Here is a 124780-nt window from a genome sequence, read left to right as displayed (position 1 = left end):
ACAAAGATCAGGTTTCTCTTGGAGCAGGCCTCTCAGGCCTCAGAGACACCTGGACTGAGGATAAGAACAATATGTCTTCTTAAATATTTCATTGTTTTGTTTGGGTAATTTTTGCAGCTGATCTGGAGCAATGGAATGCTTTGGCAGATTTCCTAGTACAAGGTGTGCATTACAGAGGTTCAGACACAGAACTACAGACACAGTCTGTTGGTACAGCTGGGCTGTCACTGGTCATTTCTGTGGCTAAAGGGGAAGGATCAGCAAGGCTGAGGTGTGAGGGCAGTGAGGCAGACACAATCAGTCTGTTCACAGAGCAGCATCTGTGATCCAGTTTGTAGACATGGAAATTATGTGAGGATGCTGCTGAGGCAGAAGCAAGGAAAGTGAATGAATGCATGAGGCACAGACCCTGATCTGCTGGCAGGGAATAAAGAGGAGAATTCTCTGTCAGAAACAAGCCCAATCACATTGATAAGCCAAAAAGACTTTACCAGAGCCCCTTCCAGACATTTGTTTTAAAAGTAAAACAGAACAGCTGTCCTGGTTTTGGCTGGGATAGAGTCAATTTTCTTCCTAGCTGGTACGGTGCCGTGTTTTGAATTCAGTATGAGAATAATGTTGATTATACAATGATATTGTTGTTGTTGCTAAGTACTGCTTACCCTAAGTGAAGAATTTTTCAGCTTCCAATTCTCTGCTAGGGAGCAGGTGCACAAGAAACTGGGAGGGAGCATGGCCAGGACAGCTGTCCCAGGCGGGCCAACGGGGTACTCCATACCATAGAATGTCATGCTCAGTGTACAAACTGGAAGAAGATGGCCAGGAGTCACTGCTGGCTTCTAGGGGATAGGCTGGGCATCAGTCAGTGGGTGGTGACCAACTGTATTGTGCATGACTGTTGGCTTGTTGACTTTTCTTATATTGACTTTTATTTCTCTCTCTCTCTCTCCGCTATCTCTGTTTTCATTACAATTATTACTAGTTACATTAATGTTTACTTTATGTCAATTATGAAGTTGCTCTTATCCCAGCCCACAGATTTGATCTTTTTTCAGTTCTCCTCCCCATCCCTCTGTGGGGTGGGTGGGGCAGTGAGTCCGGGTGTTACTTAGTTGCCAGCTGGTGTTACACTGGTGTCAATATCCTTTTTGGCACCCAACATGAAACACTGAGGGTTGAGATAAGGACAGATCTGACCAGAGCACGTTAAAACAAATTTGTTATAAGCATTCACTGCATTGGTTTAGCGATCACTGGTCACAACATTGATTTACTTGCTCTCAGAGTCATTGCACTTGTTCTCAGGGCTGTATTATGCAGCACTTTGCTTGCAGCATGCGTTCCCTCTCTTGGCTTTATCGCCTTTGAGGTCTGGGCTGAGGTTATCATTTTATTGTACTTTGTAATGCTGGCTTGTGATATGATAGAATTACTGGTTGCAAGACTAATCTGGTGTGTGTACTCAGCATTGCTCACCTCTGTTCTTCGAGAGCCATCTGTTGGGAACTACCAATAATCACACCTTTTGTCTTTCCTCCTCCAGGAGACAACCTATGGAGGAGATATCTTTCCACACTTTCCCCTTTCCTGCCAGGCTAATTACAGTAGTGTTTGAGGGTTTTGAAAATTGTGAATGTCCTTGTGATGTTGAAACCAGCACGGTCCTATTTCCAGGAATGCTGAATGTGTTCCAGGTCTTGTTTACAGTTAAAGAACTATTTGAGTTTGGATAGTTGAAAGTAGCAGGATGTGTGGGATAGCATGTGGCAAGTACCTAGGACAGTGGGCGCCTCCAGTGTCTTGGAGCCTCCTCCCTGAACAAGTGCAGAATAAATATTTGGGAAAAGAATGCTGTTACCCTGTCAGTTCCAGACAGGCACAGGTCACTGAGATGTGCTGGGGCCTGGCCCACACCTACTGATCCCTGTTCAACACTCTTCAGTACCTCAAGGGGACGAGATGGTCTGGATCTGATGGCAAAGCATTAGGCACTGCAACTACTCCAACCCCAGTGACAGAGACTGCAGCTGAACCAGAGACCCAACCCATGCCAGTGTCAGTCACCCCTATAGACAAGAAGAAATGAACACAAAAGTCTGCCAATTTAGCAAAGGGGGACAAAGCAGGGCTACCCCAAGAAAAGGAGGAAGAAGCAGAACAAAAAGTAACCACCACTCAATCCCTATCACTGAGTGAATCATGCATTATGGGAAAAGATTTCATCTATTGTCCAGGTGAACACATTATCACTTGGCTGCTAAAATGCTGGGATAATGGAACTAGCAGCCTGGAATTAGAAAGTAGGGAAGCCAATCATTTGGGGTTACTCTCTAGGGAAAAGGGCACTGACAAGCTTATTAGGAAAGGGACACAAGTCCTCAGCCTTTGAAGCAGACTTCTGTCAAAGCATCCCTTCAAGGAAGATGTTATATGTCACCCAGACAAGATGGACATCATTAGATCCCAGTAGGCGTGATCAGCAAAACAACAGCCACATGTCCAGCATCTAGCAAGAAAGAAAGACAAGATTTCTTAGGTGTTATGGGTTTTTGGAGAATGCACATTCCAAATTACAGTCCTCTCTATCAAGTGACCCAGCAGAACAGTGGTACCGAATGGGACCTGGAGCAGCAAGAAGTCTTCGAACAAATTAAATAGGAGATGGTTCATGCAATAGCCCTTGGGACAGTCTGGGCAGGGCAAGATGTTAGAAATGCTCTGCTGCAGCCAGGGCAGGGCAAGATGTTAGAAATATGCTCTCTGCTGCAGCCAGGGAGATTGACCTGACATGGAACCTTTGGCAGAAAGCACCATGGACGACTTGGTGTCAACCCCATGGCTTTTGGAGACAGGGATACAGAGGATCTAAGGCTTGCTATATTCCAGCTGAAAAAGAGATAATTGCACCTTATGAAGGGGTTTGAGTTGCTTTGGAAGTGACTGGTACTGAAGCAGAGCTCCTCCTGGCACCCTGGCTGCCTCTGCTGGACCGGATGCTCAAAGGGAAGGTGTCCACTGCACTTCAGACAACTGAGGCTACATGGAATAAACAGGATAACACTGACCACACAACAAGCTCAAATAGGAAAACCCAGGCACCCAGGAATCTTGAAGGTGATCATGAGCTGGCCAGAAGGTAAAGATTTCAGAATATGGTCATAGGAGAATGTGACATGTGCCAAAGAGGCTGCACAGTATGACAAATTATCAGAAATTGAGAAGCAATATGCCCTGTTTATTGATGGGTCCCGCTGTGTTGTAGGAAAGCATTGGAAGTGGAAGGCAGCTGTATGGGGTGCCCCTATGACAAGTTGCAGAAACTGCTGAAGGAGAAGGTAAGTCCAGTCAGTTTGCAGAGGTGAAAGTCATGCAGCTGGCTGTAGACATTGTTGAATGGGGAAAATGGCCGATACTTTACCACTCTACTGACTCAGGGATGATGGCAAATGCCCTGTGGAGGGGGTTGCAGTGATGGAAGCAGAGGAACTGGCAGTGCTGCCTGGGTGGAGAACCTCTTTGGGAAGGAGCATCACATAAATGCTCATGTGCTCGAGTCAGGCCACTGCAGAACATCAAAACAACCAATAGGTGGCTCAGGCGGATCTGGATTGGCAACATAAAGGTGAATTATTTATAGCTCAGTGGGCCCATGACACCTCAGGCCATCAAGAAAGCGATGCAACTATAGACAGATTAGAGAGTGATTGAGGGGTAGATTTGACCATGGACACTGTCACCCAGGCTATCCATGAATGTGCAGCATGCTGCAATTAAGCAAGTCAAGTGGTTAAAGACTCTCCAGTATGAAGGACAGGGGCTGAAATATAAATACAAGGAGACCTGGCAGAGTGAATGAATCACACTCCCACAGATCATCCATGGGCTTAGTGGAGGGCTGGAAACATATTCTGGGCCCCATACCACCACCCAGAAAACTATCCTGGGCCTTGAAAAGCTAGTTTTGTGGGCACCTGGTAGGCCATAAACAACCGTCTTACACAATGAGACTCTTCCAAAACAACCTTATAGACAACTGGGCCAAAAACATAGTATTGAGTGGATATTACACACCCTATTGCACACCAGCCTCCAGGAAAAATTGAGCAGTGCAATGAACTATTAAAGACTGCACTGAGAGCAATGGGTGGTGGAATCTTCAAACATTTAGCAAAAGCCACCTGGTTAGTCAGCACTAGGGAATCTGTCGGTCAGGCTGGCACTGCTCAGTCAAAACTTTTACATACTGGACAACGGGGTAAATATCCAGTAGTGCACATGAAAATTATGCCAAGGGAAAACATCTGGGTTATTCCTGCCTCAGGCAAAGCCCAAGAAATCCATGGGATTGCTTTTGTTCAAGGACTTGGGTACTTGATGGGTAATTCAGGAGGATGGGGAAGTCTGGTGTGTGCCTCAGGAGTATTTGATTATGGGTGGGAATTACAATTTATTAAACGGTTTGATGTAATTGCTATGTAAGACTGTGTGCTATCACATATACACTCATCAGTGCATTGGGCACTTTACAGCACCTGACTCCACCAACTCTGGATTTGGGGATCTGAACCCAACTCCCCTTTGATTACCACATAATTAGAGAATGAACTTTGATAAATATGGATAAGTGCAATGGTGATGTAATCAGAACTAGCTTCACCATGCAACAGTCCAACAACACAAACCATCTTCTCTGCCCTGGAAGTCGGTAATGGCAAATGGAGCTCAAGGTCATGGACAAAATGAACTCAATTCACATTTTATAGAGACAGGGAATGGTATCTGTGTGCATACACCAAAGGACGGGAAGGGTGATGGGATATTTGAAAGCATGGGAGCTGGCATGATGTAAATGATGTAGAACAAGGGGTGGATACTGTGCTGGTTTCAAATGGGAACGTGAGCCTTCTCCACCTTGGCTGAGGTTGGCAATGGCAGAAGGGCTTTTCAGCTGCTGATGTTCAGCCATGGGATAAATGATGTGCTGGCTGTAATGAAGCAGTTAATTATGATGTTATGATTTTGTTTTAAATGGCATCTCATGATGCAAAACACAGCAAGACCTTGAGTCCTGTGTCCAGTTCTGGGCCCCCCACTACAAGAAAGGCATTGAAATGCTGGAGCGAGTCCAGAGAAGGGCAACGGAGCTGGTGAAGGGTCTGGAGCACAAGTCCTCTGAGGAGCAGCTGAGGGAGCTGGGGTTTAGCCTGGAGAAGAGAAAGCTTGGGGGGACCTTGCATCACTCTCTTGGTCTCCTCCCAGGTAACAAGCGACAGGATAAAAGGACACAGTCTTAAACTGTGCCAGAGGAGGTTTGTATTGGACTTTAGGAGGAATTTCTTCGACTAAAAGGATGATTAGACATTGGAATGGGCTGTCGAAGGAGGTGGTGGAGTCACGGATCCCGGAGGTGTTTAAGGAAAAGATTGGACGTGGCTCTCAGTGCCATGGTCTGGCTGTCAGGGTGGTGATTAGCCATAGGTTGGTCTCCACGATCTCAGAGGTCTTTTCCGACCTGACTGATTACGTGTTTCGGTGTGGATCTGAGGAGCCCCAGCAGCGAGGCCTGGCCGGCGGCAGCACCTGAGCCCTGCCTGCCACCCCCAAGATGGCGGCGCGGCGCGGCCGCGGCCCCGCCCTCCCCGCGGCTCCTGCCCTCCCTGGGCCGGCCGCTGCCGCCGCGGGCCGCCGCCGCTGTCGCCGCGTGATGAGAGCATCAGCCCTCACTGCCACGTCTCCCGGGTAGCCGGCGCTGTGCAGGGCCGCGCCGGGGCGCCGAGGCCGGACCCGCCCGCCTGCCTCCTCTTCTCCTCCTATCCCTTCCCCTGCTCCTGCCCCGCCGCGGGGCAGCGGCGAGGTGGGTCTGCCCGGCGGGAGGAGGGACGCTCCGCGGGGCTCCCGCCGCCGCAGCCTCGTTCCCCCCGGGCGGGCCGGGGGTTGCCGGGGCCGGGTCTCGCCGCCGGGCCGCTGCCGCCGGAGGGGACCCCGCTGCCGGCTGATGTCCGAGCCGCGCCGCCGCCCGCGCTTGGATGTGTGAGTACGGCCCCGCCGCTCCCGTGGGCAGCGCCGGGAGAGCCACGGCGACCCAGGCGGGCGGCGGGCTGCGACCGCCGAAGCCCCCTCGGAAACGTGGGTGTGTGTGTCTGGCTGTGTGGGAGTGAGTGGTGGGGAGGGTTCCGCCGGGTCTGCTCCGTCCTGCTGGTAAGTTACGGCATTTGGTCCCGGGCTTCTCCTTCGAGACGTTTCCTGCTGTGTTTGGGTTAAAGCAGGAGGTCCGCGCACGCTGCTGGGAGCCGGGTGCTCTGGGGGAGGAGGGTTGAGGATTAAACACGAGGAAGTCGGGCTGGGGTCACGGCAGAGTGCGCTTTGGGCTTCTAAAGCGCTGTCCCTAGGTAACCAGTCCTGCAAGGGCACTGTGCTGTGGAAGATGATGAACTGAGGCAATCTTCTGTAAGTCCAGGTAAATCCAACCCGCCATAAGGTACCGTTTCCAGAATGGATGTGGGTGCACATTTCTCTCGCTGTTCTTTTTTGTATCGCAGTGAAAACAGTGTATCAATCATTCTCTCTTATATAGGCTAGCAGTTGGGCGCATGATTTTCCCTATTACGTGAGGCAGCTCCTTCCCTACTCCAGCATCATTTTAACATGTGAACGTACAGCAGAAACACAGGCAGCTTTGTTTGCAATCTCTGATTGCTCTCATGCATGCTTTTCATTGTGAGTAAGGGGCCCCTCGTGTCCCTGTCATCTGTTAGGACTGTAAGTGGAGAAGTGAGATGTCTGTGTTACAAAGGGGTGAGTTACAAAATTCAGGGAGACAAGGCATCCCTTCTGTATCCATCGCTTCTATCTGTTAACTCACTGTGACCAGAAGAGATTTCTGGGAGAGGGATACACTAGTACGGGGTGGGATTGGAATGGCTCAGCTCCAATTTTACAGGATGCTGAAGGCAGAGAACATCAACCCTTTTTAACCCACAGTCTGCTCCATGGCTCACCTCCTGGCACTCCTGCTATTGACTGTTTCTGATGCTCATTCCTCCTTCCAGCTGCAGCTCTTGGAGTGCAGAGTCCTTCAGCCAAGGTGCTTGGGTGATACTCTGCTGGTAAAGTCTGGGCTCACTGGTGTGCAGCCAGGCAATGCTGACCCCTCTGGGGTTTGGGCTGAAACTTCATGTGCTCCTTGTTGTCCCTTATCTGACTGGAAGTTCTTCAGGTGTAGATGCAGCTACTCCCTGTTCCTTTTCTTGAGCTTCTTTGCCTGAGGTTTTGCTGGACAAACCAGCACAGCAGGTGGTAATGTTTTCCAGGTTTGATTTATTTGGAACAACATGAAGCTCAAGTGATATCAGTGACACAGTGACCCGTGCTCAGTGTGTACTCCTGATCTCAGGACCATAGAACACCTGCATGCCTCCTGTACAGCTCATTCCTGGCTGTCTCTTTGCAGCATTTGAGACCTGACTTTCAGAAGCTCTGGGTGTCCATGTTCCTACTAATAGAGGTGTCTATACTGCCTCAACCAGAGCATTCAAAATCGTTAATAATTTTGAAAATGCAGGGCTTTTATTTCTTATTCTTATATTTAGTCTTTCTGATTGTAAAATGGGGATGAAACATTTTGCTTCCTACTTTGCAGTGCATGTTTCTATTCTGCTTGTAAGATGATGAATTCTTATAAAAATTTTTGCATTATACAGATGAACACCTTGCTGAAATTACGTGTTTTTCAGAGCCACTAATGGCATTTACCACAGTAGGTTCAGTGGAAGCTAAGGAAATAGAGCAATTCTCATCTTACTGGCCTGCCTGTATTAGCAACATTTGTGCTGATGTAACATTGCCAATGTAGATGTACTGTTATTAGTACTCAAAAGCAGACAGGCATAATTACTTTTTTGTCTGTTCTTCAGACATTCCTCTTAGTTCTGATATTTTGGATTAAAAAAATTACTTCTGTATGCAGTGTTTTAAGGGGAAGTCCCAGACCTTTCTGCTGGTTTTGAAACTAAGTAGCACTGAACACAAATCTTTCTCTGAAAGAATATGTAATGCAGATTGACTCCAACCTGGTTTTCATAAAACTCAACACTTTCTTTCTTTCTATAGGCACACAATCTGGATGTTTGAGAATACAGCCAAGAGCAAATGTGCTAGAAATGTTTGTTAAGGTGGCTTCCAGTTTCCATGAGCATTCAGGTCAGAAACCAGTTGGGCCACTCAGTACTCCTCAGTAGAGGTACAGTTGCTGAAGATGGATGTGGTGGAAAGCAACAAGATAGTAGCAATTCAGAGACCATCCTGCTCCTTAGTCTCAGTGTTTTCCCTGTGCCACAGAGTCATGAAATCCTGCAAGAAGTTTTCTTCTGGCAGTTAAAATTGGAACTTTAGTCCATTTGTTTCTAACCCTATCACAGTTAGGTAAGTAGCAGTTAGGTAGGAATAGCTGTTAGCGGGTGGATTTTTAATATCAGAGGTAAATCTGTAGTAGCTGTGTGATTTGGGAAAGTAGCTCATAAGCTTTCACAAACTGTCTTGGAAGATTCCATCCTGTTCTTTGGGGGCTGTTGTCATTGGTGAGTTATTTCCAACCTTTTCTTAATTTTTTTTTGGTATTGCAAGCAAAAATGAGACTTCTGGTAGTGAGAAGTGGGTATAATGCAACCTGGTCAGGAGAGCTGTCCTGAGAGACAGGGTGCAGTGGCATACTTTGGAGGTTTGGAATTGTTGGTTTAAAGCAAAATTATCAGTAGACATCTGCAGCCCAGAAATACATATAAGGGAGCATGGATGCAGATTCAGACAGCTGGATTAGTATCAGTATAATTAATTATACAAGGGATTAATGTATCCTATTGCATTTTCTCAATCTGCTGGATTAGTTGCTCTGTAAACAGTCATAAAAAGTTCTGAGTCCTGCCTACCAAAGTCATGGAGGTTGAATTGAAGACTTACTGTTTTGTGGGGAATATTTATGTCACCTGAACCTGTTGCTTAAGAGGCAAATAGAGGAGAATTGGTGCATTCTCATATGTGGTTTATATTTTAATGCAAATTTATGATTTATACAAATTACAATGTATTTAAAATTCCCTGCAATATTGTTGCTTTTCTGCAGCATCAGGGATGTGCAAAGCATTGTCTCACTGATACTTTCTGCTGTGACTGCCAGTGTGATGACTTGGTGAAAGGCTCAAGGAAGTGGTTTTTAACTTGTGTGCTTCTTCATGCACTCAAGCTCATTGCTACAGATGGCAGATGCCTGCCTTATTTTTAGCTATTTGAGGGCAAAATAGAAAAATCCTAGTGACTCCCCATGATTTGTCATCATGGCTGATCTCCATTAAATTAAACATAGGGATTGGCAGAGGAACAAAACCAGCAGGAAAGCTGCTTCTGTTTGTTTTAAAAAAAGCTTGTCTAAAGCGCTAAAATAATACTGTAAAAAATATCCACTACTACCTACAGAGACCCTTGGGAGGAGAAGTACTTTTGAACAGTTTATCATGTTTTGGATAAGGAAACTGAGGCCTGTATTGGTAAAACAAGTTCCCTGGAAGTCAGTTGAAGAGGAAAGATTAAAAAGCAGAAGATATCCTGGCCTGTGCTCAGGCCATTAGACTGTGGGTTTGTGTTCAAGGTTGGGAGGAGAATGCCTATTTTGGTGGCTTGCTTGATGGAAAATTTTAAAAGATGGGCTCTTAAAGCATGAGCATCTTCTATTTTTTTTCCTTCTTTTTTCCCTGTCAGCAGTGATCTGTTTTGTTGTGCATTTGCCTTGATATCTTGGAAAAAAAAATTTAAGTGGCCATACCTAAAATTCCCTGACTTTGCCAGTTACTGCACATGGCATGGTATTATGGAGGGTGATCTGTAGCTGTGTTTTAGCAGAGCTGTGACTGTGCGTAATGTTTACTGAAGAGCTCTGGTGCAAGATGTACTTAGGAGTGAGTGCGTGTTGATAAATTGTATTAGCAGCCAGCTTTAATAGCTTTGCCTGTGTTGTGGCTGCTGAAACACTGCCCTTGTGTTTCACTTCCCAACCAGTGTCCCCTTCTAAATAGAACTTCAGTTTCTATCACTAATGTGGAGTTGGAGTTAAAACTTCTGTGTTGTTACACACTCAGAGAACTGTCTGGCTCAGTAATTCCTTGCAGCTCTTTAGTTTGGGTCTCTCACTCTGGATGAGGCTGGGCTGGATGTCCCTTTCCCCAGACAATTCAGAAGCATGGGAACTCGAGGACCAAAATAGACTGTGAGCCAACTGGTCAGGCCTGCATTTCCCTCTGCTGCTGGAAAAGCTCAGCTTTGCAGTTCTGTCTTGTTCTCACACAAGAATAAGCCAATGCTTTCTTTATTCCTGGATCCACTATTTGGCTGGGAGTGTTGCTGTATACATCAGAAGAAGCCAAAGAAAATGTTAATGTCTTGCTGCTAGCTGTGTAATACTGGTTGGCTTGGTGAGGAGTGTTATTGGCCACTTGGAGCTGCTGAGCCTTGAGGGTCTTGCATTGTGGCTTTGGTTTGTTTTTTTTTTTTTTTTTTTTTTTTTTTTTTTTTTTTTTTACTTCCTTTTGGAATAAAAATTCTCTTGTCTTCATTCATAAAATTACTACAGTCATTCATTGAAGTTTTCCTAAGCTGTTTGTTTTGACCTGCTGCAGCAGTTAGTTGCACAAGGTAATTGTATGGCAATATAAGGTAATACTGTTTTATTACACCAGGAATTGTGGCTTTGTTCTTGTACTCTCCAGAGGTTTGTTTAGAGTGCTTAGTATGTGTCTCAACTTTCTTCCGATTCACAAAACCTGAACTCGCCTGTCTTCTGAAGGGGACACTATTGCCTGCATACCTGTGGAGACTTCTTCTTGCACCCCCTAAAGTAAGGTCTTTGAGGGGATTTTTAGGGAATTTATAGGATTTCTCTGTGTTTAAAAATGGCTTTTTTAGTATCTTAGATAATTTTGTTTATCTGGAGTATTAAGAACTTAAATCTACATCTTACACTTTAACATGTCTGCAGAATGAGCTGACTGAGCTTACTGCACTTCAACTTTGAAAGGCTTTTCCTGAAAAACTTTTCTTTCCCATTCCCATTTTTGTATGTGGGCATTTGAAATACTGTGGCAGCTGCAGATGGCAGGCGCTGCCTTCCCCTTGTCTTAAGCTAAAACTTCTATTTTTCCCACTTACCTTTCTGCTTAGCTCTACACTTCCTTGCTGAAAACACTAGAAATAAGTCATACAGTACATATCCTGTTTGTTAATGCTTGCCACAATCTTGCTACTTTGACCCTTTGGTTTTGGCACCTGTGTAGAGGACTGGTAGATGGAACCTCTTCAGCCAGAGTTGTGCTGTATCAGAAAAGCCTACACTGATGTGGTCTTGATGGGTTGGTTTTGTTTTTACAGAGGAGGTTATTAGTCACTGAGCAAAAATTAGTCTTGCTGGTGCATCACCTGACAGTGGTGATTCCCCACCCAGCTCTCCTGCTTGGGCTGCACTTCAGGGGGTTTCTGTCTCTCTCTGTGCCAAATCCCCATATTAATCCATCTCTCTGTATGGCATGAGGGCTTGGAAAATGTGCTGACTTGGAGACCTCCCTCCTAACCGGTTTTGCCTCCCAGCTCTGGGCCAGGTGGCGGGTGTGTGCCTTTGGATCCAGCCGGAGTTGAAAGGTTGTGTTGACTTAGCACCGGGGCAGCTCTGTGCAAGCCAAATATTTAGCTTTCCATCTGATAACCTGTCGGTTGTTTCCTCCCTTGCAACAACTAAATGCTTATTTTATTCCCAGACCAGTTGGGGCTTTCACAGAAATTTTGTGTCTTTGTGGCTTCCGTTGTGGCAGATGTGAGGGTGCTGACAAGGTGGCCTTGTGACCAAGGCTTGGGTGCAGCCATCTCTGTTCCTTGGCTCTCTGGTGATTTTTTTTTTCTTTTTGGTGTTATATTGGGTGAGTCAATTATTAGCTTTGTGTCTGTTTTTCCAGCTGTCAGAATAGGGGTTTGGATTTGTTTTGGTTGTTTTTTATTTTAATTTAAATAAATAAATAAGAAGTTCACACTAAAAGGAAGTTAAAATATAGTATAGTAACTAGGACTCTCAAAAGTTCAAAGTTCAAAGGAAAACTTGTGTGATAATTTGCAAAGATACGAGGATTGCTGGACAACTGCAAGTTTAGGATTAGGCTGACCAGCTGCAGTGAGTTGAGTTGAGGACATTAGCAACCAAGAGAGCATTTTCAGTTTCAGAAGCTAATTGTGCTTTGTGTCAGTGGTCTGCAGCCATGTCGTGGGGGTGGCTGGCTGCGCCTCCCTGCCAGGGAGCTCTGCACACGTGGCAGGTGTGTTTCCATAGAGCACGGGCACCCTGAATGGAAAGTCTTGCCAGGAGTGTCTGTGTTGCTGTGGAGGCAGAGAGAGTCCCTCACCACAGAGGCCGTGTGTTGCTTCACCCCCAGCTGTCACATGCTTCCTCAGCAGGAAGAAGGTTGCTCTAATTGAGATGGTGAGTTGCAGTGAGAGACCTGTGGTCTTCTTGAGCCGCATTGCACCAAGTGAGGATGGCCATGTTTCACTTTCTGCTCTTGTGAGTAACTGGTGCTAGGACTTGTGGAGCCAAGGAAAGCCACCTGAATGTCTTCCACACTCTGGGAGTTCTCGTGTCTCGGTGCAGCAAGCTTCCCAACAAGACTGGAGAGGCTTGGAGTTTTCTCCAATTAAAAAATGTTAACACCATCAAAGTAACTGACTGAGCTTTGTAGCGTTTCCAGCAAAGAGATGGGAAACAGGCACACTTGCCATTCTGATGAGTCACTGACTCTCTCCTGATTGCCTCTTGAAAGAGCTGTTTGGGCAGCTGCTGATGCAGAAACATGATTCTGAGTGATGGGCCTTGGTGAGCAGGACAGGGCTGCGCACTGTTTCAGCTCTGAATTGGTGAGTAATTCATCTGCCTAGCTTTTTGTCAGTAAAGTCGTGCACAGAGCTGTGGTTCTTGCCTGCCTTGATCCTGCCACGATCCTGCCTCGTCCGGATAGCTGGGGAGCTGATGGGCAGGAAGGGTATTGTGGCACAGAAATAAAAAATTACCAAGTGCTTTCTGTGGTCCTAAAAGCAGGAACTGGAAATCAGAGCATTTGATACCTTCTGTTTCTGGATTTTCTTGTAACTGTGTCACAAATGAAAGTTTTGTCTCTGTCCTGAAGCATGGTCTGCCCTTGAACCCAAGAGCTGTCCCTACCTACATCCCTTCCCTGTGCAGGGACCACTGTCTGCTCTTCTGTAGCTGCTCTCCAGATTCTGCCTGTGTGTTTTTATGATGCCCACATCTGCCTCAGAGAGGATATCTTGGAGGCTAGGTAATACTGGTTCTGAGGATTTGAGGATGAGGGGACCACAAGCATGTTGCTTATTTTTTGAGAGAAATTGTAAGTGAACTGGAAAGAACAGCATGGAATCACATTAATGGACTGAAGAGTCTTGTCAGGAAAAGCTTTTATCTTTCATTACTCACTTTTTCTGCATGACTCTATAAAATATGATCACTGATGGGGTGGGGAATGCAAACAGAGAAGGGAGCAGGGTGGACTCTTCATTAATACTTAATATGACTTGGAATATTATCTGTTGGTGTAAGGGTTTATGGACACCTTTTTTTTTCGTTTTCAAAGTAGAATCATGCCCTTGTTTATTAATTGAAAGCTATAAAATTGCTTTTCCCCATGTCTTTCTCCTCAAAAAGGAGGGGTGTTGATTGGTTCAAGGCCAAAACAAAGCAGACTTAGAGACAATCTGATGTGTAATCTCACTGCTTTGTTTAGCTTTATCTCTGGAGCTTCAGTTTTGTGTGGCTAGTTTTACAAAATAAAAGCAAACAAAAAAAGGGATGGTTCTTAGGCAGATTTTGCTCCAACAAATGCCTACCTAATTTGATCTGACTCCAGTATTTAAAGTTATTTAAAGCTTGGCTTGAGGAGCTGCCCAGTCTATATGTTCATGAATCACTGTGAAAGGGCTCATTCAAGTGCATTTAAAATACGTGCACTGACGTTAAGGATGGCTTCTTTCCACAGGCAGTTGTTTTTACTGGTAGAAACCTGCATTTTACTGGTTTGTAAAGCCAGGGGCTGCAATTGCGATTGCTCTGTGTCCAAGTGTCTGTATTGGCAAGCGTGTGAGGCATACTAATGGGGTGATACTAATGAGACCTGTTAAATTATTTACATGAATTATTGAATGTGCTATAAAATACCTTCCACTGTTAATAGCACTAATTAGACCACCAACATATTGCATCCATTATCATAAATATCCTGTAGGTCGAATCAGACCAGTTGTTTCAGCTATCACAGGCCCTGTGGTAGCTAAATTTGGCTTAAAGTGGCTTTCAAGTTTGTTCTTTTTGGGGTTTTTCCTCATTTTTTTTCCTTCACTTTAGCTGTTTATCAAAAGTGTCTGAATGCCCTAAGTGAATTCTGCATTGTTTGTTGCTGCCCCTGCTGATCTTACACATTCAGGAGAATTTTCTTGTTTATATTTAATTCCTGAAATAGAAATATTTCCAAATAAAACTCCAGAACATCCTAGGGAAAATCTCTGAAAATTCTTGTTTGACAAGAAAGGTAAGGAAGGCTTCAATCTCTGTTGTGTTGCTATTGGAGATATAAGAGTATTAAAGTCTGCCAAAACACACTATTTACCTCAAAACCAAAATTCTCCAATGTTTGCTTGCCTTTCATGCATTTTCGTATCTCCTATTTTTTTTTTCTCTCTCCCTCCTGGATCTCCGGTTTTTTGTGTGGTTTTTTTGGGTTTGGTTTGGTTTGATTTTTCCAACTGACTTTTGTGTGAGTATGCAGAAAGCATTCATCATTTGAAACATCTTGATTTTTGTTGAAAGTTTGAGAATTGCTATCCTGGTTTCATTAATGACAATTGTTTATCGGAGTAGAGATGAAGGATGGGAAATTTTAATACAAAGGGCAATTCTTTGAGGGAATTTTTTAGAGAAGTACTCCTGCGCACTGTGTTCATGGTGACAGTCCTGTGACTCACTGACAAAACTTCTGGCATTTCTGCCAGCTGTGATTTCTCTGGATTTTAAAGGAGGTGATGACTGAATTATAAATAGTCCATAGGTTCCATCTGTACATTTCAGAGCTACATGTAGAGTTTCCCAGAAGGTGGATGTGCTTTTTTGGTCCCTGGGTTGGTTCTGGCTATGATATTTTTCCAAAAGGGCGGCTGATTTAGACTCCAGGCACACAGACACACCAAGTCCTTGTAGTGAGATGCTCACTTGGTGTCTTGTTCCTGTACAGCACAGGAGCACTCCAGTTCAATCCTTCACTCCCTTATGTCTGCTGTGTTTGCATTGGAAACTTTCCTGACTGCCAAAATCCTTGCAGTGTCTTGTCGGAGACCAGTGAAATAGAAGAAAAATTGTATGGGAAGTGATAAACTCTATGCCAGAAATGACACTATTGTTTCTGATATTCTGAGATGCCCAGCGTCTCTCATAGTAGTTTATTTTAAGGAACTGATAGATTTAAGTGTGTCTTTAAAAATAAATAGGTAAATAAATATGTACAAGTTTACTTCTGAATTATTTTTCTTTTCAGGGCTGGGTTATGGCATTGCCCATATGTGCCTTTGAAGTACATGCATACATGTGTGTTTTGCTGCACTTTTCTGCTAGCTAAACCCACTTTTAAATGGATGTATTACCTTGGTGTAATTTGGGCATTAGCACAGGAGGGAGCTGGACCATGCAGTTTCGTTCAAGGACACCAGTGTGTCTGTTTAGAGGGTGTCTGAGTTACCTACCAGCATCAGAGCCTGGCCAGTAACATGCTGAGTGCCTGTAAAGAGCTGTGAAGCTCTAGTAGCTCAACCACATAATGGAGAAGGCTCTTACCAGGTTTGCTTTTGAAATAAAGCACACATTTGTGTCATCTCCAGCTCTGGAGATGCTCAGTGGTGCTTTCCAGCCAGCAGTAAGTGCTGTCAGTCATTGATGGCTAATGTAAGTAGCCCCTTTTTAGAGACACAGTGGTGTTCCTTCTGGGTGTGCAAGCAGACAGTGACCTGCTGCCATTGAAGTGGCACAGTGCTGATGGCTGTCCCACAGGGCTCTGAGTGTGTGAGAGTGACTTCCTTCTGCATGAATTTGCCTGGCTGGAACTGGGTGAGTGTGACCAGAGTTAAAGCTTAAGTGATATTTCTGCCTCCTTTGCAGATTTGGGAAGGCTTTTGGATCGTGGTGTGGGTGTGAGGGCACAGCCTGCTGGAGGCACTGGAAGTGGACTGGTTCCTGGTCATGCCCGGTGGAAGGAGGGGACCCAGCCGGCAGCAGCTAAGCCGTTCCGCTTTGCCTTCTCTCCAGACTCTGGTTGGCGGCAGCTGTGGGAACGGGACTGGTCTGAGAAACAGGTGAGGACAGAGGCAGGGCTGTTGGGACAGCACTGAAAGCAAGGAGCCTTGATCCTCCCTGAGCCCTGTGTGCGAGCATGGCTTTGTGGTGAAAGTGAGGGGTTGGGAGAGGGGAACCTTGAGCCCTCCACTGTGGTATTATGAGACAGCTCATCCAAGAGGGAACAAGTCCTGCGTGACAAACCTCTTCCAGCTTCTCTTCTCAGCTCTGCTGTGGTACATGCTTCCCTCTGCAGCCCCTCTTTTGACTTCATGCATTAAAACCAGCCCTGTGGAGGCTGGTTGTGGCAGTGGTCTCAGCTCCCCTTCACCACTCTCTTGTGGTCACAACAGCCACAGTAGAAATCACACAGGGGTGGAAATCACACAATGCTTCATTTGTCTTTCCTGCAGCAGTTTCCAGAGCAGTGAGTCCTAGCAAATGATGAGTCCTTGTCTTGCTCACCTACCTTCACTGTCCTGGGGAATTAATGTGGCACGTCAGAATACAGCTGTGACTCCTCCTCCTACATAATAGAAACACAAGGCAGGAGGATGCCCGTATTCTGTTTTAGACCTGCAGGTTGATGAAACTAATTCTCATAGTTGGTAAAGATGACCTGCATTTTCTGGGGAAGTTGGGGGCTGAAACAGGAACAGACATGCAGTGACATTGAGATTACCACATTTGGTATAAAAACTGAAAGGGCCCAGCATTACCTCTTTCCATAAAAAGTTGGCAGACCAGAGAAACTATTTGCTGCATGCTGGGGCCCTGGTATAGGTTCATTCTTACAGAGTAGAGCAATCCTAGCCATTTAGCTTTGGCCTTTACAGACTTCTCTGTCAGGGACAGAGGGACAGATAGCACAGTTTGAGGTTCTTTGGAAGCAAGTGACGTCGAGACTGTGGAGTCAGGGCCCCAGGGTCCTGGGAGGGCGTTGCTTATCTGGTTTCAGTCAGACATAGCATAGTTCCTCTACCAGTTCAGTATGCCAGAGCTTTTAGTTGTCCTGTCCTCCTCTAAAAGCTAGAAAAGAAGGAAGTGTGAGAACACTTGAGAGGTTAGCCTTTAGGAAGTGGCTGAACTACTCCATTCCATTTTTAGTTACTCATCTTTTTAAAAGAGGAACTATGAACAGAAAGACAATGGGCACTTTGCTGTGCTGGAGAAGGAGGCTGGGTGCTACTGTAGTGCCCTGGTGATGAGTTGAAAGCCAGTATTAACTGTTAGGTGTAGCACAGAATCCTTAATGATTTTAGCTCTGTATGTCTGCTCCTCTGAGCATGCTGGGCATGTCACAGCACTTCTGACAGATCAAGCTGTCGTCCAGGGAAAATTCTGGATAAGGGTTTTGTCTGAGCTAAGATGATGGAGGTCACCACCAGCCTCATATCTCATGTCAGAAATAGGAATGCAAAAACTGCTGTCGTCTCTCCCCTGGTAATACCCAGTCTCATATTTACAACCTCAAGCACTCTATCCTGGAAAATGTCAGAGATGATGGAGAATGTTTACCAAGTAAGTGATGTCCATCTGCTTCAGGAATGGTAGTGCCATCAGCCTGTCGGCGCCTCCGATCACAGCACTGATTACTCCAGAGCCTGTGCGTCACTGCCGGATCCCTGACCTGCCATTGGATGGGAGCCTCCTCTTTGAATTCCTGTTCTTCATCTACCTTCTGGTAGCCCTCTTCATTCAGTACATCAACATCTACAAGACTGTCTGGTGGTACCCATACAATCACCCTGCTTCCTGCACCTCACTGGTGAGTTCCCCAGCAAGTGCCATCACTCGGGCTTTTTCATTACACAGCTCCTTTCATGCTTCTTCAATCCAGGAATCACCAAGCATTTGACATTAAGAGAGTGAATGAGAGTTCACATGCACCCCATCAGTCAGGGCCATGTCATCCCCCATTTTACAGGGGAGAAAATCATGGCAGGAGAGAGAGAGAAGTCAGCAGGACTCCTTCAGGAGATACTTCTTGCACATGTTTGCATGGTCTAGCTAGTCCCTAGGGTTTGACACAGAGTTGAGACTCCAGGAGCTGTCTCCTGCTGTGAGTGCCCCATGCCGGTTGAAACAACAGAGCCTGAGAGAAGGAAGATGTGCAGATTTTTGTTAGGATCTCAGAGCAGGTGAGCAGCACAGTTGGGGAGGGGGTCGGACCCTCAGCTTATGTAAATCTCACGACCTCCTCGGTTTCAGTGTTCTTGCTTTCCCAATAAGATGCCTGTGAGCCACCAGGCCTCAAGGGAGCAAAGTCGGCCTGTGCAGCTGGAACCCTGTCCTAAAGGCTGCTTGGGAGCACGAGGTGGTCCCTCAGTTACCTGTACCGACAGGTGGTGCTGGTGTTCCAGTCACCAGCCTCCTGCTCAGCTCTGCCGTGCTGGACACAGCGGGCTTAGAAGTGAAAGCATTCTCTCTGGGGCTCCCTACCCACCAGGATTTAACGGTCGTTTGTTTATCCCCATCACAACTCAAGCATTCTTTTTTACCCAAAATGTCCCTGAAGTACCAAAAGCAGCAGTATTCAGAGTCTACTGACTCTTCTGGCCAGAATATATTGAATGGCTTCACTGAAAAGCTGTAAGAGCTGTGTCTAACTTGATGCAGCTAGAGAACTTCTTCATGGCCAATGAAGATGAGGTTTCTCAGGTCAGCTTGGTTTCATCAGGAAGCACTGGTTGCTACAGACCATTTTGAGACCAAGAGGGAAAGTGAGCTGGTGTGCTCACTCTGGACTCGTTTGGCTGCCCTTTGTCTGATTATTCAGGGCCTTTTCTGTGGAGAACCTGCAACCTGTTCTCCATGGTAGGATTCTGGTTCTAGATGTCCCTTTGACCCCAAGAATACCTGCCTGAAGGGTGGGTTTGTTTTGTTTTCTGTGGAAACCTCTCCATGGGAAGGAATCTCCCTGTGGAGGAGATCTTGCTTCTGGAGACGTTCCTGTGTCACTAATGTTTATGGATTTCCCTTCATCCCTAATAGAGAGATTTGGGGAATGCCTATGTGAGGTGCTAATGTACTCTCTAGCAGCCAGCTTTCTAGTCCCACCCCATCTGGGTGGTTTCAGAGTCCCTTTTCCTGGTGAAGATCTTTTTTCTTTCCTCCTTCAGAATTTTCACCTCATTGACTACCACCTGGCGGCGTTCATCACAGTGATGCTGGCACGGAGGCTGGTGTGGGCCATTATCTCTGAGGTAACATTCCCACTGTTCCCTCTACTGCCTGTAGGACTTGCTGCAGAACATGGTCATCCATGGCCTAGGAAAATCCTGCAGGTTGGAAGGTTTCTTCCCTCAGAAAAGTCTGGGTGTGAAGGACTAAGATTTTGAGGATGCTTTTCTGCCTTGGAGTTTTCTCCTTAAGACCAGTCATGCCCTGTAGTATTGGGTAGCTCTGTTGGCTCTGCATCTAGGAGGAGATTAAATGGTCCCACTGGCTTATTTATCTCTGCAGGTACAGTACTGTACCCCACTATGTCATGCTAGAGAAGTGCCTGAGAGAATTGCAAGTCAAGTAGCAATAAGGCAAATAAGGAGGCTGGCCAAGACAAGAAGAATGAACAGGAGCTCAGAGGGGGAAGAGTCAGGTGGAGAATGTCTGACTACACTGAAGTGACATAGGAATACTGGTAGAACTGCTTTTCCAGTCCTGGTTACTCATGTCACCACACACTTCTCTGTGTTTGTGGGAGCAGAACCAGGCCAAATTGAGTCTCTGTAAAAGGTCATTTTCAGAAGTTTTGTCCACTGAAATAGCTAATACAGCTCTAGGCTAAGCAACTAAGCAGTGTTTAAAAATAAGTAAATTAAATAAAAGAATAGTTATGTCCTGTTGAATAGATAAGTGGAGAAGGTGGGAACTCTGAAGGGCTCTTTTCAACTGATTCCTTCCATTTTCATTTAAGTTCACATCCTCCGTAAGAATTGCCATAGATTGAAATTTCTGCATTGAAATCTTCCATGCAGATTCTTGTGCATCCCATGTATTGGCTCTAACCCTTAAGAATCTTTTCATAGCTCAGTTTCCTTCTCTCCTCTGGAGATTGGATCAGGCTTTCTTGCTGTGATGCCTCCTCACTACACTGCAGCCTACACATCCAATAGAGCTAAATTATGGAAATCTGGGTTTGGAATCGAGAAGGTGCACATCTTCTTTTCCCTTAGCTGCAAATTTTCACAATGCTGAGACCTGATCCTTCTAAAGAACAGAGAGAGAGGAAATGGGTTTCAGGCTATCCTGGGCTATCATTGGAGAAATAAGGGATTTGAGCAAAATATTTTTCTGCTTTGCAGCTCTGAATTTTTCTTCAAAGGCCCTACTTTAGTCATGCCCCACAACTCGTGATTATTTGAATCTTTTGGATCCTGTCAATCATTAATAAAATTAAAGGCATTTATGTTAGTAAGAGAATCAGTTTCCTGATTCTGAGAGGAAGAGGGCACCTATCCCTCTTCTAGTACCTGCTGGCACCCTCTCCCTGCTCCTCCTCCGCAGGCACCCCTTGTGCTCATCTTCTAGCCCTGGTTGTTATAGGACTGCTGAGTGTTTCCTCTCCATTTGCAGGCCTCTCAGGTGGGTGCAACATCACTGATGTGCTACATGGTGCGCCTGGTGCTGCTCACCCTCTGTGGATGGGTGCTCTGCTGGACTCTGGTCAACCTCTTCCGCAGCCATTCTGTTCTCAACCTTCTCTTCCTGGGCTACCCGTGAGTGACACCACTTTGAACCTTCTGGGCAGGGGGGCACAGTTGCTGGGGGTGCCTTGAGCCAGAGTGGGAAGCAGAGTGTTGGCTGTAATGTCTCCTCGATTTAGGATTAAAAAGGAAGCAGGAGTGGCTGGGGGAAGGTGTGAGGAGGTGGCACAGAGTTGATGAAGTGAATTGCCTCAGCTGCTGTTTGTGTGAGGGGCATTTACTGCCACTTGAAAACTGAGCCTTTGGGACTGTTGGTTCTGCAAATGGGATTTAGAAAAACTTCTCTGCACTGGTGTTGAAGCTGCAGCCTCTGGCCTTTTAGTGGGGAGAAGAGTTGGCTGCTAGCTTCTGGAGTGGGGGGGGGTCCCTATGTGCTGTCACTCTTGTCAGGGCCAGTACCTGTTGGGGAGGTGCCCCCTATTGGGATGGCTGTTATTTCAGCCATTTTTTTCTTTCCTTCATGGCAGGTTTGGTGTCTACGTCCCTCTGTGCTGCTTCCACCAGGACAGCAGAGCACAGCCTCTACCTGCAGACTGTGGTTACTTGGTACAGGACCAGGTGGCGGATGATGGGGCTTCAGCTGTCAGCAGCCTGGTCAAAGACTTCTTCTCGCTCCTGTGGGAATCCCTGAGAGAACAGTTCAATAATCCTACATCTATCCCCACCCACAGCTGCCCCCTTTCCCCAGATCTCATCCGCAATGAGGTGGAGTGTCTAAAAGCAGACTTCAACCGCAGGATCAAGGAAGTTCTCTTCAACTCTCTCTTCAGTGCCTACTACGTGGCATTCCTGCCACTGTGCTTTGTGAAGGTAGCTGTTGTCTGGCTCTCTCTGTGCCCCTGCCCACTGTCTCCTTCTGAATGTTGTGTGAACTGCTGCCAGGCCAGATTCCTGGTTAATTCCCCTTTTCTCTGTCTCCCCTTTGGCAGCCCGGATAGCGGAGCATGGCTGCATCCGGAGTGCACTAGTACTGCTCCTGGTTGGCAGATAGGTATTGCCATAAATGTGATGCACCTCTAGTCCCATCACCCCACTTACTAACTCCCCTTCTCCCACCCCCTGTCCTAGGCAGATGGATAGCAGTGTTCTTCCTAGAAAAGAGAACCTGTTGTTACCCGTCTCAGATCCAACATCGTGGCTTTTGAGCGCTTGGATCAGAGGCTTTGGTGGCCAGCCTGTTAGAGCCAACTAGGATGCTTGGCAAACTAAATCCAAGAACCTCTTGTCAGTGTGGGGGTTATATTTTTTCATCTGTCATTTCTCTAACTTGAGTAAGCTCCAGTTTGTGCAGAGAAATGGGCAGGGCTCCACAATCCATATAGGAGTCTTGGTGGAATTGGTGCTCCTGGGGCAGTTCTGTGGCAAGCAAGCTGCCTTGTTACCTGCTGCTGGAGGAGGAGATGCACCAGCTGCAGCATCATCCCCTGCCCTTTCTCCTGCAGCTCAAGGAGAAGGGAGCCTTGAGCACCTCCTAAGCCGTAACCCTCCGAAATCACCGGTCCAAAAGCGCATGCCTGTAACGTGTGGTGTGGGTCTGCTGGATGCACATGCAGTATGTCCCTTGTCATCCTCCTTCTGCTTTGTGACAGTGGTGCCAAGTTCTTGTCTGGTCTCTTTGCAGAGCACCCAGTACTATGACATGCGCTGGTCCTGCGAGCACCTCATCATGGTGTGGATCAATGCCTTTGTCATGCTCACCACGCAGCTGCTGCCCCCCAAGTACTGTGACCTGCTCCACAGGTCTGCCGCCCACCTTGGCAAGTGGCAGAAACTAGAACACGGCTCCTACAGCAATGCTCCACAGCACATGTGAGTGTGGGGATGGCAGGGCTTGGCATGCCTAGCAAGGGGCTGAGATGTTCTGGTGGATGAGCAAATACCAGCAGTGTACCACATCTACTGAGGATGTGTCTGCACTCCCCATGCAACTCTACTGGCCTTGTTTACTGAAAACAAATATGGCTGCTCTAGAGAGCTGTCTGAGCTCCTCTAGTCACCGCTGGTTCCCTCACAGAAAGGAATGCTGAGATTCTTCTTGGCCACTTGAGAGCATCTTGAGCAGAGGCAGGGCGTGGCTCCCTGCACTGCAGTGGACAAGGTTCTAGCACTGGGAGCCATTTGTTCATACTACATAAGAGTCCATTGAATGGGCTTGTGATCAACCCTCTGTGCTTTTCCAGTGGGAGCTAAGACATGTCCTTGTGGCAGAGGCTTTGGTATTTTTCAAGATGCAGTCCATTCCTGTGAACCCTCGTTCAGGGGGTTGGGAACACAGATGTTCACACTCTGGCATTGTTTCCCCACAGCTGGTCAGAAAACACAATATGGCCACAGGGAGTTCTGGTGCGACGGAGCCGGTGCCTGTATAAAGCAGTTGGGCCTTACAACGTAGCAGTGCCTTCAGACGTGTCCCATGCCCGCTTTTATGCAAGTATCTCTTCTCTTGCTTGGTGCCTTACCACAGTGGGAGGGAGGAGAGGCTCAAACCCAGCTGCAGCACAAGAGAGTTCAGTGTTCCGTGACAGCCGGGGGCTGTTGATCAGGATACATGTTGGCAGCAGTGGGGCTTACCCATTCTGTCTAACAGTGACCTCTGGGCAAGATGGGAGCCATGGCTGCCTTGTCAGTGCTTTCTCATTGAGGCGACACAGCTCTCCACAGCTCTCTTTCTCATTGAGGTGACACAGCTCTGTCAGGCAGTGGCATTCCCCTGAGAGGGTTCTAGTTAACACCCTTCAGGGAAATGGGAAAGTGTGTCAGCAGGCCAATACGTTTATTTCACCCACTTCCCCTTCTCCAGCAAAATGCCACTTCTACATGCCTCGTTCCTTACTGTTTTCCCTAAGTGGCAGCTAGTGGTGGCTGGAGCACAAGCACCGCTTCTGCTCTGCAGTGGTCCCTGACAGCATTATGTCCATAGTCATCCTCACTTCAACCCAGCAGCAAATGACAGAAATCTCTCCTTCTTTACTCTTCCCCTGCAGTTCCTCTTTCACCGTCCCTTACGGCTGCTCAACCTGCTGATTCTCATCGAAGGCAGCGTGGTCTGCTACCAGCTCTACTCCCTGCTGCGCTCAGAGAAGTGGAACCACACGCTCTCCATGGCCCTCATCCTTTTCTGCAATTATTATGTCTTATTTAAGCTCCTCCGGGACCGGATAGTATTAGGCAGGGCATACTCGTACCCACTTAACAACTATGGACTCAAGGCACACTAGGCCGGCCAGACGTGTCCCCCTTCTCTTCCTCATCCCACAGGGCAGGAGGGAACCTCAGAAAAAAAAATATTTTCGTACAGTTCTATTTTTTTCTTGCAACGTTTATAAATATTTAAAATATTTTATATTTTGTATACTATTGTTTTTGTGGGGCGGGAAGGGAACCAGTGGCAATTAAATGTCGCTTTATAAACAAGGTGTTATTTTATATATATATATATATATTAAAAAAAAATCCATGTGTATATACAGTATATCTATACCCATACATATATCTATGTGAAGCAACAGGATTGTGTGTGGTCACTGTGTCTGCTTTGCTCACACAACTGCTGGTAACTAGGAACTGGTCTGCTGTAGAATTTGGATAAACGGGCAGGGGAAAAAAAGAAACACAGGGGCTTTTCACCAGGATGAGTAAAGTTTATTTTAGTGACCTCAGACCTAGGAAATTCTTGCACTGGAAATGTGCATTGATGAAACATGTTTAGGCAAAGGGAGGAAACAGTGTTACTGTCAGCCAGTAAAAACTCAGTTCTTTCTTCTTCCCACTGTTAGGAGGATGCAGGTATTTTTAAAAACTAACTGTTTACTTTAGCCTCTCTCCTCCTAGCAACCTGAGCTCCCTCACCATGCCCACAGAATGAACTAAATATTGAAATTAGAATTTTATGGTAGTGTGGCATTTAGGAAGGGATTTGAAATAAATAGGTTTATCTAGCAGGATCATAACTGAATATTTTAGACACTCATCTCTTAATTCCTTGAGTAATATCATTTTATTAGGAAATATTCAGTTATTTCCTTCAAGCAGAAATGTTCTAGCTGAAATTTATTCTTGTGAAACTTACCAACTCCCTTATTGCTAAGCAGTACATTTCATCAGTTTCAATTTAATTTATGTTGGTAGTGTTAATAACTTATCGTTAATAATATAGGAAATACCTTGCTTTGAGACTGTTCTTCCTAAAGCTGAACTATACTAGACTCCAGTGAAAAAAACAGTTGTGGCAGTATCCCATTCAAGATAAAAAGCATTATCAGCCATACAATTAACTGTGCATGCTGGTGATAGCTGATGGTGGGAGTTGATGTTTTAACTCAGGTAATTAAGCAGGGGACAGCAATGCAATGTTCTTGGATTCAGATGCCATCTGACAACTTCAGCCATTAGTAAAGTGCTAGCTATTTATGTAGGTATGGGGAAAAGAAATCCCAAAACAGTACTGAGTTTGGGAGAAACTGCAACTACTTTGTTTCTTCTTTCCTTCCAAGCTACATAACAATACAGTGATCTCTGCTGTTTGTAGGACAGCTGCTCCAGCAGCCTGATCACAATCCCAGGATGCCTGATAATGTAGACAACAGGAGATGCTTCTGAGCATTCACCCCAAAATGAACACAAATGCTTAGGTTTAGTTACTCCTAGGCCTCTTCTTTCACATGGCCCTAATGTTGCTGGCAGGACAAAGGTACTAGGGAATTTACAGTTTGGAGCCTTTCTATAAAACAACATGGTGGCTTACAGCTATGTCATACTGTAAGTAGTTATCCATGTCTACCTTGATTACTTTAGGAAGTAATTTAAAGATAAGAGAAGGTTGGCTTCTTAGTTAGAGCAGGCTCTTTGCTGCATATGCTCTTTTGCTCTTTGTGCAACACCGTTCTTGCATCCAGCTTCAATTCTGCAGTAGGTCAGTAGTATTTCCTAGAAATTCCACCTGTTCCTAATAGCTGGCTCAGCACTCCTTGAACAGTATTTCATTGCATTATCCAGGGGTTTCTTCCATTTGATAGTAGGCTTATATACAAGCAACCAGCAGGAGAAAAGAGGCTCTTCAAGGCTTAGCTTGGGAAATGGAGATGTGAAAAGAAAGCCAAAACACTGCACCAGGGCTTTGGGGTGGAGCCAGGGAGGGTTCATGGTGTGGCTTTTCCTTCCCTTGCATGCCAGGCTTTAAGAGAGGCAGGACTCTGGGGCAGTGAGCACACCCAGACACTGTGCAGCCGTTGGGCTGACCTTGCACTGTTGGCAGCACCTCCTTAGCTACAGGCTTTATGGTTTGCTGGGTTTTTGTACCCAGTGCCTGAGTACAGAGCCAAAACAAACACTGCCTAAGTGCAGGTGAGTTAAGATCCTTCTCATTCCAAGGTGCTAGGCAGTGTTTGCTGCCTTTCCCCTTCAGAAACAGTACCTTTGCTCTGTCCTGGAAGAGGAGGAGTACCATGAGAAGGTTAAAGTACTGCCTTGCCATGTACAGTAGTATGAGCTGCCTGCATGCAGTCCTGCAGATACAACTGCCTTCTACTCATACACAGGACTCCTACATGGGAAGAAATTGTAGAAGACAGTTGCAGCTTCCCTGCTGGCAAAACCCCAACTAGCTAGCACAGTTAGTCTCCCTAGTATAATCTGGACCATCCACCAAGCAGGGAGCAGAAATTATGTCTGCTCAGCCTCAGTGTCTGATTAGATCAGTGGTTTGTCCCCATTCCTCAGATGGGCCTGCTACTATGCCTTATTCTGATGATCACTGAAAACAAGTTCACTCTAATACTTGGTCAGGTCAGACTAGGAAAAAACCAGACTTGCTCCCCATCTTGGTTGCTCCATCACGCCAGGATGTCATAATAAATGGATGGTTTTTTGGTCTGGTCACGGAACTGCTCTAGTTTTAGGCCAATCCTCAGAAGAACAGCTTCATCCCACCATTTTGCCATGACCTAGGAGAAGAAGAGAGGCAGAAGAAGAAGGATGAATGAAAAAAAGTAGCATCATACAGATGCTCTTGAAAGCCAGGGAAACAATTTCCCCCCACCTCAACATCCTCAAAAGATGTTTTCTCCTTTTACCCCAGTAAGTATGGCATCACTGTATTTGGGATAAAGGCAGCTGTGTGACTTTCAATTGCAAGACATAGATCTTTCCTTTACATGAGACTTGTTTCAAGGGGAAAGGATTTAAAAGAAGTTACAGAAATGAGACGTAAGAGAGGAAAGAGTAGCGATGAATACTGGGTATTGATGCAAGTCGACAGGGAGACAGAGAAATCTTTCTCAAAGATATCCAGAGACGTCTGCCATTTAGGAGTGAGGCAAATCACCCTCAAATTAAAGCTTCCAGTAACTGCTAGCTCCTCAAGTGAGCTGTATGGAACAGCAGAGACCTGGCTGTGATGCTTCAGGACAAAGCCAGCTTTTGTGCCCCAGCATTCACAAAGAGCAAATACTCACCTGGAGGCTAATCGGGAGCCCAGCAGTAGAATATCCAATGGGGACCACAAGGCCTGGAATCCCAGTGAAGTTACCAAGCTGCATGAACCTAGAGGGAAAAAGCTGTCATCAATATTCCTGGGGACAGCAGCAAATTCATCCTTTTTTAGTAGAGGCAGCTATGATTAATCTCTCCCACCTTCCAGTCTGAGTTTCTTTGCCAGCTGTTCCCAAACGTTTGTTTCTGTAGTGCAAGTAGCATTTTCCTTACCTCATGCACCGGACTGTGCAGGTCATATCACTGCTCCCAGTCAAGAGGTCAGATTCATAAATTCTTGGAGCAGTGCAAGGAACACCTGTGGAGGAATCACAAAATGACTCAACTTGAAAGGGACTTCAGGAAGTCATCTTGTCTAACCTTCTGGCTCAGGAATGGTCAGCAAGCGCAGGGTGCCCATGACCATGTCCAAATAGCTTTTGAATATTCCCAGGGATGAAAATCCTGCATGCTCTCTGGGCAACCTGATGCAGTGCCATGGATATAACCACTAAGTCTAGAAATACACAGTGGTCTCTCTAATCAGGCTGCATTATCCTCTAAGGATGCAAGTCACAGCAAAGTGCACAAAAGTCATACTCTCAAAATTGAGGAGGGGAAGTTAATGAAGTGACTGCTCTTAAAAGGCACCACACAGCTGTTGAGGACTGTCTCTGTAGCCAAGAGTGCCAATACCTGGTGTAAGGATACAGTTCACAGTGCTGAAGATCTCTTGCAAAAATCTCATGCTCCGAGTTCTCTGTCGATTTGCCTGCAAGCAGAGAGAGTACTGTCTGATGCACCCTCTTGGCTCACAAAATTCATGTTTGATGCTAGCATCTCTGCCTTTGCAAAAGAAGACACCATTCCCACAATTTGGAATCAGGGCACAGGACAGGTGGCATGGCCTCTGTGGTGCCCTACCATCCATCATGCTGTCACAGCAGAGGACAGATAAAGCTGGGTGACATCTTCCCATGCGTGTGGGGAGGCTAAGAGAAGCCCCTACCCCACCTTTACAGTTTCACTAAGTGCCTCCCTTCAACCTTCACCTCAGTATGTTCCTTACCTTAATATAATCCAGAGCTGTGAACTGGCAAGCCAAGGCCAGGCTAGCCCGAGTTTCCAAATTCTGAAATAGAAAAAAATTGATCAAGGCTCTGCTTGCAGGAAACTGAACTGTGACAGCCCAGGAGTTCTCTTCCAGGTCTGCTCCTCTACACCAGTAGCTCTCCAACAGATAGCTTGTCATAGAAGAAGCAGGAGCACCTCAGGTTTCTTACTGACATGATATTTGATCTGTATCAGTCAGAACAACTACTGACACTGCTCCAAGCTGCTGCTACTTACCATTTCATGGAAATGTTTATTGAAGTCAGGTTGCAGGAAGTCCCTCATCTCACTGAGAATGCAGATCACATGTGCCACTCGGGCTTCCTCCATCTCTGGAAGAGAGACTTCAACCACACTGGCTCCCAAACTCTGCAGGTGCTTCACCGCTGTGTACAGGACAGGTAAAGCACAGACAGCATCCCTGAGTTCTCCAGACTTCACAGAAAGGCTGCAAATCCCCAACCCCTGCAGAGTGAGAGACCCCATATGCCATTGCAGGGCAAGCATTTTCAGTGCACTGTGTGGCATGCACAGCTGCAGCTGCTTCCCCTAGGGAAATGCTTTCAACCTAACTACATCTCAGTACTCCAACAGGGCAGGGGCTGCAGACAGGTTCCTAACTTACCTACTCTATTTCAGGCAAATTCTCCTCACCCCTCCAGCCTCCCAGTCAAGCCAAAGAGTAGAAGGACTGACAATGTTTCCCTGAGCACTTCTCATGACCAGTGTTCTATCAGCATGAAGTGATTATTTAGCATCAAGAGATCCCATTCAAAGCCTCTTCTGAACCACAATGGTAAAGGAATCAGGGAATACTCAGGAGACCAGGTAAACAATACAGAGCCACTAAATCTCGATGCACTTTAACAAGGCTGAACACCAAGACTTTGGGAAAAGTGAATCTTTTGCAGTCTGAAAAGAATCCTCTCCTTTCTGTGACCTCAGCTTCTTCATAAATACCCAAGCTTGCTTATGGATCCATCTCTCCTAAGAAAACTCTAAATGTAGGACTGTGTTTGTGGAAATAAGGAGGGTGAAGAAAATCCAGGCAAAGCCTGAATACTCAGCTTCAATGCAACTACTATACCAGGCATTGTAGAGGCTTTCTCCTCCACCCCCAAGTACTCACCAGGGTCAATTTTGCTTAGTCTAAACTCTGACAAAGGCACCCTAGAGGCACCACTTGGCAGATTTCAAGGAAATACCAGAGGACTGGATATATCACAAAGACCCAGTACTCTATTACTACCGAGCATTATGTTGTGAAACAAGGCCTTCCCTTAAAAGTCTTTTACCATTAAAGCTTGCAGAGTAAGTATTACCAAGCACAGATCTGTCTTTATACACACAGAGGCTGAGCACACTGGACTGCATTCTTCTATTGTAATCTGACAGGCCTACAACTGCTGAGCTTTTTAACCCTCAACAGTCAGGGGGGCTTCCCCAATACAAAGTTACTGCTGTTCATCCAGCAGACTCCTTTAAGCAACTGCCTTTAAGGATCTCAGGCAAGAGCTATTTAATGCATACACAAGAGGAGCACGAAGTGACACCATAGTATCTGGCACAAGAAGAGACTTACAGACTTTCCCTCTTTACCTTTCTCACAGGCAGACAGGATTTCAGCATCACATGCCTAAAGAATAAGAGGAAAGAACTTTACTAACTACTCATCTTGGTGAGCACACTCACCAGGACTTCAGTCCTCATGGTGCCTTCCCTGTTCCTGTCCCTAACAGCAGTGAAACACAGTCCTACAGGACTTAGGTCACATGCTGCAAGAGAACAGCTTGCAGGTCACACCCCTAATAAAAAGGAAAGGTCACTTTTTCCAGAGCAGAGAATATTCCTCATCTGCACTGTGCCAGAGCCAGTAAGAGTCTTTTTTTTACCTTCAGGAAGAAATCCTGAGTACATTTGTGGGGCTGTATTACAATTTTCAAGCAGCACTAGCTTGCAAGCCCCATTTCTACATTGGAATAATGAAATAACATTCAGCAGCTACAGCACTGTCACCGAGTGGATACACTCCTTTTCCTCATTTGATTTTAAACTAACTGCCTTTTGTTATCAGTTCAGAAGCATTGCTTCCAATAGAATAAGCAGCAGTCATGACCTTTCCTCATGCCTCCAACAGACTCTTACTCAAAAACTCTGCCTTAGAAAAAAATATCTCCATGTTGATGTTTTCACACAGGCTGTATTATCTTCCAGTTACAGGACTAAATATGAGAAGCTTTAATTATGACAGGAAAGAGAACAATGAATGCACTGGGCTCCTTTAAAATCGTATTTTGCAAAGCAGCAGAAAGATAAGAGATAAACCAGGCACCTTAAAAAATGTCCAGTCCACTCCCAGTTTTAAGCCTTTCAGGTCAGGAGCACACATATCAGACAGGGTTGCTTTGGGCTGTTTTAGTCCTGCAGGGAACAAAGAAGAGTTCCTCCTTTTATTCTAAGATGCCTCTAGGAAGGGAGAGCATCTGGGCTCAGGGAGGGAGAGGGCTCACCTACCATATGGATAGAGCAGATCTGGCTCAGCAAGGATACTGTAAACAATGGCTGCATCTGCCACCGATGTACAGATAGGGCCTGTAAAAGAGACCAGTTATAAATAAACAAGTGACAAGAGGTAAATAGTACCTTCCTCCCCACGTCTCTTCTAGGCAGAGATTGCCTCCCCTGTGAGAGAGAGCAGCACACAGCAAGGTCCCTGAAGTGGAGCACGAGTCCTCTTACCTACGCTGACTGTGGAGTAGGAGAGTGGCAAGCTGCCATGACCACTGATGCGCCCAAATGTACCTGGAGAACAAGAAATGGGACTTAGCTGGGTATCAGCAGCCACTGGGAAGAGCCACCTACATGGCTCTGGTGCACCCAGGGTAAACAGCAAACCCCTGCCAGTGACTTTTGTCTGCTGTTTCAGAGCCCAGTCTCTCATCCTTCCACCCTGTTCTGCTGACCCCAATCTGTCTCATCAGTGAAACATGTGAGTAGTGAAACCGGTTTCCCCCCCAAAAAATCATTTAGTTGAGGGGAAATATGTGCAGGGACATTTTGGAATAGTTGTATTTAAATATGCAGAAGCAGCATTTGTGGTGTGGAGGATGGGGAGGCCAGAGCAGGATTATCAACAGCAGGAGACAGCACCCCATGGGAGGTCTCACCCACTTCACTGGTGAGACTTCATGCCTAACACCAGCTGTATTCTGCAAGTACTCCTATCACCTTTCTGACCACTTGCATTTTTTTATCATCATCATCTTCCTCAGATGAATCAAGATTTGTCAAGTTGACCACATGTGAAGGATGGAAAGAGAGTAATGGCTGAGTATCTGGTCTTGGATGAAAGAAAAAGAAAAGGGTAGAAAGGAAGAGCAGCATGCATATTTTGTTTAGTACTTGACGTAAGTAAGTTAGGTTTTTTGAACATGTGTTCAACAGAGAGTAGAGAACACTTCCATGCTGCCATGCTAACCCTCATGACTCTCAGGGTGCTATATTTCAGAGTTTTTCTGGTCAAATTTTACTCCACAGGAATTAATAAGTGTCTGACTTGTTTGTGGCATTCTATCTGGAACGGAAAACAAGACAAACACACACCCCTCCATGATTAAAGGGCTCTACCTTTCAGCCCCACCACACCACAGAACGAAGCAGGAATCCTCACAGAGCCTCCTCCATCTATGCCAATAGCCACGGGGCAGAGACCTACAAAAAACCCACACGTTGGCCTGTGATCAGAGACACAACATGTTGCCCTGTCCATTCTACCAGCAGCTGTATCCAAGACAGCACACAGCTCTCTGTTCAGCTACAAGTTCCCTCCAGCTGCTAAACCCAAACCCCCCATAAAAACTAAATGCCTGAGGTACTCTGGCTCAGGACCTTCCTCCCACCAACTCCACTTAGGACCACCTACCTGCTGCTACAGCTGCTGCTGACCCACTGGAGCTCCCACCTGTGAAGTGGTTAGGATTGTAGGGATTCCTAGGGATCTTGTGGTACCTGAAGCAGACAAAGATTGTTTAACCTTTTCTTAGGAGGACTGTGTGCACTATAGGGCAGGAAAAGATCCAGAAACACAGCTCAGGGATTCTGATCTCTTGGTAAAGAGACGTCATTTAATCTCAGAAAGTGCCTGTCCCTAGAAAACAGGATGCATAAAAGACTTCTACCTCTGAGTCCAATCTCCTGTGAGCATAAGCAGCCCACTCAAAAGAGGCCCAAAGCAAGAGAAAAGATGCTACTTCAGCTCTTCTCTTGGCAATGGCACCATGCCATTACTGCCTGCCACAGTGCATGATGCAATTCCAAAAGGTGGAGCAGTTGGTAGTCAGCAACCCTTACAGACAAGCAAGTCAGCTCTGCCCTTTATCCCCGAGCAGCAGCTCCCCACGTCTCCAGCCTGACCACAGCCCCAGCCAGCAGAGCCCTGCCAAGCCACTGGGTATCCAGCTGCCCTCCCACGGTGAGGAAATGCTGGAAATGTTGGCACGCTGCTGCAGCCAAGGGGGAGCCCTTGTTCCACCCAGCTGTACATGCACCAAGTGTGCCTCTACACAAGGCTCATCGAGGCTGTGAGCACTACTGCTCTGGAGCTGAGCTCTCAGCTTGGCTATAGCTGGAGAATTCACCAAAGAAAAGCAAATTCAGTGAACCTGTTTAAGCTAGGAAGTAAAGCCTATGTTCTCCTGAGATGACTGTACCTTTCTCTCAATGTTCTAAGCCTTCAGCCACCACTGAGGCTCAGCATTACATGAGTATTTGTTTTCTGTCACAGCTTTTGTGTACCACTCATACTATAAACATTCACACCTCCAGGCCTGTAAGGCCTGACAAGTTCCTTACTCAGCAGACAACACTTAGAGCCTCTCCTTCCTTTGGTTTTAGGAGCCTTCAGGCTTCCACAGCTACTCTAACCCTCAAATGTACAGTACTGGGTTTTCATACCCTCAGGGTTCGGTCATGCTTATTTTTGTAGCCTTCCCTGTGAGTTCTGGACAGTCATAGGTATTTCTACAATGGGAGAAGAGAGAAGACAGGGATTTTTACCTATTAGGGTTGCATCCAGTTGTTCCAGTCCCTAGTTCATGCATATTTGAGACCCCAATAATGACAGCCCCAGCCTCTCGCAGCTTCCTGGCCACTGTAGCATCTTCTGTTTCTGGCTGTGTCCCAAGATACACCGTTCCCACTCGGTGATGGTAAGGTACCTTAACAAGAAGACACTCAATTATTCATTCTAAAGCCCTGGCAAAGGAGCACATGCACGCTTCAACATCACAACAGATCCCAGACATTAGGACAAGGAGGTAAGCAAGAGCTAGGGAGCACCACTCTTCAACTTGTCCTGTGTTGGTGTATGTCAGGACTTAACCCTTCAATATTTGGTCCTTCTCCCATGCAGAGATGTCCTTTTCACACCATGATACAGAAGAGCAGAAACATGTAGATAATCAAAGGCTGCCTCCTTGCAGCAATGCAGCTGCCATGCCCAGAGGCTGAAGATCACCTTGGCCCCATGGCACACAGCTCTGTGTTCCATCTGTCAATGGACAGAGCTACAATATTTCAGATCTGCATGCTCTGAAGTCTGGCATCAAGATTAGCTGAATGCCAAAATAACAGATGGGCTATTTTCAGGATATGCTAAGTACTCTAGTTTGAGGCAGCAACAGAAGAATCTGTACATAAACAGGACTCCCACCACAGGGGTAGGTCTCTGCAGAGCCTACAACAGCCTGATGGCACTGCCACAAGTATTTACTGTTAGCTCTTGTCAGGCCACAGGTAAAAATCTTTGTCAGTAGGAATTTTCAAAGGAACTTGTGTATTTCTGGCACATGTATTTTAAGGTGAGATGTTTTGCCAGTAGAGCAGAATGAGTGCCTGAGAAATACAGACAGTTACACCCACTGTACAGATGCTTTTATACATTCTCATTTCATCATAAGACTGTTTCCCACACCCACCCTCTACTCCCTGTGGATTAAAAAGATCAGTACAAGATATGGAGCACGTCTGCTGTATGCAAGATCTCTTTTCACCTTGCAAAACTTGTTATTCCTACTCACTACAAACCCACATACAACCCCTCATTACAAACATATTCTCAGGCTTCTGCTGAGAAGCTGGTCTCAGAACCTGGTCACAGTGAGCTGTCCAGGTTAACCACCTGCAGGAGGAGCTGGCAGCTAGACAAGGAAACTCACCACTTTGAACTCTTCTTTCAGGCACACTGGGATGCCATCCAGACAAGACAGGGTACACTTATTCCTGTAACGAGTAGTGGAGGCCTCAGCCATCTGCACAGAGAAAAAGAAAAAACAGAAAGCATATGCTATATATATATTTAGCTGAGCTGAAGGTCATCATCAGTATTGGAATGGATATAAAAAATGGCTTTCTTGGCCAGTCTATCAAAGTTTCCTACTTCCACCATATGCTGGTGGGAAACTACAACTTGGAACCATCTACACTAATGGATGCCACATAAGCACAGAAGTCCTATTAGAAACAGTCATCCAGCAGGAAACAGATTGCTTTAATGCTACCTCTCTTGACAGGAAGGAAAGCAAACCTGTTTGTAGTCCTCTACACAGAGAGTAAGGAAAAATGTACCTATTTTTCTGTGCATATTGACCCTTCTAATGGATGTTTGGGGTGGCAGAGGCCCCTTTCCTACCAGAAGGAGACATTACCAGCATTATTTGCTCCTGGTCCCATTGCACTATGGCTCTGAGCGGTGGCGTGGATTTGTCACAGTCCTCCAACATGGCAATGATGTTCTTGGCCACCTGGGTTGGTGTCAGCTTCCCACTCCTACAGGACAGGAGAAGTGGGAACTTTGTTACAAGACTTTCCCTCACAGGATTCGTCTCCCATGCAGCAAGATGGCAGCTGTCACAGCTTTAAGCAAGAATCAGGTAAGAATCTCTGTGTGGTGATGATCTGAACACTGTTGACACCATCAAGACAGGAAATTCTTTTCCATAAGGGGAGAATTTGCCTACACTGAATGCTCTTTAGAAGAGAGGCAAAAGCTAGGAGAGTTACCCAAATGCTCCTGAACCACCAGACAGATAAACAGAGAGAAACAGCTGACAGGTATACTTAAGAGTCCTCAAGCTCCTGAAAGCTTGGAAGCTATGAAACTCCCAGTATGTTGAGCTAAGACCAACAGGTCACACCCCTTTATGCAGGCCTCTCATTAAAGAGAAGGGGCTGCCAGCAGTACTGTCATAAGCCACCTTTAATAAACCTTCCCTCCCTCCTGGCAAAGGCTATGTGACACCACAACCACACCATCTCTGGCTGACACAAAAGCCTTGTGGCCAAGATGCACCTGTAACACCAGACTGCAGTATCAGCCCTTTGCTCCAATGCCACAGCCTGCAGGCAGAGGTGGCCCTTGAGAAACAAGTTCTAGGGTGCAAGAATATTTTTTTCAAGGGCTCCACTTCTGGCATATGACCCAGAGGCAACAAGGATTACCAGGCAGCCAACAGCTCATGGAGCCCCAGAGTCAGGAGGGTGTTTTCAGCTCTTTCCAAGCTGGACATGTCTACTGGGTGAAAGCAGGTGTCATGCTCAGAGAAGCACAAAGAGCTGGGGAACCAAGGGATTCATCAGAGACCCACAGTATGCACAACTTGCATAATCCAGATCAACCTTCATCTACTTCTCACTCATGTTTGAGAAAACAAGATATGTAGAAATCTCTCTCAGACAAGACTGACAATAAGCCAAAGCAAATGGCATTTAAATATCCTTGCGGGGCTTGTAAAGTTGTGCCAGCTCTCCCAGCTGACTTTCCTTTGTTATTCTACTACAGGGAAAGAACATCAGGAAGTGGTGATAGACAATGGCACCTCAAGGACAATGCTAACAAAGAGATGCCTGAGAGCCTGTGGAACAGTGGCAGCCCACAGCAGAGGAACATGTGGGACAGGTTTTTTCCAGACCATAACTTCACCTACCGGTAGCATTCCAGATAGTCTTTGATCCCTTTGAAGCTAAACCCGCTCCTAGCAGAATCAGACCTGCAAAAGAAAGGGTTAAAAGGTGCAACTGAGTTACCACAGCCAGGTTTGTTCAGATCTGTACATTTCAGCATCACTGTTTGATGCAGATTTGGGCATCACTCACAGCAAACCATGTGGATTGCCAGCCCCTGGATTGCAGCTCACACTCTGTCAGACTCCTTGCACACAAGCCAGACAACAGGCACGCTACAGATGCCACAGGGACCAGTTCTGCCTGGTGCAGGTATAGCTGCAGCTCTCTTATAGAGAGCAAGCAGGCACAACTTCCCAAGGATATTTCCTGGGAATTGCAGTGAGGAGCCTCAGAGGAAGAAAAAACAATTCTTATCTCTGCTTGCTGCTCCTGGTATTTGGCACATGTGGAATGTGTGGGGAAGGCTGTTTACCTGAAGGAATTTGGTAACTGGATTCTGGTGGAATTGTTTATGTTAATTAGCCTATCAGGTCCAAGCTGTGTGGACTGTCGGTCTGGAGACAGTTACAAGTTTTTCAGTAGCAGTTAGAAGTATGATGTAGTATAGTATGTATATCTTTAATATAGATGTCATGTAATATAATATAGTTTTAATAAAGCACGTTTTCAGCATTCTGAAGCCTTGGAGTCAGATGCCAATCATTTCCCAGATGTCGCTTGCAAATACTATTAAGTATGTTCTGGTTTCTTCATACTCCTACTGAATACAGTTATTAAACTGTTCAAAATGTATTCCAGATTTACATTTGCTACTCACCACTACAACATTATGGCCTAGATAGAATATACTTGTGAATCTACTCCCAGGACCTCTGTCAAAAGTTCAATCCAGAGACAGCCAGCAGCACATCTGGGTGTTTGTGTAGGAGTGGGAAAAGGCACCATGCAGCTCACACAAGGATACACACAAGCAAACTGCTTCAACACCAAATCAATGGCTCCAGCACATAAGCAGCAGACCATTTCTCATCACTAACAAAGCTAATTCCATGTGCATCATTTTCCCTAGAACCTGTGTTCCTCCCCTCCTCCAAGCAAACCTGGTGCTCTCTTTGAGATTCCTTGCAGGCTAGAAAGAGCACTCCTGTAAAGTCATTAGAGGAATCTGTTTACTGACTAGCCAAACACTAAGTGTACCTGCTCTAATAGTGCAACCAGCCTTGGTAAGGGCAGAATTTGGTCTCTCCCCAGTAGGCAGACTTTTCCCTTTCACATTGCTTGTAATTACTGGTGATTTGTAAATTACAAAAGGCAAGATGACTGACAGCACTATTTGTTTTGTCAAGTGGCTGGGCATGGAAACAAGAATTCAATCTAAATTGCTGACAATGACAGCTTCCCACTAACATAACAGTGCCAGCACGTGTATTCTTCCACTTCTCTCTTACACATCACATACTGACCTTGCATCTGTCAGCTGCTTGATAACATCTGAAGGGCTTTCAGCCTCAGACTTGTCTTCTGTAACCCCTGCAGCAACCTCCGGGATAAACGTGGGATCTTCGTGAATGTCAAGGGAACGCATAAGCGAGAAGTTGTTCATTCTGAACAAGAGAGAGTCACTGCTGGAGTTTTCAACCTCAACTATGACTAATTTTTCAGACTGTTAGAAGGAACCTTTACCCAAGAACATTTTGTCTTAGCAGTCTACTTTCACAGCAGGGAGTTGCAACAGTTACAAGCTAATCTCCCTTACATATTCACATATTTCCTAAAGGCAGCATCAAATCTATTCTGCCTAACAAAGCCTCCTACCCCTTGAAATAAGGCCAGCCTCTGTAAACTTGAGCTGGGAAAGAAATGGTGGAAGTTCTTGATTCACTTTAATTAGACCTCTCATTCACAGACCAAACAAGATAGGAGTGGAGAGTAAAATAAAAGGAGAATGTAGTGTAAGCCATACATTCAACCACTAATCCTGTTAAAACAAGCACCTCTTCAGACTTTTCCATGACCTACTTGAACATAGTTTGTTTGCAATCAAATACAATGGGGATTGCAGCATAAATCCATAGCTTGGACCACACAAAGCAAAGAGACCAAAACCCTGTCACAGATATCCAGGAATGATCTGCAGTTTAACAGCAGTGACACTTGCCTGGGTTTGATTTGCTCAAAAAGCCCACATCCCAAGTCAAATTCAGGGGTGACACAGTTCTCAGTGTCCTGGGATCTGCAAAGATGACCCTTCAAATCATGGGCCAACTATATGAAAAAAGCATGAAGAGGTTCCTGCACCTCTTACCCAAGTGCCCTCTTACTCCTCGTGCAATGTATACCTGAAATCAGTTTCTGAACAAAAACACATGTGAGAGAAAGAAGAAAGGCTGACCTAAAATAGAGAACATCATTAAAAAGAACTTACCAAAACCTCTGAACTTTATGTCTGGCCTCACTTCCCCACTACTACTATTCTTTTAACCCTATCAGTGATAAGAACACCATATTTGCACAGCCACCAGCTTTGAAAAAAAGATTGTCCTTTAACAAAAGAGCAAAGACAAAGAGACATAAAGGCAAACAAAAGGCAGAAAGAAAAGCTGGCGAATACAGTTTCTATGCACCTGCACAAGTGTGAAAAAGGTTAATTTCTTCTTGTAGAGAGCCACTTAAATGACAGTAGCTAAAAAAAATAATCTAGCAAACAACTATGAAGTAATCTTATTCTCCAATCAAACTATGCAGCTTTCTTTTTAATAAATACAAGCAGTGTGCAATGCAAGTACCTTAAACCTAAAACAAGATATAAAAGAAACCCAGAGCAGGAGAAAAGTCCCCATGCTTACCTCATTAAGAACGGTAGTAAGCAGATCTGCCCAAAAGCCTAGGAAAAAAGCAAGCAAAAATGTTGGTTTGCAGCAACTTTGACCTGAACACCTTCTTTCACTAGACAAGGAATGCTGAATATGCTCACGATTGCTGCAGGCTCAGAGCACCCTAGAGAGCATACAATGCTATGCAGTAAAGAAACAGCACAAACACTTGTATTTTACACCACAAAAAAGGCCTGAAACACTTTCCCCCCACGTTTCATATTTATATAATTATAAAAAGAGTATTCTGATTCTTCTGCCTTTGTCTTTCCCCGACTCACACAGAAAGCCTGCATCTGCAGCTGCAACACTGTTAAGAAGCATCTATATAACTCCCATCTGTTATTTCCTTCATGTTCCACAGATTATGCAAACACTGGATAAGGCACGAGCTTATTATTTTATATACTACTGGGACCTTGCCCATCTCTCAACCAGCTCACACAGTAACATCAGTCAACTTGGAAAAGTGTGAGAAATTTAGAGACTGTGTGGTAGCAGACAGCAGAAAATAGTCTTTCGATACCCTGGCTCCCAGAGAAGCAGCATCAACAGTCCCAATGAGACCAGTCTTGTTCTGGCCTGTCTTAATACCTTAACAATGGGCTTCAGAAATACGTTGTGAGATGTACAAATACAGTACAAGTCTGAGGCAAGGCTCACACTGCCAGCCCCACAAAGCAGCATGTTACCTCACAAATTGCATAAGAATTACAGCACCGTTTTCAAAACACACGGCTCCTAATCTACATCAAATCTAACACAGCACAATCCCGTAGGAGATTGAGAATCTCACATCGCCCTTCCAAGGGAGGTATCGGAAAGGAAAGAAGCCCTTCGCCACGCACCAGAAGTAGCCACAAAGCAAAAGATAACAAAGTACTCTGGTTGTTACATCTTGACAGAAAGCCACTCCTAAGGAATTCTCACAAATAAACACAGCCCATCAAGCTGTTTCACTCTAGGCCCAGCCGGACACCAAGCTTTGTAACAGGCGACACGGCTGAAAAGAAACTTTTGGGCTTACTTCGCTCAAAAGGAAAGGCCAGGCAACAGCAGCAGCAATCAGGCCCAGCTGCTCCAGCAGAAGCAGGTGCGAGGTGAGCAGTGCAGGGGATGGAGGCTTTTGTCCCTCTGTACCCCGACACCGAGCGGTCCCAGTGCCACAGCGGGATCGGCCCGCAGGCTCCAACACGCCAGAGCCCAGCCGAGGGGAGCCCCGGCGGCACAGCTGCCTCAGCGCCCTGCTGGAACCCCCCTCACAGGGCTGCTGAGGGACCCGAGCCCTTTAACGCCCAAGGAAAGCTGCTGGCAGTTCTATTTCGAGTTTGACGTCAGCTTTGGGCTCCCACACCCGAAGACAGACAGGACCCCCTCAGCCAGAGGCCGGCGCTCTCAGTGCCCGCGGCATCACACCTGTGGGGCCGGGAGAACCCCAGAGCTCGCAGAGAGCCACAACCTCCCCGCCGAGCCCCGCTCCCTCCGGACCCCCCGCCCGGTATTCCCCGCGCAGCCCCGGGTTTCACTGCCCCGTCTGCCGGCCCGCACTCACCGTGTTAGCCACATGGACGAAGAGGCGCAGCCCGGCGCCGCACAGCCTCGGAGCCCACTGCGGAGAGAAGGCGAGAAGTGAGGTGAGCGCCGGCCCCGCCGCCCCGCGCCCGCCGCCCCCCGCCCGGCCCGGCGCTCACGATGTCCCGGGGCGGGCCCGCTGGCCCGGCCGGGCGCGGCCCCCGGCGGTGCATCACGGCGGCCGCGCTGCCCGTGTGCCGCCGCCCGCAGCACAGGTAGGCGGCGGCGGCCGCGGACAGCAGCGGCAGGAGCAGCAGCAGCAGCGGCGCCATCGCGGTGCTCCCTCCTGGCGAGCCCTCCCGCTGCCGGGGCGGTGCTGGGGCTGGCCCCGCCCGCAGCGGCCTCAGGCAGCGGGAACGGAGCGGCGGCGGGGGTGGCTAACGTCCCGCCATGTCCCGCTTCTTCCAAGCGCTCCACCGCGCCGGCGGCACCCGGGGCGGGGGTCCGGGCGTGCAGGAGGCGGACGTGCAGCAGTGGGGGCTGACAGGTCAGCGGGGAGCGCGGGTAAAGGGTCGGCAGGGAGCCTCAGGGCTGTGGGTGCTGTCCGAGATGGCGGGAGGCGGCGGAGGGGCCCAGCGCTGCCTGGCGCTGCCCAGCTCATAGAATGGCTTGCGTTGGAAGGGGACTTTGAAGATTATCCAGTTCCAACCCCCCTGCCATGGGCAGGCACGCCTCCCTCTAGACCAGTTTGCCCAAAGCCCCATCCGACTTGGCCTTGAACACCTCGAGGGATGGGACATACACAACTTCCCTGGGCGACCTGTTCCAGTGGCTCACCATCCTCACAGTAAAGATTTTTTCCCTAATATCTAATCTAAATATGATCTCTTTTAACTTGAACACATTCCCTCTTGTCCTGTCGCTGCAGGCTCCTTTAAATAGTCTTGCCTCGTCTTTCCTGTAAGTTCCCTTCGGGTACTGAAAGGCCTCAGTTAGGTCACTCGGATGCCTTCACTTTTCCCGCCTGGACAACCCCAGTTCTCTCAGCTGTAGTTGTCTGAGCTCTGTACCAACAGCCCTCAGGCCGGAAATAAATAAAAGTGCAAATAAAGTGGTCAAAGTGAGCTGCAGCTGCTGCAGAGATGGCGTTGCTGTCATGCTCTCCGTTCTGTGTGAGCCTTCCCCGGATGCCGCAGTCCCTGGCCTTGGCTCTGTGGGTAGGTGGGTGTTTGGGCCAGCGCTGAGCTCGGCTTTAACCCCCGCAGTGCCTCCGCACGGCCTCAGGCAGCTCTGTGCTTCGGGACAACACGAACAAGGGTTGGCCTGTTCAGTGGCCTCGAAATGGGCCCGAGTTAAAGTGCTTTCCACTGCCTGGAGGGTGATGTTAAAGGGGAGTGCCAGGGCAGTCCATCCTGCCCGCACGTTTTCCTTAGCCTGCTGGAAATCCTCACCTCAGTCTGTGGGCTGGTTTGGGTTTGTGTATTCTGTGGGCTGGTGAGTTACTTCATGCACTCAGTGTGCACATTTTCCCCGAGAGGAGAAAGCAGCAATGCCACAATACAGAGCACTTGAGTCCAAGCACAAGGAAAGGTCTTGCCAACTCCTATGTGACTTGTTTTGTATTCATTTTGACATATTGTGCCCCATAATAAGGAGTGCAATGGTGGTAGTAGTCACAGTGGCCTATAGTGGAGGTCTGCCTTAGCTTTAAGTACAGAAAATCTAGAAAACATCTTGTTGAGAAATTATTATTATACAATAATAGATTGTGACAAACATTTCTGGTAGCCTAAAGCATGTCCCTGGCTCTAGTACTTACATATTTTAAAAAGTGATTCAGGCTGAAAATCAAGCTATCTTTTAGGAATTCAAAGTACCAGCCTAATTATTAGATCAGGTTCCTTGTACAGTCTGTTGCAATGGCTCGGGGCATTTTTGTGTAAGTTTCTGAATATGCTTTAATTTAATTGCTATAACACTGGGGTCTTTGCTGTCTGGGAGGGTAAACCAGCTTCTGCTAAAGGCTGCTGTGCTTTTCCTGTAAGGCAGATGTTTGGGAAGGCCTGTTCTGGGCAGGACCTGTTTCTAGTGTGTGTATGGAGTGCATTGGGTGACTGTAAGTGTAACAAATCATTTTTATTCCCAGGCATTAAACTTCGTCCCTATCAACTGGAAGGTGTAAACTGGCTCGTGCAATGCTATGAAGTCCAGCATGGCTGTATTCTGGGTGATGAGATGGGCCTTGGGAAGACTTGTCAGGTGTGTCTTCTTCTGGAAAATAATCTTTGCTTAAATTTTTGGGTTTTCAGCCTAGTGTTTCTGCAGAACGAAAAAGTACCCTAATTATTCTCCCCCACCCCTTCAGAATTCCTTAGTCAAGTGAGAGCTCATTGTCTTTTTTGTCACTCAAGTCCTGAGTTAAGTCCTCTGTAACTCTAAATAGGTTTCAGGGTTTTGTAAAAAGATGAGTGGCCATTTTATCCAAACACCTTAATGCATAATTCATAGTGTGCAGAGTTGAAGGCACAATACACAGCCAGTACAGGGAAAATAATGTCCTTTTCATGCCCTTGCACCCAGGGGATTTTTGTGTTTATCCACACATGAATTAAAATTTATACATCTAATTTTTTCAGAGGTTTGTTGGATTTTTTTTCCAAGTATTTCAGTGGGTTTAAGTTTTGTTGGAAAATGACTGTTTGTGCTTTGGATCAGCTGATTTTATTCAATAGGTCTTAAATTACAAATAGTTTTAGAAAGTGATGCATGGTAGACCTAGTTTGTGACTGTGCAAGAAAGGGGCTTCATATATTGAGGTCATGTTTTAGGATCTAAGTCTTTTTGTCTATATCCCACCTGATCTTCTGTTAACTCTGATTTGTGGTAACCTATGGAAGCTAGCTGCAAAGCTCAACAAGGAGACAGCTTATGTAGGATCAGGCTATTGGGTTGAACCCTTCCCTTGTTATAAACAAATATTTTTCTTGCCTTTTAGACCATTTCTCTACTTCTTTATTTGACAAAAAAGTTATCCAACAAAGAGAGATTTCTGATACTTTGTCCTCTGTCAGTTCTGAGCAACTGGAAGGAAGAGCTGGAGAGGTAAGTTTCAACAGTTGTCTGGCTTACTACATTATTGCTCAGACTTGCAATTGCAAAGTTTGCAAGTTGCAAGATTGCAAAGATTGTTTTCAAATGTGCTCACTCCAACACTTTCTTTTTATCCTTTCCAAGGGATAGAAAGTAAAAAGGGAAGCTGCTACTAAACCAACAAATCAATGCAGCCTATGCAGTTAATGCATAGTCTTTACATGCTGTGGTATACATTAATCCATCCATCCTATATTATTGACTGACTTTCAGTCAAAATGCCTCCACTAGCTCCTTGCTTTTTATTGATTTGTAACCCTCCCTGCTCAGCCTCTCTTAGGCAAAATCTGCTGAAGACAGCCAGGAATCTTCATAGTAAAAGGTAAGACCCAGGCTGGAGGGCATGCTCACGTGTGCACATAAAATACATCCCACCTGTGCATGCAGCCCATCCTCACTGGGGTGACTGTGCTGATGTGTATCAGGGTGACAGGCTGCTGTGCCTGAAATATGTACATCTGTGGTCTCTAGCCCACAGACTCCTTTGAAGAGGAAAGGCTAGAAGTTAAAGGTTACAACAGAAGTCTGTCTGTGTGGCCGTTGGCTGATGCTGTCTCTCAGCATCTGAAGTCATCCAGGTTACATTCTGAAGTGAGCTGGCCTGATTTGGATAGATTTTGGGTTGGAATAGTTGGGGGAAAGTGCATTCCTTCATAGATCAGCAGTGCAGCTTTCCAGAAGGAATATTAGGTAAATAACAGTGGTGGGAAAAAATGAGGAGGAATTTTATGGTCCCAACAATTGGAACTGGTTTTATCTGCTCTTTGACTGAGAGAATATATTTTTGAGACCCTGACTTTGACCTCTTTGCTGCAGACATTTTTGTCTTTATTTTAGTATGATTCAGGCCAATTTTTTGGCCTCATCTGGGCTAACTGTATTCATTCACCTGCTTCTTATGAACTTTTTTCAGTTCAGAATAGCAGCTAGGTCATGAGACTGGTTTTCAGTCATCTGCCTTGGACTCTTCCATCTAAAGGAATGCTGGTTTATTTAGGACTTGTCCAAACCAGAGCCAACAGCTGAGGTGCCAGCCTGATGTGAAAATTATGAAGGAGTGAGATTCAAAAGCTGAGAGCCAGACACATCTCACAGGAGTGTAGGATGTTTGGATAGGAATTCTCATCATCTGTGCAGTGGCTGTATTTGGTAATGAGGTCCAGGGTCATAAGCACATGAAAAGACTTAGCTTGGCTCACTGTTTCTGCTCTTTCTCTTAACAACAGGTTTGCTCCAGGTCTTTCTTTCATAACATATGTAGGCAGCAAGGAAGAGCGACCCAAACTGCAGGAGAATCTGAAAGGAGGCTCTCACTTCCATGCACTCCTGACAACATACGAGGCACGTGATGTCTTTGTCACTTCAAAGCGGGGGGCACAAGTTTTCCTTGCCTTTTTGATTCCTCTGTACCTCCCAGTTCATGCCTTGTCGGCCCACAAGTGCTCTCACTTTTACCCTTCTAGTTCTCTTCCCCCTTCTCCCTGGGTGCAGTGTGAGTGAGAGGGTGTGTGGTGTTAAACCATGATATGCTGAAGGTGTCATGTAGCTGTCATTTTTTTTCCTCAGGTAGTAAGTGCCTTCATTCCACTCTGCTCCATTTCACCATAGTTTGCAAGCAGACAGAAAAGTGCTCTGTTTCTTAACCAATGTATTTACTTAAATTGTAAATCACAGTTCATTTTGTTTCATTGCAGATTTGCCTGAAAGATGCAGCATTTCTAAAGTCGTGAGTCTGGTTTTAATTTCTTCAAATTTAAGTCTGGATATCTGTCAACGATTTCTTAAGTGGATATTTGTATGTGCAAGATTCTGTGTTGTTTCACAAGAGACAGGGATGTTCTTGGCTTGTGATTAGAACTTTGCCTTTTCCAACTTTCAGTCTTTGATGTCAGCTAAAATATATGTGAACTTCCCCCAAGGACAGTTTTCAAGCCAGTTAACTCAAAGCAATATGACACATAGTGACTTAGAGCAGTACATTAAATATCAGTCCAGCAGAGGACATCCTCAAGAGCTTCAGGTTATAAAGGTATTAGTTGCAAAATTCACTGAAACTGACCTGCATTAAATAACAGTGATAATGTGCTATCATATCCTGAAGTTTATTACCTCCAGTCACAACTGTGGAGGGTTTATGAAATGTTATGCCTTCTACAAAGACTGATTATTCTGCTGAAATTCAGCCTGTAGGAGGTACTGTCACAGTCATGCAGAATTCCACAGGCATCTGCACTTGAAATGAGGAGGAATTTTCCTTTTTTCTTAGCAGTAGTGCCAGTGCCTTGCAGTGGTTTCATGACAAATGCCGGGGGCAGCTATACATAATGAATGGCTCAGTATCTTTATAGATGCACAAATCCAGTGGCCCTGCTGGCACAGTTTTGTGTCAGCCAGGCCCACAATGGGCACTGTCCTGTCTTTCAGCAAAGCACCTGTCCTTGGCCGCTGCTGGAAGTAGCAGACTGCTGCACATTATGGTAGAAACCAGGTCTAATGAAAGGTAGCCATGACTGTATTGTCATTACAGTTTCATATCATGCTCTGCATTGCTGCATATTATTCTATTTGTTTTAAAGTGTAGCACGCAGGGAGAGCAAGTAGCCAGCCCTAGTATCACAGAAATGTCAGCTCCAGAGTAATTTCCTACTTCTAAAGCTAACAACCTCAAAGCCATGTCACTCAAATTTAAGGTTTTGCCCTTTAGTCTTCCTTCTGAAAAAAAAAGTGGTTGCTAATCATTTGTACCTTGCTCTGTGTGGGAGCATTTGGAGCACTTTGTAAGGGAGGGTCAGACTTATCAGATGTGTCCCCACCACTACTCCTTCCAAGCAGTGTAACAGCACAAATGAGTTGAGCAAGAGCCATGCAGTAATGGAATAAATGAGGGATCAGACTTCTCTGCACATGAGCTTCTGCAGTGCTGCACAGTGCAGAGTCCTTTGGCAATTCAGTTCCTGAGCTCATTGAATAAGACTAATGACACTTGATTGTTCTGGCAATGGAGAACCTCTCTGATACAGCAGAGAGGGAAATCAAGGCAAATAAAAAGGCTATTTAGGAAGAATGTAGGTCACTGTGATTTCAAATGTTGTATTCCACGGGGAAGAGAAGTGTGTGGGTGAGAAAAGATGGAGGTTCATGCTTTCCCTCCCCTGGAAATGACTCTGATGTGGAAGTTGTAACCCTAGTGATAGGGAGGCACAAACACTGAGGGTTGAGAAGATGTGGAGTTTCAAGTAAGCCTAGTGGATCTACTGGATCACCAGTGATTCTGCAGCCTGCTAGAGGACACTCTGCATGTAGCTATATGAACACAGAATAAGTTGAAGCTCCTCTCTTGGGTGATTTGCAAAAGCCTTGGGATCACTCTTACATCACTGCCTCATGATTGTTGCTGTGTTTTTGCACAGGTGCTAGGGCCTAGTTTCATGTCTCTTTTTCTAAATCAGAGACCTCTTTGAATGTTCAACAAACCTGTATTCATGTCATTTTCCTGATAGTAACAGGGGTGGAGAGAGAATCAAGAAATTTGAGTGAATTTTGTTAGTATTGATTTCTGAAAAAAACTCACCCAGACTGTAGTTAAAAACCTCTGTTGGCTCTTCAAAAACAGTACCTGTGAATTGCACCCCACTTTTGGTGTTTGCTTGTTGTTCATGGGGTGAGACCCACCTCAAGTTGAGCCAAGCAGAGCCATCACTTACTTCAGTCTTTTTGTACTTACAAGAATGAATTGTCAGCCCCTAACTGAAGATGCTCTTTTTTGCTTGTTCAGCTTTAACTGGGCTGCCTTGGTTGTAGATGAAGCTCACAGACTGAAAAATCAAAATTCTCTGCTTTACAAGACACTTTCTGAGGTAAAGTAACTCATCTTTCTTCTAGTGTCTTAAGACTTTTCCCTTTTCAGATTCTCTGTGAATCAATGTGAATCATCCCTTGTTTCCATCAGAGCTGGTGAAAGGATTCCCATTTTTAGTGGCAGAGAGATAAAGGCCTTGTTGGCTTCGCATGGCAGTGGGCAGTATTTGGAGCTTCCCTCTCATTCTGCTTCATGTTTGGGCTTGCCATGTTGGAGCAGTTGGAAAGACTTGGAAAAGTAAAGCAGCCAGACATGGTGCTGAGCCACAGCTGTGCTGCTGCAGGAGTAGATGTCTGGCTGACCTTAGCAACAAGAGGCCATCTCCAGCTCTGGCAGGGTGAAGGAGCCCTTACCTGGCTCATGAAACCTCAAGTCTTGAACTACTGACTTCCACTGTCCCGTTTAATGGAGCCACCCTTGTTTACAGGAATTAGGAGAATTGCTCCAGCTTCCAAAGCACTGGCCAGAGCAGCCCAAATGCCTGAGTGAAGGCTGCACTTCCTGTCATGGCAGTGAAACATCAGCGTTTGGTGTGTGCTGGCATCAGCAACAGTGTACTACAATACACCCTGGAAAATAGGGGGTTTTATTGAATTCCTGAAAGTCTTACATATTCTGAACACATTGTCCATGATGTCTCTATAATTCAGGAGCTTTGGTTATAATCACAAAAAAATAGACATGATTCACCTCATCTCTCCTCCTAACCTATTTTCTGTTACCAAACTTGAGAGAAATTTGTATCTTTCCAAAGGTAAATATATTTCTCAAGTCTCTTTGTGGGGATTACTGTGAGCAACATGGACCTGATAATGTTCCTGTGTTTGTCAGAGTTACTAAGCAAACAGAAATGGAACTTAGTCTGACGCAGTTTCATTTCACTGTCCTATTCCAACTGCATTTTCCAGTTATCCCTCCTTATCTAACATCTAGTGTGTGGTATTAGACTGCAGACTGTATGGACCTGAGCATTTTAATGGAGTCGGTTTTGTACTTTGTTCTTATTTTGCTTACACTGAATTCCTTGCACTGGTGCCAGCCCAGTCAGTTTGGAGCTGTTTGACTGTCACACCATACCTCATGTTTGGATGGTTTTGGCAAATCTGCAGCATTCTGTGAGCAGTTCTGTGCTGCCACTCATCTTCTAAGTTAAGCCTAAGAGTGGTGTAGGTGGACTTGTATATTAACTAACTTTTCATTACAGATACTTTTTCCTAGTAACTTTGTATTATTGCTGGTTTTTTTCAGTTCTCAGTAGGCTTCAGCCTGCTACTCACAGGCACTCCAGTCCAGAACAGCCTCCAGGAACTGTACTCCTTACTCAGCCTTATTGAACCTGACATCTTTCCCCAGGAAAAAGTGAAAGAGTTTGTTGAGTATTACCAAGTTATTGAAAAGGAGAATGAGCCAGGTCAGTAATAAGCAACATTGTGTTTCAGTCAGAACCAGCTTTTATCTTGACTAGGAAACAACCACGTTGTGTCCTCTTTATTTGCTTTCTTTTAATGGTGACAAGCTTTAAAACAAGGCCACAAAAACTAATGACTACTTTTAAGGCAAGAGCTTTCTTAATGTAGCTCCCAAGTGTTTCAGGTATGCAGCTATGTTTGGTTTCTCTGTTTGTAAAATGTGGCTTGAATGGTTTCACCAATAGATGTGAAATTCCTTTTACATTTATTTTGAAAGTGTACTTCGGAAGGTATTGTATAAATTCCTCACCTTTAACACAGTATTCTCCTCTGGTTTTGTTGGGGTTTTTTTGTGTTTTTTTTTTTTCTTTTTGGTAGTTTTTTGTTTGTTTTATTTTTTTCCCCTGCCTCTGCATAGCCAAAGAATTGCACAGTCTTCTGCAGCCATTTCTACTTCGGAGAGTCAAATCTGAGGTGGCTGCAGAGCTGCCAAAGAAGGTGGAAGTGGTTCTGTACCATGGAATGTCAGCTCTGCAGAAGAAGTACTACAAGGCCATTTTGACAAAAGATCTAGGTAACTGGGCATTTTGAAGTCTATTAATTATTTTAAAAGCAAAACTAATTCCTGTTGTACATGCAAACAAATTCCTATTGTACATGCATGCTCTGTTGTAAACAAGTAGAAGTTACTTTGGTCTGCAGAGTATGTACAGAATAAATACGCCAAATTTGGGTTGCTTAATTTTTGATTTTAGCTTGTGGCAAAATAAGAGACATATGTGTTGATCTGTTGCTCAGGTATTGTGAGCTAGGAAGGGTCAGCTTGAGGATCTGCTTTGGGCAGTCTCAAAGTAATTAAAGTAATTAAAGATACTTATCACAAGGTAAGCCTGCTCCTATTTCATGTTTTTGTATTCAAACAAAAGGGTGGTACAAGAAATTTTGGATCTGTGGTTCTCTACAAATTTTCTAATAGTAGCACAGATGCCATAAAGCAAATTTCAACCTACTGGATGCAGATAGGAATTTTATAGGAAACTGCAGGGTTATGTAGACAATGCAACTACTACCATCATGTGGCTTGTGAGTGCTTAGTTGTTCTAGGGAAATTAAAACTGGGGAGTTGCAGATGCTTTGTTCTTCTAAGGCATTCTAGCACTTTGCATGAACATCACCTGGAAATCTGAAACTTCCATCTTCTACTCTAGTCAGCATATGTGCATACATTTTTTTGTTCCTCACAAAAATGCAACAAGGAGAACTCATTGCCCAGGAGATCTTGACTGTGCTGTATATTTTTTTTCCCGAAAATGCAAATGAACTGCACCAAATTTCTTTGCTTATTTTGATGATTTCACTCAGAAAAATTACAGTGACCTTTTCCAGGGAGTCCAGAAAGTTCAGTGAGTCTGACAAGGCAAAGTAGTGCTTACCAGGGTCTTATTTCTAAAAGCTTGTCCAAAAAGTCAGGGAAATTTTTTTTGACCCATGAAAACAGATGTATTAGTCTTGAGATGGGAAATACAAATCCAGATGTGATTCACAGAGAGAAATACTTCAGTGCTGAAGCACTTCAGAGCAGTGCTTAGTAGCAAGACATTCCCAGCCACAGCCATTAATGGAGCATGGGCTTCCCTGCTCTGTTTTTTTCTCTGCTCTGTGTTCCAGATGCGTTTGAAAATGAAACGGGAAGGAAGGTTACACTCCAGAATGTCTTAGTTCAGCTTCGGAAGTGTGTTGCCCACCCATACCTCTTCAATGGTAGGAAAGCACTGTTCTCTTTTGGAACAGAAAAAATCACTTTCTTGATTTATACAGTGGTTTTCTATTATTAGTGTAATGCTTAGAAGAAGCAAGTAATAAACACTCTTGTACTTGAATCAGTAGCAGCTGTGAGTTTGTGACCAGTTCCAACACATGACAGTTCATCAATAATGACAAATAAAGTAAGAGACTGTGTGAAGTCTGAGTTTCTGACTGCAGCTTTCTATTTCTGTGTCTTCTGTCATCTAAACAAAGAAATCACAATGCTTAGTGAACTACTGAGGGTGTCATTTGGAGATAGAGAAAGACCATCACTTCTCAAGCAAGCATTGTGTGGCTCCGCTCAGCAAAAGCGACAGTGCAGACACACTGAGGCTTACCACAGACTTGTTATTTCTGTGGTATTAACTGTGCTTTTGAAACTCCTTTCTGTTCCAGGTGTTGAGCCAGAACCCTTTGAGATTGGAGACCATATTGTCGAAGCCAGTGGCAAGATGTGTTTGTTGGATAAACTCCTTTCATTCTTGTATGCTGGGTATGTCATGTGGGGATGGGGTTGACATAGGGAGAAAAAATTAACTGGGAAAGCAAGCTACATTATTTAGCCATAGACTGAGCAGCTGTTTTTCACCACACAAGCACTGACTTATTTATTCCACATTACTCACTACCTGAAAGAAGTAAAACAAGCTGTATTGGAGATGGTAGAGGAACCTTGAGGATTACTGCACACTGCTATGTCTGGCCAAAGCATCTTGTATTCAGCTGGGAGCAGGTGTGCTAACAGCATTGCTATTGTTGTTATATTATGGACACAGATTTTCAGGTGCATTTTCACCAGCATTTCTCAAAGCACTTGACTAATTCTCTCACATGCTCTCATATTTGCCATATTTGAGAACCTGGGACAATAACCATGTGACTTGGTATTCAGCATATCTGCTTTGATTGTGAGTTTCCTATGCCTCAGTTGAGTTCCTTTGTGCTAGCGTATCTGTGTTAGCCTGGGAGGCACAATCCATGGCAAATGGGAAAAAGAAAAACCCAAGGATAAACTGAAACTTCAGAAGTTTTGGCATTGATGTTCACAATCCCTTGTGTTGTGCTCTGGTGAGTTCAGAACCTGGAATTCAAAGACCAAAGGACAGAGCTTCAACAGCCCTTGTGAAGTTCTGATGTGGCTTCGTTATCTTTTTCCTGCTGTGGAGCACGTTGTGAGTGGCAACCTCTCCACTGAATGTGTTTGCTGCAGGACCAGCCCTGTGCAAATTCTGCACTTGAAAATGTCTGTGTTCTGCTCTAGGGTGAAGTCTGATTTAAATACAGCACTGTCTGAGGCCTAGGGCTGGGAGGGAGGGAGGGGAGTTGATTTCTTAACACACCTTTGTAGGTAGAGCTTGATCTTTGAAGGTTATTTGCTGGAGAAGGAGATGTTCTGCTGTTACAGAGATGCTGATATTACATTTTCCCAGAATTTCAGATATGCATTGCAGTGTGTGATTTGAGAGCAGTCATGTGGTGAAGAAAACCTCATCATAGGCTGAAGCTGGGGTCCTTTTAGACAGGCTCCTCACCAGCCTGTATCCAGCCAGCAGCAGAGCTGTGCCAGAGCCCTGTTACTTCTCTGACTCCACACTCTGGACAGGGCAAATGATGATGGCAGATGGAGCTTAACTGATTGCATTTAGATGTGCAGCTGAAAATGTGTGATAAGGGAACAGGCTATGATTCTGGGAGGCCTTGCTTTGTAACGGGGACTAATAATGACTGGTTAAGCCATTGTGACCCCCAGCAGGCTGTGAAATGCTGTCACAGTGTGCTGAGGATCACAGGGTTTCATGTTCTTCTTGCAGAGGCCACCGTGTGTTGCTCTTTTCTCAGATGACTCAACTCCTTGATATCCTGCAGGACTACATGGACTATAGAGGTATGTTCTGCACACTCTGATAGGAGAGGGCTTATCCTAATGATCTGTGCCAGATATTGTTCCTGTGATTTTGGTTGATCCGCCTGGGATGGGGAAAGAAATGTGATGAAGCTTTATAAGATAGGTTCTTATAAGATAGGGACCATATTCCTGCAGCAGCTCTGTGAGTTGGAGGGTCTTGAGTTCAGCTCTTTGCTGTTACCACCTTCCTGAAATGAGCTGGCAGTTATGTGTTCTTCAAAGTCGCTTTTGTGCCTTGATGAAATGGAGCTGACAAATGGCAGGGTAGCAATGTTTCATGATATGCCTGTGTTCAGTTGTGTACCTGTGTCCTGAAGTAATTGCAGTAAAGGCAATAGGCTTGCTCTAGATTCACTTTGTCCAGCACAAAACACAAACTGAGCCACAGTTATAACAGGAAATTAATTTTTGATTAAAACAGTTGTTGACAGTGGGGCCCCAACATATCTGAGGGCAGGTTGGATCAGACCATTTTTGGCAAGGTTAGCAATGTGTTCTTGGGACGTTTCCTTTTGTTTCAATCCACGTGGCTCCATGCCTACTTAGGATTTCCCATGAAAGAGGCTTTTGTTTGGTGTTTATGGTTTTGGACGACTAATAATGTAGGATAAAGCCAAATGTTGTGCCATATCCCATACTGCATGCTCATAGCAAAGCACACTGAAGGCCGTGGGAGTTTGGATAAGGAAGATCTGATGGTTCTTGGCCTGCTTTGTAGGGCCAACAGCCAGCACAGCATAGTCTGAAATGGGACTGTGTGCTAATGTTCTTTTACTTGGGCTCTGAATTTTCCTGTTGTGTTTCCAAGCAGTAAATTAAATGTTAGGAGTCTCTGCTTCGGAGTCAGCTAAATTACTCTTTACCAACAGTCAATCTGGAAATCAGGGTCATTACCTCAGTTTATACGAGGTTTAACTGGGAAAAAATGAAGGAATTGAAGGCAATTAAATGAGAACCAAGCCAGGAGGATATGACACAAAAATATTCAGGACAGCAATGAGACAATAGAGAATGAGGTAAGAGGGTAAGAGCAAAGGCAAAGTTTCAGAAACATTCATGCTGTTTGTTTGGAAAGGCTACAGCTATGAGCGGCTGGATGGCTCTGTTAGGGGTGAGGAGAGACACCTTGCCATCAAGAACTTTGGTCAACAGCCCATCTTTATCTTCCTGCTGAGCACCAGAGCAGGTAAGTAAGGAGAGACAAACAAACCATCTTGCTTCTGCACTCTTATTTTATTCTCTCTGGTAAGGTTTCAGGAAATTCTGAATCCCCCAGAGCCTGCTTGTGTGGGGGATTTTTGAAGGAGACAGGACACATCCTGAACTTGGGTCTTTCATCTAGGACATCTGGTTTCTGTGCTTTCCTTTTGGCAGTTGATGCCAAGATCCTTTTCATATTGCAGCCTCTTGAGTTTATTTTATTCCAAGTTCCATAATGCCTGTCTCTGTGCCAGTTTGAGCTTAAGGAATCTCACTACCATTTTATTTCTGCAAGCATCAGTCTTCAGGCAGGAACAGACTTCCTTTAAGTAAGCTGGTGGAATTGCTTCTCAAGTTTGCTGAACATGGATGTGCTCTTTAGCTGGCAGACAGACTGAAACGAGAGTCTTTTAGTGTCCCAAGGCTGCAGAGAACTCCATGGGACTGCCATCTGTGCTGCTTCCCCTCTTTGCTCCCTGGGCAGATCTGTGTCTTCTACAGTTTCAAACCTCCCTGTCTTTCTGTTCAAACAAGCACAGAGCCAGGCTTCTGCTTGTCTCCAGAGGAAGAATCCACACTGCTTGGTCTCAAACATCAAACTGGAACCAGCTCTGCCTTTGGGCTTCTGGTTAAACTTGCATTGATGAGTCTACACCACAGGGCACAGAGGAGAGCACGCAGTGAAGGGAAGACCCTAATGCTGGATGTGTGTCAGGAGTCTGTGTGTCTGTCACCATAGTGCCTGAGCTCTCCCTCCCATGCCAGCCACACTTAGGGTTGTTTTTTACTGCATGCTGCTATGTCTGGCCAAAGCATCTTGAATTCATCTGGGAGCAGGTGTGCTAACAGTATTGCCATTGTTGTTATATTATGGACACGGATTTTCAGGTGCATGACTGTCTCCACTTGCAGGGATATTCTGATTACAGGGAACGTGTCTTGTCATGAGCTGGGGGAAATGTAAGGCAGCAGACTGTCCCCTGTTAACTACACAATGTGGTCACAGTAGAGTTATTGTAAAATGTAAAATTAACTGGGTTTTACATTTTTTTTTTTATTTCATGAGAGCCCAAGTTCTAACCTCAAAACCTTTAGGTCTCATAAACGCCTGGTCTCTGATTATTGTATAGTTTGGCTTGGTGTTTTCCACTGTTTCAGTGCTGTATTTACAGCTGGTTCTGTGCTGCAGCCAAGTCATGACTTGGACAGTTCCTTAGGGGTTTCAGGGAAGCCCATCCTTGCAGGGATAACCTGCCTGCCAGCAGAAGAATTATGTCCATGTTCATCAGTCTTGACAATCAATCCCTTTTGCATTGGTTCACTCACACCCTATGTTTTTTGATTACATTGCATTGTACAGCTTCTTTTTTAGACTGTTGCAGAAACCTGGAAGCTGGAAATGGAAGGCTTACCCATCTGTCTAGATCCTTGTGAGACTTAGATTTGAGTTTGAGAGATGGATTGGATTAGATACAGTTGATCAGATCTGACAGAACTTTGCACAGCATAAATTCTCCAGCTCCTCCTTTATTTTCTGTTGGTGACCTTCTTCTTTTGTTTGTAGGTGGAGTTGGCATGAATCTGACAGCAGCAGATACAGTTATTTTTACTGATAGTGATTTTAACCCACAAAATGACTTGCAAGCAATAGCAAGAGCTCACCGGATTGGGCAGCACAGGTGAGAAATGTCACTACTTGTGGTTGGTTGCTAACTCTCTTGGCCTCTCAGTATTACTTTCCCTTTCCATAGGGAGTGGAAGGTTAAAGTATGAGGATAGATTGAAGATCAAAGGGGAGCAGAGAGGATTTTGTGTCTTCATTTTCCAACTGCAGCCTCATACAGTCTTGTCCTTGTCATGTATCCAGGGTGGGAACTTTGTAAATTTGGAGTAGGAGATGGAGGGTGGAGGTTTGTCTGCACTTTTGCAGTGAGCATTTCTCCCGTGTCAAGCAGAATTGAATCAGCATCACATTTCTGCTGATTAGTTTTACTCATTTTGTTCTTGCCTTCTTTACCTACCAAAGGAGTGGGTGAGGGGGTAGTAAATACCTTAGTGCACCCTGAAACAAAGTAAGTAATAAGAATTTTCCTAAACTCTTCAAGGCCTGTAAAAATTATCCGTTTGATTGGGCGAGATACAGTTGAAGAAATCATCTACCGAAGAGCTGCCTCGAAGCTCCGGCTGACCAATGCCGTTGTTGAAGGGGGGCAGTTTGCTCTAGGAGCACCCAAGTCTCAGGCAACAGCAGAGTTGCAGGTAAACCAGAGTTGTATCCTCAATTTGACTCCAGTAACCACCTTAGAAATGTGCCAGAATGTTTCTGTGTTTACGCTGGATTTGAATTTCTACAAAGAGTTGTGCATTGACATGACAGCTTTTGTATGTAGGAACCAAAATGACATCCCAGGTCCAGACAGCATCTGATGTTTGAAGACAGTTTTTGCAATTTTGAAGTGCATTCATTGTGGAAAAAGGGTGTGTTCTCTTGGAGAAGAGGGGAAGACAGAACCTTTCTTTGTCTTACTTGCTTTTTAATTATAATTAGTGGAAATTATAGAATGTGGAAGCTGGGCTCATTGTTTCTCGAACTGATCTGTCTCTGGTGCCTTTCTCTCACAAACAGAGCTGATAAGAGGTCAGGTGACAACCTAGTCAGCTTTTGGTTGTTAGTCTGAAACTCAGTCAATCTTCTTTTGGCCTCTTGGCAAATACAGTGTCTCAGGAGTCAGGGCATGGACAAATAATTCTGACCTGAAAGCTGAGGTTTGTGTTGAGAACTTGGCTTCAAAACATCAAGCAAAGTGACATTTAAGGGAACATATCCCCTGCATGCAGCTAAACCTAGGAGAGGTTTGGATTTAGTGTATCCTTTCCCCCTCTGCCTGCCCTTCTGCCCCATTTGTGTGTATCCAGCAATTAAAGTTTCTGTGGGAGAAGTGGAACTGAGCCCATAGGAAATTCCATGCTGTTATTTTTCTCCCCTTGGATTTTTATGGTATTTAGGCTTTTGTTTTAAACGAGTTGAGGGCAAAAGCAAGCCTGGCCTTTCTGGCTATGAAGAAAGCTGCTTGAATGCAGTCAGTACAGTGCTATTTTGTCATTTAGCCCTGAAGAAAAACGACTGCTCAAGTCTGTATGAGTTATGATTATGGGAGGTACGTTGTTGGGGCTTGTCCCGTCAGGTGCTGGGAGAATGGGGCATGTTAAAAAATAAGTATTTTGACAGGCAGCCTTAAAGCTTAGGTTCCACCACTCATACATCCTTTGCTTTTAAGCCTGAGAAGCTTGAGACATGGGATTGACATGGAATTAGAGGATAATAATGCTGAACTTCCCCTTCTCTTTGTTAAAGCTGAGTGAAATCTTGAAATTTGGCCTGGATAAATTGCTCTCCTCTGAGGGAAGTACTGTACCGGATGTGGAGCTAGAAAACATCCTTGGAGAGACAAAAGGAGGGCAGTGGATAATGGACACTGTGCTGCCACAAAAGGAAGAGAATGAAGAGGAAAATACAGAGAGTAAGTTAAGAATCTAAATAGCTGTGTCACTTCAGTGCTAGTAAAGAAGGCTTCCCAGGCAGGGGTGCATTTTTCAGGCAATAAGTAGAAAAGCAGAGTTGTAATGAAGTTACTTGGATTTTGTTTGTGGCCTATCCACAAACTTTACTTCCGAGTCTTTATGGGTATTTTTGTTCTTTTTTTCTGTTCTTATTTGCCTGTTTGTAAGATAATGTTAACAATACTTGCCCAGTTTTGGTGGCTGAGAGTTGAATTCCTTTTCATATTTTAATACCTCAGATAGAAATTCCTGAGAAATGGGGAAATATTAATATTGTAGCTACTGCTTTTCCCACAGAGAACCATTAATATAGATCTATAGTTTTGGAGATGTTATAGTAAGTTAAGGAAAGGCTGTGTAGCAGGTGTTTAGTTTTTTATCTCCAAATAAAGGATTATTGGCTATGAAAATCTAAAAGGTGAGATAAGAAACACAGAGTCATGGTGTCTATAGAACTTAAACAAACCTACTCTGTCTTCAAAACTCTACTTTCCAGCCCAAATGTCAATCAGTTGTGGTTAATTTTTCATTAAGCAGCCCTGTACTACCTGAAAATAAATTCTAAGGATATTTCCCTCTTCCAGTGCCTTCTTTCCCCAAGAAAGACTGAATTTATGTCTGGGTACAGAGCAGCACTTAAATATAAATTTGTGACTGAAGCTGAAATGTGGCTCTGCAGGACAGTTATTGTCCATCCAGGAGCAGTTCCTGGCAATGAGTAATTATTTGCTGAGAGTTAGCAAAGAGTGGTATTTTCTAGTGGTGACTTAAAAGAGGGGCAGTGGTACCACACTGTGTAATAAGTATAGGGAAAATAACTCAGGTGGTGAGCAGCAACCCTGGGCTGCCAGAGTTCTGTGCTTTCATTTCATTTGGGAAGTCAAAAGCAAAAAATTTGCTTTTCCTTTTCAAGAGCTGCCTGTAACTACATAGCAGAGCTGAATGAATTCTCTACTGGCAGAGATGGAATGACCAAAGAGAACAGCGATGGAACCACAATTTAAAATAATTAATTAAATGAAATAGGAAGAAAGCTTCCTTGCCAGTCTAAACATGTTAAATTATCTTAAATTAAAAGCTTTTGTCAGAGGAAGCAAATCTTGATTCTCCTGTTTATACATGATACTGACTCTGGTCATACCAAAAAGTTGTGAGAGTGAAGATCTTTCTCTGCTAAGGGTAGAAAAATGTCACAGAAGAGCCAGATTTGTTTTTGATCTCACAGTTCATTTTGGGTGTTAGTAGGTTTCAGTTCCTTTTCACACTTTTTAATTATTTTTTAAAGATCACATGTACGTGTATGAAGGCAAAGATTATTCAAAAGAGCCCAGCAAAGAAGACAAAAAAGCATTTGATCAGCTTTTGGATCTTCAGAAAGCATTGATTGAAGAGACCAGTAAGGAAGGGAGAGCTCTCCGGAACAAAGCAAACGTAAGGCAGATGTGACAAGGAACATGATGCTCTTTCATTTGCTTGTGGAAAATGAAACTTGGCAGTTTTCTCTCTTTACCTACAGCTTGCAGAAGGCATGTTAAAAGATTTGGATGTCAGTGTACTAAAGTTGGCTCTGGAATCAGGGCTTGACAATTCAGCAGTTCTGCTAACAGATCTGAGATATGCTGTTGAGGGCACTTCTATAAACTTGGGTCACAAAACCACATATTGTGTGATAATTGAATTCTGATGATTAAGACTTGTGGGCAAGTAAACAAATGGGAAAGGAATGTAGGTTAAGGAGGGCATCAGGCATGGCTTTCAGATGAGCAGTTTGTTTCTGTGATACCTCTTTCTTTCTCCAGGCCCTTCTCACAGGCCTTCGGGAGCAGTCGGCCAGGAGGAAGCACTTGCTGAGTGAAGAGGAGCTGGAGGCTCGGAGGAAGAAGCGCCAAGAAGCAGCAGCAAAGAGAGCAAGGCTCATGGAGGAAAAGAAGGCAGCAAAAGCAGAGGCAGAGCACAAGAAAAAGTATGGTTTGTATTGCATCTGCCACTTGTAAATCGATGTCTGTTGCACTGTACTCTTGGAACGTGTCTGATTGATGGAAATAATATGCTCAAACTGCAGAACTTGGGGATGTGAAGGTGGAAAAATGGCTTGAGTCCCTAGCAGGGTTCTTTCCTCTTGAATACCCTGCCTGCCATTACTTTAATTCATAGAGGATGTCCTGAATAAGAGCCCCATGTCTGATTGTACAATCAAGGAGTGTTTGGGAAAAGCTTTCTGAATGTCACAGTTGGCCCCTACAGATTGCTCTGACATCTGTGACTCTCTGGCACATCTTAACTTTCTCCTTCTTGTTTCCCAGGTGTTCTTCCTTTTCACCACTCCAAATAGCTCCTTGCCCTTTGCTATGTGCTCACTTTTTCCATGCTTGCAATTGGCTTATCACATTGGCATGTGGCTCCTAATATTATAAAGAAGAACTTTGGTAACCATTGTTCTGGCCTAAAATGGGGAGGGAGCAGAGGGAATGCAGGTCTAGGTCTCCTGTGTTTCACTGCAATGATTTAAACCAAGCTGTGTGCCCCCATCATTGATTTTCATTGAACATCCTCTTTCTTCTCTTGGTTTCAGGATGGCCTGGTGGGAGGCCAATCATTACACATCTACCTGCCTTCCTTCAGAGGAAAGTGGCTCCGAGGAGGAGTTTGTGGAGGATGAGTTGGGGCAGAATGTGGATTTGGATTACAAAGATGGAGACCAGAACCATATTAAATATGTCATGGGAGATGTAACCCACCCCCAAGCAGGAGAGGAAGATGCCATCATTGTCCATTGCCTAGGTGGGACTTACGAACAACAGGAGTATTGTTGGGTGGGGTGAACAAGGGAGCTGAATTGTCCCTAATTGTTCCACAGTTTCTAATTATGAAATAATTTGAGTCTGACTTAATCTCAACTGGTGCAGAGGCAATACAGCTTTTATTCCAGCATGTATAACCCACATAAGTTCTAGCAAGATGTGCAAGGGTTTTCGCATGCTTGCTCTGGATTTATGGGTAAACCTCTTCAAAATTTCAACCCCTGTAGGGCATGAAATTTTATATCTGTGGCTAAATAGTGACAGTTCCTGAGAGCAGGGCCTTTTGTTTATCCTGTGGAAGCTGTAGGAATCAAACTGAGATGCTGAAATTCATCTTCTTTTTCCAGTCAGCAGAGAGAGACAGACACTTCCAGAGGCTGAGGTCAGAGTTTCTTGGTGGTTGTCTCTCAACACTGACAGTACAGAGGCTCTAGGCTAGTCTCCTAAGTTAAGGCCCTCTTTTAAGGCATTAAAGACATTAAAAGGAGTTCCTCCTGAAGCAGTGTTGGAGCTGCTCTCTCTCCAGGGCCACAGCAAAACATCAACATCTGCTTTGGCTTATGTTACACTATGCATGAAAGGTCATTTTTGAAGTGCAAATGCCAAGTATTAGTGAAAAGACTGCTAATATCAAGTACCTGGGGTGGGAAGCCCTAAGCACCAATGTGGGGACATACTACATGCATGCTCTGTGTACCTGTATGTATGTATGTGAGGATACTGTCAGGTTTATATGCTCAGTGCTATGGCTAGTGCTTGTTTCAGCAAGAGTAAGGAATTTTTCTGTGGAGTTTTTCAGGAAACTATGATAAGTTCATTTTTCTCCAGGGCTGAGGTTTATCCTTTAGGATAGTCCCTTGAATAGTGGTTGACTTAAGTTTGTATGTAGTTCCCATATCTGGTTTTGATAATCATTCATTGCCTGTGTACAGAGCAGGTGCCTTTCCTGCAGGGGTGGTCTCAACCTCACTTCTGAAAGGAGTCTAACTTGTTATTCCATTCTAGATGACTCCGGCCGCTGGGGAAGGGGTGGTTTATTCACTGCTCTAGAGGCTCGTTCTGATCAGCCCAGGAAAATATATGAGATGGCAGGAAAGATGAAAGGTAAGAGATTAAAATATGACCTGAGGCCAAGACACTTGAAAGAGGTAAAACCCCAGTGACACTGCAGGAGTGAAGTGCCTGGATACTTCAATACTCATGTGTTTTACTCTTTCTCTGGACATGTGCATCGCTAGCTCTCAAAGCAGTACTTCAGCAGGTGCTATGACGTGGCTTGTTTGGAGTGTGAGAACTCTGTGTAGGGGCTGATCATTCCAATCCATCCTGCAAGTCATAAAAAATGGGGAAAAACTTGTACATTATTCACAGAGTGTTTTTCACTAAGTAAGACAGAGCACTGCATCTTCTGTCAAAGTGCTTTCAAGAAGGATGAAAGCTACCTCAGGCACCATTCACCTGAGCCTTTGCTTCCCTCCAAGCACTAATCTTTTTCTGAGCATATATTAGCAGTTTTGAGATACCTGCAGCTGGTTAGGAATTAACATCTTGCTATAAGATGGAGCTGTTGATCTTTCTAATTTCCTGCAAGATGCTTTCTTCTCATTTCAGTGTCTCTCTTTCCATTTGTTGTCTTTAATTGGGATGTGTGTGTGATTGTGTGGCTTGGGGGAAAATGTTTGTCTGCAGAGAATAATACAGAATGTGACAGTGAAATCACTGCTTCATTGACTGCTTGTTTACTCTTCAGGACTGATTTTTTATTGTCCTGTTCTTTTCTCTGGACAGACCTGGAGTTAGGAGGAACCCTGCTATTCCCTATTGATGACAAAAAATCCAGGAAAAAAGGACAAGATTTGGTGAGAAGGAGAAGCTCTTTCCTGTTTTGCTCTATCCATATGTTTTTGAAGCTGTGTGAAATGAACCTTATGTCTTTTTCACAATAATGGCACTGATTACTGAATATGGCTAAGTTGCAGTTAAATATTAGACATAATGAGTTCTTCATTTATGAAAGGTAAAAGTTAGTAATGCAGTTTTCCAGCACTGTCACTGTGTCTCTTAATACTGTATATAGATTGTATTTCAAGTTATTGTGTTTTCTCCTTAGCTGGCCTTGATTGTAGCTCAGCACCGAGATCGGTCCAACAACTTGTCTGGCATTAAGCTGTCAGCTTTGGAAAAGGGCCTGAAGAAGATTTATTTAGCAGCCAAGAAAAGGAATGGTAAGTGTCTGTGCAGTAGAACAGCAAATCTGTACATGTGTAGTTGCGCCTAAAGGTGATGACCAGTTTCCACCTCTCAAATCTGTACATGTGTAGTTGCACCTAAAGATGATGACCAGTTTCCATCTCTCAAATCTGTACATGTGTGTTTGCACATAAAGATGATGACCAGTTTCCACCTCTCGAATCTGTACATGTGTGTTTGCACCTAAAGGTGATGACCAGTTTCCACCTCTCAAATCTGTACATGTGTGGTTGCACCTAAAGGTGATGACCAATTTCCTCCTCTCTGCTGTTTTTTTCTGAAGTGAAGTGAGATCTCCATTGCAGATAGGCTGCTCAGAAGTATTTCTTCTTCTCTTTATTGTCTCTGTTCCCTCCTCAGCAACAGTGCATCTCCCACGGATTGGGTATGCAACCAAAGGCTTCAACTGGTACGGCACCGAGCGGCTCATCCGAAAGCACCTGGCAGCTCGGGGTGTGCCCACTCTTGTGTATCCTTTTGGAGCGTGTCTCGTTCTGTTCACCATCTAGTACTGAAAGGATCCTGTAAATATCTTGGTAAATGCAAAGCAAGGAAGTGAGGCGAGGCACAGATGCCACAGTCCAGCTAAAAAAGCTGGTTTCTCTCACTTTGCTGTCAGTATGCAGTATTTCTGACAGCATCCAGGTACTCAAAGCCTTAGCATTTTGGGTGATAATGACAGATGAGTGTGATTCAGCGTGCCTGTCAGGATTTGTTAGAACCAGGTGCTAGTCTTCTGTTGACAGCATGGACTTACCTGTATATGCCACATCTGTGGGGGGACATGACTGGAATTTCAGATTAATAGAAGTGACTCAGAAAGCAGCAAAAGTGAGAATATAAAAAAACATTACAATGTTTTTTATATCACCAAACAGGTGATAGCCTGCTTCCTTGGCTGAATGTGATGAAAATTGGTGTGTTAGGACAGGCTTAGGAAGGCTTTCACCTTCCAGGAAAGGAAGCAGGTTTACAGGGAGGCTCTGTTTTGTCACTTCTTTTGGAAGATGTGCATTTGCTATACAAACACTGTCAGCAATTCCATGAAACCAAAAACCTGAAACAAAGACAAAAGTATTCAGAGTATTCTGGCTGTCTTCCTTGGTAAATCTGTTAGTGGACACGTTGTCTGGTACTTGTTGACACTTGACAGCATTTCCTTGACATTCTATTAGATACTACTTCTCTAGGAATAAAGGTTCTTCAGCTTCACAGCCATATTCATCTTCAACAACAGTCTCAAAGCCATGAAGATGGAGTAATTTCACCAAGAACATGCACAAAAAGTGACCATCACTCCGGCAGTCCATGTGCATTCATGTCAGAAACATGGGTTGCACAGCCATTATTCACACCTGTACCTCTCTGCTGTGACTGGCCCCAACATTTGCATGTTGTCAGTGGCTCTGGAGTGGAATGAGATTCTCCCTGGCTTCAGAGTCCAAAGAGGAAGGATCTTGGCTCAATCCCAGACCTCTTTCAGAGATGGAAAATTAAACTTTTAACTGATGGTCCATTGTTATCCCTTACATTAAGTTATTGTTAGGGCTTGGAATACAGTATTGTTTAGCTGTATTTCCCTGCCCCCTCACTCCCTCTCAAATTTCATACCTTATCTCACTCTACCTCTTTTCAATCAGCTTTTTAGTGGTTACCTGGCATTCAGTCTGCACATCCACACAGAGCTCAGCAGAAAGGAACCTGTCAACTGTATGATAACCACACAGGATAAATTGTTTATACTTTTCTCATTTCTCAGAAATCCATTTCACTTGTATATGTTCAAATATAAAATTGAGCTACCTAATCATGTGGTTATAGTCTAGCAAAATGCTGACCAGTATCCTTGGCAAAGGTGTGCAAGGCTGCCAAAATTTGAGACTGGCTATAAATGATACCTTTCCTTCTCCCACAACTCTTATTTCATTACACAGCTTTTTGTGGCAGCTGTAGGGCAAAACCGGTTCCTTACTGCTTTCTAAAAAACTGTGTGAAAGGTTCCATGACCCTTTGATTCACTTTTTAGGGTAAAGTTTTTGATGTTGGCTTTGCACTTTTGGGGCAAAGTTTTTGATGTTGGCTTTGCTCTACTGCAGGAGAACTTTCCTGTTTTTCACACTGTTGACACTATTATTAGCCAACATATTTTTAGGGTGTTTTTGTACAACCAGGCAATTAGTAGCTCTCCTAATAAGTGCTGTGACCAGGGAGACTTTGAGGTGCCAAACTTAATTGAATTTGAAGCTCATCTTCCAATAGGAAATCACCCCACAAAGAGTGGAAAGGATGTCCCTAAATATCTCATGGCCAACATACATCTCACTGGCTGCATTTACACTGCCCCTGTGGCCCCATCTGCTTGTTTAATAATTCCAGGCGTGCCATGGTTCATCATGCTGCCTGGTGTGCTTCACACGAGGAGAAGCCCTCCTGAGCTGGATACTCTGTCCTTCACTCTTGGCTGTACCAAAGAAGCCCATGGGATTCATTACCTCCTCTGACCCTGCTGGAGCTGAGGGCAGCCAATGCTGCACAGCACCTCTCTGGGTAAGACCTTTCTTGCAGCTGTTCCCAGGAACAGCCCCCTCTGCATTTGGCAGAGTGCCTGCAGGATCAGAGTCCGACTGTGAGGGTTTGGAGGGGTGAGAGGTGGTGGGTGGATGTACCTTGTTTTCCCGTCTCTCAAACTGGCCCTCTTCCAGCAGGCCGGCTGGTGGCACTGTTAATCAGCTGCAGCAGCTCACAGTGCTTCTCCAGCCTGGAAAAAACGCTCCCTCTTTCCCAGAATTAAAACACCAATTACGCTTTTTTCTTTGGCAGCTTGACTGAACACATCATTTCAGTCTGCAGACTCAAGGCTCTGTTCCTCCACCTATTCTTTTTCCTGCATGTTTACTGCCCTTTGTTAAAAGCTTTAGTTCCCAAGTAGTCCAGTGTGTGCAGTCTTGTTCCTCAGCTTCACGCACACTTACGGGTTCTCTGGCCAGCAGTTGCACGTGAACAGAGGATTTGTTCTGTGGCTGGGTCCCCCAGAGCAGACTGAATGAGTGTATCTGCCCCCACTATGGCCAGCCATTCCTTTTTGAGGCCTCATGCCTTCCTTTGTTTCAGCCCATGTGCTGTGCCCCCCACCCTGCTATGGCTGACTGGAGTTACAGGGGAGAGGAGGGCTGGCTGTTAATGTCCCTTAGCCCTTAAGGCCCACAGGGAGCTGAGGGGTACCTGTAACACACAGCAAAAGGCATGGTATGTAACAGATTCTAGCCCTCTAACTCAGGGGCAAGTAAATAAATCAGGTTCTTGTCCTCTCCTGTCCTTTTCAACTGTACAGATGAAATTACCTCATTTTGTTCCCTTTAAATATACTTAGGAAATGCTTCTGGAGTGTGGGGACTTTGTTGTGGGTTTTTTGCTTTCTTTTTTTTTTAAACAATGTTCTTAAGTATTCTTTAAATCTACTGAACCCAAAGAAAAGATCTACCTGTCTGCTTTGAAATGGAAGTGAGATTTCAATTGAATCCTGAATTGGGTTTTGCAGAATCTCAGTAAAGGGAAGTTTTTCTAGTGTTGCTACCCACCACCATTTCTCTTTATTTGGGCAGAAATCATGTATTTCAGATAATTCCATAAAGGGCTTAGCAGCTTTTATACAAATTGCTATACAAAATAAATGTGTCATGCTGCTTCTTCAGCTGTGCAGTACTATGCATTTTCCCTTTCTAAAGAGCAACCACTCCAAAAGGGAAGGAGGGAGTTCTTTTGTAGTCATGTCCCTCTGGCCTCTCTCTCTCTGTTCTTCCAAACAAGATTTTTTGCAGCAGAAGAGCTGAAAAGTGGGATCTTGTGCATTTCTGCCATTGCACGTTTAGTTCAACTTTGGATGTGAGCTGCTGGAGTGAGGTCAGCAGCTGAGAGCACAATCTTGCACAGCTCAGATTGGCTGTACGAGCAGTTTCATCAGATAGGACCTCTGAAGTGACATCCACTCTCAGGAAAAAACTTTGCACCCCGTGCTGGAGGCTCCGGCTGATGCTATATAAAAGCAGGCTGAATTCAGAGTGACGTTTATACTTGTGCTGGCTCAGCTCACGCTTGTGTTTCTTGACAAAGCATTGCCTCTGGTTCTCAGGGCATTATGCAACACAAATTTTCTCTTTAGTGGCCTGTAACTTGAGAATGATCTTTCCCTTCTATTCAGGAAGTAGTAAAAGCAATACCAAGCACAGAAATCGATCAGGTTTTATGGACAAATGTAGACACGTGATTTTGTCACTGAATTTTGTCAGAGACAAAAATTATCTGGATATGTCACTGTGTGTTGGGGAAGGTGGAGCCTGGATTTTGAGGAAAGAAGACGACTGGTTTCCAAGGTGATGGAAGAAATCTACACTGAATCCAACCTCAGTATCTTAACAAAAATGGTGTTTGTGTGTATCACCAAACAGAGCAGAATCTGACCCACAAAAATAGAAAAATATAAGGATAAGGAGAGTGATTAATTTAAAAATAAGTGAAACCAAGGTCCTGGAGGAAAAAGAAAAGCAAACTTTTGAGCTGAGAGACGACTTAAAATGTAACATACATGTCAAGTTGTGTGAAAACTCCCATTGCTTTACAGTATATGACCCTGGAAGAGAGAATGTAGACCTTTATCCAGATGATTTCAGTGAATAGCAGGTTGCTGATGCACTGTGATCAGCAAATCAAAGTGTAAGACAGAATGATTCAAAACCCTAAAGGATTTGCCATAAGAATGGATAATATCCCCATTTTAGAAAGTGCCTCATCTCTCTGTGTTTTTTTGTCCAACTCATTCTTTTCACAGTGAAAAGTCCAAGCCTGAGGAATGCAGTAGATGGATTAATAGAATTACATATGAGTGTCTTCTCTAGAATGCAGATGTCTATATCATTTTGAATGTCCTGCAAGTATGTGTAGTTCATGTTGTACCACACCATTAACCCATCTTGGCCCTGGTCAGATGGTACTGCATTGGCGGGAAGGCATGTAGAACCTTCAGAAAATGTGATGAAGACAGGAACTGTCTGGATCCTCACGTTTCAGGCAGGAAGAGAATGTTCCTGCTTGCACTTGTAACATTTTCCTGTGTGTTTCTTCAAAGCTAAGGATAGAAACAACCCCCTCAAGGAGCTGTATGAAATGAGAATGCTAATCATGTTGCTGTTGAAAAAAGCAAATCAACAGAGAGTTTAGGAAAGAGAGAAGTTGCTTTTTGTAAAACCTGAAAAAGGCTTTGGTTTTGGTGGCTTAAGCAGAAAATAATTATTTAACTTGCTGAAATAAGTACAGGGCATAATTTCTTTGCTGCTTCCAGTGAATTTGAGGTTGCAGCATTGACATTCACGTTATAAGGATTGCTTTTTTTTTCCATAGAAGAGAGACAAATTTGGAGCAAATCAAAGGTATTTATGATCTCATAAAATGATCTCAAGTCTGCTGTGGAAACAGATGAAGAATCTGAAATCATCTCCCTTTCTTGTGTGCCACTTCATGAAACAATTTAGGCCTGGCTTCATATGTGTGCCCTAGCTCCTCACCTATCTGTGTGTGCATCTGAGGATCATGCCGTAAAGCGGGGCCAAACCATATACTTGACCACTTACAAATCCTTCCTAAAATATCTCCTGGCCACTGTTCCAGCAGCAACAGGAAAAGACCAAAGCAGAGGAGAATGGAACAGTGTAAGTGTTTTGCATTACAAGCACGCTCTGGACCAGAGACCAGCTTTGTTTGACGTGGACATACTGGAGTCCACTAACATGATTCAGGGACTGGCACATCTGACACACCAGGAGCTGGGATTTCTTAGCTTTGAGAAGAGGCTTCAGAATGTAGTTGATGTGTGTAAATGTGTATCAATATGTATAAATATCAGTTGGAAGGGAATAAAAAAGTGGAGCCAGACTCTTCTCAGTGGGACCAAGTGAAAGGAAAGGAGGGAAGAGGTGCCAACTGAGATGCATGAAATTACATTTAAATGTGAGAAAAACCCAATTTTTACTATTCATGTGTTAAACACTGGAACAGGTTGCCCAGGGAGCTTGTGGACTCTTTGTCTTTGGAGATGTTCAAAACCCTGCCTGGCACAGCCCCGAGCAACCTGCTCTAGCTGACCCTGTTCTGACTGGAAAGACTGGACCTCCAGAGGTCCACTGCAACTGAAACAATTCTCCTGTGAATCTATAAGACCCATTCAGGTACCTTAAAGAAAACCCTAATCAACTCTAAATTTACCTATTCAGTAGTGTACAGGAGCAGAGCACTTCACACATTTCTGAACTATGACCCTTCTACACAGGTAGCTTGACTCAGACGAAACATTTCCGCGTGTCTCAGAGGTTTAAACAGATGATGAGAGATAAACATGTAGCAATATCTCAGAATCTGTCCCTGAGCCCATCTTCAGTGTATTCCTCCTTTGCCAGTCTTCTGTGTAACACCTTGACCTTGTTAGGAGTGAGGGGCTTCACTGCTGGGTCCAAGAGGTATCTGCACCAGGTCTGGGCAGGGCATGGGTGCTGGTTCTCACTGAGGTTTGTGTACACCCCTAGCTTATTTCTCTTAGCAGTCTCCTTTCTGTGGGGTACTCCAACAAGTCCTGCTGCTCTAAACCATGAAACAAGCATTGAGAAATCCTCTAAACCTTCTTGAGCAGCTGCTGGGGCAACATGGTAGGAAAAGAAATAGATTTAGCACAGTTTCTTTGTTGCTTTTAAAGATGTCTAGTTAAAGACCTTTGGTAAAGGTCTCTTTCCCTTGTTGATGTTTTCCCCTGAGTTTCCATAGCCTTTCAGGCAGGGCAGTATCTCCCCCACATGGCACAGGTAAAACCTTGCTCCTTGGATTGAGTCTCCCCCTTGCCCAGATGGGTGTCCTGCTTAAGCTCAAGCCTGTTGTCTTTTGTCACGTTTCACCCACCTCTGAGCAGGGTGAAATGTGACAAAATGAGCAAGCCCATGAGCCGTGGAGAGCCCTCAGCAGGCAGTGAGACTGTGGCAGGCTTTCAGCAGGGTGTCAGATGCTTTTCAGGGCAGAGACAGTCCCTGGAATGCAGCAGAGTACTCAGGCCTTGGGCAAGTTCAGACACATGTTGATGCATAATACAAGATGGAGCCTATCAGTGGATATCAGACTCTTCCAGTCAGTCACAGGGTTGGGTAGGCAGGTATGCCATGCAAAATAGGAGGTAATGTAACTACCAAATCAGAGTGGTATGGAAAGGTTTCTTGTCATTCCTGGTTGACTGTTTCATTGTGAAGTCATTCTGTGGGCTATGGGTGTTTGAGTAGGGGGCAAGCACCACAAATAAAACTGTGGCATTATGTTGGGAAAAGGGAAGGAAGGCAAAGTGGAGGGAAAAAATAATAGATGCCATCTACAGAAGCCACAATAAGGCAAAACATACATTCTCTAGTAAGAATAACTTCAGTTTCTACTGCATTTGTTCCATTTGTTGCCTAGGTCATACCTGAGCAGTTCAAAGTGCAGGACTGGTATCTAGGAGGTCTAGATTTTCTTCATACATTTCCAGTTGTTAGCTTGTTGTATGTCCTGAAAACTTAAATATTTTTAAAGGGTAAAAAACCCAAAAGTAAAATGAAATAGGAGCAACATTTACATGTAGAAAAAATGACTTGTGCTAACACAGGACTCTCCTGTTTCCTTCCCACCTGCCCGGAGCAAGTGGTGCCAGGAATTTGGTGCCCTAGGCAGGCTTCAGGCAAAGCAGGCCCTTCTCCCTGGGCGGCAGGAGGCCCTTCCTCATGGCAGTCCTCTGGTGACCAGGGGCAAAGGGCGCTGCGGCTGCAGGCTTTGGGTGGAGGAACAGACCGAGCCATCCCCAAAGCGAGGCATTAGAGTGCCTGGGAATACACTCAGCCTTAGAGGAAACCCAGGGACACGGTAGTCTGGGATGGGATAGCTCCAAGGGACCGATCTTTCTCTTGGAAGAGAAGGTGACAGCATAGGACAGGCGAGGAGCTTGGCTGGGTGGAGGAGAGCTGCAGAGCCTTGGAAGAGCTGCGGGGCTCACGGGCCGGGCACCGGGAGCAAGGAGGGTGGCGATGGAGAAAGCAGCGGCAGGAGATGTGAAGGAGCGTTTGTACGCCCGAGGTGCGGAGGAGGCTGAACTACGGGGAGAGCTTCAAGCCTCAAATGAGGCCTCGGGGCTGAGTAGCGGGTCCCACACAGCCCCACCAGGTGCGGCTGCAGCAGGGCCCGGCTCCGAGGGATTACGCTGCCGGAGCCTCAGGTACCGTGAGGGCGGCCGCTGCCAGGGCAGGCGAGCCTCGCCCGGGGGCGGTGGCTCCGGCGGGGGAGGGACGGGCTGCGGGGCGGTGCCGGGCACCGGAAGCGGAAAGCGGCAGCAGCGACGGCGGCCGCCGCCGGGAAAGGTGGCGGGGAGCGGCGCGGCGGCGGAGGGTCGGGTCGGTGCCGGCAGCAGCATGGGACGCCCGCGGGAGGGAGGTGAGTCCGTCCATCCGCCCGTCGGTCTGTGCGGGGCCGGCCGCGGTGCGGGGGGCGATGCCGCTGCCCCCACCACGCCCTCCCGCCGCCGGGACCCCGGTGCTGGGGCGGCGGGAGCGGCGGTGTGGCAGCCTCCGGCTCCCGCGCCTGGCCGCAGGGTCCGTGCCCGGCCGGGCGGTGCTGCTGAGGGCCCCGGCGGTGCCCGCTGCGGGGCCAGCCCGCCGCGTCCCGCTGCCCTGCCCTGCCCGGCGCTTTCCGCGCTGCGCGCTGGTTCCCGTGCCTGGGCGATGGTGGAAGGCGGGCGGGGGCCTCCCCCCTGCCGGCCGGGCTCAGCCTGCCCGCCGTGAGGCTGCGGGGGCGGCGGGTCCGCGGTCTCGGCATCCCGGGAGAAGGCGCTCGGTGCTGGCCAGGGCCGTGGGCGCAGCAGCGCTTTGCTGCCTAGCCTCGCCCTGCAAGGAGCCGTGCGCTGTGGGTGCGAGAGACTCCGTGCTGCTGTGAATGCTCTGCCGGCGGTGTCATGCCTGCCCACGGCGTGTGAAACAAACTGCTCTGTGTTTGGGCTCATCCCGCTGGGCAGCGCGGGAGGGGGAGCAGGAGTGACGGGAACGAGAGCTGCTCCGAAATAACATTGGGGGTTTGGTTTTTTATTCAGAAGGGTATCAAGGTGGTGAACTGACTCTCTTATGCCGAGGGTTGAACTCTTTGAATTGCAGAGTCGGTGAAAGCATAAGTGACATGATGGCAGGGTTTTCAATCTGAGGAGGCAGCTGGGCGATTCTGTGGCTGTTTGGAGCAGTGGGATTTTTTTGACCCCGGGTTTGTCAGTAATGAGCTGCCCACAAGATCTATAAAGAGTTAAGAAATGGAGTCACGCTGGCTGGAAGTGCAAATTAGGATGTTATGAAGTATGTTCTGTGATATCATTGCCTGTGAGCTCAGCCTGACTTCAAGGAGGAGAGTTGTGGAGAAGGGAGCTTCAGCAGTGCTTTGCCACCTTTGAAAAGCTTCGTTCTGACCATGCTTGGCTCTTTTCCCCCACTGGGGTTTGGCTATGTAGCTGGCCACAGCTACGAGGCCAGTGTTGGCTCAGTGATCACTACAGTTGTTAATTTTGAAAAATAAATGTAAATGGAGTCTTGTAGAAAACCTCCTTTAAAAATGTTCCCTATAGCTGAAATTTTGGAATAATCCCAGGCTGTACTGGAACCAGCCAGGCAAATATCTAACTGCTCCCAGCCACCGACCAGCAGCTCCCAGTGGTTGCTTCTGGCCTTTCTGGTTTTGGTTAGCAGTGGCAGTTGTTCCTGGTGGCTGTTGTCTTATGGATATGTGCACCTGGAGAGGGCTTCCTGCCATTGTGAGACGGGGATACAGTACTAGGACAATACAGTACTAGGACAACACTACCACAACACTGCAGTTGTACTAGCAGAACTGCGTGTTGTGTTGTTGTAGCCTGCCTTCCTTACACCTCTTGCAACCAAAGCAAAGGGTGGTGTCAGAAATGTGACTTTGCTGCTGCAGGGCTTGTGCTGCTGTGTGGGGAGCTGAGGCAGACCTGAGTGGAGATCTGTCATGTCCAGTTCTGCTGGTGGGAAATAGTGAGCTCCTGTTTCCCCATGTCTGGTACTGTTGCTTGGAAGAAGAAAATGAACCCATGTAAAAACAATCTTAGTACTTCTTTTAATTCATCATTAGCCTGTATGTCAGGATTTTCTGACTTGGGTCAAATTAAAAATCAATGGTTATTTCCTCTGGGGTCAACACCTTTGCCCTCTCTCCTTGCAAGGGCAGAATGGCATTGGACTTGTACAGATTTGAGCACGAGGGAGATGTAGAGAGACTCCATTCTGTGGCATCCCACTGTGCTGTGTCCTGGGGATTTTCTCAGGGTCTGTAGACTTCTTTTTTGTTGTTCTAGATTTAAATAGAAAATGCTGGCAGATATGAAGTGTGTTAAAGGAGGGAGTGCTCTTTCAGTAGAGAAACCTTTTCCAGTTCATACCTTTTAATGCTAACTCAGTATCTAAGTGCTGTGGCTAAAAGCAAGTACTGAAAATGAGGTACAGGTACTGCCTGTTGGGGTAGGCAGAGTCAGCAGTGTCTTGTGAGACACTTTTCCCCGTTTGTTTTGTTTTAAATGTCAATATGGAAAACTGAATTCCTGTGCACAGTCCCAGGTGCCCTGGTGTCCTGAGTTGAGGCCACACTGCCTTGTGCCCCGCTGCATGGCTCTGGGGTTAAGGGGGGCACTGGAAGATCTGGCAGCATGGAACAGACCCATGAGTGAGGAAGCACAAGCTGTCACCAGTCTGACAGGATGGCACTGAGGTGTAGTTTGCATGATTGAGTCTCAGATGCTCATCGTGCTTCAGAAACCTGGACAGCCCAGATGTGCCTCTTGGAGTGGGCAGAGGACATCCTCCAGGGAAGTGTTTCACAGATGGGCCCCACGTAGAGAGCTTCCAGCTGTGTAACAGGGGGACAAGAGGCTGGGGGTCACTGCTTGGAAACTCTATGCTCACTTGAGTGGTGGTTTTGCCTGGGTATTTCTCTTGTCAGTTGCTGTGTTTTCAGACCTTTGTTGCTGCATGTTCTGATTAAACAGTGGATTGCTTCAATGAACCAAGTGGCTTTTCCTTCTGAAATACCTGTGTCATGGACTAATGGTTTTCAGCTTTGGGGCTGGAAATTCCAGGGGATCTGTGAAATCTTTCTGAGGAGCCTCTGAGAAGCAAAAGAAAAGAGAACTTATTGCTAAAGGGCTTGAATTTGTTGATTATTAAACGGGATTTTTTAGAATGAGGGGCAAATCAAGAGCCTCCACCATGCAGTAAAAGCCATGGTTTAGTTTTTTTTATATATATATCTAAAATATATATGGCCAAAATTGACCTTATTTAATGACATGCAAAAATAAATACAAATATTTTAGAAAAGCCTTGTTTCCCAAAGCTCACTGCCCGTTAAAACTGGAAGTCTTGGCTCTGCGAGTAGATGAGCATGGATGAACTTATGTGCTTCCAGATCAAGTTGCTGGATTGGGGCCTGCTCAGGAAATTCAAAAGCAAGAGGTTCCTGTGGCATTGCTCATACGTCTTACTATGTCTGCAGTTGAAGTTACGCAACTTGTCGTTTTCCTGAAGTGAATAATGGGAATGTGCTGCAGCAGTACTGTGCAGCCAGGCCAGTGCTGGAGTTGGAAAAGCTTCCTCACTGCTTAGCCGTCTTAATTGTTTTTACTTTTGAACCCTCAGCGCTTGGGGTTCGGTGTGTTTGATTTGCAAAGCTCTTCGTTTCACTAAATGAAGGGAAAAAAAAGATTTCTCAGTGCAATAGCTCGTGGGCATCCATTACCCCGCAGACAGCTGGTGCTGTTTAACAAGTGAGGCTGACGGCGTTTGGAGCTGCATTCTGCGCACATCCTCACGGACACTTGTGGCTGCTTTGCGCTCCAGATGGCACTTCCAAATACACACAACTTCATGAACTGACTGGTAAACCAACTCTAATTGATTGCAAGTTTTAAACAGAGCAAGATTCAAACTGTGTAAAGATTTCAAAGATGAGCTGCTCTGGAGTTATTTGCCTCAACTTCACAGGGGAAAATCCATTGGGAAAGCATGGGATGTAAAGGGAGCTGTTGTTTGCGTTTGCCCTCTTTGATTTAAAGATGTAACTCGCTCTTTTAAATTTCTCTTGGGCTGGGAGCCAAACTGCTCTCCCTTGAAGACGATCACAAAGCAAACTTCATTGGAAATAGGATTGGGCTTCCAGTGTGGAAAATAGCAATTCAAAAGAACTCTTTTTGAGATTTATGAGCGTATGAAAAGAGGGAGTTACAATGAGTTGTGTAGCTGCATAGAAACTGTAATTACAGTGATCTCTGGGGTATTCAGGGGTAGCTACATTTCTTCACTGTCATGCAGGGTGTGGCAGTCCTCCTTGCCAGCACAGGGTCCCAAAATTTACTTCGGGGTGCCCTTACCATTGTTTTCCATCTAGTACTTGGCTTCTTTCTGTCATCAGTGAATAGGGGAAAGGCAGAGTGAGAGTGCTGGCCCTACTGGGAGCAGAGTTCTGGGTGTACAGTTTATACAACTGTCGTGGTGGAGCAGAGGAGGCATTCCCACCTCCCCTCTAGCTGTGTGCTTGTGCTGCTATTCACCCTGATGTTGGTTTTGATGTTTTGAGCTGTGCTGTGAACTAGGTCACGGAAAGGATCCAAGACAAAAGCGTGGCAGGGGGGCAAAAAGGGATTTTTTTGTTTTGTTTTCCAGCAGTGCTGTTTGCTTGCTGAGAATTGTGTTGACACAACTGAGAGTGGTGAACCGTGGTGCGGAGGTGGAAGCTACTTACACCAGCTTTCTTGTCAACGCTGAAATACAGTGCAACTGTACCCTCGGGCCAACAGGGCTTTGTTTCATGCGGGGCCAGAAGCTCTGCAAACAGACCATGCCTTCAGCAGAGTCCTGCAAGATGTAATGATCATTTGTGAAGCCATTTCAATTGGCTGTGTTGTACTCTGAATTCAGGCTCTTTTGTGAAGGGTTGAGGCCCCAGATGATGGGGCTGCTGCTTTAAGCAGAACACTTGTTCTTGCCCAGAGGGGTAGGGTAGGAATCATCATTAGCAGTGATTTAGTAGTGGAGGTGCGTGAAGACTGTGCTCAGTTTGGATATGGTTGTGTTATGAAGGACTCAAGAACAGCTTGTCTTCTCTAGGTCTCCTCAAGCTCTAGTAGTGGCCACTCTTGGCTTGATGGCTAATCCAGTGTTGACTCCAGTCTATGCAATTGGAAGAACTCCAACCCAGAGGTGTAGTTTAGATTGTTAACTGTATTTTGGTCCCTTCCTTACCTCCTCCACAGTAGTTTCAAAAGCTTTTGTGGTGTCAGGCTGCCCTGCCTTCCTGCTGTGAAGTAGATCAGGACGTGGGTAAGTGGCTTGGCATGGCTGTGGGGAGTGCGTGTTTGGACTGTGCCCCTCCCTCCTTGGCTGGGAGTGGTGTCTATCTAGCAATCCAGGCTACCCTCTGTTGGACAAGTCTAGGAAGCCTTCTTGACAATCATTCTCAGCTGGACATCAGGCAAAGCCAGTGGTCTTCTGCTTTTTGCAGCTGAGGTCGGGCAGAGGTACTTTGTTCTTGGCTGGCCTGTGAGTGCCTTGACAGGAAGATTAACCACTGGTGTGTCCTGCAGTTGGGGCAAGGAGGAGGTGCAGAGTCCCTGAGTTCATCCTAGAATCCTTCAGGTTGGGAAATACCTCTGAGATTACTGCTTTTGACGGTGATCCAGGAGACTTGATGGTTTTTGGGGGCCGCCTTGTTGACTTTTCACAGAGCTGTGTCAAAACCGTTGCTCTTGCTTACACAGAAAGGGAAAGTTGGCATGATCCAGCCTGCCCTGAGGTTCCTGTGTTGGTCTTTTCTGCCTGGTGCCCAAACACTGCCTTGCTTAACTCACCATCAAATGGGCACTGCTTGTTCATGGTACCTGCCCAAGCAGCCTGTGCATTTCCACAGCAGCCTCTGCCTGCAGAAATGTTCCCAGAGGCCTCCAGAGAAGTATGGTCCTGTGCTGATGGGGTGAGAGGGGCCAAAAGAGGAGCTCTATTCCCAGTCCCTGCCTCAGCTCTGGTTCTTTTACCTGGGATATGGGGAAAAATTCTTCTATGTGGTTAGAGGAAAGGGGGGAGAGTTTATACTTTCCTAGAGGGCTAGAAAAATACGTAACCTTTACTGATATATGCCAGCAGCCCTCCTTGCTTTTCCTTTTCCTAAAATGCAGTGATATGTATCTGTAAAGGTAATGGCTGTTCTCAAAGGAACTCCAGTAACATCACAGTGGTTTAGGACTACAATAACTTGTCACCTTTTGTTCAACTGAGGGTGTTTCTGGTCCGTGGTGCCTAATGACTGTAGAGTCCTGTGTAGCCATCTCCTCATCGTGCTTTTTGAACGCAGGGGGGTTGTGGCCTCATCTCCATTTATCAGAGGAGGACAGACAGAGAGAAAGGATTTTTCTGTGTTGCCTAGCAGGACAGTAGAGGTAAAAATCAGCTTTAATGAGCCAATTGCTGGAGCAGTAAGGTACAGGCTGTGTGCAAATCCAGGGAGTTAACGAGTGTTAACATCACATCCTGGGCTGGGGGATTTTTTTTCTTGTTACAGTAATGATGCCGTTTTCCAAACTGTGCTGTGCCTTGGCTTTGTTTAACTGTTTTTAAATCCATCCTCATTCCTTTCCTCCTGAAACCGGGCCTTATGGTCCCATCCTTAATTTGTCCTTTTCGTATTCTCTGAGTTACAATGTGCTCTTAGAGCTTGGGAATCCTGTACACAGGAGGTCCCCCTGCCTTTCTGCTTTCCAGGAGCCCTGGAAAGCCCAAGTGTTTTGCAAATACCTGCAGCTCTGGATGCAGTGGGGGTGCTGCTTTACTTTGTTGCAGATTGCACCTCCAGCCAAGGAACCCTGTGGGGAGGAGGCTTGGTTCTTTGGCAGTGCTTGCTTGTGGCAGAGCTCTCTGCTCTGCTGCGAGCCTCTGTGGAGGTGTTAATGGAGGAATCTTATGGCTTGCAAGAATAGCTGGCCAAAGCAGGATTTCTGTTGTTGTCCCTCTGTCTTTGGGGAAGGAGAGGGATGAAAGCAGTGGTTGCCTTTTTTTACTGCTAACCGCTTCAAAAACTGCTGTGAGCAGAAAATTACAGAGGAATCTAATTTAAAGTGCTCTTTTGCCCGCTCTGAAAGCACGGCATGGCTTCAGTGCTGTGTTGGCTGGAGGCAGCAGTTGCCTGGGCAGAAGGTGTGTGAGAGTGCTCCTGTGTGCCACAGGAGTGCTGGGCTGTGCCAGGGTACCTCTGTTCATAGCTGCAACCCTTCCCTCTTCCCTATTTGCATGTGTTTCCTCAAACCAGCGATCAGCTCCTTAACGCCCCTCCTTTCCATGTCTCTTCTCACCTAAGGCAGGATGTGGATTTGGAAAGTGGGATGATGTCTACCCTTCCTTCCCACAGGGCTGGGGTTTTTGACATGTTACTGTTGGAAATTGTTCTAATGTTGCCCTGCTCCAAAAAGCATGACCCTTTAAAGATGTGACTTCAGCTACTGTTCCAAGTGGAAGTACATTGTAAAAGTGTGGCCCATATAAGCTAGATGTGATCTCTAATCGACTCTCCCCAGTGTTATTAGTATGTGTATATATAGAGATGATTTTTAATAAAATTGAATTCTTCGAGGCCCGAATTAGCTTCTGGAGACAAAGGTTACCAAGAGAGGGAGGTGTTCACAGTGCCATTGATTGTACAGTAACTAATGCCTGTGTAATGGGCACACCTTGCAGTTAAGAAAACAAAGCAGGCTCAGACATGGTGGGCTGATTCTCTCCAGCATTTTTCCTAGGGAAGTTGCCCTCACCCCCACCCCTTCCCCCTGTAAATAGGCTGTAATGCTGCTGTTCTGAAGGGGGGGTTATTAGGGCTGTGTCATGCAGGACAAGAGATGTGGTGTCGAAGCCAAGCCTCGTCGTTTTTCTGTGGGTGAATTTTGGTATGTAAGGCTGCTGTGCCTTCTCCAAGTCACTGTCCCTACCAGGTGACCTAGACTGTCTCTTCCAGCTTTTTAGATGAATGGGCTGAACTCTGAAAAACAGATGCACTGAATTCATTTAAAGCTCTTCAAATGCATATATTTCACTAGATCAGAAAGAGAGGCTGAGCAGGACAGGCTTGATGAGTGTGATATGTGGCCAGAGTGAGGGAATTCCTGCAGCAGGGATGATGTCTTGCTTTGCTTAGAGTGCACTTCCATGCCTGTTTCTCGTTTCTTAGGTCAATCGTGAGAAGCCAAGCACCCTCCCTCCCCTCCCCTCTGATCAGATTCCTTTTAAGTGAAGCTCACTCAGTCTCTGAGGACCAGATCTCACCGATGACTGGGAAGCAAAGAGTACCCAGGAAAGCACTTTTACCACGGACTCCACCTCAGGAGCACCAGGAACTCATCTTCTGAATAAAATCTGTGCCCCTTCCGTGCACACCCGATGTCTGCTGCGATGGATACAGAATCAACATATTCGGGATACTCCCACTACTCAGGTCACTCCAAAAAAGCTCACAGACAAGGGTAAGGAAATGTTTGTTTTCAATTGCTTACTGCTCTAACTTAGGATATGTCCTATGGGGAAAAAAACCTGTAAGCCAGGATAAAATCGGTGGACCCAGATGTCTGGAGAAGATAGATGTGGAAAGTCCTTGTGGGGAACACAGTGAGGAGACTTGAAGCTGCTAATTCATTGATATTCAACCTGTTGGATGCATGCTGGAGTTGTGTGGCCAAAAAGATTGAGGTAGTGCCAGCAGAAAGAAAAGATTACCTAACTCCCCTCTTAAAGGGTGAGGGATGAGTACAGTATCTGGGGAAAAGACGTGTTAGACTTCCTAAATTGATAATTGCTAGTTGTCTTCTGATGCCATTTCTTTATTCTGTAATAATAAGGTTTCCTGCCTCTCCCCACCCTCCTCCAGCCTACTCTGTTAATGGTGTGTTGAGGTTTTTTAAATAGAATTTGAGTGGTACTTGAGTCGGCAGCAAGTCCTTTATCAGCGTTGATTGGATTAGAAGTCAGGCTTTTCTGAACTTGAATAGCAAGTCCTTTCTGTTGTGGTAGTTCAACAGCCTGAAAATCCATCTGCTCTGAAACTTTTGGAAGCGTTTTCTTTTCTTTTTTTTTCCTACACCATACTTAGTTTTACGTGTAAAATATGTGCCACTTACTGTTTGCAACTTATTACTGAGCTGGTCCAAAATAATTTTGCAATTCGGAAGCAATTACCCTGTGTGGTTGGAAAAAGAATTCTTCCATGAAGTCTCTTTGCTCACAGTCCAGTTACCGAGTAAAACATGTCTTGTTTGCCTTTTTTCCCTTCTTTAGCATCCAATCCCCAATACAGATTGCCCTTTTAAACTTAGAATGCTATGTGGAAAGATGCCTTCAGAGTTCCAAAAACAACATAAAAATCCCAGAGCCCTTAAACTGGAAAAAGTGTCATCCCCTGAAACCTTTGGGCTTTGGTAATTCCAAGAGAGAGGCAGAGCTGGGATACTCATGTGTTAAGCCAGTCCCTGAGCACAGTGAGGGTTTCCAGTGCAAAGGCTGCTTTCCTGTCCATGTGGGAACGGGGAGGAAAGCATTGGTGGGCAGATTGGTGGGGCTTAATTCATCTTGAGATTTTCTCAGATGAGAAGCTGTGAGGTCTGCAAGGGTGCTCTGGAAATAAAGACTGGCCTTGTACCCTTGATGTTCTTGCTTTCTTTGTGAGAGGTTAACTTGAGGTTATTAACCAGTGGAAATAAACCTCACCAATTGTCCTACAGTTTTAAGGTCAGAGATGACAAGACTCTGCTTTGCAGGAACCAAAGCTCTATTGATTAATTCCTTATGTTAACTGGGCACGTCCCTGCAAGACACTTTCTTGTAGATGGAGAACTGTGTAGACCAGTAAATTCCAAATGGAAATGCCAGTTGTTTGGAGCATGCAGGCTTTCCCTTTGAGCAGAGCACTGATGGAAGGTGTTTTAGGGGGTGGGCATGGATCCCTGTCCTCCCCTCTGCTGTCACTGAGGGGGTGGTCTGTCCCAGCCCCCAGGCTGTCAGCTTCTTTGGGCAAAGTCCCTTTCCACCTCCTCCAGAGCTTGTTTTGTCGCAGCCTATGTTGATCAAGAGAAGGACAGACTTGTCCGATCTAATGCTTGGGGCACCTGTTGCAGGTAGAGGTGCAGCACCTTTCAGGCCCCGCTCCATGGAGTAACTGGTAACATTGTTCTCCTCCTCCTCTGTTTGAAAAAGGAGCCGGGACAGACACAAATCTCCCCGAAGCAAAGACGGCAGTCGGTCGGAGAAGTCCGTCACTATCCAGACGCCGCCTGCAGAGCCGCTGCTCGGGAATGACGCCTCCCGGGCAGAGGAGGGCCAGGTAAGGAGGGCTGCAAACAAACCTGCAGGGTGTGTTGTGGGACAGGGCCGGGGGCTCGCTGCCTCGTGAGAAGGAAGAGTCGGGAATTCTTTCTTTCTTATGAGAAGAAGGAATTGCTTGCAAGCTGTTTAGTAAAGAGTCATGGCTTATGGGTGCCCTTTGCTCACGCGTACAGCCAAGGTCTCAGTCACTCTGTCTTGTTCTGAGGGTGCTGTTTCTGACAGCACCAGTGCTGATGTGACAACTCCTTGGGCACTACTTTGACTCTCTCTCCTGAGTGTCATCTGCCAGGCTCTATACAAACATCTGTTTCCATTGTCTCACCGTGCGTTATTCAGGTCAGCCCTTTCAGCTGTATATGTATTTCAGTTTTTATCCAGGATTTGCTACAGGTAATCTTGTGAAGTGCATTACAACCAGGATTCCAATAGGGAAAGGAATCAAGAGATGTGAAACTAGTGTGAAATAGCTGTGAAGGAGCTAGTACATTTTCAGAAAAGCTAGTACATTAACAATGGGTTTGGTAAAAACTAGAGTAATGCTGCACTTGGATTGTAGCTAGGATGGATCCAGTGCTCTGCTCTAGCAGGTGATGTAAAGGTGCATATTCATTTTCAAACAATGCCTGGTGCTGCAAGGCCTAGAATGTAGGATGCTTCAGTACCTCCTGGGCTGGATTTGGGGTTTGTTAATCCTTGGCTGTGGGGTTCCACTTCTGTCTTTACCAAAAAAAAAAAAAAAATAAAATCAGTGTGCAGCTTCCAGCCAAACTGTGTAACAGTATTCGTGTACCTAGGGGTGTGCTCATTTCATGTCCTGTAATTTGGTATTTTGTAATCAGTTACTTCTTTTCATGAGTCCCAGCTGTTATTTCAAATAGTTCTAAAGGCACTGGTGAATTTTTAAGTCCTTGTTTTCATGCAGCCCTCCTCAATTAAAACCAAAGCTAAATAAGTTGATGTGTGAGCCAGACTTTCCTCCTAGGGAGCAGAGTGACCTCAGTTAGATCCAAAAGCCATGTACCACTAAAGATTTAGCCTCATATTTCCTCTCCTGTGAGGAGAGGCTGTGACAGGTGGGGTTGTTCAGCGTGGAGAAAAGAAGGCTCAGAGGTGACCTTATTTTGTGGCCTTTCAGTATCTGAAAGGAGCCTGCAGGAGAGCCAGGGAGGGACTTTTTACAAGGGCATGCAGTGATAGGACAAGGGGCAATGGCTTTAAACTGAAAGGGGGTAGATGTAGAGTGGATATTAGGAAGAAATTATTTGCTGTGAGGATGGTGAGGCACTGGAACAGATTGCACAGAGAGGTTGTGGCTGCCCCATATCTGGAAATGTTCCAAGGCTGGGTTAGATGGGACTTTGAGCAGCCTGGTCTAGTGGAAGATGACCCTGCCCATGGCAGGAGGGTTGGAACTGGATGATCTTTAAAGTCCCTTTCAACCCAGAGCATTCTCTGAGTCTCTGGTTCCATATAAATGCGCATTTTTTTGCATTAGGCTGTAGCCCACTCTTTCAAGTGACAAGAGTTGCAAGGGCTAAACTGTGACTAGGGTTGCCTGTTGTCTTCTGGGATGTAGCCTTAAGCTGCCCTGGTGTTCCTGTCCCTTCTCTTTTCTGCACAATTTTGCAGCTCATCAAATGGAGGAAACTATGCAGAACTACTTAATGCATAAACATAAAATAGTTGAAATGCTTGAATTGCAGAGGTGCTGTTAAAGAGTACAATGTGGCAGGAATGTGCTGCTTTTCAGGACATGCTACAGTGCAGATCTCTTCCGGGGCCTCTGCTTTGGTGAGAAGTGACTCAAAACCCCCTCATATTAATTCAAGATGCTGACTATTTGTGGTTGGTCTGTCTCAAAACCCTACTGCTCTAGGCATGGGAGGTATTCATGTCTTGGAGTGCTTTAGAAGTTAAATCCGTGGAGTTGGGAGTTGTTCCAAGTAGTTGTGCTGCTTCAGTCTAGTCCTTTCCCAAAGACTCTTTCCTTTAGCACTTAAAAAGAAGTGAATAAAGGTTTAATATTATGCCTGTCTCTTGCAAATAAGTTGTTTTGGTCAGCGTGTGCAGTTGGAGAAGTCTGAGGGAAGTTGTAAATCCTATTAATGACACAGGCTGCAGGAAGATATTCTTAGGAAGAAAAGCAAAAATGTGGTTCTGAATGAGCATTGTGGCTATAAAGGTGCCAGGTGCCAAGCAGCAGAGCCACATGCATTGCCACTCTTTGGCATGCATTTGTGGGAAGCATCAGGAGCCTCCATGTGCATGAGTCACCCCAGCAGCAGCTGTGAGTCAAATCCATACATGTCAGTGTAGCTCTTTGGCTGTGCCAGCAGCTGGAGGGAGCAATTGGAGGAATTGTAGCATGGGAAAACCAATGCAGACATTGTCTGATGTTAGCTAGGGAAGAAATGAGACTTTCAGAGCACATAATGTAATCTGAAACTTGCCAGCATGGTGACTGTATTTCAGGTAAGCCTCTTTGTGAGTAAGTGGCTTCTGACAATGGCCTGGATTGTAGTACCAGAGCTACTTGGCAGTCCAGGATCCTCTAAACTTAAAAGCCCCATACCTGAAAATATCCTCTGTGATCACCTGTCATGTGTTGGTTTAACTAAAGTTTTATTAGATTGCCAGCTACTGAGGGCAGTGCTACTCTAGAGGAGAATAAAAGACAGTGAAGTGGAGGAACTCGCTGGAGGTGTGGTTGCTTCTATTACGGATGGAAAAATAATGTGTGAGCATGTTTTTGATTGTGTAACAACAACAACTGGCTTGAAACGCTGAAATGAAAATTTCCCTTCCAGGTGCTTTTGTGGTGCACTTGCACTGCAGAATTTGTTGGCTGGAAGAATACTAGTCCTTGCCCTGGACATGGGAACTGGTGATTACTACAGTTTCCAAGACTTATGTCATGTAACTCGTTAAATGTGCTGGAAGAAGAACCTCTAGGGATACAGTGAGTGGCACAGCAAGCAGAGCTACCTGCTCTGCAGTTATGGGCTTTTAGCACCTAATGTTTATAGTCACTGGTTTGGACAAGTTGCTGTTGTTTCCAAACCTTTACTAATTGTCAGGGTTGATTATTCACTACATTTAAGGTGTTGATTTTGCTGTATATTTTTTCTGGAACTTAAGACTGTCATGGCAATCTTTCCAGGCAAGAAAAATAGAACATCTGGAAGGAGTAGCCTGATTGTTTCAGTGTTGTTTCTATTTATCTCTCCCTCCTTCAGGATGACAACTGGGGTGAGACCACGACGGCAATCACAGGCACCTCTGAGCACAGTATTTCCCAGGAGGACATTGCCCGGATCAGTAAGGATCTTGAAGACAGCGTTGGGTTGGACTGCAAACGTTACCTGGGTTTAACAGTGGCAGCTGTTCTCGGACTCCTAGTCTTCCTTACCCCCATTGCCTTCATTCTGCTACCCCAGATCCTGTGGCGAGATGATCTGGAGCCGTGTGGCACTGTGTGTGAGGGACTGTTCATCTCTGTGGCGTTCAAACTCCTCATTCTCCTGATCGGGACCTGGGCTCTTTTCTTCCGCCAGCCCAAGGCAGACCTACCCAGGGTGTTTGTGTTCCGGGCCCTTCTGCTGGTCCTCATCTTCCTCTTTGTGTTCTCCTACTGGCTCTTCTACGGCGTTCGCATCTTGGACTCGAAGGACACCAACTACCAAGGGATAGTGCAGTACGCCGTGTCCCTGGTGGATGCCCTGCTCTTCATCCACTACCTGGCCATCGTGCTGCTGGAGCTGCGGCAGCTGCAGCCCATGTTCACCGTCAAGGTGGTGCGCTCCACGGACGGGGAGTCGCGATACTACAGCCTGGGACACCTCAGGTGGGTGCACGCCCTTGGGGTCTGCTGGTGCAGATAAGTGTGGCTCAGCTGCTGCGTTTGAGTCTGTGTTGTTGCTGGTTCGTGAATCTTCCCCCAGAATTCCAGAGTCCCTCCGAAGTTACCAAACTGAATCTCTCCGGCTCCTCTCTGAGTGTGGGAGAGGCTGTATCTGCCTCAGAGGAGTCCTGTGCATTTCAGTAAATCAAAAAAGCTGATGTCATTACTTTGGGATGGTCAATAGCCTGATGAGGTCTTTAAGATCCTTGTCTGGGCTTCTTTCCTTGTCTCCTTACTGGAGGAATGTGGAGAGCTCTCTTTGTGTAGTTGGGGCTGCCTTGTGCATTTTGATTGTAGGGGCCAGCCACTGCTTTGGGAGCTGCCCTTCAGGCTGTGCAGAGCATTACTGCTCAGAGACTCCTGACAGCAGGCCAGGCCATGTGGCAGGAGCCGAAGGTTTTATGGCACGATGCTCTTTTTGCCACTAGGTATGGATCAGTTTGCTGAGTTGGATGTACCTGGGAGTGTTTGGGAGCCATAGGTATGACACAAACATGGTGCTTCCACCCTCCTGCTGGCATTAGTGTTTCTCTCAGCAATGGTACAAAAAAGGACAGGTGTCTGAATTGCCTTAGTTCCTGTGTCCTGCAAAGCTCTCCAGAAATCCCTTAGTTCCTGTGTCCTGTGAAGCTGGCAGCTGAGCTCTGGAGATGATTCCCCAGGCTGAATGTGCACTTAAACATCTGTTCAGCTTATCCTGTCCAGACCCCAATGGCATGTGTATCTGTGGCTGATGAAGAGATTAGCATCTGCTGGTTTAAGTGGATGTAGGAGCAGTCTCCTGCAGCCATTAGCTTAGCAGTGGAATTGCTTTGAAGCAGATTTAGTGGCTGAAGCTGAAGTCCAGGAGTTTTCTCCTGGGTAAAGAAGAACTTGAGGCCTGTTGGGTGAAGTAGGTCTGGACTCTGCTTTGTTTTCCTTCTCTGTAAAATATGAAGGGGAGAGCCCTTGGAAGTGCACCATTGACTTAATTAAATGTCTCTTTCGGGATTTCAAAAATCTCTTGGTTTTCTTGTGAAATCAATTTTTTGAGCTTAATTGCTCTATAATCTGTGATCCAGCATAACCTATATGATGAGAGAGATGGAAAGATGAGTACCAGAGTTTCCCTGTGCTACAGTATTGTGCCTTGAGGTGTGATAAGGCAGTTCAATCATAAGTGAATTCAGCAGAGAAAGTTTGGTATGTGTCTGTATTTACCCATATGTACACACACAGCAGATTTGGTATGAGGGAGTTTGCATGGTGGTAGATTGTGGGTTTGTGTTCAGAGGAATGGAGATCCTACACCTGCCAAAGTCTGCATGTCTAACTTGCCATTGGAGGAAAGAATTTGCTTGAGAATCAAGGCCTGAATATTTAAAAGTGCATGTGTTAGAAGCAGTGTTTTTTCCCAACTCTTTCTTTGCAGCAGGGTTTTGAAATGTCTTGGGTGATGCTAAGGCAGCAAAGAATTGTAAAACTTAGGATAAAATCTGAGATGTATGAAAACTTGTGACTTCTTGTTTGTTGGCAAGCTGGTTTCAGTTTTGTTTGGTACATTGAATGCAGGCTGTGCAGCACATGGATGCTCCAGTGTCTTGTGTTCCAGAAGAGACTCATCAAGCATGTCTGATAGTGCTAAACTAGTTTGCTTTTTCCTTTGTTTGACAGATGAGCATAATGTGTATTGACATGTGTTTTGAAACCTGTGTGTCTTTCCATATTTACTGCTACAAAGGTAAAGCTGTAGGTTTGATCAGGGGCCAGGTGTCTCCCAGCTAAGGAAGAGTTTTCCTCTCTGTGTGTTACTTGTGTGTAAGAGCTCCTGATCTTCATAAAGAGTGTGGCTCCAATGTGACAAACTGTGTAAAAAGTGAAATATCTCCTTCAGCTTCTAAGGGCCTAGGATTGTGAGATGTTAGTGAAAAATGAAAAAAAAAAAAAAAACCAAAGAACTTGATCATCTTCATGGCATAATTTTGCAGAGTTTTCATTAAGGTCTTGTCATGCTTGTTGATGAAATGTAGGTCAGGTTCACAAGGTGCTGCCTTCTGCCCCTGATTCTCTGACTCTCTTGAGGTGTGAGGCTAGAGTGGGAGGTCTGTTGATGGCAGAATGTGAAGACATGCAAGGACAGTCTGGATTTCGGGAAGGCTGGAGAAGCAGCCTTGTGGGTGTGCTGGAGAGGTGGTTCTAGCTGTGCTGGAGTAGGCATGTACCACTGGCTGCTGCCTTTGGACTCCTTTTGCCACCATGCATGCTTGCCTCATCCTGACACTTTTAAAGGGGTCTTGGAGAGGTTTTGAGCTGCCACCTGGAAGGAAGTAGCTTGCTTTTACAGATATAGCAATCTGTCTCCTGAAATCAAAACCTTTTGTCTCTTTATGCTCTCAGATATCTTAAAAGTTTTGATGACAATCCATGGAGTCTATCTTCCTCTGCAGTCTAGTGTGCTCTGGAGAAATTGGTGGTGAGAAGGGACTTGAGACATCTTAGATTGTTCAGGGTTGCTTCTTGGAGTCATTCTGGATGTTTTTATTCACAGCAAAATTGTTGATATCACCCTTTTTAATCCAAGATAGAAGCTTTCCAATTCTAAGTCTTTTCTGGTGAGGCAGAGGGAGCTGCTATGTAAGTATGAGAGCAGCTTGTTTTCTGGGGGAGAAGGGAAGAAAACAATAGCTCAGCCACCCTTCTGGCAAGCCATGTTTTTGCAAGGCAGGGTACAGACAGGATTTTCCACCCTCCTTGGCTGCGGATGCAGTAAAGAATCTGGAAGTGCTGAGTTAGGTATTCCACTCCACCCCTGAGAGCCCTAGGTCCAGGAGGGTAAGCATATTTGGGACTAGTTCCCCAAATTTATATTATAATCAGCCTATTAATAGGCTGTCTTGGTCCCACCCCCAGCACTTTGGCTTTAACTTTTCTTCTGGGAGACTTGACTGCCAAAACGAACGTTCCCTTTGGCGTTGATTCAGGAGCTTGGAGGGGGGAGGTAAAAATTAAATAGGAGTCTTGATGAGTGTGGTGCCAAGTCTCAGCTCACTGACTGCTCTGCTGCTCCTGGTAGGAAGGGTTGCCACACTGGGAAAATGCTTTCTGGTGGTATGTGTGGATAAAGAGCAGGGAGCAGCAGAGATGCAGGAAAGGTCAAGCCTGGGAAAATGCAGGAGGTTGGGTGGGAATGGTGGTGTGACTCTGAAAGCAACAACAAAGGGAAACAAAGGTGGGGGAGCACAACAGTAGATAACTTCTCCGTTGAAAGGCCAATACTTTTGCAAGTGGAGGTTAGGATTTGTAGCTTTGGTTTTTCCCTATAAATTGGCATGCTGATGACGCTTGTCATCCAGCATTGGGTACTGTGTTTATGACTCAGAAACTGTGCAGGAAGAATCTTGCTGGAGAAACCCTTCCTTTCCTGTAGTTAGGGTGCTAACCATATTGCCTTCCTATCCAGTGAATGCTCTTTTCCACCCTAGAACTTTGCTAGTCTAGACAGCTCAAGAAAATGAATGTCTTGTAATACATGTGGTAATTACTGATCTTTCATATAGACTGAGTATTGGGCTGCACTGTAGTTAGTTTTGGTTTTCTGAGGCTAGAAATGTTTGAGAAGGGGTCCTTCTCCTCCCTTTTGCTCATCCTTGCAGCAGGTATGTGAGGAGCAGGGCTGTTTAAAGGAGCTGGAGTTTCAGGCTTTTTTTCTGTCTGTGGTGGTTTACCCCAGCTGGCAGGTAAGTACCACACAGCCCCTCACTCACACCTTGCTCTGTAGGATGGGGGTGAGAATCAGCAAAAAGGTAAAATTTGTGGGTTGAGTTAAGAACAGTTGAACATTTTAATTAATGGAGAGGATTAATATAATACTAATTATAATGACATTGATAATAGTTACTGTAATGAAGGGTGGGGGGGAAAGAAGGAACTAAAACCCAAGGAAGGCAAGTGATGCTCAATACAGTTGCTCTCCACCCACTGACTGATGCCCAGCCTGTCCCCAGGCAGTGATTGGTGGCTCCTGGCCAGCTGTCCTCAGTTGATACACCCAGCATGATGGTCTGTGGTATGGAATATCCCCTTGGCCAGTTTGGGCCAGCTGTCCTGGCTGTGCTCCCTCCCAGATTCTTGTGCAACTCCTCACTGGATGGCAGAGCATGGGAAAATGAAAAGTCCTTGACTTAGAGTAAGCAGTGCTTAGCAACAACCCAAACATCAGTTTACTAGGAAGAAAAGTAATGCAATCCTAGAGAAAACCAGGACACTGTCCTCTCTGGTGTGGGCTTGCCTTTGTGAACCAGGTGGCTAGGAAGCTGATGGGGAAGCCTGTAACAAAAGGTTTTGGGTTTTGCAGATGGCTGTGAGCTGGTCAGTGTTCTGTTGTAAACTTGGTACTCAGAAGTAGCAGTTCTGCATGGTAAAAGTGTGCTTGAACATTCCCCGTACCCTTGTTACCCATCTCCATTTGCATGGGTGTTTGCTGAACTGTGGTTTAAAAATTAAATTAAACTGTGGTTTAAAAATAAAGAGAACAGCTGTTTCCTCAAAACAAGTACCTGTCTCTGAAAACCCAGGGCCTTCCCTGCAGGAATTATCCATACCTTACTGAGAGACCTGGTGGCTTGCACACACTCACAAAAGAGAGGAGGCGCAGACATGTTCTGTGGAAGGGGATCACATTCAGTCTGTCTCCCAGCTGCTCTGGGTGTTTGTTGGACCTGTTTTTATAAAGCTGGTCTGTAGGTTGTCAGTATTTACTGATTAATCTGCTGAGTGCTCTCTTGTCAGGCATTCCTTGGTGCCACTGGTACTTTGTTCACTACTGAGGGAGTGTGTGGAAGGCTAAGGAGTGGGAATAGGCTTCTCCATATTCCAGCCTGCATTTGTAAACCTTGACATCTGATCTTGTTGCTCAAATATACCTCCCCATATCAAGGGTGCTAATGAAGAGCAAGAGGTCAGCATTTGAACTGTACAGTGTCCTCTTGTCTGGAGTTGTGTCAACTCTTATGCTGTTTTAAAATCTTTTTACTCCTCTATATTCCATAGAAAGGAAACTTTCTATGGAATATAGACACCTTGGTTTCTGTTTCTAGCATGGTTGTAACCATGGGATTAGGCAGTTGGATCTCTTCCCTGAGCAAGAGCTGCTGGAATCTTGCTGGTTTCTGGCAAAGGACTGAGCCTACACATACAGTTCTGGGATATTCCTGTTTCCAGCAGGACAGTCAGAAGGGACTGCAGGACAAGCATTGGTGCACCACAGTGCAGTGCTCTCCCTGCCGAGCTAAATCCTGCTGGAGACACTCCAGTCTTTTCCTTCTCCCCTGCGTGCATTTTGTTTGCTCTGTGTTCCCAGGGACCTGAGGAATTACACTGACCCTCCTTTCTCCTTGGGGTTCCTTCAACCTCACCATCTTCTGTAGTGATGCAGGCTGATGAAACGGATTCAGCTGATGAGTTTTTACCTTGTTCTGTAGCAAAACTTATTATTAACTGTCCTGCTGCTTTGATTGCAGGAACAGCTTGTTTCACAGACTTTGCAGACCAGCTCTGTTGCCAGAGCCTCCAACCTGTGTGAAATTAGCCTTGTTCTTGAATTTGTTTTCCCTATCCTGAAATCTGTACAGGGTGTCCTGGTACCCATTTGTGTGGTTTTCTCCTGCCCATCACCAAACGGGATGAGCACAAGCATTGATGAGCCTCCCCTCCCAAGAAGTTTTGGGATAGCCGGCTAAATGAGTGTTAATTGCATCTGCAAGTGTGAAGCTCCTGGGGAAACTGAGGGGTCTCCTCCAGAGCAGCATCTTTAGCACCGAGAGGTGTCAGACTTGTGACACCCCCCGCCCCCAACCCAGTGTCTCTGCAGCAGCGCTTCACAAAGCTGCTTTTACCACCACCTTTTTGCAACTCATCATCTCCGCAACTTCTTGCAGCTCATCTGGGCTGCTTTTGCATGCTCCCAGTCCTGAAAGTGCTGAACTTTGTTCGCAGTGGGCAGCTGAGCATTAGCACCTTTCAAACACCCCATGCCATGAAGTAATCATGGAGTAGGGAAGAAAGCTCTGACTTGTGGATGAACTGTTAATGACCTATGTAGGAAGAGATTTTCAGCCACATTCTTAACCATTTTTAGTCACAGGCCATACTTTCCCCCTCTGCCTGTATCTGCTGCCTCACCTCTGGAGGATGGTGCTGCAGAGATATGATTGCTCTCGCCAGGAGGGTACGCTTGGAATTGCAGAAGGAAATTTTCCAGTAGCCTCTGGGAAAAAAAAAAAAAAAGGTGCTGTTCCCTGCTGAGTAGGGAGCAGTCTCCTTTGATGTTCCAGATGAGTTATGGGAATGGTGCCTTGTTCTGTTTTACAAGGGTCTGTTTGGTGGTGCAAGGGCTGTGCTGCCGGCAATGTTCAGCTGGGACTTATGACATGGGTCACAGCAACACCTCATTAAGCGGCTGCTTGTTTGTGACAGAAGGAAACAGCAAGCTCCAGGTACTCCTCATTAGAGGTTAGGGGAAGTCTAGGATGGACTGTAAGTATTGACCACTGCACAACTTGTCTGGGAGTTTCTGATGTGGTAAAGTCTGTCTCTGAAGCTGTGGAGGGTGTGCTTTTCTGAAAGGAGCATGTTTTCCTAGCCTCTTACCTCTCTGCATACAGTGGCCAGATTTTGCATACGGCTTTTCATGTGGAACTGCTTGTCATTTTGATAAACGGGAGAGAGCTGGGGGGACTGAAGTGCCCACATCTTTCTACCCTTCCCTCCTCCCTGCCTTGATCTTGATCCCTGATCACCCCCAGCACCCTCTGTGCACACACCACTGAGTGTGAGCTGACTGCCCCAGACACCAGGCCAGGTACCAGTCTTATCTGTGCTCCTGCAGATGCACCAGCAGCTAGGGCAAGTGGTGCAGGCTGATTGTTGTACCCTGGAGCAGTCTTGCATTTTTGGAATACTTAATACTTTAAAAGTTTACGAGCCCACTTGCAGGTGAAGTGCCCGCTGTCAGTTATTAACCCACATGGCTGGTACAGTGTTACTTGCTCCCTGGTGAGGAGCTGCTCGTCTTTCTCAAAGAGATGGTGTGGAGGAAATGCCATTGGGTTCATCTGCAGGGATTTCCTTTCTTGTTGGCTTGTCTTTCAAAACCAACACTGCCCAGAAGTCCAAGAACGGTATGCACTCCAGCCTACCCTGTACTTGGGGGTTTGTTGTGGAATTTGTGTCCCACCGCAGACCGTGCCCTCTGAAGTGTCTGTGTGTACCACCCACAGAGACAGATGGCCTCCCTAAGCTGCTGAACAAATTCTGTGGCCATGAAGGTACTTTTATCTTCGAATGCTGCAAAAAAAAAAAAATCCACCCCCTCAACCTTTGACGGTCTGTTTCTTGTGGTGAATGATGAAATACAAATATTCTGCAAAGAAGTGAGCTGTGTGCCCTTTGGGGGAAAAGAGGAGGCTCACATTTTGCAAAGACAACAAGGAATTGTGAATTTACAGTTCTCATATAGCACAAGTAAAGTCCAATAAATATGGAAGCTAATTCCTGACTCTACCCTGAAGAAGTAAGGAAAAGTTAACAGGGCGCCCCGTGGTAGTAGTAGAATTTAAAAAATTTTTAATATATTCATGGCTATAAAATTGAGAGCACTATTTTCACTTATAACTTGATTGCCCCTCCAGTACATGCTTAAATGAACTTCAGTGCTTAAATTTCTTTTGTCCAGTATAGGTCAAGTGGGGACATCAGCTGACAATGTGGGGAGAGCTATTCTCTGGCTGACAGGAAAACAGATTCCTGGCACAGCAGTAAGGACCTTGGCTGTGGTTTGGAGCTTCAGGCTGCTGACTCTGGCTTGTGTTCCTCTAGTCCTGGTAGAAGGTTATCTGCATCCTTGCTGGGGCTGGATTTTTTCTCTCAGCTTGGAGCGGCAGGTCATGTCCCTGTGGCCCCAGTGTTGTTTGTAGGGTTGCTGAGTGCTGGTTATAAAATCAGGCGGCCCTTGCTTGTGCAAAGCTTGCTGGGGTGGAGCTTTGATGGATGCTGTGTGGTGGAGGGATGCTGTGCAGGGCAGACTGGGCTGTGGTCTGAGAGCTGACAGCTCTCTGTGTGCAGAGGTCTGCTAGTGGCTCTAACATGGATGCTGCCTCTTCAGGCCTGTCTGTGTGGCTTGCAGGAGAACAACATTCCCAGGTGTTTCTAGAGGAGCCCTAGGACAAGTTAAAGCTGCTCTTTTGACTCAAAAGACACCCTCATTCAAGGTCCTGCCACGTTAATCCCATTCCTTCCTGGGAATCAAAGAAGAGATGGTCCTCTTTCCTGAGAGAGCATCTGACCTACAGGCAGCTGTAGGATCAAGAGCTGAATGCTGATGTTTCATGGCTGCAGCATCTAAATGTAAAGTCCTATTACAGCACTGGAGTTTCACTGCCAGTAGAAGCTTTGAACACTTTGTTATTTCCTTGGAATTAAAGCTCTACTTCTTAGCTTTGACTTAAAAGAAACGCCCTAAATCAGCAACTAACCCCTTCTCCCACCCTCCAAAAAGCTACTAACAAAAAGCCCCACCCTTAGTTACTTCATCACTATTCATGTAGCTTGCAGAGTTCTTTGGCTAAAGACTGGCCTTATTTGAAGGATGAACAGGCTTTAAATTATCTTGTTTAAATGCAGACTCTTACAAACTTCTTGCCATACCTGCCAGTTCCTGCCTATACTTTTTTTCATTTGAAGCTCAGACTAATCAGAGACATAGCATGTGTGTGCTGGGAAGAGGAAATGCATCACTGTCGTGGATTATACTGGTACCAGGAACTGGAAATGGTAACCCACGTCCCATATGTTCCCAACTTCTCCAGGGTTCCTGGGTGCTTGAGCAGGACACAGGCTGGAAGCTGATGGGTGCCCTGTTGCTCAGGGCTTGGGGGTGTCTGGTATTTCATCCCTTGTGTCTGCACTAAGTGCCTGTCTCAGCCCACCCTTGCATGCAGGGTGATCTCATGATCTTGCTCCTAACTCCTGTGTTCAGAAGGTAAAGCACTCCTTGGTATTGTTCTGTCCCCCTGACGTGTTTGAAACTCCCTAAATCCTAAATACAATCTCAAGTGTGTAGAAACTTTTGAAAGAGGTCACACCTCCCTCAGAAATACTCAGTATATCCCTCAATTACATAAATGTTTGATCATAGCTCTGCATCACTTCTTAAGCTAATGCTGCTGCACAAAAAAATCCTGTCAACAGCCTGATCCTTCCTCACCCCTCCCAAAGAAATACTGTCTAGTTGCACAGCAATGTACTGCTGGAACTGGAGAACTGGTAATTGATATCTCTGTTGTCCATGTAGATTTGCAGTTTGTGTGTGTATTTTTCTGCTTGGGTTATTTTGCTCAGCCTAATTTCTGCAGTCTTCTTAATTACCCTCGTGGTGTTTAATGGTTGCAAAGGCTTGTGGTGGCAGAGGAAAAGTTTAGTGGAGCTGAGGGAAAGATGCAGGATAGAATTCTCTCATGGCTGCAGACTGACATTCAACTTATCATTGACCACAACTCCAGGTCCCTTTCTGTGGCACTGCTGTCCAGCACCTCATTCCCCGGTCTGTCTGTACATCCAGAATTGCCCCATCCCACGTACAGAATCTGTCGCTTTCCCTTACTGAACTTCACATTGGTTGGTAGTTGCCCAGCCCTGTAATTTGCCCAGTCTCTCTGCAGGGCCTAACTGCCTTCAAGGGCATCAGCTGTTCCTCCCAGTTTAGTATCATCTGCAGAATTGATTAGTATCCCTTCCATAAATGTCCAAGGCACTTAGGAAGATGTTGAAGAGCATGGGGCTGAGGATGGAGCCCTGTGGAACCCCACTAGTAACAGGTCTCCAGTCTGGTGTCACCCCATTGACTGTAACCCTTTGTGCCTGACCCAGTTGCACACCCATCCTGTGATGTGTTTATCCAGCTGAACGATGGACATCTTGTCCAGTGGGATCCTGTGAGAGACAATCTCAAAAGCTTTACTGAAATCCATAAAGATGACACCAACTGGCTTCCCTTGATCAACTAGCAGGGCTACCTTGTCATGAAAGGAAATGAAGTTTGATAAGCAGGACTCTCCTCTCATGAACCTGTGCTGGCTGTGAGTGGTGACTGTGTTGTCATCACACTTTCAGGTTTTTTTCAATACCTCCTGGAATAATCTTCTCCAGTGCTTTACCGGGCACTGAAGTGACACTGAGTGGCCTGTAGTATCTGGGATCTTCCTTCCTGCCTTTCTTGAAAATCAGGAGAGTGACTGCTCAAAAATCCTCAAGAGAGGCTTTGCAATGACATCAGCCAGCTCTTTGAGGAGTATTGCATGAATCCCACCAGGCCCCATAGATTCCTGCAGTCTGTGGGAGCCCTTCTTGGTGGGGCACGGCTCTGTCTGCAAGTTTGCTCCTCTGCTGAGCCTTGGGGAAAGGAGAGCCTCCAAGTCCTTCCTTCTCCTCCCCAGTCCGTCTGACCTACAGGACACCAGCCTCGGGCCAAGCATGAGGGATTGGTCTGGAGCACCTCAGGTTGTGTCCTTGAAGATTCAGAGCTGGACATGGTGCACAAATGGATGGCAGCTTACTTCTGTGAATTTGGTTTGTAGTCATATCTCCAGCTGTGAGACTGGACTTTGTAAATTATTATCTTGGGTCATGCAGGTCTCCTTCCACAGGGCTCATTGGCCTCAATAATCCGCTCAGCTGTGCAAATGTGAGACTGGCTTCAGCAGTGTCCCTGACTCTCTCAAATTGGTCATGGGTCTGTGTCGAATTGGATGTGGACAAGTGGATCCCTTTGGACTCCTGGCAGCTGGATGCAACACCTACAGTGCCTGAGGAAGCCAACTTCTCCCTTCTTTGTCAACACCCGTGTATTTCTGGGGTGCCTGTGTCTACCATGCTGTGCAGGTTTGTGGGAAAGCTCAGCAGCAGTTTCTTCCCATCACCTTTTCCTTAAGTTGTCCCCTTTGTGTTCTTCTCTCACTGCTTTCCTTCCCAAGCTGCCCATTTGCTCAATAGATGGAGAAAGCCTTTCACAGTTTTGGCTCTACTTTAGTGTGAGCAGACAATAGCTGGTGGTTTGCTTGTGTTTTTTTTTTCTCATGAATAAGCAGGATAGTACTGGAGGATACCCCCACCACCTGGCAAAACCATATCATGGAGACAAATGTTTTGTGCTAGCAGCACCCTTGGAAAACCCCTTTCCAAGCTCTAGCTCCTGGATCCAGTAGCTGCTGCTCTCCAGGTCCAGTTAAACTACTAGTGGCTCCTGAGGGTGCTGGGTGGGGCTGGAGGTGTGCATGTCTGGCCAGGTGTTGTTTTGGTTCGCTGCAGGTGTCTGGGACATAGCAGATACATGGCAGGGCACGGGCAGCTCCTTTGCCTCTCATGTTTCTTGTCTGTGTTGCAGCAGACCCTGGAGCAATGAGATGCTGGTGGCAAGTGTTCTCTTTCTGTTTGATGAGAAGGTGATGCCTTCTCCTGTTTGAAGGTGTTGCATGGCATCAAAGGGAAGTGGGTGTCTAGTTTGAGAACTGTTGGGGCATCTGCATGTGGTTATTGGTGTCTGAGGAGCTGGCTGAAATGCAGCCCAAGCTGTGAGTGCCTGAAAGCTGGTGTTGTGCCCTGGCTAATCCATGAGCTATATGTTTGGGTTTAGTGGTTCTGCTAGGTGACAGCACCTCCCCACACTTGCTGCTCCCCTTGGAGAGGTGGTCTTGGCTTAAGAGGATGTGGGCAGATTGCTTTGGAGCCTGCTCTCCTGGCATCTGGGTTCCTCAGCTTTCTGAGGGAAAAGTTTGTTGCACCCCATCTTCAGGCTTTCACAAGCTGCTCTTTCAGATGCAGCTCCTGAGGCTGCTCTTGTACACTCACCCATCCCCGTGGACGGGCTGAGGCAACTGAGGCCACGTGAATTTGCCACATGTTAAACTCCCTTTGCCATTCTGTGGGGGACTGGAAGGCAACCTTTCCACTTACCTAGGCTGCAATAAAGCTTCCTAGAATTATGTACAGATTAAATCTTGTTTTTTTTTTCCAAAGAGAGTCCTCTGCCTTGCATAGGAAGGTGCTTTTCTGGTGCTCCAGAACCTCCATTGTTTCTAAAACTCAGGTTAGACTTTTACAGCTTGTTTCATTTTCTGTCTGTTGGATATGGTGTTGGAGGTAGCAAGTGTCCTTATGATCTTTGTGTCCCTTGGAACTGCCTACCATGAAACGAGATGTTCGCAGTGTTACTGAAGGAGAGAAGTTGTGGTGCTGTCACAGCATCTCACCTCAACACAGGGATTGTTCTTTCCTGGCAAATCATATTATTGGACCTTTTGGACCACTCCTTGAGTGAGAGGACTGTGCCTTCTTCCTCTTCTCCTCCTCACTACATTTTACCAATAGTTTTCTGGGTTTTTCCTAGGCTATTATACTAGCTGCCACCTTCAGATGTTGGAAGTGGAAGGAAGGGCAGTGCAGCTGTTGGGAAAGCATTCATCAAGTTTTGAGGTTCTACCAGTAAAGGTGACTGGGGAAAACATTCAGGCGGTGTGCTGGTACCCTGAAGACCAGTTAACTTCCTGAGGTAAAAGGATTGGAAGTTTCTCAGAAGGAGAACTGCAGTGGGAGCATGCCATTGGGTTTGCTGGGGTTTTATAGCTGCTGGCTAAAACTTCATGCTCTGTACTTCTGTAGCAGCATCTTTTTAGTGCTGGCCTGGGAGTGCCTTTATAGGATTCCTCAGGAAGGCTTAAGTAAGTAGCTTGTTTGGTTTGTATGAAGTAAAGGAGTTATTTCCCTCCAGCCCCCAAGTTCAATCATACCCTCCTGTAAAATCCTGGGTTTTAAAAATACTCACAGTTTCCCTTCAAAATAAAAACATTCAAATGTAACAGCAGAGTTAGTAATAGACTTGCAGGGATCCTTTTCTTTTTCACCTGTACTGGAGGGTTTTGACTAGGCTGCTTTTGGAGTTTGGGGAGAACAAACCAAAAACTCAGCCTGAAAATGAATTCTACTCCTCTTTCTCTCTCATTCAGAAAATTTCACTGTTGAAATCCCTTCTACATCAGCAGTGAACTATTGTACTGCTCAGCTGGTGTGTTGATTCTGATTTTTGTCTTGCAAAAGATGAAACTTAAAATGTCTGTTGGAGAGCAATGTGTCTTGGACTGCACTGGGCAGAAAAGGGGAGATCTGTGGTTAGAAACTCAGCTGTTGCTTTCCTTAAATGTACAGCAGCCACGTGTTGTTCAGATGGATTGGATCAGCCATGTGTTGGATATAGATGGGGACACACTTTAAAATTCCTGTCCTTTTCCTTCCATGTAGTTAAAAAAGGCTGTGAGGGCAGAGAAAAGATGGAGATGGGTCACTGCAAAACTGGGGCGAACCTTGTGTGTGATTGGGTTCCCTATAAATGACACCATTCAGGGATGGATGTTGGCTTCCTTGGGGGCAGCAGGCTGACTACCTGCTACTATGATGAGGTTTTCTTCCCTTCCCTGATAAAGGTTTGACCTTGCAAATTCTTTTCCCTGTCTCACCAAATGCCAGAAGTTGGGTATCTAAAACAAACCTGCTGTGTCCTGGTTGCACAGTGCCTGTTCCAGGGAGGGCAAGGATTGTGCTTTCCTGCCTTAGCCAAGTGGAGATCTCAGTTGTGGTTGTCTGACAAGAAAATGTGGTTTTCCTTTTCCTAGGAGCTGCAGTCCTGTTCTCTTGACTGTACCAAACTGAAATGCTCTTGTAGTTCTGATGATCAAAAGGCATTTTTCTGCTCTGCTTGTTTGGCCACAGCTGCTGAAGTAGTTCCTTGTCTTGGCATCTCTGCTGAGATCTGACTCAGGCTCTGTTTACTGGAGGGGACAAAACCGTAGCCAAGGCATTTGTGCTTCTGCCAGCACTGCAAAGTGCTTCTGCATGACCTTGATTTTCTTGGGACCCCTGCTCCAAGGTGTTGCTTGGGAAGGACAGAGAGTACCAAATCCCTTGCATCTTGCCAGCCCCTGGCCGCTGGTGTGGCAGTGCTGCCCAGGGTCACCTGTCTGGGCAGCCTGTGCGGGCCTCACCTGTAGCTATGACAGGCAGAGCAGGGAGGCAAGTCTGCATTGAGGATGGTGGCAATCCCTTCTGTAATCATCTTCAGCTCGGATGTTGGTGTGGGAAGCATTTTGATTTCAATTGTCTATTTCCAGTTTTATTTCTCACTCTGTTGACTTTGCTCTGGGAAAACAGTCCAAGAGGGTGAAGGGTCAGGAACTTGAGCTCTAGCTCTGTGCTCTGGCAAAAGTGTATGAGAAAGGATAAAAATGGAGTTTTCTGGGAGGGAGATGGGGTTGTACTGCAAGGGAAAGCAGAGCAGTGCTCTGAGCTTGTTGGGTGTGAGCTGACAACACTGCTAGAGAGTACAAAGTGCTGTGGATGGGCAGCTCAGTGCCTGGGAGAGCTCAGTATCTCTTGCAGTAGGCAAGCTCAATGCAGTTGTAGGCTGGAGACATCTGGTAAGGCAAAGCTGGCTCTCCTTTGTAAGGCTGTGTTGTGGAATCTTTCTCAGCTTTTCTTTGTGGTGCTCAACTTCCCAATTGGCTGTGGCAGATATTTAATGTGCCCAGAGACCTTGGCTTGTTCTGATACTGTGCCTGTTTTGATACTGTGCCTGTTTTGAGGAATGTTTAAAAAATGTTGTTTGGAGGAGAGGAGTCTGTGCTGGGAACCATTTGATTGAATAACCCCAGGCTTCCTCAGCCCTCAATTAGCGCAGCAGTCATCAAACCTCTGACTATCCCTGTGTATTTTAGGTGTGTGTGGCTCACTCTAAACCCTGATGCTGCAAGATCTGCATCCATAGAAAGAATGCTCTGGTAGAACAGCTCAGCTCTTTCTGGATGTGTACACAGATCTATTGCAAAAGTGTGGGGCACTCCTCTGCCCTCAATGATTCTCGGTGTCTCCTGTTGTTTGGTATAGTACCATGAAAGGCTACATTTCTAGCTTAGCAGGAAAGCACAAAACAGCTAAAACCATGTGAGTGGCAGGTGCATAGAGGCGTGGCTTCAGTTTTTAATCTTTTTTCCTCTCCTTATTTTTTATTTTCACCAACTCTTTCCCACCACTTCATAAAACTCAAAACCCTTTTCCTAGAAACTGCCAGTGTCCAAAGCCAGTATTTTGATGATATAAACAGGCTTCTTTCCTTGTGCTTTGCTTCAGTATAGTATTGGATTGTTTTCCTAGAAATCTACTAAGAAAAGCCAATTTCAGTGTTGGTGTAGTTGTGTCACAGAAGGCAAACACTAAGTGGCCTCTGATGTGCAGCGTATGGCAAAACTACAAATATTCAAATCTTTTGTAGCAGCAAGTACTCAGGCAAAACTGCTTTGAGAGAAAAAAATACCTTTGTGTTATAGTCCCCTCCTCCACTTCCTTGGATGCCCTGTAAAAGTTAATTCATTACTGTTAGTAAGGGGCTCTGCATTTCTCTGCTGCCAAACGCCGCTGGGGTGCCGTGTGCTTGTGCTGGGCCTGCCTGTTTGCTTTCCCTCCTGGCAGCATGCTGTGACACGGCCTTCTCCAGGGCAGTGAAACTAATCACGAGAAACAAGCAACCCTCCAACTGCACGAAACGCAGAGCCCCAGAGCCCCACTGACACTGCCTGCCAGGAAAACTCTGTTTCCAGTCAGCTGCTGGGTCGTGCAAGAGGTTTTCCTCTTGTGCCATAAGCTTTGAATCTGAAGTGTTCCGTGGAAACGCTTTTTGTGTCCTGATTTTCGTACTCTGCCCATGGCGGGGGTGGGGTTAGAACTAGATGATCTTGAAGGTCCCTTCCAACCCAAGCCTTTCTGTGATGATTTCTGTGTTTCTGTGATATGCTTTCCCTGCGTTCTGGCAGTTTGCTACAATGCCTGAAATATGCTGTGCTGCCAGACCCTCTCGATGGGACGTGAGAACAATCCTCACTCTGACCTCTTTCATACGGGCGATTAAATATCGAAACTTTCTGTTTGTTCTCTTCCTGCCCCTCCCCATTCTTTCCAAGCGAGGAACAAAAGGGAAGCCCCGGCGCGGCTGGCTGAAGCGCGGGTGAATGAATGCAGTGACCGACATGGTGCTGAACTCCTCCCGAGGCGGCGGGCGAGGAAGCCGCCTCTCCAGACGAGGCCTCCAGGATGGCTGCCAGCTCCCATTCCCGCCGGAGCGGCCGTGTGGGTGGAGAGGCGGCTTCCTGCAGCCGCTCCACCTTGCTCACAGGGCAGCGGAGGGTCTGCCCTGCGTGGGGAGCCCCAAGAGCCTGGATTGCTCTTGGAGGCAGCAGATTTCCTTGCAAGGTGTTTGCTTTGCTGCTCTGGGTGCTCTGGGCACTGCTGTGCCCGTGGTTGCCCTCCTGCTGGCGTGGTGCTGCCCCAGAGCCCTGCTGTGCTGGGGTGGGCACAGGTGTTGGAATTCAGGACATCCCTCTGGCTGGACTGGACTACCAAGACCCCTGCCAGGGGGCTCAGAGACCCTGGCACAGGGCCCAAGACACTTGTGGTTTTGATTATGACCCATGGAGCAAGTTACCAACCTTATATGAAGATCTGCAAGCCACAGCAGTTTAAGTAGAATGATAGCGAATTTATCACGGGGTGAAAAATAGATTTTTTTGGGGGTTTTTAGAATGGGAGTTCAGGGGGCAAGATGGAGGAATCTGAGTGTGTCCAGCCTTTCTCCTTCTTCTTGGCCTCCATCCTCTGCTGTGATGTTGGCACTTTTAGATTGGTTTAGAGTAGAAGCTCACTGTCTAACATAGGTAGTAGGTATTGGAAAGTAATTGTAAATAATGTATGCGAAGTATTTAGTATAAAGAGATAACACCACCTTGGGAGCAGGTGGAGTGCCTCTGACTGTCTTGCTGAGCGAACCTTGGCTGGACAGGAGAAAAAATTTTATGGATAAGAAACAATAAACAATCTTGAGATCAAGAACTGAAGAGCTCCAACTCCTTCTTCGACCACCGGGCTGGGAAAAGAGACTTTCTAACGTATCTCAGGGTCACTCTGACCAGCTAAAGTCCCGAGACACTGGTTATTGTTGCTTTGCAGCACTGTGTGGGGCAGGGCGGGCTGTCCTGCGCTGGCCAGGGTGAGGCTTCCCCTTGATGTGGGGGAAGAGGTTGAGCAACACAGCCCAGGAGGCTCTGATTCAACCTTTTCCTTGCTCTTGCAAATCATTGTGGCCCTTTTAATTTACTTGTCGGCAGCTTCTAATTATTTTTTTTTCCTGTAACAGAATTGGAAGAGTTGTAGTTGTAGCTGTCTTCCTAACCTGCCACGCTTAGGATGCACTACATGGGAGACAGAAATGGGCTGGTAGAAATTCAGGAAACTGATGTTTATTACATTTCTCTTCCAGAAAACAGACTCCTCCGTGTGACTGGGCTATCTCATGTGTGGGATTGAGCCTCTACTGGATTTGCATCAGCAACAAATACCTGGGCTTTAATTTTCAGAACAATAATCGTTGCTTGCTGCAATGTAAAAGCTTTGTTATGTTTGGATTTTGACTGTACATGCCAATGAATTGGTGGGAAGGGTTATTTAATGAGGGGATGGAAGGGATGTTGGGTGGGGAAAACTGGCATCCTGATGATAATGCTGTCGGTGGGGTCCAGGGGAAATGTGTATGTATAAAAATAAATTATTCTCTGCTGTGATGCATTGTGTTTTGTCCTAATAGAGCAAGTTGGTCAGTGGAGCTCCCAAACATTTCCCACTGGTGGGATGGAAGTTCCAGTGCTGTTTGAAATGAATACAGTGTATTAACAGAGAACAACTCTGTTAATTTTTCTCTTCCTGTTTTGAGTTGGTGTTTTGTGATGAAACTCTGTGGATTTTTATCTTCCTGGGAAGCGGAGATGGAAAAACCTGATCATGTTTGAATGCAGTCAGAAGGTGGAATATGTGCTTCTGCCACATTATTACTTTTATTAAATTTTGTTTATAGGCTGCAGCAAATTCAGCTGTAGAAATCAGAACTTCGCAGAATTAAAACTACTTTCACCTGTTCTGTGTCAGCATCTATGTGTGTCTGGCAGTGGGTCAGTCTGTACTTCTTTATCAAAGGAAAATTGTTTCCTTAGTTAACTAGTGGCCCTTTATCACAAATCAGTAGCTGAGTGCATTAGTGGAGTTGCTTTTACCAAATGTAAGCTGAGGAAATATGAAGGAGTGGCACCTGAAAGGTAAAGCTTCTTTAATACATTCTAGCTGGATCCTTCCAAACAATCCTAAGGATGGAATTTGCTTTAAAAGCTAAATTCATCATCTCTAAGGTACACAGCAAGTGAATGATGATGTACCATAATACTGACTGATGAAGCTACTCAGTGAACAGGTCTGGGTTTGTTCTTCTTTCTCAGAATCTCTTGAATGGGCCAGCATCTGTGCTTCATTCACTGATCAGTGGGAGTATGGCAGCTGTAGAGTGAGGATGGTGGGATGAGTGTGTGTGTTTAAATTACTTGGGTGTGATGCAGAAGTTTAATATTAGCACAAGGAGCAGGAAAATGTAAATTGCTCCTCTGGGAACACACACGGAATCTGTGGCAGTGCAGAGCACTGAGTTTAGGGCTTAATTTGTTAATGTCTTATTTTCCCACGTTACCATTCTTGTAATGATTTCTTCCTGTGTTGTAACATGTGTGAGAATACCTTTTTTGCTTTCCTTCGGAGAGGCTTTGTTGGTGTGACCTTTCCAATTAACTGGCAACAAATGTGTTGGCAGTTACACTTCAGTTTTGAACGCACAAAAATTACTTCTAGTGCGGTCCTTGGCAAACTCCCTTTGGCTGAATGGGTGATCCTGGTGACTTGCTGAGAGTGCCGGTGCCACGCTGAGGCACAGAGCCAGAGCAGCATGGAGAGAGCTGTGTCCTGTTCCTGCATCCTTAAACACCAGAGCCCGGGCTTGTTTTGAAGTGCTGCCCTGTTTGTTGGTAACAGTGCCTACAGACATCTCTCTCCGATGTCAAAATGATCGCAAAGCAAGATACCTCTGGGATGAGCCTTTCCTGCTGCTGGCGCGTGTGTTTGTTTTGCTCCCCTGTGTCGTCATTTTATGTGGAGGCATCCCTTCAAAGGGATGGAGGGAGTGTCGCTGCTCCTCACGTTGTCCCTAGCCAGGGATTTAACAAGCAGTACTGAGTAATCCCGTCTCTGGCAGCCGTGCTCCTCCGGCAGCGATCTTATCTTGCTGTGAAAGCTCGAGAGATCGCACTCTGGTGCTGGGATGGAGGAGGTCCGGGGAGCTGCGAGGTGCGGCTGGAGGTGACTCACAGGGAAAAGCATCCATCCGGAGCTGGTCCCTCCATCCAGGCCGGCCAGCTGCAGCAAAACCCGTGTGGTGTTGTGGTGTTCAGCCTGAGCGAGGTCTCTGCAGCTCAGGGATTGTACTGAGCTCTTGGTCTGTCATTTCCCGTGCTGCAGGCAGCCTAGTGCTTCACTTTATGTGCTGCCCTTGTTTAGGGATTTCCTGACATCCTCCTATTGAGCTGAGGGCAGAGATACTTATCTTGCATCTCAAATGAAATTTCAGGTCCTAGAGAGAGTAATTAATATTCTGTGTATTGCACGGTCCTGTAGGTATGACAGCTCTGTTCCATGCAATATCACTATTCTCCCTTCCTTTTTTTTTTTTTTTTTTTTTTTTTTTTTTTTTTTTTTTTTATATTTTATGGAAACAAGAGAGCTTATTTCTGTCTGAGGGATTTTATCTTATTTTGTTTTTTCTTCTTTCCCCAGCATCCAACGAGCTGCACTGGTGGTTCTGGAAAATTACTACCGAGATTTCACAGTCTACAACCCAGCCTTGTTAACAGCCTCCAAATCCCGAGCAGCCAAGCACATGGCTGGCCTGAAAGTCTACAATGTTGATGGTAGGTGAGGTAAAATGTGATCTCTGAGACTGAGTGGGACGGGGAAGGGCTGGATTTGCTTTATGCTTTGTTATGCACGCATTCTCACCTTTTTGCTTTGCCAAGTCCTTGTCTCTTGCTGGAAATCTTCCTAGCAGTGCTGAGTTTGCCAGTTCCAGATGACTTTACAGATGTGTTTAGCCCACAATAAGGCTTTTGTCTTTGCCAGGTGAAATGGTCAGGTTTTGGGTCGGGTTTAATTGTCCTGTGGCTTGACACTTTTCAGCACCACTGCTTGTTTCAAGTAGCCTCTGCTTTTTGTCACCCTTGGGTCGTCTCTTTAGTTGTGATAGGACAATAAACACAACTTTTAACTTAATGAGTTCCCCAGTCGTTTATTGTGCTGCTTTCACATGCAGCCTTCAGGAAGGTGAAGGAGCTGCGGTATAAGCAGCAGTTGCTGATGAAAGCGGTGCTCATCAGCCGCAGCCTCAGCACTAAATGAGCCTGGCTCACCCGTGGCCATGGAAATTCACAGATAACGATCCCCGTTGAGCTTTGCCTGTTCTACAAACCGTTTTCAAGCTTTGGGGCTTTAGAAAAGGGGATGGATGGGTGGATATGCGGATGCTCTAAGCAGTGAAAACTGGACTTAATAATTTGACACTCTTAAACCCTATCGGTGAAAGCCATGCTTTTTAAGCAGGGTGTGCCCAGCAGCCTTTATACAGGTGCACATTCCTTTGGAGGAGTCAGGGTTGAGTAGCAAAGCTTTTATGGTGAAGGATGGCTGAAGTCGTGTGACAAAATGGGGTAAAGGCACGTCTTGCCCTTGAATTTGTTAGCATTGAAAGGTTTTGAGAGCTGGGAAGAGGAGACTGAAGGGACTTACCTGGGCAAGGTGGCTCCGTGTGCATGGTATGGAGACTGAAAGGTGAAGAATATCTGTCATATTGAAAAACATGAGATGTGATTCTTTTGCTTTCAACAAAGTTTCAGTACCTTATAGGTATGGGATATTTTGTTTTCATTTTCCTTTTTGATTTGTTTGGATTTTTTTCATTTTTGGTGAGTTTCAAAGACCTTTTCCTAAAGGCTTCTCCAATCTCACGCAGCACTCCTGGGTCCATAACATTAATTGGAGGTTTAGATCCTTGCAGTGAGATATTCCCATCCTGCCAGAGGAAGGGGAAGGACAGGTTGCCCATCATGTGTCCTTTGCTGCCTGGAGTGCTGCCCTTGGTTGAGTTGCGTTGGAGAGGGGAAGGAATCAGACGTGCAAACAGAAATGCTGTGTTTTTCTAGAGGTGCAATCATTCATTCCAGCTGCTTGCTCTCACTGAGGCCTGCTGTAGGGAGGGTGAGGGCCTCCTGATGCCCGGGGTGTCTGCACACTATTGAGACCCCACAGCCTGCTAGGCTGGCTGCAGGGTGTGCCATTCTGGGCTGGCTGGTCTCCTGCACTGCAGCATCTCTTCAGGAGTTGGTGTGCTCTCTTTTCCTGCAGCACCTGCTGGGACAGGCTCAGAGGAGCACTGTCAGTCTGGTAGAGTGAGTGGCTCAGAAGCTACTAGCTCATGAGGCTTTGTTAGAAAAGAAGGAACCAGAAGCAAGCTGCAGATGTGGCTGGCAGCCTTTCCAAGTGTCAAGCTTGTGAGCCTGCCAGGGCCTGGAAACTCCTGCCTTCCCTTCTGGGGCAGTACTGGTTGCCTGGGCTGTTCTGTTTGCAATGCTGCTGCCTTTGTGGACATGGAAATCTCAGGCTTAGAAGCATGTCCTTAAGAAGATTCCATCCATCTTACAAAGCAGAGTGTAGTCCTGGCTGCAGCTTATACCCTGGCAGCCTGACAGTCTCTTATACCCTTCTTGTGAAGAGACAGTAATGCTATTAAGGCAGCCTAATTTGTTGACAGCTTTTGTATTTGATACTGCAGCAGCCAGGAAAGAAAAACATATTGCTGTAATCTCTCTTATACAGAGTGGGGAGGTTCACCTTCAAAACCAGGATTTTCATTGCCAGGTATAGTCAATGAGGCAAATTAAAGATGTAACCCAAATTTGGGAGCTAGTGTTTCCCTTGAGTCATATCCTCCATTTCAGGGCTGTCAAACAAAGTCTGAAATGTTTAGAGTCTTAAGAAGCTATTTGTGCTTGTTCTTCCCACTGCTGAGTTTCAGGCTTCTGTCTTGGAATCTGGTTTGGGCTTTTTAGGAAAAAAATTAAAAAGAGTTGCCCTTGCTTGAGCAGAATAATTTTGAGCGTGTCTGTGCAATTGATTTGCCTTAACCACTGCCAGCCGGGGATGTGGGCCAGAGCAGTTTGGCACAAATCAGCTCTTGGTGGCTTGGAGTTAGTCCTAGACTACCACTTAGCTTTGGGTAGACCTACCTCTGCCCTCTGTCTGGACAGAAGAGCTTGTAAACTCTTTTGGGACAACCTTTTTCTTTTCCCTACCTGAAAAGCCAGAGCTGAGGGCTTCATGGGAGAGGTGAAGAACCTACTACTATGTTTTAAGGTCACTAGTTAAGGTCTTGTGGTAGACAGCTCTGTGGACTGACTGGGTGTTACAGAGCAGATTGCAGCTTCCCTGTTCCTGTGGCTCTGTTGGATCTGTTAACAGCAGCAGAAGCTCTGAGGGCAGGTGCTGCTCAGAGTGCCATGAGAAGCTGCTACACATACAGACCCCATCTTACCCTGTTGTGGGACTGCTGCTCTGCCAGCATCTGCCCTTCTGGGAAACCCCATGCTTTGTCTGAAGGTTACCCTGCTGTCCCTTGCGTCCTGTTTCCCCTTCCTGTGAATAACTGTCTGGAGTTTGGCTTTCATTTATTCATCTCCATGTCTCATTATGTTCTTGTGTTTGTCTCTCTCCTCTTTCCAACTTCTCACTTTTTGTGCTCTCACACTGTCTTGATGCTGAAATGTGATATGCTGCAGCTGCCCTTGCCTTCAAACTGAAAGCATATATAATGGGGGGTAAGTTGCATCCTTGGCATGCTCACCTGACTCTGCCTTTGTGTATATTGTGTGAGACCCTCCATCCCAACTAACTTCCCTTGTCCACGTGCCAGAACGCCCTCTCCAAGCCTGTGCTGCCTTGCAGGGATTCTGCCGGAGCTCCTGAGGACCGGGGAAGGGTTTGTAGCTTTGGCTGGGCAGGCTGGAGCCCCAGAGCACAGTGACAGCTGCCCTGGGGTGCTGGTGTGTCCCAGCCCCAGCCCTGTGGCACTGACACCTCCTTTGTCTCCTGTGTGCCCGTCCTTGTCCCCGCAGGCCCGGGTAACAACGCGTCGGGGCAGTCGCGGGCCATGATCGCGGCGGCCGCGCGGCGCAGGGACTCCAGCCACAACGAGCTCTACTACGAGGAGGCCGACCACGAGCGCCGCGTCAGGAAACGCCGCGCCAGGTAAGGCACCTGCTGCTGCTGTGGGGCTGGGCCACGTGGGTGCCCCCAGCCCAGCATGGGGGGCTGGCTGTGAATCTGTCACAGGGAGGGAGCTTGTGGCACACACGTGCATGAGGGACGGTGGCAGCTTGCAGCTGGAATTATCGGAAGAATGGGCATGCAGCTGAGCTCAGGTATACAAGGTGGATAAGCTAATGCAGTGTCTTGGGTTCGGGTGCAGCCCAGTGCTTGACAAGTTTGTAGTTACTTGCTGGAGGAAATCCCATTATTTTTGCTCATGCCTAAGTTTTCAGCTGAAGTAATGCAGGGACTTGATCAGTGGAGTGCTTGGTGTTGCCTTTTCATAGGTGAGGAGAATATTTTTGTTTTGAGGCAGAAAGACTTGACCACAAGCAGTTACATTTTATTTTGAAACATAGATATGTCTTCTGCCAGTCATGCTTAGGCTGCAGAGTTGATACTTTGTTGAGGTGACCTGAGACAGTGCCCCTGTTTGCTCAGGAGCCTAATTGCAGTCTGTAGTTAACATGCCTAACAGCTTGAGGCAAGTTGCTTATGGGCAGGCTTGCAACTGAGCTGTGTTTGGAAGGAATGTGTCAGAACTGGAAGGAGCTGACTTGTTTTGAGTTTTCTTTTGGCAGTTTGTTTCACTGGGAAAGTGCTGGCACTGCGTCCCCTCCTTGCCTGCTTCAGTCTGACTTGTGCTCTGTAGCCTCTGTATTTTAAGCCCTCTTCCAGCCTCAGAGCAATAGGAAGTTTTAAACTTGCCCTTCTGTGAAGTGTAGCATCCTAACTTGGGCACATCTCCTGTGCTTGCTGAGCTTGGTTAGAGCAACTGCTTAGTCAGAGGGGAAACCATCAGTCACTAGATAAGGCCAGATGTTTCAGGCCAGGAGTATAAAACTGATTTCCGCCTCCCCCATGTCAAATTAAATAAAATGGGCAAAGATCAGGACTTCTCATGCTGTTCCTCATGTACAGTATGAATGCAGTATGCTGTACCTCTGCTTGTGGTGAGGCAGCTGCCCCTGGCTTTAAGATGCTTTGGATATTGAGATCATTGTGGACAGTCATTGGTGACTTGAGAGGAAATTAAGTATAAAACAAGTCCTGTCTGAAGGGGCAGAAGAGTTCTGTTGGCTGGCTCTTCCATTATTGTTTTTTCCTCACTAGCCGCAATGTAGCCCCTCACTTGCAAGTTAGCCCAAAGGAATGAGTGTCATAAGACACCTGTTCCCCTTTTATGGTGTGGGCTTCGTGTTTGCTCACCTGTGCCAACACAGGAGTGGTTTGCAGAGGATGCCTTAAGCTACAGTATTAGGAGTGAAGATGGAGGAGTGTTTTCACCCCTGCCTTTCAGTGGAGGGGTGCAGGGCAGTCCAGCTGTGCCCAGAGGGTGGAAATGGGAGAGCAGAGTGCGCTTGTGAGCACAGAGTGTCTCGGAGCTGGCTGTGTCCTGGGTGACACTGGGGTGTGGGCAGCCTCCCCCTGGGTGCCTGCCTGTCCTGTGTGCTGGGACTGCTGTACTCAGACCCACGTTAAAGACCAGGGCAGCTGTGTCTTGTTTGAGTCATGTCGCTCGTGTTCATGCTGTGCTGGCAGAGCCAAGTGCAGTGCTCAGGGCTTTACAACTTTAATCCTGGTTTATGGCCCTCAGTTGCTGGATGGCTTGAGCAAGGAAGGAAGAGCTGCTCTCTACCCCTCAGTCTGTCAGTAGAGAAGATTTTGTGTAAATTGGTGGCAGGCAGTGACTTGATGGCAGGTGGAAACAGGAGCCTTGTAAATCCTGACTCCCAGGCTCTGCCTTAAACACAGGCCCATCCTACTTCTTGTTATGACTCTTGCTGCCCTGATTTTTTTGCTGCAGGCTCGTGGTTGCAGTAGAAGAGGCTTTCACTCACATCAAACGCCTCCAGGCAGAGGAGCAGCAGAAGGCTCCAGGAGAGATGATGGACCCCCGAGAAGCAGCGCAGGCCATCTTCCCCTCCATGGCGAGGGCCCTGCAGAAGTACCTTCGCACCACCCGCCAGCAGCAGTACCACAGCATGGAGAGCATCCTGCAACACCTGTCCTTCTGCATCACCAACAACATGACACCAAAGGTAGTGAATGCTTTCTCTAATGCTGCAGGAGGGAGGGAGAAGGGGGTGGCACATCTGTGTGCGCAGGCAGAACAGAAAATTGTCAAGGCAGGTGAGTGAAAGCTTTCGTAGTTGCTCCCTGTGAATTGACCAGTGTGGTGTAGGTTGCACCAGGTCTTGAGGGGAAGTAATGTTTCCTCTGCAGCATCTTCTGTCTCCTTTCTCCTTTTTTCTGAAAGTGCCTATGAGGTATTTGTTTTTGAATCCAATTCAGCAAAGGGAATGCTTAATAAATGTTTGAAAGGGTGGCTTTGAGTCACAGGAGTTTTCCCAGCTGGCTTCTGGTAGCAGGATGATGCAGGTGGCAACCTGCAAAGGATCTTGTTGGTTTTCTGCCCCCTCTGCCTTGCTGCATTTTGGACTGCTAATGATTGCCTAAATCTCCGTCTCTCTGACAGTGTTTCTAATTCATGAGCTGCTTGATCAATCATAGTTTGCTGCTTCTTGCCTAGGCTGTGACTGTTGACTTGCGGGCATGGGGAAGGACTGAATGATAAGAGGAAAGGGTTACACAATTCCCTTCCCATGCTCTACCTTCCTTTCTAAGAACACCCCCAGTCCTAGAGAAGGGTTTATTCCTGGACATTCACCCAGGACTTACTGCAGTAAGAGCAGAAATGCTGTCAAGAGATGGGGCTTAGCACCCTCTCACTGTGAGCCACCTGGGACCTTGCCCAGGATTTCTGCTGCCATTAGGATTGCAGAGGGACTTCAAAATACAAGCAAGGTCAAATGGCATTTTGCATTCTGTTTTCAGTTTTTCACCCTCAGGCTGAAAACACGGAGACATCTGTTTACCACCTTAGCTTGGCCTGAAGGAGAGAGCCACTGTCCTGTCTGGGACTGTAGTTTTGGGATCGGTTATAGGGCTGGTAGGGGAGAAATTACCTCTGCTCTACTGAACTGCTGCCAGATGGCTGTGCTGATGGCAGAAGTCAGGGCTATAACTTTGCAAACTTGCTGGGATGAATTGAAAGAGGATCTCCTGATGTTTGTGTCTCCTCCTGGGCCTGAAAAGCTGAGAGGGACTGGGGAAAAGATGTCTTCTGAAGTGTTAAAGCTGAAACAATTTGCAGCATGGCAAGCCCGTGCTCGCGGCGCCGTATTTGGGGCTTGGGGCTGGGAGGAGAGCAGGGCGAGTTGTGGGGCTGGTGCTAACGCATGTCCTGCTCTTGGCAGGCATTCCTGGAGCGTTACCTCAACCCAGGCCCAACCCTCCAGTACGACAGAGATCGCTGGTTCTCCAAGCAGTGGACGCTGGTCAGCGAGGAAGCGGTCACAAGCGGCTTGCAAGACGGCGTCGTGTTTGTCCTCAAGTGCTTGGACTTCAGCCTTGTTGTTAATGTGAAAAAAATCCCCTTCATCAAACTCTCAGAAGAGTTCATAGACCCTAAATCTCATAAATTTGTCCTCCGCTTACAGTCTGAGACTTCAGTCTAAGGGATTTTGAGGGTGGGTTGTTGGGAGATTTTTATTTTTGTTTTTTTTTTTCAATATCGTGCTTTTGGGTTTAATTTCCCCAATGCTGACTGAAACTGGCAGATGATGGACCAGTAATATTTGACCATCTGCACTTTATTTGGAAAGGGGAGGGGGGAGTTGGGATATCTTATCTAGGAAGAAGTATCTTAAGAGGCAACAGGGCGACTTGGCTCAGTTAGCTCAGCCTTGGAGACAGAACAGATTTTTTTCTTTGCCCCTCTTTCCAGGCATCCTGTAAATGTCACGCTCTCTTTCTCTGCACGGCTGCAGTGTCAGAGTTGTTGCTGGAGCGCTGCCTTACACCGTGCACGCCTGCACCCTTGTGTCTCTGCTTTTGCCACCTGTGGCTGCTCCTGGGGGCTCATTGCTCACCTGTCCCTCACAGAAATCTCCTGGCACGGGGTGCCACAGTCCCTGCTCACCTGGGGAGGAGGGGATATCAAAGGGTGGGGGTGTGAGGGGACTTTTATTCTTTATTCTTCTTATCCTCCTTGCCACGTGCCTCTTCTGTCAGTGCCAGACCTGTATGGGCATAATGGGATGGTTTCACCCTCTGTGAAATTGCTTGTCTTGAACTGGATCAGCCCATTTGCAGCTCTTCAATTTATCTTTTTTTCCTTATTCAGTGCTTGTTAGTTAAGTTGTTCTTCATGTCACGGCTCCCTGCTACCTCTCCCCTGCTTTTCTCTGTCCTGCTTGTCAGCATCTCTTTCAGGCAGGCCCAAGGCTTCCTCTCTGTCTCCTCTGTCTGGCTTTCTGAATGTTTCTCCAGGCACTGCTGCTTCCTTTTGCACCTGCAAAGACTGTGTATTTGCACTGGGACAGGGTCAGTAAGTAGCTGGCTGCTCCTTAGATAAATCACAGACCCTCCCTACGTCTGACAGCCTCTTTGAGGGGAAGGGGGTGCAGGCAGGAATGTGCCCCTCCCTCTCTAGCCAGCTTCAAGTGTGTCTGGAGAAAAGAGGGGCAAAAATACTTTCTTCAGGAGAACAGCCAGGGAAAGGCTGACCTCTGCCCCATTCACTTGCTTTGGAGAACTGTTGTGCTCTGAAAACACTGCAGTGAGTCCTTCCACACCGTACGCCTTCAGCTGTAGCTAAGAAATACCAAACAATGCCTAAATGTTGAAAATCTGCCTGCCTTTCTTGGCCTTGCTGTGCTGTGGGAGTTTCTGCTCAGCGTTGGGATCTGCTTCTGAGGATGGAGTTTTGTCTGTGAGGCTGCCTTTGCCCACCAGTGCAGCTTTCATGTGTGAATTTAGTCACACCTGAGTTTAGAAGGTTTGTTTTTAATGGCGAGCCCAAATCAGTGTCTGAAGTGTGATTGCCAGCACAGAGCATGGAGTGACTGGAGCCAGCTGCAAGGCTGGCAGTGACCTGAAGGTCCCTTGAGATCCATGTGAATGTAAATGATCAATTTATTCTGCTCAGTCTTTTGCCATGCAAATATTCCTTATCGGGCAGGATCTAGCCTGCCCTCCATATGGATGTCTTAACCAAGAAGGCCCTAATTCCAGCAGTGTGTCAGTCAGTGCCTTTCATTGTCAGCCTGCACAGTCTTCTGAGGAGCTCCTCCTGTCCCTTTTGGCCTTTCCCAGCCCTTCCCATGGCAGGCATGGGCTGGCTGGTGTCCATGGGGAGCAGCCACCTTAAACAGGGATGCTGGGAACAGGGCAGGAGGGTCCATCCTCTTCCAGCTTCAGCAGCAGTGGAGAGGCATGTGCAACAGTTCTCTTGGGATCAAGGGAGAACCTGGGTGAGTGAGGGTCCAAAGTGCTGATTGCCCATCCAAGTGACACCTGTAGTTCCTGCACCTTTCTTACAAGCACGTGGTTGTTTCCTGGGCCCTTTTTTAGTCCGTGTATTGTGCCAGATCTGGTTGTAAAGAAACTGGATGGCACGGCCCATGATGGGATTAGGCCCTTTGCCCTTAAAGGATGGGAAGTAGGTAGTGTTTTCCCCTCTTTAAGCTCAGTGTTTGGATTTTTTGGCAGATCAGGCTTTCTGGTAGTCTGTATGAGGACTCCTTTATTGACTGTGGCCTTCGCAGTGTTTTACTTTGAAAAAATATGTTGGTTTATTACTTTGAAAGAAACAAAAAGAGGAAGGTGAACATAAAGTATCTTACACTTGGCTCTACTGAAGATCCCTACACCTGGCTTTTATGATGTGCATAACCAGCAGGGTGGGAGAGACTGGGAGTAGCTTGGGAGACTGTGAAACGCTTAATACCTGTGTGGAGGCTACTGCCTGTGGCTGAGTTGGCTCATTTCTGCGAAGCCAGAACAAGAACCACCTTGCCAAGGGCTTGGGTGTGCCCTGTGTGTGAGAGCACCTTGTCACAGGCACATCTGCAAAACTCTTTTACTTTCCCAGGATTTCCTTCCCCTTTCCTTTTCCCTGCCCTGTGAGGAGGGGTTGTCTGACAGTATCTGCTCAGGAAACTCGTGTCTTAATTTTGTTAAATCCTTTAACACATGGAGAACCAGACGGAAGCAGCGTGTGCTCAATCTGGGCCTGCTTCTTCATCTTTGTGCTGTGGTTCAACCCTGCCTTTTCTGCCTGCTGCCAAAAAGGACACTGTCAGCAGGGGCCAACTCTTACATTGAATGCTCTTCCTTATATCAGCAGCATGAATGCTTTGCCTGATGAAATCTGAAGGAGAGGACTCTCTCAGAGGTCTCTTTAGAGGTGCAGCTGCTTAGAGGTGAGGACAGACTGAAAGGGGAATCATGATTTCTGCATAGTCCCTGTTCTGATATTTCTAGTGACATTTTTCGGGGTCTCTCTTGCTTCCCTTCTCCATGCAAAATCAGGGGACCACTGTCATACCTACCTCACTGGGGTGTTGTGAGGCTAAACTCAACTTGCTTTCAAGTGCTTTGAGATGCACGGTTGGATCTGTGGCATCTGTAGGAATTCAAACTCTGTGAAAAATACTGAGCGGTGAGTGCGCACTGGTTTGTTTAACTCTGTTTATAGCCAGCTAATGAGTAAGAATGGAGTCATAGGGAATGAAGCTCTGATCCAATTCCTGCAGCCCTGACTTCTGCCAAGCTTGCCAAGAGCTGAGCATAAATACAACTTGGAGGGTTTGCCAGCCAAGTGCAGGCTGTTCCTCCGAATGCCTCTCCTATCCTGCACTGTCTCCTTGCACATATTTTCCTTCCTCTCTCCCAGTCTGGATGTTTGTACCTGGTTGGGAATTGTGGGGGGGGTTTATTAGATTTCAGATGGTTTTTTAACTTTTTTAACATCGTCCTGTTGGTGATGGAGTGGTCAGTGTCCCCTTTGGAGATGATCCTTGCACTGGACATCCTTCACTGGGAGCTGAACCATTTGATAGGGTGCTGTGCTGCCCAGCCAGGAGTGGTGGTGCCCCACTCCTCTCTTCCATGTTGGCACATTTCCTGTAACTCAAGTATGCTGTAACTTAAGTGCTACTTTAAAGGCTTTGGGTTTTTTCCCTCTTGGATTTGTTACAGCCTAAATCCAAAGCCATGCTGAGATCTTGCAAAACCAGATGCAGCTGAGACTTTCAAGTGTTCTAGAGCAGATGGAAATGGCTGTGGGCTTCCATGAAAGCTGGCTTTCTCTTTCCTGGCTATAAATTGAAATATTTGAATTTCTTGCAGCTTCCAGGATTGTAGGGGCAGATACTACTCTTAATACTTTGCCAGTCCTGTAACTGGGCATGGGCAGGTGTTGTTGTCACATCTGTTGGCCTCTCACTGCCGTGTGACTTCAGCTGTGGGTGGGTGAAGACTCTGTGAAGCTGCCCTGGGTCTCAGTGTCCTTTCCCACACCTGGAAGCTGAGCAGGCAGCACTCTTGGAAGTGTAAGCATTGTAGCACTCCCCTCCAAAGCGAATCTGCAGGGCTGGGAGGTGTTGAGGCTGCACTTGGAGGCTTGGAGGCAGTGCACAGGAAGGCTCAAGTTTGGAGATCTGAACAAATCCCAACCCTTATTAAGCCTCCAGACCTTTTCCTTTGGGATGGGGCTCTCTGTGCAATGCCTTGGGAATCTGCAGTTGCAGATTCCTGAGTTCAGCCAAAAGCTGTATGGAAGAAATACCTGGAGCTGGTCCTGCCCCACATAACTTTGAAAGGTCTTGTTTGAGATGTGCTCACTTCCAACACTTGCTGCTGAAGAAACTGAAAAGATCCATAACTTGCTAAACGTGGAAACCTATTCAAGCCAATTTCATCTTGCTCACCCAAACTTCTAATTCTGCCCCTTTCAAAGGGCAAACAAAAGTCTTGCAGTCTTCTGCAACAGTGCTGTAGTCTGGTCCCAGGCTGGCTCCTCACATGGGCTCAGTGCTGCCCAGCTGCTCATGAGGTGTGTGTGCAGGTGTTTTCTCATTCAGCTTGTGTGTGTCTGTGTGCTTTTCCCCTCTGGTGTGCACATTATATGTGTTTCAAGCCTCAAGCCAGACTTGGTGGCTCAGTGTTTTAGCTGTCCTTAAGAAGGAAGTGCTCTTGGAATTGAGCTGGTTTTAGAAAACAAACAAAAAAGAAAAAGGAAACTCCCCAAATTTCTGTTCTGACAGAGATGACTTTGGGCCATGATGTCTCCTGCAGGAGTGTGCATCCTCCTGCCTTCAGGCTGCTGCCTCCCATCAATGATCACCAAAAGTCCAAAAGTCGCCGTTTCCGACAGCTGTGAGTGGTGCGGATCGCTCTGGGCCCTTGCAGAGCGGTGCAGCTGGCATTGCCCATCCCTCTGCTGGCATTGCCCGTCCTCTGCTGGCATTACCTGTCCCTCTGCTGGCACTGCCCACCCCTCTGCTGCACTGCCCCTCTGCCTCCCTCCAGCACTGTTTTATCCCTGGTGCACACGGAGCCCTGTGGGCAGCAGGCAGCCGGCCCTGCCCTGGGTGTGCTCTGCCCAGGGAGGGAGGGAGGGGTTCTTTCCTTCCTTCCTTCCCTCCTTCCCTCTGGCTGCTTCCTGGGCACCTCTCACCAGCACTGACAATGCTTGGGGGTATCTCCTGTGTGCACAGTGGGGAGATGCTGTGGCCACTATACCTGAACAGGCATTACTGTGAAGGAATCTTACACTCTCCTGTGCCTGTTTCTTTGATTCAGCATTATTGTGTCTTGGGGAAGGGGATGGGAGCAAAATGCCCTTCCCTCACCCTCCTTTATCACTGTGTAATACTTTTTCTACACACACTGTGTATACTAAGAAGGGTTTTGCCAAGGTTTTCTAATTAATAGACACTAACCAGCATTTCTTTCTCTTTTCTCTTCTTTGCACATGTGACTTTAACTGCGGTGGTACATGGTCTTTCTGTTCTTTTCTAATTGTGAACTTAAGTAAGCAAATTCCTGGTGTCTGTGACATTAATGCACTGTGGGTTTAGCCTTGTAAATTGTTCTGTTCCAAGCTGGGTTCTCTTAAGTTATAGCTGGATGGGGTTTTGTTGTTTTTTAAACTGAAACATAAAACCGTTTTACACTTTGCATATTTTGTACAGTAAAATTCTGGAAATAAACTGAAACCAGATTTGATTGTCCCACTCCTTTCTCTTACCCTTTCAGATGAAAAAGCTCTTCTGGTCTTCAAGCATTCCTTAGCTGTGGGCAGGAGGGGCCCTCCAAACATGTGGTTTAGCTTTTTTGAGGCTGCCTTTTTGTCACCCTCATTTCTAGGCATTTCTGGTCTGCCCTGCCACGGTAAAATGCAAACTCATTTATCACTCCTGAAGGAAGACTGCTAAGTGACTGCTTTCAACACCTGAAATCTCAAATGATGGGGAGCAAATGCAGCTGGGGAAGTGGGGTGGTGGGGGGGCATGACTGGAGTGGGAACAGGTTTTTCTGCCTCCTGTGTTCTCATAATTTGCACACAAATTATGAAGTGCAGGATTCACTGCCGAGTTCCTTATTTGGCTCTGGTGGGGAGGAGGAGTGGTGAGAGGCAGAAAAGCCAGTGCTCCTTGTTTGTGTGGATGCAAGCCTGTGCTCTGCTAAAAAAAGGTGCAGGGAATCTCACCTCAACAGCATCTCTGGGTGTGGCTTTCCCCACCATCAGTTTCCATCTCCGGCACACCAAGAGCTCAGAAAGATCAAGCAGCTGAGCCCAATGAAATGTGGGAGCAAATTTTTTGTCTAGATGTTCTTTGGTGCCCCCTCTTCAGGCCAGCCCAGCAGATCTCCTTAGTGGCTTCAGCTGCTGGGAAAATCCGCAGGATGCTGCTCTTCGGTGAAAAAGAGTGCAGCAGTTGTGTAGATAAGCAGCACAGACATAAATGCCTGTGGAGAGAAACAGCCACGTGGGTAAATCTTTGCTGGTGTTTGGGCTAGAGAGAGCTGAACTAAGGCCTGGGAGGAAGCAGGAAGGGTGGGATGGGGCTGTGCTCTGTTCTGCCTCCTGCCCTCCCTTGATCTTTGCTTTTGATCTGTCCCTCTCATCCCACTGGTGCTTTGGCAGTGCCCAGCACTGCAGTGTTTGCAGGTCAGCTCCCAGAGATGGCCAGGAAAGGGAAGGGCACTGCTGCTGCCCTGCAGAGGCTGAGATGGGGCTGCAGCCCTTGCTGGTGCCCTCCTGCCCACCAGAGGAAGAGCTGACTTGTTGGACCCGAGCCCTGGAGGAAAGGCTCTGTGGGAGTTGGCCCAGGTGTGTCATGGGAAGGTGAAAGCAGCAGGAATTTGGCATAAACAAGACACGGGGCTTGTCAGCCTCGTTCCAGGCTCTAAGCCTTGAGAGCTGTGTCTTTACATGTGAGTTCAGCATGCTCTGTTTCATTTCTGGGGTAGTGCTGCTACCAAATCTACACCTGACTGCTGCCAGCTGTGGCACTTTCCGTCCTGCTGTGGAAGCTGATGGAAGGAACAGGCTTTGCCAGAGGGACCAGTTCCCTTGGCCTTCTCCCAGAGCTCACATACCTGAATCATAAAGGGCTGTGGTATGTAGCTCAGCAGAAATTAGACCTCAGGGAGCTGATCTGGTTTGGTCAAGTCTTTTCACTGAAGTTGCTCAGACCTTTGAGGTGTGGTGGAGCCTCAGGTGCAACGTTGGGTTATGTATTACAGACCCAAACCTCTGACAGAAAGGGAATGGAGGATTTACTGGGAAAAACCAACCACTTGGAGGGATCTGGCATCCTGAACCAGAGGTAAGCACCTTTTGCCTGAGGGACATACTGGACTTAAGGAGGACATGGCTCTCCTGCAGTGCCCTTCTTGACCATATGGGCATAGGACCCTGGGTGCCCTGGCACAGCACCAAGCACTGCTGTGGGTGTTTGGTGGCTGAGCTGTGGCTTAATTCACATGAATTCACATGATTGGTTCTGGTAGGTGATGGGACCAGGCCTCACAGCTGTGGACACCGAGAAAACATCATCTGTGGGGAGTGAAGTAGGAATCTGTGGGGCAAAGAGGCCACATCCAGTCAGGTCATAGCAAATGGGGTAAGAAAGGGATTTGTCACCTGCAGCAACTGGCTCCAGAGCCTTACTTAAAGCACTAGCAGCACCTCACCATGTGATATTGTTAGCTGAATTAATAGTTCAGTGAGACACCTGGCTGTGGAGGTCAGCAGGGCTTCAGACCCCTAAAAACACCTCCTGGTGCAATGAACTGGCTCTGCTGTCTCAGCCCCAGGTCTCAGCTCCTGGGAGATACAGGAGGGGTTGAACTCAAGGGTTTCCAAGAGGTCCTGGAGCTCAGAACAGGTGGGGTAGGTGCAAGGGAAGGGGAGCTCTCAGCAGAACATGGTGTCTCACAACAGCGTCCAGGAAGGGAAGGTATACTGGGAGTTGGCTGAGCAGAGTGCTTTGATTTGGCTTTCAACAGCTCTCCCGAGTTTATGTTGGACTGGGAAGGAGATGGGTTTAGGTTACAGTCCTTTCCGGCACTGACAGATAATCCACTGGGGCAAGGACATCCATTCCCTTTCCACGTGTGCATCCATGGACTGCTGGGTCAGGAGGTGCTGAGAGAAAAGCGAGCACTGAGCACAAGGTGTCTGCAGAAGCTGGGATGGTGGAGTGGGGTGATGGCATATGCATAAATCATTAGCTGTGAACAAGGTTCCCCGGGTTGCTTTGAAAGCTGTAACAAGTTTTGCGGCCCTGCTGTGAACTGGTGTGCTAGTTTATGGTGCTAGCGAAGTGGGGAGTACCTTAAACAGGAAGAAAGCTGTTTTCCTGTTTGTCCCCATCTCCCTGTCCCTCTCCATAATGATCTTGTAAAAGGTTGTGGGGTGTTTGGGTTTTCCCCCCCACCTACTGCTCACATCGTAGTCTGTGTTCAGGTTGGAGCGTGCTGCAAAACTGCTCCAAGCCCTGAGCTGATCTTCCCTTCCTCCAGAACCTGGGGACTGGAATGAGGACACTGGACAGGACCTGGGGCTTGCTCTGGTCCCAGCTCAGTTAATGTGAACAGCCTGGGGCCCCCGGGAGCCCTCCATGGTGGCACTGCTGCTTGGTGGCCTCCCAAAGTCCGAGGGTGCTGCCTACAGGAGAAGGGGAACCAGTGCTTGGTGCAGAGAGCTCAGCCAGGACAGAGGGAGCAGTCACTCTCTGGGCTCTGGGTGGGCAGCACTAAGTACAGCTTAAAGAGGAAGGAGGAAGAAAATTTTTACCTTGTGGATGTGCATCTGAGGTAGCTCAATGCATCCACCTTGATTATATATCAAAATATGAAGCCAAGAAGCAAAGCCTCAAGAGAGACAGTGACACAAGGCAGTGTCAAGTCAGTAGGAGAGACTTTAGAGATTAGGGTGTGGGTTTTCCCTCCAGCATCCTTAGGAACATGAAGGCATAAATATTAAAAAAAAAAAACCCGAGACACCACAAATTGCTCTAGGCATGAAGCTACTCTGTAAATTGAAACATTTTAAGTCTCTTTCAAAGGCAAGAATTAGGTTTACAAATGTTTAAGCATCTAGTCTTGCTTGTCTTTTTTTCCTTTTTTTTTTCCTTTAAAAAGGTAGCACAAATGAAAAGTGGATGCATGGGGAGAAGGGAGATGTGTTTGACAAAACACACTTGATTCAGCTTCCTTGAAAGTTTTAGGAGACATTTAGAATGGTATGGCCCTTTGGACCTCTCTTCAGCACAAGTCAGATGCTGTGGGCATGCTTTAGAACAGGGAACAAGAAGGAACTGATTATATCTGGGCCACAGATGTGAAACAGATCTGCAAACCTTTTAGCTTCTATTTTGTAAAAGCTCATTCTTGAGTACTCATAATACCAGATCCTACAGTTGATTATAATTTTGCTTTGTAAGTGGTTGTGAGAAACTGGTTTAGTAATTCAGTAACTAGACTGTGGGAAGCTGGGCAAATTCCTTTAGCAACTTCATCTTGTGGGGACTAAAATGTTCCTCGAACATTTAGCTACTTTTGTTGTTCAATAACCTCTCTCTTTGTCACTGGCAAGAGCAGTGAATTTGAACATTCTTCGAGTGTTGAATTGAATTTTAAAGCAAAAATAAAAATCCAACACCAGGCAGATTTCAGGGCTGCTCTCTGGTCAAATATCACTTTATTTTCCAGCCATGCTACTGAGGGAGGGAGCTGGTTCAAGCTGGGCTTTCTCCAAATCCAGAAGCACATGAGGTTGCCCATGGCTGTGTAAGTGCTTTCCCACCCACGGCCAAGGGAGGGCTCAGTCAGGACAGCCTCTGGGAGTCTCTGGCAGGGAGGTGCTCTCTGGCTGCTGTGGGATACCCCCTCCAGCAAACTCAGCTCGTTTAACCCTCCAGGCTTGTTTCTTGTATGTGAAGCCATGACACTTTGTCTTCTGGCCAGGTGGTGTGGTGGTGTGATTGCTGGTGGCACTGGGTGTTACTGGTCTCTTCCCACAGTGATAGCGGTCAGGGCTCTGTTGCAAGGGTTGTGGTTCCTATTCTAGATTTGGGACAGTGGGAAAAGAGGTCCACCAAAGATTCTGCTACTTCTGCCCAGGCTGGTGAAACGGCTTTTCCCTGAGCATGTCCCACCTGTCCCCCTCAGAATAAAAGCCTTGTCCGGACATCTTTCTCCTCAGAAAGGAAATGTTGTCCCTCCTCATGTTCACAGCTGGGGATCCAGCACGGGCTCGTGGCAGTGGTGTGAGGGAGGCTGCTTCTCCCTGAGCTGGGCAAGGGGCAGCAGGGGCAGGGAAGGGCTCTGTCCCTCAGTGACCCCCAGCACCATATGCTGTGGGGGTGGGTGAGAAGAAGGAAGGAAGGAAGATGGGCTACACAGAAATGGAGAGAGAAAATAAATTCGGGGAGCCAGTGAAGATCAGAAGAGTAGTATGTCAAGAAGCATGAAAAGAAGGTGAAAAGGCTGTTTTCTTGTTTTCCATAGCATTGGGGACAATGCCCTTTGAGTGCTCTGCTGATCCCCTTTATCACAGGGGCTCGGCAAGAGAAAGCAGGGAGCGAGGCACCGGAAGGATCTTTGCTTCCATCCCAAAGACAGTTTGTAATCTGATTCCTGAAATGGGTCTTCAAGCTGCAAGGAAGCTCTGTAGCTTTCTTTTCCCCTTTAAATAGCTTAGCACCTTTTAAACCTGGCAGAGTGTTCTGGGAGCTCGGCCAAGACTCTGCCCTGGGCCCTGCCCCATGGTCCCCTTTGTCATTAGATGCCATTTTCTGCCAAAGAGGTGTGGGAGTCATCCCAGGCTGTGCCCCAGGAGTACTGACCAGCCAAGGGCTGCTTTGCTGAGGTCGGGGTACAAGGGAGTGGGGAGAAGGCAGGGGATGCTGCAGTGCAGTGGCTGACCCAGAGCCTTGGGTCCAGGTAGGGCACAGTCCTGCTGGCACGGCCTCGATACTGAGGTCAGATGTCCGTCCTGCTGTGCTCTGCTCTTTCCAGTTCCTAGCAGCTGCTCCTGCACTGCATGGCATGGATGCACCTGGGGTGTGAAAGCAGCCAGCGGGCAGTGAGCTTTGCCTCAGAGCCCTGGAGTGCTTCTTGCCTGTTTCCATCCTTCTCTTCAGCCCCTCAAGGCATTGGTGTGCAACTGGCTGCACGTGGGGCATCCTCAAAGCCAAAGCTGGGCTGCAGTGGAGAGGAATCCAGATGCAATCTTGGCCTCTTTTCACAAGATGTAAGTCAGTGGCAGCTGGGAAGTGAAAGGTTCCTGTCTAATTAATTCTTTTCCAGGGAATAAAAAGGAATGTTTTCTGTTTGGTGTCTGTGATGGATCCATCATTCCTTTAGGCAGATGTGCAGACAGACAGCGAGAAGCAGCCGGTGTCCTGGGCTCTGTGTCGGTGTCTGGCTGAGCAGCTTCACTCTGGGACGGGCAGCAGCTGAGATCTCTGGTTTCACTATGGGGCTGTTCCTTTCCCAGGGGAGGCAGGAGACTCATCACTCCTCAGGAACATCACAAAAACTGCTGACCCTGAAAACATGGAGTAATCTGTGATTTCCAGAGTGCCTCCCTTGTCCTTTCCTCCTGCAGCTGTTTCCCAAATGGCTGACATAAACTCAGAGCACGTTTGGGTTCACACAGCCTCTACATCAGCGACTGCTGCCAAGGCAGAAACTTTCTCCTCCATGCTGTGTATGAGAGCTGCAGTGTGCAGCTCCTGATGGGTTTCCTTCTCCCTTGATTGTTGCCCTTGAGCAGCACAGGTTGTGCTGTGGCACAGCATCCCAAACAATCCCCTCAGCTGTGCCCTCCAGCCCTGTGTCTGGGGGCTGGGAGCAGGTGCTGCATCACTTGGTGTTCTTGCCACATGGACCGTGTTAGGAGGGTCCTCACTGTCACTGAGGACAGATAAAACCACCCATTGGAATACTTTAGGTAATACCTTGACAGTGGTGGGTGATGGTCACCTTAGGGGTCTTTTCCAACCAAAATGGTTGAATGATTCTGTGAAGAAACTGATCAGCTTGAAGCACTCGTGGTTGGGTGAGGGCAAAATACAATTCCTGTCTTTATCTGTGTAAAGACCTGTTTAATATGTCTAGTTAACATGCTGGAGCAAAAGAACTATTTGTGAAGAAAGACGTGCTTTTTAAGCACTCAGTGCTGCCCACATACCCAAATTTGTGTTTTTTAAATAAAGGGGTTTTTTGCAGGTTCCTCATCCAAATGTGCTGACTCTTTCCTCCCAGTGTATAGTGGGCAGGGTTAGGCTGGCTTTGCTCCTCGGGGCCACCAGTGCCTTTCAAATGCCAGGTGTTCCTACTTGTGACAGAGGAGCCCAGGAGCACCTGGGCCTGTGGTCCTGTGTGTCATCCCCACACCCCTGTCTTACCTGTCCCTGCAAGCAAAACACTCAAATTCAAGCTGCCCTCTCCTTCACAAGGGGCATTGTGCCCTTCAGCTGTTTGGTCATTAGGATCTTGGGGCAGACAAGGTGTTAATGGGAAAAGCTTTTCTGCCCACCCATCCTCATTGCTGCCCTCCTTCCTCTGTGGCAACGCTTTCCCAACTTTTTATGTGATTGTCCCACAAGCGGGCAATAAACAGTTCCTGTTTGTGGGTAAAGACAATGCTGAGAACTGTAATGGCAGACTGAGGGAAGAGAAATAGGACAGCCCCATCCCTGGCACCATGA

At 46.4% G+C, this 124780-nt stretch overlaps 4 protein-coding genes across 6 annotated transcripts; 3 read left to right on the top strand and 1 right to left on the bottom strand.

Annotated features, from left to right (window-relative positions):
- The first annotated feature begins 5949 nt into the window (after positions 1–5949).
- TMEM39A (transmembrane protein 39A) lies at positions 5950–24532 on the top strand. Of its 2 annotated transcripts, XM_058045122.1 has the most exons (9): positions 5950–6030; positions 16241–16434; positions 17960–18182; positions 19537–19620; positions 20990–21132; positions 21588–21930; positions 22742–22929; positions 23427–23547; positions 24105–24532. In XM_058045122.1, exons 2-9 carry the CDS (start codon positions 16322–16324, stop codon positions 24336–24338), a joined length of 1449 nt encoding a protein of 482 aa, XP_057901105.1. In that variant the 5' UTR covers positions 5950–6030; positions 16241–16321; the 3' UTR covers positions 24339–24532. The 2 variants fall into 2 exon arrangements, with proteins under 2 accessions (XP_057901105.1, XP_057901106.1); XM_058045123.1 differs by lacking the exon at positions 5950–6030 and having other exon boundaries at positions 15931–16434.
- Positions 24533–24740: 208 nt separating this feature from the next.
- LOC131096648 (uncharacterized) lies at positions 24741–41380 on the bottom strand. Its single transcript, XM_058045121.1, has 20 exons — positions 41228–41380; positions 41089–41145; positions 39510–39547; positions 38127–38267; positions 36684–36746; positions 35406–35526; positions 34917–35009; positions 33757–33917; positions 32624–32709; positions 32329–32412; positions 31441–31503; positions 31216–31293; positions 31034–31122; positions 30301–30337; positions 28939–29087; positions 28658–28720; positions 28285–28360; positions 27823–27907; positions 27573–27660; positions 24741–27062 (listed from the first exon to the last, which is right to left on the bottom strand). The coding sequence occupies exons 1-20, from the start codon at positions 41378–41380 to the stop codon at positions 26952–26954; spliced, it is 1836 nt and encodes a 611-aa protein (XP_057901104.1). The 3' UTR covers positions 24741–26951.
- A 98-nt stretch (positions 41381–41478) lies between these two features.
- Positions 41479–64504, top strand: CHD1L (chromodomain helicase DNA binding protein 1 like). Of its 2 annotated transcripts, XM_058045312.1 has the most exons (23): positions 41479–41595; positions 43195–43307; positions 44044–44150; positions 45425–45539; positions 45893–45924; positions 47974–48055; positions 49306–49468; positions 49885–50040; positions 51135–51227; positions 51669–51765; positions 53084–53157; positions 54254–54364; positions 55943–56057; positions 56484–56637; positions 57734–57899; positions 59225–59370; positions 59739–59902; positions 60512–60720; positions 61746–61844; positions 62529–62599; positions 62851–62965; positions 63351–63459; positions 64166–64504. In XM_058045312.1, the coding sequence occupies exons 1-23, from the start codon at positions 41499–41501 to the stop codon at positions 64239–64241; spliced, it is 2664 nt and encodes an 887-aa protein (XP_057901295.1). In that variant the 5' UTR covers positions 41479–41498; the 3' UTR covers positions 64242–64504. The 2 variants fall into 2 exon arrangements, with proteins under 2 accessions (XP_057901295.1, XP_057901296.1); XM_058045313.1 differs by lacking the exons at positions 62529–62599; positions 62851–62965; positions 63351–63459; positions 64166–64504 and having other exon boundaries at positions 59739–59907; positions 61746–61832.
- A 6905-nt stretch (positions 64505–71409) lies between these two features.
- Positions 71410–114364, top strand: VANGL1 (VANGL planar cell polarity protein 1). The gene is made up of 8 exons (XM_058018646.1): positions 71410–71477; positions 79305–79596; positions 81320–81446; positions 84685–85292; positions 105123–105256; positions 108509–108641; positions 110509–110743; positions 111962–114364. The coding sequence occupies exons 2-8, from the start codon at positions 79514–79516 to the stop codon at positions 112220–112222; spliced, it is 1581 nt and encodes a 526-aa protein (XP_057874629.1). The 5' UTR covers positions 71410–71477; positions 79305–79513; the 3' UTR covers positions 112223–114364.
- Positions 114365–124780: the final 10416 nt, after the last annotated feature.

The sequence above is a fragment of the Melospiza georgiana genome, chromosome 2 (assembly GCF_028018845.1).
Source record: "Melospiza georgiana isolate bMelGeo1 chromosome 2, bMelGeo1.pri, whole genome shotgun sequence".
Taxonomy (NCBI): Eukaryota; Metazoa; Chordata; class Aves; order Passeriformes; family Passerellidae; genus Melospiza; species Melospiza georgiana.
The sequence above is the reverse complement of the archived record's forward strand: the minus strand, read 5'-3'. Positions and strand labels throughout refer to the sequence as shown.

Bases quoted from the DNA above. Each gene is read 5' to 3' on its own strand.
- TMEM39A (XM_058045122.1), top strand. From the start codon at position 16,322: ATGCCCGGTGGAAGGAGGGGACCCAGCCGGCAGCAGCTAAGCCGTTCC. The intron at 16,435-17,959 runs GTGAGGACAGAG...CATCTGCTTCAG, and splicing joins GGGACTGGTCTGAGAAACAG to GAATGGTAGTGCCATCAGCC. The intron at 23,548-24,104 runs GCAAGTATCTCT...CTTCCCCTGCAG, and splicing joins TGTCCCATGCCCGCTTTTAT to TTCCTCTTTCACCGTCCCTT.
- LOC131096648 (XM_058045121.1), bottom strand. From the start codon at position 41,380: ATGGCGCCGCTGCTGCTGCTGCTCCTGCCGCTGCTGTCCGCGGCCGCC. The intron at 36,747-38,126 runs GTCAGTATGTGA...TTTCTTTTGCAG, and splicing joins AAGCAGCTGACAGATGCAAG to GTCTGATTCTGCTAGGAGCG. The intron at 33,918-34,916 runs GTGAGTTTCCTT...CTTCTTGTTAAG, and splicing joins TGAAAGAAGAGTTCAAAGTG to GTACCTTACCATCACCGAGT.
- CHD1L (XM_058045312.1), top strand. From the start codon at position 41,499: ATGTCCCGCTTCTTCCAAGCGCTCCACCGCGCCGGCGGCACCCGGGGC. The intron at 43,308-44,043 runs GTGTGTCTTCTT...CTTGCCTTTTAG, and splicing joins GCCTTGGGAAGACTTGTCAG to ACCATTTCTCTACTTCTTTA. The intron at 45,540-45,892 runs GCACGTGATGTC...GTTTCATTGCAG, and splicing joins CACTCCTGACAACATACGAG to ATTTGCCTGAAAGATGCAGC.
- VANGL1 (XM_058018646.1), top strand. From the start codon at position 79,514: ATGTCTGCTGCGATGGATACAGAATCAACATATTCGGGATACTCCCAC. The intron at 85,293-105,122 runs GTGGGTGCACGC...TTCTTTCCCCAG, and splicing joins TACAGCCTGGGACACCTCAG to CATCCAACGAGCTGCACTGG. The intron at 105,257-108,508 runs GTAGGTGAGGTA...TTGTCCCCGCAG, and splicing joins GAAAGTCTACAATGTTGATG to GCCCGGGTAACAACGCGTCG.